Source organism: Rhinoderma darwinii, chromosome 1 (assembly GCF_050947455.1).
Source record: "Rhinoderma darwinii isolate aRhiDar2 chromosome 1, aRhiDar2.hap1, whole genome shotgun sequence".
NCBI classification, from domain to species: Eukaryota; Metazoa; Chordata; class Amphibia; order Anura; family Rhinodermatidae; genus Rhinoderma; species Rhinoderma darwinii.
The window spans coordinates 414,513,295-414,657,473 of NC_134687.1; the positions used below are offsets into that span (position 1 = coordinate 414,513,295).

At 42.9% G+C, this 144,179-nt stretch overlaps 1 protein-coding gene across 3 annotated transcripts; it reads left to right on the plus strand.

Annotated features, from left to right (window-relative positions):
- The first annotated feature begins 12,854 nt into the window (after positions 1 to 12,854).
- Positions 12,855 to 89,545, plus strand: LOC142742841 (Fc receptor-like protein 5). Of its 3 annotated transcripts, none has more exons than XM_075853008.1 (9): positions 12,855 to 12,929; positions 13,097 to 13,246; positions 15,656 to 15,946; positions 51,004 to 51,294; positions 61,299 to 61,586; positions 83,927 to 84,235; positions 84,392 to 84,493; positions 85,311 to 85,351; positions 88,758 to 89,545. In XM_075853008.1, exons 2-9 carry the CDS (start codon positions 13,177 to 13,179, stop codon positions 88,782 to 88,784), a joined length of 1,419 nt encoding a protein of 472 aa, XP_075709123.1. In that variant the 5' UTR covers positions 12,855 to 12,929; positions 13,097 to 13,176; the 3' UTR covers positions 88,785 to 89,545. The 3 variants fall into 3 exon arrangements, with proteins under 3 accessions (XP_075709123.1, XP_075709114.1, XP_075709131.1); XM_075852999.1 differs by having other exon boundaries at positions 12,914 to 12,998; XM_075853016.1 differs by having other exon boundaries at positions 12,914 to 12,998; positions 84,395 to 84,493.
- The last annotated feature ends 54,634 nt before the right edge of the window (positions 89,546 to 144,179 follow it).

Genomic DNA, 144,179 nt, shown 5'->3' on the forward strand with positions numbered 1-144,179 from the left:
ACCACAAATTAAATAATTTATATATAAAACTATAAAAAGTACCCAGAGCTGCCTGGGTATAACGTGTAGGTCTGTCTGTTTGTGTGTTCATTGGATTTGTTACAAGGGTGCCCAAGAGGCTAATTTTCTTGGTTTATGGGAAAATCACTAGTAGCCCTATATACCCCGGCAGTTACACAGTTTATTTAAATTCTAACTTCCTAAATACCTAACAGCTAAACTGGTAGGAAATGGAGTCATAAGACTGTGACAGAGACTGTTGATTAACAACATTGGCAGTTTTAATACCAGTTTTATTACCAGTTGGCCATAGACTATAGTTGGATCGTAATCACAAACAGCATCATGCATGAAAGCCCACTCATTAGAACGCTGAACATGATGTGCTCTATCAGCTTGCTTTTTGGCATGGGTTCGGGCAAGAGTCTCTGCGCTTCTGAGAGCCACCTATCTGATCTGTTGCTGAGAAAGCCCGAGTTTGCTGAGGAGTTTCAGCAGCAGCAGCAGCAGCAGCAGAATGACACATTTGATCAGCTTGCAGTTGGGCAAGAGGAGTCTCTGCAGCTAGTAAGTCAGATTTCCTCCTGGCCATCAGTAATCTGATTGGTTGCTATGAGTAACCACTCCCCTGTACCTTCCCATCTAGAATTATCATGTAAAGTGCACTACCTGGTACTGCCTTATAAAAACATCACTATAAAAGCGAATGTCTGTATTCACTTTTATATTATTGGATCATGATCATGTGATAATGGCTGATAACAGAGAACAGCAGAAAAGTCAGGACATTTAAGTAAACCTTACTAAACACACAATGTACCTATGTGCCAAATTTGGGGTCATATATTTCAGGTATTTGCGTGCCTATAGAAGACGACAAACAGACATTTGCTATAATGGCTGATAACAGAGAACAACAGCAAGGTTGGGACATTTACGAAAACCTTCCCGGACACCCGATGTACCCATGTGCCAAATTTGGGGTCAAATGGTTCAGCCGTTTGGATGCCTATAGAGGATAGAAAAACAGTCGTTGACGTTTATAATATAGAATAGCAGAGTTACCCGGTTTCACACTGGTCTATTTGTTTGTTGTTTGTGTGTGGTTAAAAACGTAATTTCCTACTAATATGAAGCCAAGATATCCAATAAAGTCCAAGTGCGGGGTTCCTTTTTGGAGGCATGACTGGCCTGAACGGGGTTAAATTTATGATAATGCTCAACAGGTTTGGTTCTATTGAGAGATTTCAGCAGCCATGCTCTTTGCCACAGGAGTCTTTCATCCAAGTGCACGATTCCTTTTTGGAGGCATGACTGGTATGAAAGGGTTTTAATTTATGAGAATACTCAAATCCAGTATAGTTACAGTTCGTTTATGACGAGTAACACGTCGATTAAAGAAAAATGGCTTGGTTGTTATGGAAACCTGGTCTAAAACTGTGTGTATGTGAGTGAGGCTAAGGGTATGTTCACACGAGGGCGTCCGTAACGGCTGAAATTACGGGGATGTTTCAGCCTGAAAACATCCCCGTAATTTCAGCCGTAACGGCATGTGCAGGCGCTTGAACGCCGTGTTAATTACGGACGTAATTGGCGCTGCTATTCATTGGAGTCAATGAATAACGGCTCCAATTACGGCCAAAGAAGTGACAGGTCACTTCTTTGACGCGGGTGTCTATTTACATTTGACAGCGGCGCGTAAATATACGCCTCGTGTGAACAGACAAACGTCTGCCCATTGCTTTCAATGGGCAGATGTTTGTCAACGCTATCGAGGCGCTATTTTCGGACGTAATTCGGGGCAAAAACGCCTGAATTACGTCCGTAATTAGTGCGTGTGAACATACCCTAAGAATGAAGGACCTGCGAGCTTCTATTGGCTAATACGGGTCATGTGATATAGAGGAAGGTCCTTGATGTGGAAGCCAGGGGTGTCATATTTGCTTTTGTGAATATGTTGAGAACAGGAGGTCCTAGAGAGCTGAAACCTGGTCTAACCTTCGGAAGCGCGTGATTTACTTATGTGCCAAATTTGGTGCAGATTGGTTCAGTCGTTTGGCCGTGAATAAGACAGACAACAGAAATAAATTTGTATATATATATATATATATATATAGAGAGAGAGAGAGAGAGAGAGAGAGAGAGAGAGAGAGAGAGAGATAAGAACATGCATATTTATGAGTTTCCCATATTGTTTGCTCATTGTTTTTTCCCATCAAAAGGAGGGAGGAGACGCTGGTCGCTTTTGGCAAAAAATGTTTATTATTGGGATAACCCCTTTAAGCAGTTTTGGGTGTAAGTGGTAAAGGTAGCAATGGCAGTAACTTGATGATAGTGGTTGAGGTTGAAATCGTAGTGGGGTTCCTAGTAAAGTTTTTCTAGCAGAGATAGCTGAAATTCATGGAATCATTGATTAAAATAAGAGCATGGCTCTCCATGATGGCATAGGACTCCCAATGCTTTAGGGTTATGACCCCACTTTCCATGCTGAAGTCTTTCTCTAAAAAGATGCTAGCAGAATGATAGGCTAGTATATTCCAGAGTGCAGTCTATGTGGGCTCTGACCATTACATTCAGCTTTGTCACATAGTGTCAAAGCAGCTGGAAATTGTGTCCCGATTATATTGATAACAGTGAATCGGTTGCTGCTGGTGCCGCTGCTAATAATAGTTTTTGTCTTCTTAAGGGCAATGACCAAGAAAAAGGGGCAGTAGCATCACTGTGCGCTCCGCTCTCCAATAATTCCTTGTATTCATCATTCCAGTCAAAGCTGGTATGTTTGCTAGCAGAAATAATAGCTCAGCACTATCACATTGCATCCTCGTCCTCAACTCTTCCAAGCATGAGTCCTTCTTTGCCACAGTATCACCTCCTTCAGTACCACTTTCTGATTGGCTGAGTCGCACAATGGGTACTACTGACACCCTGGAATTTAGAGACAGGTATGACATTTTAAAGGAAAAGGTCACTCTGAGGTGTAAATTATATTTATGAACAAAGGAACGGGGAGTGGGAAAAGTAGTGTGTTAAATCAATGTTAAAAATAAAAAATACTTTATTGAATAATTATTAAAAACAATGTTAGATGAAAAAATTTTTGACGTTGTGCCAAAGTCCCCTAGATTGGCACACTGAGACAATATTATGTCTAAATTAATTGCTTCGTTTTATTAAAGATATATGTGTCTAGCCTCCCCCTGTGTATATGCGAGGAGGCTCTGCAATAGTCCCTGATCCAGAGATTAAAGTGTTAATTATTAGCAAATGGCTGTCCCCCTCAGTATCAATGACGAGACAGTCAACCTGCATATGACACTAAAGGTTCCTCCAACGGGCTGTAATTAAAGCCCTGCGGTGGAGAAATCCCTGCATCAATACAACCATATGGGTTGTATGTGCATGTGTCCCATGCAAGTAGACACGGCACAGCAGTGTTGAGACTGTTGCGTGCTAGCTAGTCCTCTATGTATGAGCTTGACATAGCAGAGCTGTAACTGCTCCGTGAGGACAACTCTGCAGGAGGAGTAACTGATCAGATAGTGTGCTCACACAGTGATCTCCAGTCCCACGTAACCATTAGTATTCTGCCTGTCAGGCAGTTGTATCACTAAATCGAGGTGTGTTTACTTTGTGCAGATAAGGCTGCCGAGGTCAGTCACATACACATGGGAAGGGTTGAGAGAAGGTGAGCCGCGATCAGCTGTTTGAGTGTATTCACAGCTCAAACATAGCTCGGCATAGCAGAGTTGTGACTGCTACGTGAGGACAATTCTACAGGAAAGAGTGTGTTCTCTTTGTGCAGACTATGCTGCCAGAGTCAGTCACATACACATGAGAAGGGTAGAGAGTAAGTGAGCCGCGATCAGCTGTTTGAGTGTATTCACAGCTCAAACATAGCTCGGCATAGCAGAGCTGTAACTTGCTATGTGAGAACAACTACAGGGAGGAATAACTGACGGGCAGGCGGCCACACAGGTAGTGTGCCTCAGCAATGATCTCCAATCCCACGTAACTGTAAGTGTTCTGCCTGTCAGGCAGTTATATTACTAGATCGAAGTTTGTTTTCTTTGTGCAGATCAGACTGGAAGAAGCCGGAAGTACCGGCGAAACGCGCGTCGGGTGTCTTTTAAAATCATCACAATGTTAGATGGTCACACATTGCTCCGTACTGTTCAAATAACAATTTGATTGAATCATTTATCTGGCAGAATATCTGCCCTGGTCAGGGATTTAAGCACGTCAATACCGCATGTTGGGCTGCAGACTCGGTCACAATACATGGAGGGACGGAGCTGAGCTATGCTTGAGTTGCGAGCACACTCAAACAGCTGACCGCGGCTCACCTCCTCTCAGCCCTTCCCATGTGTATGTGACTGACTTCGGCAGTCTGATCTGCACAAAGAAAACAAACTTCGATCTAGTAATATAACTGCCTGACAGGCAGAACACTTACAGTTACGTGGGATTGGAGATCATTGCTGAGGCACACTACCTGTGTGGCCGCCTGCCCGTCAGTTATTCCTCCCTGTAGTTGTTCTCACATAGCAAGTTACAGCTCTGCTATGCCGAGCTATGTTTGAGCTGTGAATACACTCAAACAGCTGATCGCGGCTCACTTACTCTCTACCCTTCTCATGTGTATGTGACTGACTCTGGCAGCATAGTCTGCACAAAGAGAACACACTCTTTCCTGTAGAATTGTCCTCACGTAGCAGTCACAACTCTGCTATGCCGAGCTATGTTTGAGCTGTGAATACACTCAAACAGCTGATCGCGGCTCACCTTCTCTCAACCCTTCCCATGTGTATGTGACTGACCTCGGCAGCCTTATCTGCACAAAGTAAACACACCTCGATTTAGTGATACAACTGCCTGACAGGCAGAATACTAATGGTTACGTGGGACTGGAGATCACTGTGTGAGCACACTATCTGATCAGTTACTCCTCCTGCAGAGTTGTCCTCACGGAGCAGTTACAGCTCTGCTATGTCAAGCTCATACATAGAGGACTAGCTAGCACGCAACAGTCTCAACTCTGCTGTGCCGTGTCTACTTGCATGGGACACATGCACATACAACCCATATGGTTGTATTGATGCAGGGATTTCTCCACCGCAGGGCTTTAATTACAGCCCGTTGGAGGAACCTTTAGTGTCATATGCAGGTTGACTGTCTCGTCATTGATACTGAGGGGGACAGCCATTTGCTAATAATTAACACTTTAATCTCTGGATCAGGGACTATTGCAGAGCCTCCTCGCATATACACAGGGGGAGGCTAGACACATATATCTTTAATAAAACGAAGCAATTAATTTAGACATAATATTGTCTCAGTGTGCCAATCTAGGGGACTTTGGCACAACGTCAAAAAATTTTTCATCTAACATTGTTTTTAATAATTATTCAATAAAGTATTTTTTATTTTTAACATTGATTTAACACACTACTTTTCCCACTCCCCGTTCCTTTGTTCATATATCGATAATTGGTGGTGTACACCTAGTGTGAATTACTCCAACATATTATATATAAAATTGTAAGAGGGTAATACCTATCTAAATATATCACGTAAATTATATTTATATGATAATTTAGTGGAAAACGTTGACAACATACATTGAGTCATTATCGAAAACCACTATTTGACTAATTGCAGCCACTATGACCAACTCCAGCCCTATAATGATCGCTGCTGTTGCCTTTATTCCTTGCTCCAACAATTATGACATAAAGAAGTTTAATAAGAAAATGTTTTGAAGCGGAACACAGTCCCCCTGTAGATAGCGCCACACACAGCCCCCCTGTAGATAGCGCCAGACACAGCCCCCTGTAGATAACGCTACACACAGACCCTCTGTAGATAACATCACACACAGACCCGCTGTACATGGCGCCACACAGACTCCCATGTATATAGTGCCACAAAGCCCCCTTGTATATAGTGCCACACAGCCCCCCTTGTATATAGTGCAACACAGCCCTCCTTGTATATAGTGCCACACAGCCCTCCCCTTGTATATAGTGCCGCACAGCCCTCCCCTTGTATGAAGTGCCACACAGCCCCCCTTGTATATAGTGTCACATCCCTTGTATATAGTGCCACACAGCCCCCCCTTTTATATATTACCACACAGCCCCCCTGTATATAGTGCCATACTGCCCCCCTTGTATATAGGGCCACACAGCCCCCCACACTTATATATAGGGCCACACAGTCCCCCTCTCTTGTATATAGTGCTACACAGCAATCCCCCCATGTATATAGTGCTACACAGCAATCCCCCCGTGTATGTAGCCCCCTTAAAAAAAAATATATTGTACTTACCTTGCCCCGTTTCCACGATGGACGGACTGCTGCACTGACTTGCGGGCAGGGATACATGCACAAATGTGTGATGCAGATGCTTGATGCAGTGACATCATCACACCAGCCTGCGCAGGGAGTCTTCCAAGCGCCTTATAGTCTGCAGGCCTAACGTGGCCTGCAGCCTATAGTATTCATTTGTATCTGCGTCCTGAGGATGCAGATACAAGTGAATGTGGCTGTCACTAGCAGCAGGCCCCCTCCGGTGCTAGCGACGCCACTGCATCCGCCCGCCGCCCGTGACAGTGCGCTGGCTTTAAAGTTTACTGAGCGGGGGACCGAGAAGTGCGCTGCACACCTTTAAGGGCACCCCGGTTGTGACATGCATAACATGATTTTGAACATTATTCAGGTTTGGCTGTTCAGTTTCATGTTTCAAAGTGGATGACTTTGAAAATGTTCTGTCCTCTTGAAAAGCCTAAATTCACCACAAATCTGAAGCCAGAAGAACCATCTGTCGTAGTATAGCAAACATGGATGTGTCCTTTCTTGTTCTATAGTCTATGTGTGTCACGGGCTGTGGGTATGTGGACCCACTAGACCGCAACACCGTAGCGGGGAGGCAGCTGGCCAAACAACAGAGCACCCCAGCAATACAAAGTCCCGCACTAGGGTACCTGAATAGTCCAGACAGTGGCCAAGGCTTTGGCACGGATGGAGGTGGGTGCAGCAGGTTACGCCGGACATGGCGGATGACAGCAGGTGCAGCAGGTTGTGCCAGACGTGGTGGATTACACTGGACGTGGAAGATGACACTGGACATGGCAGATGACACTGGTCATGGCAGACAACAGCAGATGCAGTGGCACACGACTCCAACACAAACAGACTCAGGAACAAGAACACAGCACGGGATACATGATACAGGTAATAGGGCACGGGTAACAACAGGAATGGGATAACACTAAGGGACCATTTGCAAGACTGACATGGGAATACTAACAACGCTCAGGCAAGGATCAGAAGGTCAGGGCCCTTTATATAGTCCAGGGAATCATGGGCAGTTGATGATGATGATTTCATTTGTGCGCGCGCTGGCCCTTTAAGGCCAAGCACGAGCATGTGCGTGAACCCTACAGGACACAGCGGACTGGAGCGGAAGTGAGTGCTGGCGTCTCCTGGGAAGGAGATGCAAGCCAGCGCTCACAGATCCATAGCTGTGGCCGCCGGGGGGTGAGTAAACCCGACGGTCCGCGGCCATGGACGCTACAGTATCCCCCCTCTCATGCCCCCTATTCTTGGGGCCAGAACAAGAGAGGAAATTCTTAATGAGAGCAGGGGCACTGAGGTTCTCTTTTGGCTCCCAGGACCTCTCCTCAGGACCAAGATCTCTCCAGTCCACCAAATGGAAAGTCCCTCCTTCTACCCTTTTGCAGTCCAGGATCTCCCTCACCTCAAACACATCAGATGAACCGGTGGGAGCAATTGCGGGACTGGGAGTCTTACTGTAGTGGTTCAGGACCACAGGCTTCAGGAGGGACACATGAAAGGAGTTGGGGATTCTGAGGGTAGGAGGCAGCCGAAGCTTATAGGAGACAGGGTTTATCTGTTGCTATATCTCAAAAGGTCCAAGGAACCTGGGAGCAAAGTTGTATGAAAGCACCTTTAAACTAATGTTCCGTGAGGACAGCCAGACTTTGGTACCTGGAAAATACTGAAGCGGCTCTCTTTTTTTTCTATCCGCTTTACGCTTCATGCGATCGACTGCCAGAAAAATAGAGGACCGGGTCTCTTGCCAGATTTGCAGAAAGTCCTCAAATGCAGAGTCAGCACTCCTGAGAAGTAGTCGACACAGGAAGAGGGACTCTAGGATGTTGACTGTAAACAATGTAGAATGGTGTGGAAGTGGTGGACTCACTCATGTGGTTGTTATACGAGAACTCGGCCCATGGAAGAAGCTGTACCCAGTTATCATGCTGCAAGGAGATGAAGTGGCGGAGATAATTCTCCATGATCTGGTTAATCCTCTCGAATTGCCCATTGGACTTGGAGTGATAGGCTGAGGACAAGTCCAATCTCACATCCAGGAGCTTACAGAGGGCTCTCCAGAATTTAGAGGTAAATTTAAACCCCCGATCGGACACGATGTGAAGGGGCAAGTCATGCAAGCAGTAGATGTGCTGAATGAAGAGACTCGCCGGTGAGGCAGCCAAAGGTAGGGCGGTCAGCAGGATAAAATGGGCTATCTTCGAAAACTGGTCCACCACCACCCAGACAGTGTTGCATTCGGCTGAGGGAGGAAGGTCTGTGACAAAGTCCATCACAATGTGCTGCCAGGGGACATTGGGTACAGGCAGAGGTTGGAGCAGGCCGGCAGGCTTGGAGTGAGTAACCTTGTTAGAAGCACACACCATGCAGGAAGAAACAAAGTCCACAACATCTTTGGGTAGCGTGGGCCACCAGAAGTGACGAGCAATCAGGTTTAGGGTCTTTGGAACACCAGCGAGCCCAGCCAGGTTAGAGCTGAGTCCCCAGCGGAGAATTCTTCTCCTGTCTGCTAACCAAACAAAAGTCCTCCCTGGAATGATGTCTCTAACATGCAAATGTTTGGCAGTGACAATGCAGGACGGGTCTATGATACTTTGAAGGGACTTCACCATGTCATCCGTCTCAAATGACCTGGACAGGGCATCGGCCCTCACATTCTTGTCAGCGGGACGGTAGTGGAGCACAAATTGGAAATGGGTGAAGAACAGCGACCACCTGGCTTGACGGGATTTAGTCAATGAGCCGACTAGAGATAGGTGAGGTTCTTTTGGTCGGTGTAGATCAGGATGGGGTGAGCTGCGACCTCTAGCAGATGTCTCCACTCCTCCAGAGCCAATTTGAGGGCCAGCAGCTCCCGATCCCCAATAGAGTAGTTGCACTCTGCAGAAGAAAAAAGTCTTGAGTAATAGCCACATACTACTGCCTTTCCTTTGGAGCTCCTCTGGAACAGAAGTGCACCTGCACCAACAGAAGAAGCGTCTACCTTCAATGAAAACTGCTGAGATACGTCAGGATGTTGGAGGATCGAGGCTGAAGTGAAGGCTTTCTTGAGGCTAATAAATGCGGATTCTGCGTCTGGAGTCCACACCTTAGCATTCAAACCCTTCTTGGTAAGGGTAGAGATGGGAGCCGTCAGTGATGAGAAGTTTGGGATAAACTGCCGATAGAAATTGGCGAATCCCAGGAAACGCTGTAAGAACCTCAGGCCTCGAGGACATGGCCATTCCAGGACAGATTTTACTTTCTCAGGATCTATCTTGAGACCTTGATCCGAGATGATGTAGCCCAGGAAGGGCAGAGAATTCTTTTCAAAGACGCACTTCTCCAGCTTGACATAAAAATGATTCACCCGTAATCGCAGTAGAACCTGACGATCATGCCTCCGATAAGTCATCGGATTTGGGGAGAAAATTAAAATATCATCAAGATAGACTACAACACAGACATAGAGGAGATCTCGAAAGATATCATTGACAAATTCCTGGAAGACCGCGGGAGCGTTACATAGTCCGAAGGGCATCACCAGGTATTCGTAGTGCCCCCCTCGGTAGTTAAACACCGTCTTCCACTCGTCACCTTCACGGATTCGGATCAAATTATAAGCCCCACGCAAGTCTAATTTTGAAAAAATACTGGCTCCTCGTATACGGTCAAACAGTTCGGATATAAGTGGCAACGGGTATTTGTTCTTGACCGTGATCTGGTTGAGACCACGGTAGTCAATACAGGGTCGAAGAGATCCATCTTTCTTTTTAACGAAGAAGAACCCAGCCCCGGCCGGGGAGAAAGACTTTCGTATGAAACCCCTCTCCAAATTCTCCTTGATATAGGCCGACATGGATAGAGTCTCTGGCAAGGAGAGAGGATATACCCGTCCACGGGGAAGAGAGGCATTTGGACCAGTTCAATGGGGCAGTCATAAGTCTGATGTGGAGGCAGCGCCTCAGCCTCCCTCTTGCTGAAGACATCAGCAAACTGGGTGAAATGGGGGGGGGCAGTCCTGCCAATGACTGAGGCAGAGGAGGCTGGACAGGATGGATCTGCAACAGACAGCGACCGAGACACTTGAAGCCCTATTGGAGTACCTCTCCGGAACTCCAGTCCAGGACTGGGGCATGCAGTCAAAGCCAAGGCAGGTCCAGCAGAACAGGATTAATGGCTTTGGGCAAAACAAGAAAAAAAATTAGTTTGGAATGAAGGGCTCCAACTTGGAGCTTCAGCGGCTTGGTCTTAGATACGATCGGATCGGGCAGAGGCAGTCCATTCACCGAGGCAACAGCCAAAGATGTCTCAAGGGGAACTGTGGGCAACTGGAGATGATCCACTAGCTCCTCTTGGATGAAGTTTGCCATGGAGTCCAGATAGGCAGAAACCCGATGCATCTTCTCGCCGGATACTATGGTCACAGGAATGGTTAACTTGGAACTGAATGCTTTATTTGGTACCGTTCCACCTAGGGTTGTCTCTCAAACCAATCCTAGGCACTGGGGTCTCTCTGGCCTCTGGGGACACAAACGCACAATATGGCCTCTGAGGCCGCAATACAGATAAAGTCCAGAAGTGCGTCTGCGTTGCCTCTCCTGGGTAGACAATTTGACTCGGTCCATCTGCATAGGATCCTCTGGTAGGACGACTGAGGATGATAGTAGGGATTGCTGGAAAGTAGAATCCAGCGTAGGAAATCCCCTTTCCCGGAGAACCTCTTGGGAATGCTCCCGGATCCTCATGTCAATCCGGGTGGCTAGTAGGATGAGATTGTCCAGGGTAGGTGGCAGATCATGAGTGGCCAGCTCGTCTTTAATCCCAGAAGACAGTCCCTGCCAGAATGTGGCCACCAAAGCCTCGTTGTTCGAATTTATTTCAGCAGCCAGGGTACGAAACTGTATGGCATACTTGCCCACGGAGAGGTCTCCCTGGTGTAAGGTCAGCAGGGATGCAGCAGCAGAAGAAAATCTCCCAGGTTCCTCAAATATCGAACGGAAAGTCCGTAAAAAGCACTGCAAGTCATTGGTCTCTGGTCCCTGATGTTCCACAGAGGATTTGCCCATGCCAAGGCTTTGCCAGTAAGGTGAGAGATTATGAAGGCGATCCTGGCGTCATCAGAAGAGAAGGCCCTGGCATGTAATCTGAAGTGGATCTGGCACTGATTCAGAAATCCCCTGCAGGTCCTCGTGTCTCCGTCATAGCGAGGAGGTAGCGGCAAGAAGCATATTGGGATCGGCATTGGTACAGACAGGAAGTGTAGCATGAGGAACAGCAGGAATAGGTGCGGTGACGACTGTGGTTTGAGCAACCAGCCGATGTACAATGGAGTTCACCGACAGGAGGAGTTGGTCTTGCCATGACTGGAGGTCTTGCATCTCGGCCAGCATGGCTTGTGTCATCAAGGTCTCAGGTTGACCAGCGGGCTCCATGGTCTGAGCGTACTGTCACGGACTGTGGGTATGTGAACACACTAGGCCGCACCGCTGTAGCGGGAAGGCAGCTGGCCAAACAACAGAGCACCTCAGCAATACAAAGTCCCACACTAGGGTACCTGAATAGTCCAGAGAGTGGCCGAGGCTTTGACATGGATGGAGGTGGGTACAGCAGGTTACGCCAGACGTAGCGGATGACAGCAGGTGCAGCAGGTTGCGCCAGATGTGGCGGATCACACTGGACATGGAAGATGACACTGTACATGGCAGATGACACTGGATGTGGCAGACGAGAGCAGATGCAGTGGGACATGACTCCAACACTAACAGACTCAGGAACAAGAACACAGCACGTGATACAGGATGCAGGTAACAGGGCACGGGTATAAACAGGAACGGGATAACAATAAGGGAACATTTGCAAGACTGACATGGGAATACTAACAATGCTCAGGCAAGGATCAGAAGGGCAGGGCCTTTTTTATAGTGCAGGGAATCATGGGCAGTTGATGATGATGATTCCATTTCTGCGCGCGCTGGTCTTTTAAGGCCAGGCACGAGCGTACGTGCGCAACCTAGGGGACACAGCAGACCGGAGCGGAAGTGAGCACTGGCATCTCCTGGGAAGATGTTAGCCAGTGCTCACAGATCCATGGCTGTGGCCACCGGGGGTGAGTAAACCCGACGGTCTGTGGCCATGGACGCTACAATGTGTTTTCAATAGGAAGGATACTGTTTGGTATAAGGGCATATAGAAAGTATATGCAATATACAGATGTAGCCTTTACCTTGACTTTTAACGCATTAAATACACAGTGGCAAGATCTTTTTTTCTTGTCTTTTTCAATGCCTTTTCAATGGCTTTTGTTGTGTGATATCACGCTGCAGCAAGTTATGAGAGTCAAGATAAAGATGGCTACATATGTAAGTGTGTCTTTCCACATTACTCCTGTTATTATCAGGTTTCCTCTTCTGCTCTTCCCTTCCTGTTTTGGTACACTGGCCCAAGCTGCCAGCAGGAGATTCCTTTGTAACAATTCAGCTTCTGAATCTCTCTAACTCCTGGCTGCAGTCCCATATGTGCAAAGAGGGAAGGGGCTGTGGCCAACACCCCAAAGACAACCTAGAATAACTGTTTGTGGGATAACAGACACAAAGGTAAAGTTCCAAGTGAATCTAAGTTTCAGTGAGAAAATTATTTTGGGCAATATAGGAAATCAACTAAAGGTTCGCTTAGAATTGTAGTGTTATAATGTTTTTTCTTTGTGAAATATATAGACTGGTTATTTCATTGTCTTCTAACATGTCTTTTTCTTTACCTATAGGGCTTGAATAAAGGACTAAATATTCTATGTAAACACAAAGAATGTTTTGACAAGTCTGGACACTGCCTTATTCTCAAGCCATGTATAAAGTGTTCCCAGCATGCTTCCATTTATGGCTTTATCTTCTAATAGAACTCAGTTTCTATGAAGGTCAGTGGATTAATACACTTCACTATACCGTTCTTCACTATGCCGTTCATTTCCTTTTGCTTATAATGACTAGGTGGCCAAAATGCATTGATTGAAAAGTCCAAACTTCAATCCAGATTCTGGGTCCCATATATGTTTGTTTGTTTTTACTAAAAAAGTATTCGACTCTTGAGGTCATACAGTTTTTAGAGCTATTGAGAAGTAAAGACGCAGTTCTAAATTTGTTTACAATTCTAAAAGTCTCCAAAACATGACAAATGTTTGCATATTGTAGCAATAATAATCTGTTTGAGACAAAATTCTGAAAGTTTAATTTATTTATTTTTTAAAGAAAAAATAAAATTTTGCTAAGCATTTTATAGTTATGTAGTTACTTAGTTTAAAAAAAAGAAACATGACCATTAATTTCAACCTTTCTCAGATCAATTATACGCCATATAATTATTTATAAAGCTCATTGATATTTGGCATTAGATAAGCATCTAGCCCTTTTTGCACGCTGTCGTAGTATCTGCCATTACTGCCTTTTGGGGTAGGGCATTCCATAGTTTCCTTACACTAACTATAAATAACCCTTTCCTATATTGATATCTGAATCGCCTTTCCTCCACATGTAAGGAATGTCCCCTGGTCATTATTACAGGTTTTGGTATGAATAAATCATGTGCCGGTTTCTTTTTATTGACCACACATACATTTATATATGGTAACAGTATCACCTCTAAGGTGTCTTTTTTCCAAGCTGTATAAACCTAATTTTTCTAGCATCTCATTATATGAAAGACCACACTATCTCTTTTAGTAATTTAGTCACCCACCTTTGAACTGTCTCCAGCTCCCTATATACTTTTTACAATGTGGAGCCCAAAACTGATTGTTACTGTATATTCGAGATGTGGTCTTATTATGAATTCATACAGGGGATATATTAAATAATGATCACAGGTATTTATCTCTCTCTTTTTATACAAGGTAAAATGTAATTGCTTTTGCAGCTGCTGCTTGACATTGAGTACTACTGCTTTAAATTTCACCTGCCGCCTTTTTTACCCTGACTGCCAGCTTACCAAGTTCTCTCTGCAATATTTTACAATAAAGCTAAGTTTTAAGTATTCTGCAAAGTTTTGATTCATCAGCAAAAAGTGACACTTATTTTCAATCCCAAATACAAGGTCATCCACAGATTAAAAATAATCGCACCTCACATAGATCCTTGTAGTACCCTCCTGCTGATTTTAGCGCATATTCAGTGTGCGCTATTTATAATGACTCTGTTTTCTGTCCATTAAAGGGGTATTCTCATCTTGGAAATATATGGCATATTCACAGGACCCGCACCTAACTCATGTATAGGGGTTCCCCTGACCCTCTCCCTGCCTGGTGAGGCAGCGGATGGCCGCTGCATTCAGGTGGATATTCAGTGAAGAAGAGGCTGGGATTACGCAAACTGCCGGGCTTACTGAGCTATGCTGTTTCTGCTACTCCCATAGAAGTGAATGGAAGTTACAGAAGCAGCATAGCACAGCGAGTTACGCTGTTTCTGTAACCTAGGAGATGGAGCTGTGAAGTGGCAAGTGGACTTATAAGGTTTGATCAAAATTAAGAACCTCATGTTCATGTTTATAAAGTTTGCTAAGGAGTAGTAGATAAATGTATATGAAGTAGATTTGTGGTCCATGTCCATTTTTTTTTACAGTTGTGGTGTATTTGCATATCTGTCGCCCTCTCTTTATGTGTTTTGCCTTGATGCCAGCACTCCACCCATTTGGCCCATGGTTTTCTGTCCATTTGCATAAGGGTTTCTACCTATTTGCTCTGTTTGTGCACTAAGACCACATGGAAAGGTGAGCTTTATTTAAATATTCACATGGTTGTGGTGCTGTGCGGGGGTCTCTGTTGCAGCGGTGCTGTGCCCGTAGGGGGATGTAACCAAGAGCCAAGGGGGATTAGCTTAACAGCAGGGGTGCTGTTTGGCTTCTGGGTTACCCCTCTGCTGCAGGTGTGTTGCAGTGACAGTGGTCGCCCTGCAATGGTTGATGTGAAGTGACAAGTAGGCCTATACAGTTTGATACATTTTGCTTAGCAGCCATAGATCAATGTTTCTAAAATGGATGTGCGGTTCATGCCTTTTTTCTGCAGGTTTGGTGTATTTATCTTTAGAGATTTTTACTACATACTTTCGATACAATCACACAATGTAGTAAACTGCAGCATTATAATTTATGTTTTCCCACTTCCAGACATTGACCCCTCCATCATTTTACTTCCTTGTATATCAGATTCTAGTTTTATTCTTTCATTTCTATGTAACTAGTTTCATTGCTATAAACACAACACGGAACATCAGCATTCTTATGCCAAGCCTTACTAGAAAAAAGTTTCCTAAAAATATTTAACTTTTTTTTAAAGCTGCTCTTCGGAGGCCAACAATCGTCTTCTCAGCCAGTTATGCCACATACCTAACTGGAGAAGCAGTGTTTCTAGAGTGTCAAGCAACAACCGACTACACAATACATGGATACAAATTCTTCAGAAATAATCAAGAAGTTCTTAAGGTGGAAACATCTTCTGCGAACAAGTATAAGATAAGAACAGCAAATAGAAACAATGCTGGATCCTACACCTGCCTCTATTGGATATCAGATGCCAGAGGAAAGCAAGAATCAGAGGTCAGCTTTCCTGTGTCTCTGTTTGTGCTAGGTAAGAAGCAGGTACATTACTATTATGTCAGATACTGCAGCTTTACCTTGGATGTTTTGCTTTTGTTTGACCGTTGAGTCTATGCTTTGCTTTATGAATGCAGGAATAAAAATCACTTTGATAATTTAGCTATGAGCAAGACCTAAACTATGTAGTTCCAACAAAGGGCACAGGTTTGTGACAGTAATATAAGACAATTACCTTTTACAACTGGTGCAGGACCCAACAAGAGGGGGCTACGTCTAGAACTAATTCTAACCAATAGACTTAACAGGATATCAAAAGTGCTGTACAGGTTGGAGGAGGGGGTTCCTAGGTAATACTGACCACAACACAATAGCTCTTTGTCTATTCTTTAACCCCTTAATGACATCTGGCGTACTATTACGTCGCTGTCGTTAAGTACTTAATGCAACACAACGTATAGGTACGTTGAGTTTCTGGTGCAGGCTCAGAAGCTGAGCTCGCACTATCGCCAGCGGGTGTCAGCTGTATATTACAGCTGACAACCTGCTGCATGTCCAGGACCAGAGCTAGCCTCCGATCCGGCCGAATAACTCCTTAGATGCTTCGATCAAAAGTGAGCGCTGCATCTATGGGGTTTACTAGCAAATCTCCACCCCACGATGCGATCACCTGGTTCCGATGGCTGCTTTGGCAGACTGGACACCTAACATTGGCCTCCTGTCTGCCAAGCACGGAAGCTTAGTATGCCCCGCCCGGAGGCAGGGCCTAAAAATCTTCCCGCCGCAGGTCTCAGCTGTATGTTACAGCTGACACCCTGCTGTAATGACAGGGAACGGAGCTAGCTCCAATCCCTGCCATTAACCCCTTAGATGCCCCGATCAAAAGCGATCACGCCATCTTAGTGGTTTGAAGCAGATTGCCATCGCCGCAATGTGATCGCGGGGGTGCTGGTCGTTGCTATGGCAACCGGAGGCCTAACAATGGCCTCCTGGTCTTCCACGTACGGAAGCTAATTAGGCCACGCCTGGAGGCAAGACCTAATAGGCATGCTGTCTGTGAATAACAGACAGCTGAAATGCTACGTAGGTAGTGCAATGTATTAGAGTAAAGATCAGAGGTGCAGCCCTTCAAGTCCCCTAGTCGCACTAAAAAAGTGAAAAAAAAATATTAAAAATATTGTACAAAAGTATAAAAATAAGTTACAAGTTAAAAAAACTAACTGCCTTTTTTTCTATAATAAGTCTTTTATTATAGATAAAAATGAAAACGTTAAAAAAGTACACATATTTGGAATCACCGCGTCGCATCCGTAACAACCAAAACGATAAAACTATAATGTTATATTCCAATACTGTGAACACCGCAAAAAATAAAAATAAAAAACAATGCCAGAATATATACATATGGTACCGCCGTTATTGTATTGACCTGCAAAATAAAGTAAATATGTAATTTATAGCGCAGAGTGAACACAGTAAAAAAAATGAATAAAAAAGACATTGTAGGAATTTATGGTTTTTGGTCACCTTGTTTGCCCAAAAATTTAATAAAAACTGCACCAATGAAAACTACACATTATCCCGCAACAAATAAGCCCTCACACGGCTCTCAGAATATGGCAACACAAAATGTGCAGTGTGTTCCAAAAGCGGATAAGATTGGGCACCATTTATCAGTGCGATACTGGACACATATTATTATTTATTTACCGCATTATTATACCCTCTTATTATACCCTGATGTATTCCGCACAGCTTACATATGCCCCCACATTATGAACTGAAATAGCAGCAAAACCCCAAACAGAACTACTACCAAGCAAAATCTGCGCTTCAAAAGCCAAATGGCGCTCCCACCCTTCTGAATCTTACAGCGTGCCCAAAACAGCAGTTTACGTTCACATAGATGGCATCACAATATCCGGGAGACCCCGCTTAACAGTTTATGAGGTATTTGTCTTCAGTGGCACAAGCTGAGCACAACATATTGTGCACTAAAACGGCATATCAGTGGAAAACTGCAATTTTCACTTTGCACCATCCGCTGTGCATACAATTCTAATGAAAAAAACACCTGTGGGATCAAAATGCTCACAACACTACACCCCTAAAATGCCCTAAGGGGTGTAGTTTTCAAAATAAGGGTCACTACTTGGGAGTTTGTTTTACTATTTGACCTCAGAGCACTGCAGTTTTGGACCAATGCTGTGAAAATGACCAAAATATGCCTCAAATGCGCATGTGCTCTTCACTTCTGAGCCCTGTCTTGTCCAGGCAAATTAAAAATTCCTTCAGGGTGTAGTTTCCAAAATTGGGTCCCTTGTTGGGGTTTTCCACTGATCTGGGGGTTTTCCACTGTATTGCAAATGCGACATGACAACCGAAAATCAAACCAGCAAAATCTGCATGCCAAGTAGCGCTACTTCCTTTCTGATCACTGACGTGTGTCAAAACAGCAGTTTAATGACCACATACGGGGTATTTCCGTAATTGGGAGACGTTGCTATTCAAATGTTGGTGTTCTTTTTCTCCTTTTATTCCTTGTAAAAATTGAATATTTCCAAGTTTCATCAGAAAAAAAATAATTTTCAATTTAAATGCATAATTCCCCTAAATTCAGCAAAAAAACCTGTTGGGTCAAAATGCTCACTATACCACTCGATAAATTCCTTGAGGGGTGTAGTCTCCCATATGGGGTCACTTTTCGGGTGTTTCCACTGATTTGGTCCCGCACGGGCTTTGCAAATGTGACATGGCGCCGCAAACCATTCCTGCACAATTTGAGCTCCAAAAGCCAAAAAGCGGCCCTACCGTTTTTAAAGGACGAGTATCGCGAAAAAATTTATTTTTATATCAATTTGCTTTTAGTGTTTTATTTAAAAAAAAATTATTTATTTGTGTGTTTGTGTTTTACTTTTTTTTATTTTTTCACTTTTTCTTGTCCATGGGGGCTGCCATTTTTTTTTCCATCTCTGTATGTGTCGATTAACGACACATACAGACATGGAATACGGCACATACAGTCCCATAGTGAATGCGAACGGGGCCCGTTCCATCCACTATGCCACACAGTCCAAATTGAAGGTCTTCGGCCGAGCGACGTCCTGCGCCATTTTCTTGTGGACCGGACAGTAAGATTACTACTTCCGGTCACGGCTTCCGGACTTGTGCACTTGGAGTGGAGGTAGCAGACGGAGCGGACGGACCGGAGGGAGCGGCGGCGGCAGGAGCAGGTAAGTTAGGTCTGTGTATGTACGTGTTTTACTGTGTGTTTACTACTGTATGTTAACCTACTACACTGTGTGTTAGCTCAAAAAATGGCGACACACAGTGTAGGAGGTTTGACCGTTCAATCCCCTCCTTTCTCCTGGCACTAGCCAGGATAAAGGAGGGGGGATTCTGTGAGCTCACTAGAGCGAGTGAGTATTCTCAAATTTTGCAGCATAAAGCAATGTGGTTGCTTTACCACATGCCAATGCTGCAATTTTGGGAATTGCTCCATCTAGTGACCAGCACTGGGAAATGTTATAAATTAGAATCTAATTTATAATATTTCCTGACTCGTGAAAAAATTTAAAAAATTTGAACAATGTTTAATCACTTATACACTAACTGTTTAACTAAAAACATTCCCTTTAAGGCACATTAGACACATTCCCTTTAAGCCCTGCCATGTGTCTAAACAGAAGTTTATTACCACATATGGGGTATTGCCGTGCTCAGAAGAGTCTGCTTTACAAATATTAGGGTGCTTTTTTCTCCTTTATCTATTATGAAAATGGTCAATTTAGATGGCTTTGCAAATGACATGGCACCCGAAAACAATTCCAGCAAAACTTAAGCTCCAAAACCTTTTACTCCTTCCCTTCTGAGCCCTGCCGTGTGTCCAAACCTCAGTTTATTACCACACATGGGGTATTGTCGCAATCGGTAGAAATTGCTTTTCAAATGCTGGGGTGCTATTTCCCTTTTAGGCCTTGTAAAAATTTACAATTTCTACTTTTTTGTGGAAAAATTTCCATTTACATTTTTAGGGGTTAAAATGCTCACTATACCCCTTGATAAATTCCTTAAGGGATGTAGTTTGCCAAATGGTATCTCTTTGTGGCTCTTTTCACTGCTTTGGTACCAGAAGACCTCTTAAAAACTGACATGGTGTCTAAAATATATTCTAATAAAAATGAGGTCCCAAAATCCACTATGTGCTCCTTTGCTTCTGACTGTGTTTCAGTCCATTACCACACTAGGGCTACATTTGGGATATTTCTAAAAACTGCAGACTCTGGGCAATAAATATTGAGTTGCATTTTTATGGCAAAACCTTCTGTGTTACAGAAAAAAAAATGGATTAAAACACATTTTCTGCAAAAAAAATGTAATTTGTAAATTTCACCTCCATTTTGCTTTAATTCCTGTGAAATACCATAAGAAGAAACTTTCTAAATGCTGTTTTGAATACTTTGAGGGGTGCAGTTTTTAAAATGGAGTTATGTATAGGGGATTTCTAATATATAAGGCACTCAAAGCCACTTCACAACTCAACTGGTCCATAAAAAAAACAGGATTTGAAATTTTATGGAACATTTGAGAAATTGCTGCTAAAGTTCTAAGCCTTGTAACGTCCTAGAAAAAGAATAGAATGTTAAAAAAATGATGCCAACATAAATTAGACCTATGGTAAATGTTAATTAGTAACTATTTTTGTGGTATTACTATCTGTCTTAGGCCTCATTTACACGAGCGTGTGCGTTTTGCGCGCGCAAAAAACGCTGCGTTTTGCGCGCGCAAAAGGCACTTGGCAGGTCCGTGTGTCATCCGTGTATGATGCGCGGCTGCGTGATTTTCGCGCAGCCGCCATCATAGAGATGAGGCTAGTCGACGCCCGTCACTGTCCAAGGTGCTGAAAGAGCTAACTGATCGGCAGTAACTCTTTCAGCACCCTCGACAGTGAATGCCGAACACAATATACACCAACCTGTGAATAAAAAAAGACTTTCATACTTACCAAGAACTTCCTGCTTCCCCCAGTCCGGGCTCCCGGCCGTTGCCTTGGTGACGCGTCCCTCTCTTGTCATCCGGCCCCACCTCCCAGGATGACGCCGCAGTCCATGAGACCGCTGCAGCCTGTGATTGGCTGCAGCCTGTGCTTGGCCTGTGATTGGCTGCAGCTGTCACTTGGACTTTACTGTCATCCCGGGAGGTCGGACCGGAGTTATCGGTAAGTCAGAACGTCTTTTTTTTTTTACAGGTTCATGGATTTTCGGAGCGGAAGTCACTGTCCATGGTGCTGAACCAGTTTAACGCTTTCAGCACCGTGGACAGTGACTGTCTCCTGACGTCGCGTACCCGAACATTTTTTACCGGTTTCGGTCAAAACGAGTTTGGCCGAACCCGGTAAAGTTCGGTGCGCTCATCTCGAATTTGACACTCCGTTTGTATGTTTGTAAACAGAAAAGCACGTGGCGCTTTTCTGTTTACATTCAGGAGTTTGACAGCTCTTGCGCGAATCACGCAGTTCGCACGGAAGTGCTTCCGTGCGGCATGCGTGGTTTTCACGCACCCATTGACTTCAATGGGTGCGTGAGTGCGCGAAAAACGCACGATTATAGAACATGTCGTGAGTTTTTTTCTGCGCACACGCGCTGAGCGCAATTCACGCATCTTCTAAACTGCCCCATTGACTAATATAGGTGCGTACGACATGCGTGCAAAGCACGCGCGTCGCACGCGCGTATATTACGTTCGTGTAAATGAGGCCTTACAAGCAAATACATTTAAATTTAGAAAAATGCTAATTTTTGATAATTTTCTCTGAATTTTGGTGTTTTTCAAAAATAAACACTGAATATATCGACCAAATTTTACCACTAATATAAGTACAATGTGTCACGAGAAAATATACTCAGAATCGCTTGGATACAAAAAAGCATTCCAAAGTTATTACCACATAAATTGACACGTCAGATTTGAAAAAATTGGCTGTGTCCTGAAAGGGGTTTTCCAATACTTATTATTTCATTTTTTTTAATCACTTCAACACTTCTCAATTTATGTATTAATGCCCCCTTAATATCGTTATCTAAATTGTAATTTTTTTAATTTAGCATTATTCTCTTTGTGTGTTCGTTGTCTTGCTTTTCCGGTCATACAGTTCCCGGCATGCACCGCTTGTGTCCCAACATGCAATGTGCCGGCAGCAGGGACTCATCACGCCTACTACACCCAGCTATAAACAGTTTCTAATCTCCGTTGCTATCTTACTGCTCTCATTAGATTAGTGAGAGCTAACGATAAACGTGCAACATCTCGGTGCTGTACCAAACAACACTCTCTTAAATAATGGTAAAAAAAATAATAATAATTTGACCCCAGAACCAGAATCCCAGAGCAGAGCACTAGTATATGCTCTGCTCCGGGATTCTGTGGAATCCCCTGACATCACTGTCCATATATGGACAGGGTTGTCAGGGGCTTCCCCAGAACCGGAGTCCCGGGCAGAGCACTAGTATAGGCTCTCCTCCGGGACTTTGTGGAATCCCCTGACATCACTGTCCATATATGGACAGCGTTGTCAGGGTCTTCCCCAGAGCTGCAGTCCCGGGCAGAGCGCTAGTATAGGCTCTTCTTCGGGACTCTGTGGAATCCCCTGGTATCACTGTCCATATATGGACAGTATTGTCAGGGTCTTCCCCAGAGCTGGAGTCCCAGGCAGAGAGCTAATATAAGCTCTGCTGTGGAATCCCCTAACCCTAGCACCGGAGCCCTTGTCAGTACATAGAAATACACAGGAAACACAGAAACACAGAACACAAAAAGGAGTCCTTGTCAGAGCGCTACTAGCAACTAGCTACTGGCTCCTGACAATTTCTTCTGATAGTTTCCGGTCCCCTGCTAGGGGGGAGAAAATGACGCGCAGGCGCTGTGACAGCGCACGAGTGGGCATGCGTGGTAAACACTGCTAGTGTAGAAACCACGCATGCTCAGAGACTAGCAGTGTTTACCACGCATGCCCACTCCTGCGCTATAACAGCCTCTGCGCGTCATTTTCTCTCCCCTAGCAGCAGATTGGAAACTTTCAGAAGAAAGGGAGTATCAGGTCCACCACTTCCCTCAGTGTACAGTGAAGTCAGGAATAACGTACCCGTACATTGAGCCAGCCGAAAAATGGAACTCAGATCATTGGCGGGCTAGCGCCGGGAGTAAGGATTTTGCTACTGAGAAACATCACGTGACCGGCACTGGAATCGTGTGTTAGAAGATGAAATCAATACGTAAGTATATTACAAATTACATTATTTTTATATGTGCAGTGAACTAGAAATTAGTTAATTGGTTCTGGAAAACCCCTTTAAGGTCAAAACAGGCTGTGTCCTTAAGAAGCAAGGGTATGTTCACACGCAAACTCAAAAACGTCTGAAAATGCGGAGCTGTTTTCAAGGGAAAACAGCTCTTGATTTTCAGACGTTTTTTAAGCCACTCGCGATTTTCGCTGCGTTTTTTGCGGCATTTTCGTGGCGTTTTTTACGGACGTTTTTGGAGTTGTTTTCAATAGAATCAATGAATAACGGCTCCAAAAATGTCCCAAGAAGTGACCTGCACTTCTTTTTCGCGGCCGTTTTTTTACGCGGCCGTTTTTCAAAACGGCCGCGCGAAAAAACGGCCCGTCGGAACAGAACGTCGTTCTTCCCATTGCAATCAATGGGCAGATGTTTGGAGGCGTTCTGCTTCCAATTTTTTGGCCGTTTTTTGAGCGTTTACGTCCGTGTGAACATACCCTTTTAAGGAATCCCATAGAAAATGAATATGGGCGGAGTTAAAATTAATATCCCAGAATGCAGCTAATTCTCTACCTATTTTCTCATGATTACCCAAAATATTCAACCAGTGGGGGTTCAACCTGAAAAGGGGATTTATAAAGCCCGTTCTTTTAGCTGAATTCATCTCGACTAACATAATGGAATGATCTGATAAACCATTAGGCCCATACTTCATATTTTTCGTTCCAAAAATTTTTACCGCACCATTTTGCCGTGATGTTCCGAAAATCATGGCAACACCCCGCCAGTTTCCCATAATTTTTAAGAAAATCACGGCAAAACCGCACCGTTTTGACGCGATTTTCAGAAAAATCATGGAAAATCCCAGCAAAATGGTGCGGTAAAAAACGCATTTTGATCGCGGCATGTCAAGCCAGCCGTATGAATATGTGCTGGGAAAACCCAACTTCAGGCCGGGTTCTTTTGTAGCGTAAACGCTGTGGAATTTCTGCAACAGAATTCTGTGTGACAATTCCACAGCATTTACAGTAGCAGCAAAGTGGAAGAGATTTAGAAAATCTCATGCCCATGTAGCAGGAAAAAAACGCAGAGTAAACGTTAATGAATTGTTATTCTTTAAATAAATAATTGGAAAAAACAACATGGCTGCCCCCCTATTTTTCATAACCAGCCAGATACAACATAGCAGCAGCCTAGCATTACCAGGGTGGGAAGGGCCACTGTTTTTGGCCTTTTCCAGCCTAGTAATAGCAGCCTGTAGCCAACCCAGTGCCCGACCATCACTACAGATGATCGGGTACTGGATCGTACCCAGCTCTTCCCAGCACCCCTGGTGGCGGTGGGTACCAGGGTAATAATGGGGGTAAGTGTTAGCCTCTGCACCGGCTAACACTAAGCCCCCACTTTAGTAATGGACATTGTCAATCAGCCAGCAGCTATAAATAAGGCAGTAGTAATAAGGTTTAAAAAAATACAAGGACATAAAAAAATGTTTTATTGAAATAAATACCCTCATTAACCATTTTATTGAGAATAAAAAAAGCTGGTCATCGAACTAGTCCTCAAATCCGAAGTAGTCCAACGACTGAACCTGTAATAAAACACAATACACACAAAAAAAATAGTAACACATAAAAAAACAAAACAATTATAATTTTTACCTTTCCTGGGTCCAGCGCTGGAGCAACAATGTCAACGAGCTGGACCCTATATCTAATCCTATTATGTGTGATACTGTCTGCTGAGCCACTGTATCTAAGCCTATCAATAGCTATAGGGTCAGAGTGCTACAGATATGCTGTCACATACTTACACATACACATACATATACACATGATACTTACTGCTGGGGCACTGCATCTAAGTCTATCATGTGTGATACTGTTTGCTGAGCCATGTATCTAAGCCTTTCATGTATGTTACCGTCTGCTGATACAATGCATCCAATTCTATCCAGTGGTGTAGCTATAGGAGCCTTAGTCTTATAGATATGCTATCTCCGATATATGTAAAAAAATATATGGGGGGAGGAGTATATGTCTCGGGCTTGTGCCCCTTATCTTTTAAGACCCTAGCAAGTCCCCTGGCCTCCCTTCTAATTAATGACTATGATCTGTAACTTGTTTCTCATTAAAGGGAACCTGTCACCAGCATTTTAGCTATAAAGCCAGCAATACCTGGTGAAAGTGGATGAAAAATCATTGTCATCTAAGCTATAAATATGTTCTAAGTAAGCTCTGCAGCTTTAGTATTCCGTTTTTCAGTGGTCCCACGCCGTATGCAAATGAGCAGAAAAGAGTCAAATCTTCATCTGAAAAGAGTCAGATTTTCATTCCTCCAGCGTCTCAGAGTGGACTCCACCTCCTTCTTTTTGATTGACAGCTCCTTAGCCAGTCAGGGCCAGACAGGTGGAAACGGTGGGCGGGGTTAAGAAGCTGCATCCCAGAGGGAAAAATAATTACCATAAAAGGCGGGAAGAGTTTAAACGACGATATTTACTGACAGAGGAGGACTTCAGGAAAGAAGAGAACAGGAATGAACTCTGGACAGCTGCGGCCATTGAGGGGTCAGGCGAGTTTAACAGGTAAGATGTTGATGACAGGATCCCTTTAAAGGAGGGTGGTTACCCTTCGGCACAGATCAGAAACATTTAGGTTAGGTTTGCCGCGAATCGCTGTAAAAGTTTATAATTTTGGTGTGATTTTGTGCAGCTAAAGCGCATTTTGACCGCGATCTGTAACCCCCACCTAAGGCCTAATGCACATGACCGTAGTGATTTTGCGTTCTGCAAAACCACGGATCCATTGGGTCATGTCCGTGGCTGTGGGCAATCAGGTTCACTCTCCCCCTGACGGCCGCAGCCATGGGTCGGCGAGCGCTAGTCCCAGTCTCCTCCTCAGGAGACGCCAGCGCTCACTTCCACTCACCTCGTCCGGATCCCGTAGGGTGCGCGCGCACGCTCGTGCCCGCTCTTAAAGAGACAGCGCACGCTCCGGACTTTAATGAAGTATCAGCCCATGGGTGCCCTGGACTATAAGAGGGATTCAGCCCCTTGCTTCTATGCCTGAGCGTTGTTGTCGTACCCTAAGTTTGTCTATGCGATGGTCTCCTAGTGTGTTCCTGTATCCCGTGCTATCCTGGTCGCGTGCCGTGCTGAGCGAGAGTCGTGCTGTGCTGTATACTACACCTGTCCTGCTTCACCACGCCTGACGTCTGCCTGCTGCCTAGTCCCAGCCGAGCCTGCCTTGCTACTGTCCGAGCTGCCACAGGTACCCTATACAAACTATAGACTTTAACCCGCCCCCGATTGGCCAGCTGCCATACCGCCAAGGCGGAATGGCCCAGTGGGTCCACGAACCCTACGTGACACATTGCCTGTATTTGTGGTCCATTTGTCCGCAAAAAAAAACCTTCTGTAGTGCATTCGTGTATCATCAATATTCACAGATCCGCAAAAAAAGAAAGGCTGGAACTTTCTGAGTAGGTCACATGATCTGCAAATACAGCCAGTAAAATGACATGTCCTGAGTTTTCGCATCCCCGAGCAGACCCAAGAACATTACGCTCATGTGCATGTGGCCATATAAATCAATTGGTCCCCGTGTACTATCCGCAAATTTGCAGATAGCACACGGACAAAAAACTACGGTCATGTGCATTGGCCCTTAGAGTAGGTCCACACGCAGTGGATTTTTTTCACCGCAGATTTATCTGAGGAATCACAGCTGATTTCACTGGCGGGTTGCTTTAAAGGCTATGTAAAACGTTGAAATTGTTCCATACGTGTGTGTGTCTGTGTGTGTGTGTGTGTGTGTGTGTGTGTGTGTAACTTTCTAAGTGCTTTTTAAAAACGAATTTTTACTTTTTGAGATACATCTGATTTGTATCCTGTATACAGACCAGCTGAAACCTGTATCCATCAGCTTTTTTATAAAAAGCATTCAAAAAGATGCACAAAACACACTGATAGATATTTTTATAAAAAAAAAAAAAAAGATTTCAAAGGTGTACATAGCCTTTTAAGGTGGGCAACAGGATAGGGAGTTTGGGGGTTTGCTTTAAAAGAGAACAGTAAGGCTGGGTTCACACGAGCATGTTACGTCCGTAATAGACGGAACGTATTTCGGCCGCAAGTCCCGGACCGAACACACTGCAGGGAGCCGGGCTCCTAGCATCATAGTTATGTACGATGCTAGGAGTCCCTGCCTTGCTGCAGGTACTGTAATCATGTTTTCAGTATGGGACAGTAGTTCCATGGAGAGGCAGGGACTCCTGGCATCGTACATAACTATGATGCTAGGAGCCCGGCTCCCTGCAGTGTGTTCGGTATAGGACTTGCGGCCGAAATACGTTCCGTCCATTACGGACGTAACATGCTCGTGTGAACCCAGCCTTAAAAATGTCTGTGCAGTAAATCCATGTGGGCAGGATAAGTCGCCATGGCTGTCTGGGCCCAATATAGAAGAAAACGGAAAGCTAACAACTTAGGGTTCATTCAGAGGAGCATGTGACGGCCATTAAAACAATATCCGTCACACGGACACGTATTTTAACCCCTTCCCGCTTTAGCCACTTTTGACCTTCTTGACAGAGCCTCATTTTTCAAATCTGACATGTTTAACTTTATGTGGTAATAACTTTGGAATGCTCTAACCTATCCAAGCGATTCTGAGACTGTTTTCTCGTGACACATTGGACTTTATGTTACTGGCAAAATTTGCTCAATACATTCAGTATTTAAATGTGAAAAACACGAAAATGTAGCGAAAAATTGCAAAAATTAGCATTTTTCTAAATTTAAATGTATCAGCTTGTAAGACACAATATAGTCGTTAATTAACATCCCCCATATGTCTACATTAGATTGACATCGTTTTTTGAACATCCTTTTATTTTCTATGACGTTACAAGGCTTAGAACTTTAGAAGCAATTTCTCACATTTTCAAGAAAATGTCAAAAGGCTATTTTTACAGGGGCCAGTTCAGTTGTGAAGTGGCTTTGAGGGCCTTATATATTAGAAACCTCCAAAAAGTCACCCCATTTTAAAAACGTCACCCCTCGAAGTATTGAAACAGCATTTAGAAAGTTTCTTAAGCCTTTAGACGTTTCACAGGAATTAAACCAAAGTAGAGGGGAAATTTACAAATTAAATTTTTTGTTGTTGCAGAAATTCATTTTTGAATCAATTTTTTTTGTAACACAAAGTTCTACCAACTCAATATTTATTGCACGGGTTCTGCAGTTTTAGGAAATATCCCACATGTGGCTCTAGTGTGGTACTCGACTGAAGCACAGGCCTCAGAAGCAAAGGAGCACCTAGTAAATTTTGGACATTCCTTTCTATTAGAATATCTTTTTGGCACCATGTCAGCTTTGAAGAGCTCTTGTGGTACCAAAACAGTGGAAACTATTTGGGAAACTACACCCCTCGAGGAATTTATTTAGGGGTATAGTTATCATTTTGACGCCGGAGGTTTTTTTCAGAAATTATTGGAAGTAGGCTGTGAAAATGAAAATCTACATTCTTTGAAAGAAAATGTAGGTTTAGCTAATTTTTTCTCATTTACACAAGGACTAAAGGAGAAAAAGCACTGCAAAAATGTATAAAGCAATTTCTCCCGAGTAAAACAGTGCCCCATATGTGGTAATAAACGGCTGTTTGGACACATGACAGGGCTGAGAAGGGAAAGAGCGCCATTTGGCTATTGGAGCTCAAATTTAGCAGGAATGGTTTGTGGAGGCCATGTCACATTTGCAGAGCCCCTGAGGGGACAAAACAATGAAAACGCCCAAAAAGTGTCTCCATTTAGGTAACTACACCCCTTGAAGAATTCATCTACGGGTGTAGTGATCATTTTGACCCCACAGGTGTTTCATAGAATTTATTAGAATTGGGCAGTGAAAATAAAAACAATCCTTTTTCTTCAATAAGATGTAGCTTTAGCTAAAAAATGTTCATTTTCTCAACAAATAAAGGAAAAAAAGAACCCCAACATTTGTAAAGCAACTTCTCTGGAGTACGGAAATAGCCCATATGTTGTCATAAACTGCTGTTTGGGCACATGGCTAGGAACAGAAGAGAGGGAGCGGCATGTGGCTTTTGGAGCACAGATTTTGCTGGATTGGTTTCTTGACAACATGTCGCTTTTGCAAAGCCCCTAAGGTATCAGTACAGTGGAAACTACCCAAAAAGGACTCAGTTTGTGATACTACACCCCTTGAGGAATTAATCTAGGGGTGTAGTGTGCATTTTAACCCCACAGCTGTTTCATAGATTTTATTTGAATTGGGCAGTGAAAATAAAAATAGAATTTTTTTTCCAATAAGACGTAGATTTAGTGCAAAATCTTTCATTTTCTCAAAAAATAAAGCAGAAAAATAAGCACAACGTTTGCAATTTCTCCCGAGTATGGCAATACCCCATATGTGGTTATAAATTAATTCTTGGCCACACGGCAGGGCTCAGAAGGGAAGGAGTGCCATTTGGCTTTCGGAGTACAGATTTTGCTGGATTGGTTTCTGGTCGCTATGTAGCATTTGCAAAACCCCTGTGGGACCAAAACAGTGGAAACCCCCCAAAAGTGACTCCCATTTTGGAAACTACACCCCTCAAGGTATTTACCTAGGAGTGTAGTGAGCATGTTAACCCCGCAGGTGTTTTGCATGAATTAGTGTGCAATCGATATTGCAGAGTGAAAATGGGATTTTTCAATAGATATGCCAATATGTGGTGTCCAGCTTGTGCCATCATAACAAGACAGCTCTCTAATTATTATGCTGTTTTTCCCGGTTTTAGGATCACCCTACATGGGGCACTAATCTTTTGCCTAGACATTTGACAGGGCTCAGGAGTGAGAGAGTACCATGCGAAATTGAGGCCTAATTTGGCGATTTACACAGAATTGGTTCACAATTGCAGAGGCTCAGATTGGAAATAATAAAAGAAACCTCCCAGAAGAGACCCCATTTTAGAAACTACACCACTTAAGACATTTATTAAGGGGTGTGGTGAGCATTTTCACCCCACAGGTCTTTTCCATAAATAAATGCGCTGCGTATGGTGCAAAGTAAAAATTACAATTTTTCCCCAGAATTGCCAATTCAGTGGCAAGTATGTCGTGCCCAGCTTATGACACTGTAGACACACACCCCAAAAATTGTTAAAAGGGTTCTCCCGGGTATGGCGGTGCCATATATGTGGAAGTAAACTGCTGTTTGGGCACACTGTAGGACTCAGATGAATTTTTTGAAGCGTAGATTTTGCTTGGTAGTAGTTTTGTTTGAGTATTATTGGTGTTTCCGTTTATAATGTGGGGACATATGTAATCTTGGCAGAGTACATCAGGGGCATAGTCAGGGGGTATAATAATGGGGTAAACAATAAAATAATCCATAGATGTGTGTTACGCTGTGAAGCAATCCTTTCTGCACAGGCCGTTGTCGCACTGATAAACGGTGTCTTTACTTATCCCCCTTTTGGTTCACACTCCGCACCTTTGCAGTTTGGGGAATTTTCCTAGGAAGTGTTGTCCTGGTATAATACGGGCGCCCTCGCTTCTAGCAGATATGTTTGGGCCCCCCCCTTCCTGGTTCCCTAATTTTAGGGCCCTGATAAATTGCCTCTTGAAACAGACGAAATGTTCCACTCTGATCTGCACAACCGCATATTTTTTATTTCCTGACTTATGGAAGCCTTAACTAATTTTATTTTTTCATAGACTTAGTGGTATGAGGGCTGTTTTTTTGCTGGACGAGCTGTAGTTATTATTGGTACAATTTTGGGGTACATGCGACTTTTTGATCACTTTTTATCCTATTTTTTGAAAGGCAAGGTGACCAAAAACCTGCAATTCTGTCATCGTTTTTTAGGGGGTTTTTTTTATACAGCATTCACCATGCGTTATAAATTACATGTTAACTTTATTCTGCGGGTCAGTACGATTCTGGTGATACCTAATTTATAGCACTTTTTATGTTTTACAACTTTTTGCCCAATAAAATTACTTTTGTAAAAAGAATGTATTTTTTCTGTCGCCATGTTGTGAGAACCATAACGTTTTAATTTTTTCGTCGACGGAGCTGTATGAGGGCTTGCTTTTTGTGAGACGAGCTATAGTTTTTATAGGCACCATTTTTGGATACATGAGACTTTTTGATCACTTTTTATTTCAATTTTTGTAGGGCAAAGTGACCAAAAGACAGAAATTCTGGCATTATTTTTTGTTTTTTTTTACGCCGTTCACCGCGTGGAGTAAATAACATAATATTTTTATAGTTTAGGCCGTTACGTTCGTGGCGATACCAAATATGTATGGTTTATTTTTTTCAATAATAAAGGACTTGATAAGGGAAAAAGGGCAATTGTGTTTTATTTTATTACTTAAAACTTTTATTATATTTTTTGACAACTTTTTTTTCACATTTTTTGCCACTTTTTTTTCCACTTTACTTTAGTCCCACTAGGGGACTTGAAGGTCCAACTGTCAGATTTTTTTTCTAATACATTGCACTACCTACGTAATGCAATGTATTGGATCTGTCAGTCATTCACTGACAGCAAGCCGATTAGGCTTCGCCTCCGAGCGGGGCCTAATCAGCTTCCGTAATGGCAAACAGAAGGCCATTGTTAGGTCTCCTGGTGTCATAATAGCAGTCGGCAGTCGTGCGATTGCAGGGCACAGCTGGCGATCTGCTAGCAACCACAAAGATGCAGCGATCGGATCCAATTGCTGCATCTGAGGGGTTAATGGCAGGGATCGGAGCTAGCTCCGGTTCCTGCCATTACAGGTGGATGTCAGCTGTAACATACAGCTGATATCCACCGTGGATGACGCCGGCTCATCTCCTGAGCCGGCGCCATCTTGCCGGCGGCTACGGAAGCCTTTCAGGCCCCGCCTCTGGGCGGGGGCTGGATGTTTTCCATGCTAGGCACACCAGGAGACTACTATTAGGCCTCTGTTTGCCATTGCAGCCCCCGACACCACCCCGATTTCATTGCTGGGGTGTCGATGAGCTGCAAAGACCTTAAATGTAGCGATCGCTTTTGACGGCTGCATTTAAGGGTTTAATGGCAGGGATAGAAGCTAACTTACAGCAGGATGTCAGCTGTCAGATACAGCTGACATCCGGGGATGATGGCACGACTCAGCTTCTGAGCCGATGCCAAGCATTTGGCGTAAGTATACGACATTTTGCGGGAAGCACTGGCTTTCCATGTCGTATACTTAGGACAAATGTGGGGAAGGGGTTAATGGGGCAGTTCAAACAGCCATTGTGTCATGTCCTATTTTCTTGCATTTTCACGCATGCCTCCATAGACTACAGTCTATGACGGAGCCGTGATAACGCGTCCCGCACATGTGCACCTTGGACATGAAAAAGTTGTTTTTCACATCTGAGGTTGTCCACGATCGTCTGAATGTAGCATTAGTAAAGACGTCACCTCTAAATCACTGAATGTAATTGTAATCTACTCTGACGCTGACTGTGTTGGTTCAGCCCTGTATTCACTTGTATAGTTTGCAGTGTGACTGCATACACTACTGCATGGTGGTATTATTTAGTCTCAATTTGGTGGTAATTAGAGATAAGTGAATCGATTCTACACAAATCCGTTATAAATTTGTTACGTATTTGTTAAGAATTTCCCCAAAATTTTGGATTTTAGCAAATCCAATACTTTTGGGATTCGTCCCACACGAAGTGCTAATTTTTTTTTCAAATAAATAGATTTTAATTTAAATTTAAATCCTGGTGCTGATAGCGTGCCGATGCCTGCTGATACTCAATTATCAACTAATTTATTCTGATCAAATCTGATGGTCCAAATGGAATTTTGTGAAATTCGCTAATCTCTAGTGTCAATATTGGTCTTTGTATACAATTTTTTTAATCAGTTACAGTAGTATTATTCAGTCACTATGTTGTGGTAATATTTGTTTATAGTTTACTTGCCGGGACTGATGACGTGCCATACCGGCACATGACCACTGCAGACAGTCACTGGCCTCAGCGATGATGGCAGTATGTACGGCACGGGACTGCTGAGGTCAGTGATTTGGCTGTTTGACCCACCTACTGTTTTGTAGTTTTCACCCTTTCTACCAGTGCAATGCCTCGCTTAATTGTGCGTTAGCCCCCCCGACTGCAAATGCTCCGACTATGTATTTTTGCATTGGCTCAACCTACCACCAATGTGACTACGGCTAATAATTTTTTTTGCCTGCCTACTTGTGTTGGCCCTGCCTGCCGCCACTTTTGACCTACCTACAATATCAAGGCCACTTTAGATATTTTTCCAGGGCTACTTTAATTGATTTATGCTAATGACTTTCTCAATAGACAACTGGGCGTATTTTAACTTTTTACCAATTGGGCGTTGTACAGAGGAGTGTATGATGCTGACCAATCAGTGACCAATCAGTGTCATACACTTCTCATTGTTCCAGCCCATTGTTACAGTGTGATTGTGCAGTGAAAGAAGCTGGGCTGGAACAATGGGAAGTGTATGCCACTGCTTTGTCACTGATTGGTCAGCATCATACACTCCTCTGTACAACTCCCAGTTGGTAAAAAGTAAAAACACGCCCAGTTGTTTATTGAGAAACTAATTAGCATAAATCTAAAATTGCTCATAACTTGCTCAAAAATGTTTGTTTTTCACAATAAAAACCACTGTTGCTAGCTACATTACAGCAGCCGATCAGATTATGTAGGAGATAGGGCACTTATAATCTGGTGACAGAGCCTCTTTAAGTTCCCAATCCGCCCCTGATAGTAACTCATCCAGCCTACCATATAGAAACACATATTGCCCTTCTTTATCCACCTTATGTTACAGTCTGTGGGTATGTGGACCCACTAGGCCGCACCACCGTAGCGGGGAGGCAGCTAGCCAAGCAACAGAGCACCCAATCAATACAAAATCCAGCTCTAGGGTACCTGAATAGTCCAGACAGTGGCCGAGGCTTCTGCACGGATGGAGGTGGGTGCAGCAGGTTGCGCCAGACGTGGCGGATGACAGCAGGTGCAGCTAGCTGGTTGCACTAGATGTAGCGGATGACAGCAGGTGCAGCAGGTTGTGCCAGACGTGGCGGATGACAGCAGGTGCAGTAGGCCACGACTCCAAACACTAACAGGCTCAGGAACAAGCACACAGCAGGGAAACAGGATACAAGTAGCAGGGCACGGGTAACAACGGGAACAGGACAACACTAAGGGACCATTTGCAAGACTGACATGGGAATACTAACAACACTCAGGCAATGAGCAAAGGTGCAGGGCACCCCTTATAGTCCAGGGTGATCATGGGCTAATAGATGATGATGATGATGATTCCCATGGGACACAGCGGACCGGAGCAGAAGTGAGCGCTGGCTTCTCCTGATGAGGAGATGCGGACCATCGCTCACAGAGACATGGCTGTGGCCGCCAGGGGGGGGATGAGTAATCCTGATGGTCCGCGGCCATGAACGCTACACCCTAGAGTCTATAATGTCGAATTTCACCTTCCTATGAACAAACGCTTACCCCCCCCCCCTGCGCGAATATGAGGAAAAAACAATAAAATTCCTTCTCCGCCCACTTTCTTCTGGCATAATTAATGTTTTGTTCTGAAGAATGTGTCTCAACCAGACAAACTATGGGTGGGAAGTGTCTGTTCATAACGTCAAAAACATGCGCTCCCCCAGCGTTCTTACATTCTATATAACAATTTTTGCAACCATCTGGAGTCGAAATAAGTTTTAAACGGACAGGCAGTAATACCATGCAATACAAAAGTATTGCAGTGTATTATAAAATCGATTGGATGATTGCATAGTAAAGTCCTCTAGTGGGACTAGTAAACAAATAAAATAAAAGTTTAATAAAGTTAATTTAAAAAAAATTGGAAAAAAAAAATGAAAGACCCACTTTTTCCCCTTACAAAATGCTCTATTATTAAAAAAACAAAACAAAGTAAAAAAGTTACAAATATTTGGTATCGCCGCGTCCGTAACGACCCCAACTATAAAGCTATTACAATAGTTAACCCGCACGGTGAACGCCATAAAAAAAAATAAAAAACAATGCAAAAATTGCTGTTTTCTGTGAATCCTGCCATAAAAAAAATGTGATAACAAGTGATGAAAAAGTTGCATCTACTCCAAAATGGTACCAATAAAAACTACAAGTCGTCCCACAAAACAAAAGCCCTCATACAGCTGCATCGGTGGAAAAATAAAAAAGTTATGGCTCTTCAAATATGGAAACACAAAATCAAATAATTTTTACTGTGTAAAAGTAGTAAAACATACAAAATCTATACAAATTTGGTATCGTTGCAATCGTTACAACCCGCTGAATAAAGTTATTGTGTTATTTATACCACACAGTAAACGGCACAGGTTTAGGGTGCAAAAAAGAGTGGCAACATTAAAAAAAAATTCTACCCCCGCCCCCCAAAAAAAGTTAATTAAGTTAATCAATAAATTATATGTACCCCAAAATGGTGCTATTAAAAAATACAACTTGTCCTGCAAAAAACAAGACCTTATACAGCTATGTCGACGCAAAAATAAAAAAGTTATAGATCTTGGAGTGAGACAAAGGAAAAACGTAAAAAATAGCTTGGTCATTAAGGTTTAAAATAGGCTGGTCATTAAGGGGTTAAAGAGCAGACAGCATGAAGTGTTCCCCACTCAGAGTAGGTGTAATATGTGTGTGCGGCGCTAAATACGGAATTTCCCTAGCAACAACCAGTAGCTTAAGATAGAGGCAGCAGTTTAGGAACAATTACATATTAATGGACAGTGCAGAGAGCTGTCTAATGATCTTTTTATACCCTTACCTGGAACTATGACCATCTACTATGACTAGTTTAAAGATTTCACCATCATCATAGATGGGAATTCGTTACTGTAAGAGCAGTTAAACTACGAAACACTCTGATACAAGATATTCAGATGGATTATTTGTTGTGTTTAAAAGGGGCCTGGACAGGGGCGTAACTAGGAAAGACTGGGCCCCATAGCAAACTCTTGACCGGGCCCCCCCGGGAGCCACAAGCAGGCCCCCTTATAAATAGTGCCCCCTGTAGAATGTGCCATACAGCCGCCCTGTAGACAGTGCTATATAGCCCCGCCTATAGAGACAGTGTCACACCCCATTTGTAGATAGCGCCCCCACCTCCCCCTTGTTGAAAGTGCCATACAGCCCCCTGTAGATATTGCCATAAAGCCCCCACTGTATATAGTGCCACAAAGCCCCCCCATTAGTAGAAAGTGCAGCACAGCCCCCTCCTTAGTAGAAAGTGCCACACACAGACCCCTGTAGATTGCGCCACAGCCCTCCCCCTTGTAAATAGTGCCATACAGTTCCCCCATGTGTATAGGGCCACACAGCAACCCCCTGTGTATAGTGCCACCCCCCCCCCTTGTGTATAGTGCCACAAGGCAATGGCGCATCCGAGAAAGTTGTATCAGCCAGGGAGATGTCACTCAAACATGGAAAGATGGTTTTGGAGGCAGGACTATGTGACTCTTCAGGGTAGCGGCACTGCCCCATGACCCTCTAATGAGTAATTAGCATATAGTGTGCGTCGTTTTAAAAGTGGGTTTTAAGAATTTTGCTGCATCTGAAAAAAACATACAAGGGAATGTTTGGAAATATTGTCAGGTCATGTATTACTGCATGGTGACGGTTCAAGGGGTTAAAACTACCTGACAGATTCCCATTAAATATACAATGAATTGAGAACAATTCCATCTGCCCTGCAATTTTGTTATTATAAATATATCCTATATAAACTACAGATCCAGAACCAAGCTCTGACATATATACAGTACCACAACCAAGCTCATTACATAAATACAGTACCACAACCAAGATCAGTACATAAATACAGCACTAGAACCAAGCTAATTACATATAGACAGCACCAGAACAAAGCACAGTACATAAATACAGCACTAGAACCAAGCCCATACATATATACAGCACCAGAACCAACCTCAGTATATAAATACAGCACCAAAACCAACCTCAGTACATAAATACAGCACCAAAACCAACCTCAGTACATAAATACAGCACTAGAACCATGCTCAGTACATAAATACAGCACCAGAACCAACCTCAGTACATAAATACAGCACCAGAACCAACCTCATTACATAAATACATCCCCAGAACCAACCTCAGTACATATATACGCAGAACCAAAACCAATCTCATACGTGTATATACAGCACCAGAACAAAGCTTAGTACTTACATACAGCATAAGAACCAAAATCAGTACATATATACAACACCAGGACAAATACAGCTCAATTTAGTGCAACCCCTGCCGTATAGGTTTGTACGGCGTAAAACTACAGCTCCCAGCATGGCTCGAACAATGGTGAGGATCTGGGAGATGCTGTTTCACAAAAAAAAAAATCATATCATAATCATCTCGCTGCAGATCATACAGTGACTACAGTACTGATTAGAGGCAGAATAAACATTTACATTAAGTGACTCACCGGTGACGTCTCAGATTCTAGTTATTTTCTTCTCCCTCCGATCCAGACATCTATGATGGATTTCTACCGGCCATGACCCATTTCTGCAGATTTCCGCTCAGATGTCTTCAGCTTCTCGCTTTTAAAACATTTCTGCACCTATAAACAAAGTTAAAATTCTCAACACCTCTTGCACCTCTACGTATAATAGCGCCATACACTGTTCTCCCTGATTATAATAGTACCATACACTGTCACACACACACACACACACACACACACCATGCCCCCTGTAGATAGTGCCCCCATAGCCACCGTGCTGCCCTACATATAGCTTCCCCTATAGGTAGTGATCCATGTATAGCCCACCTCTGTAGACAGTGCCCTACATATAGCCACCCTGTTGCTAGTACCCCACAGGTAACCCACCCCTGTATATACTGTTCCACATATAGCCCACCCCTATAGAAAGTGTCCTAAAAATAGCTCCCCTATAGATAGTGCTCTACATATAGCCCACCCCTGCATAGTGTCTCATATATAGCTCCCCCTGTATATAGTTCCCCACATCCCCACATATAGACCCCCCCTTTAGATTGTGCCCCACATCCCCACATACAGACCACCCCTGTAGCTAGTGCCCCAAATCCCCACATATAGACCCCCCTGTATATAGTGGCCCACATATAGATGACCCCCCTGTAGATAGAGCCCCCACTATAGATAATGCCATTAACAGTTTTATGAGAGAGAAAAAACAAAAAAACTTTACATACTCACATGATCCCGTTCCTGTTTGCTGGCGATGCAGATCTGCTCTCTTCTGAGCAGGTCTGCTGGAGCTGAACGAGCGTCGTCCAATGACGCTGATTGGCGGGGCAGAATGACTTGCCCCGTCAATCAGGGCCTTTCAAGCATGGAAGTGGCGCGATGACATAATTGCGCCGCTAGCCAATCAGCGTCATTGTAAAGGCACTGAATGGTCGGGCAACATGCCCGGCCATTTAGCGCTAGTGCATGTATTTGGTTGTCGCTAGCACCAGGGCCCCTCCGGTGCTAGTGACGCCTACAGGTATGAGAGGGCCTGTGTCGCCTGGCCCATACTTGTTGGAGGCTCGGCGGCGCGGGCCCCATAGTATTGGCGCTACCACTGTAGCAGCCATAACGGCTGCTAGCGGTGCCACCGGGCATATGGGAGGGTGTGACGGCTGGCGGCACGGGCCCCCTCAAGCCGCGGGCCCCGTAGCAGCCGCTACGGCTGCTTCCGCGGTAGATACGCCACTGGGCCTGGATGTTTTTCTTAAAAAATATATTACAAGTTATGGGTCCTTGATTGCTGGAGAAGGGTGGTTTCTCCAGGGATTTATTCTGATTGCCATATTTGGTGTCAGAAAGATATTTTTTCCCCCTAATATGAGGCAAATGGCACCGTCCTCGTGTTTTTTTTTTGTCTTTCTCTGGATCAACCCCTGTAGGTTTATCGGTTGAACCTGATTCTTCAACCCTATCTATATGGTGCTTGTTCACTTACTTCTTAAAAAAAAAAAAGCTAGAAAAATATAAAAACAAAGAAACATGCACTTCTATATGGTGTAGAATTCACAGTGCAATTTTTCAAATAAAAAAAACCAATGCCTAATAATTGCTCCCTCAATTGTGTAGGTGATATCAAGTCTTTAAACCCAAGTTAAGGGCAAGTGATCCTTTTATTTTTATCTAATCACTGTGGGTTTTATTGTGTTCCATTGGATGCAGATTAGTTACTCATATCCTTTAGGAATAATAAAAGAGCTTTAAAGTAGTACCAATATAAAAAACAGCAAACACAGAAGAGCAGAAGTAAAAGCAATTAAAATAATACTTTCTATTTTATAAATTCAAAAAGGAGGCTGTTCTAAGTTCAATGTTTTACAGTAGTTAACACTGCTTTGCCTCCTCACTATATATAAGTTTTATTTGAAAATATAGGGGAGCGGGTTTATTTGATTTTATATTTTTTTTACAAATACCCGGAACCCCTTTATCTACACCCAGCAGTCCACAATTAAATCGAAATAACCCGAAGATTAGGTTGTACTGAAACTGCACTCACAGCTACCAGGCTCCCATGGACAGTTCAGCAGAACAGGCACCTTTTTCGCAGTGTTGTTTCATCATAGAATTTTTCTTTACGTCAGTGACCTGCTAGTCATTAGATATCAACACTATCAAACAGCTTTGGTAAAGCCCCCAGTGACTAGTTCAATAAGCTCCACCTCATAGACTCATTAAGAGATAGGAAACCTTGAAAAATAGTTTGCAATTAATTTTAATTTCTTGAAGTATGGTTGAACGGGACATTACAAACATACGAGACTACAATTACTTGAATACTCAGGCGATTTCTACCGACAGCATAACAGTGGCTGCATTTCACTAGATCTGTAGAGCAACAGTCAAAGTTTATAAATGATCTTTCATCTACTTATAGGGAAATATGCATTTTTTTCTGTTTTGTTGTGGTGGCCATTTTTTCAAAAGTGACAACAGGAAATGCGTAACTTTCTTATGAACTATCATTCTGTGAGCTCGATCTACAGTATCAGTATTAAATAGACAATTTTTCCACCAGCTGCTGAAAGGCTAGTAAAAAACAAAATAACAACCAATATGACTGCATTATTGGCACTTTTACAAAAATTTTCACCACAACAAAACAGAAAAATGTCCAATATCTCTGTAATTAACACAAACATAATTGCTAAACATTGGCTACTGCTCTAACTTCTGAAGCACATATTAACATGGAATGCAATGTCGCACAGTAAGCTTGTTGCTATAAATGGTGCTAGTGTGTATTCTTATTTTAAATCAGGTATATTAACCCCTTAACAACATGCCACGTACATACACCGTGTTCCAAATTATTATGCACATTTAAGTGTCATAAACATTTAATTATTAGTTTTTCAATTAAACTCATGGATGGTATTGTGTCTTAGGGGTCTTTGGATCATTGTAATCAATCTCAGACACCTGTGATAATTAGTTTTGCCAGGTGTGCCCAATCAAAGGAAAACTACTTAAGAAGGGCGTTCCACATTATTAAGCAGGCCACAGGTTTCAAGCAATATGGGAAAGAAAAAGGATCTCTCTGCTGCCGAAAAGCGTGAAATAGTGCAATACCTTGGACAAGGTATGAAAACATTGGATATTTCAAGAAAACTTAAGCGTGATCATCGTACTGTGAAAAGATTTGTGGCTGATTCAGAGCACAGACGGGTTCGTTCAGATAAAGGCATAATGAGGAAGCTTTCTGCCAGACAAATTAATAGGATTAGGAGAGCAGCTGCTAAAATGCCATTGCAAAGCAGCAAACAGGTATTTGAAGCCGCTGGTGCCTCTGGAGTCCCGCGGACCTCAAGGTGTAGGATCCTCCAGAGGTTTGCAAGTGTGCATAAAGCTATTATTCGGCCAACCCCTGAAAAATGCTCACAAGCAGAAACGGTTGCAGTGGGCTCAGAAATACATGTAAACTAATTTTCAAACCATCTTTTTTACTGATGAGTGCCGTGCAACCCTGGATGGTCCAGATGGATGGAGTAGTGGATGGTTGGTGAATGGCCACCATGTCCCAACAAGGCTGCGACGTCAGCAAGGAGGTGGCAGAGTCATGTTTTGGGCTGGAATCATGGGGAGAGAGCTGGTAGGGCCCTTTAGGGTCACTGACGGTGTGAAAATTACCTCTGCAAAGTACGTAGAGTTTATGACTGACCACTTTCTTCTGTGGTACAAAAAGAAGAACCATGCCTTCCGTAGCAAAATTATCTTCATGCATGACAATGCACCATCTCATGCTGCAAAGAATACCTCTGTGTCATTGGTTGCTATGGGCATAAAAGGAGAGAAACTCATGGTGTAGCCCCCATGTTCCCCTGACCTCAACCCTAATGAGAACCTTTGGAGCATCCTCAAGCAAAATATCTATGAGGGTGGGAGGCAGTTCACATCAAAACAGAAGCTCTGGGAGGCTATTCTGACATACTGCAAAGATATTCAAGCAGAAACTGTGCAAATACTCACAAATTCAATGGATGCAAGAATTGTGAAGGTGATATCAAAGAAGGGGTCCTATGTTAACATGTAACTTGGCCTGTTACGTTTTTTTTGATTGAAAGAGCTTTTGATATGTAAATATGACCTCCTGATGCTTCAAATTCAACAAATTACCATTTTAGTTCTCTTTACAACCTTTAAAATGTTTTGATCTCTGTTGTGCATAATAATTTGAAACAGTGCATTTTGAGTTTTTACTTCTAAAAAAAAATCTTTTATCATTAGGAGATTTGTTCAATAAAATTTGCATTATACTCCAACGGTTGATGGCTTGAAGATTATACTGACTGTCATTTGCATCGACTATTTAGGAAAATCAGCGAAAAATAACATTTGCATAATAATTTGGAACGCGGTGTATATGTGGCAGTGGTTAAGGGAAAGTATGGCTGAGCTCAAGTCTCAAAGGGGGACTAATAAAAAAGTTAAAAAAGGTTTTTTTAATGTTCCAAAATAAAAATATTAAAAAATTCTAAAGCAATGCTAAAAAAAATAAAAAAAGTTAGCATAACTGGTATCGCCGCATCCATAAAAGCTTGAACTATAACAATATAGAATTGTTTAACCTGATCGGTGAATGGCGTAAAAAAAAAAAAAAAATATATATATCTATATATATATATAGCGACAACTTGGGGACCACTTAGCTCACAGGATCGCCATCTCCAGGGTGAGATGGTTAGCACACATAGAAAATTCACTCCAACACATTGAATTAGGGTATGTTCACACGCCCTATTTACGGACGTAATTAGAGGTGTTTTTCGCCTGGCATTACGGCCGAAAAAAGGATCTCTCTGCTGCCGAAAAGCGTGAAATAGTGCAATACCTTGGACAAGGTATGAAAACATTGGATATTTCAAGAAAACGTAAGCGTGATCATCGTACTGTGAAAAGATTTGTGGCTGATTCAGAGCACAGACGGGTTCGTTCAGATAAAGGCATAATGAGGAAGCTTTCTGCCAGACAAATTAATAGGATTAGGAGAGCAGCTGCTAAAATGCCATTGCAAAGCAGCAAACAGGTATTTGAAGCCGCTGGTGCCTCTGGAGTCCCGCGGACCTCAAGGTGTAGGATCCTCCAGAGGTTTGCAAGTGTGCATAAAGCTATTATTCGGCCAACCCCTGAAAAATGCTCACAAGCAGAAACGGTTGCAGTGGGCTCAGAAATACATGTAAACTAATTTTCAAACCATCTTTTTTACTGATGAGTGCCGTGCAACCCTGGATGGTCCAGATGGATGGAGTAGTGGATGGTTGGTGAATGGCCACCATGTCCCAACAAGGCTGCGACGTCAGCAAGGAGGTGGCAGAGTCATGTTTTGGGCTGGAATCATGGGGAGAGAGCTGGTAGGGCCCTTTAGGGTCACTGACGGTGTGAAAATTACCTCTGCAAAGTACGTAGAGTTTATGACTGACCTGATCGGTGAATGGCGTAAAAAATAAATAAATATATATATATCTATATATATATATAGCGACAAATTGGGGACCACTTAGCTCACAGGATCGCCATCTCCAGGGTGAGATGGTTAGCACACATAGAAAATTCACTCCAACACATTGAATTAGGGTATGTTCACACGCCCTATTTACGGACGTAATTAGAGGTGTTTTTCGCCTGGCATTACGGCCGAAAAAACGGCCCCAAACCGTCGGCAAACATCTGCCCATTGAATTTAATGGGTGTTACAGTGTTCTGTGCAGACAGGCTTTTTTTAAAAAGACGCCTGCCTCAAAGAAGTGTATGTCACTCCTTGGGACGTAATTGGAGCCGTTTTTCATTGACACCATTGAAAAACAGCTCCAATTACGTCCGTAACGGACGCTGCGAAAAACGTGTGCACTTGCAAAAACGGCTGAAATTCAGGAGCTGTTTTCACCTGAAAACAGCTCCGTAATTTCAGACGTATTTTACATTTGAGTGTGAGCATACGCTAAGGGTATGTTTACACGCAGTGTTTTCATGCGTATTTCGGGGCGTTTACACCTCAAAAAATGGAAGCTGAACGCCTACAAACATCTGCCGATTGAAATCAATGGGAAAAACAGCATTTAGTTCATACAGGGCGTCTTTTTACGCCGCTGTTTTAAAAAACGGAGCGTAAAAAGAAGTAGCATGTGGCTGGGTTCACACGACCTATTTTCAGACGTAAACGAGGTGTATTATGCCTCGTTTTACATCTGAAAATATGGCTACAATACGTCGGCAAACATCTGCCCATTCATTTGAATGGGTTTGCTGACGTACTGTGCCGACGACCTGTCATTTACGCGTCGTCGTTTGACAGCTGTCAAACGACGACGCGTAAATTGACTGCCTCGGCAAAGAATTGCAGGACACTTCTTTGCAACGTAATTTGAGCCGTTCTTCATTGAAGTCAATGAAGAACAGCTCAAGATTACGGCCGTCAAAGACGCCTTGCAAAATGCGAGGAGGAGCTTTTACGTCTGAAACGACGCAGCTGTTTTCTCCTGAAAACAGTCTGTCTTTTCAGACGTAAAAGCCACTTCTCGTGTGCACATACCCTGTCACTTCTTGAGGCGTTTTTTGGAGCTGATTTTCCATTGAACACTATGAAGAACGCCTCAAAAAACACCTGAAAAGAAGCCTCAAAAGAAGCTCCAAATTCATTTTCAGCTTCAAAAACGCCTGAAAATCAGGAGCTGTTTTCCCTTGAAAACAGCTCAGTATTTTCAGACGTTTTTGAGTTTGCGTGTGAACATACCATAATGGTATGTGCACACGATAACTGCAACTACGTCTGAAATTACGGAGCTGTTTTCAGGAGAAAACAGCTCCTGAATTTCAGACGTAATTGCATGTACTCGCGTTTTGTGGGACATCTTTTACGGACGTAATTTGGAGCTGTTCTTCATTGGAGTCAATGAAAAACGGCTCCAATTACGTCCCAAGAAGTGTCCTGCACTTCTTTTGACGAGGCTGTAATTTTATGCGCCGTCCTTTGACAGCGACGCGTAAAATGACAGATCGTCGGCACAGTACATCGTAAAGTCCATTGAAAGTAATGGGCAGATGTTTGCCGACGTATTGGAGCCATTTTTTAAGATGTAATTCGAGGTGTAAAACGCCTCCATTACGTCTGAAAATAGGTCGTGTGAACCCAGCATAAGGGTTTAAACCAGCTGCAGCTAGCTTTATGGTCTTCAACACAGCAAGCAACAAAACCGTAGAAAGTAAACCCTAGGCCGTCCAGCCTCTAAATAACACATTCAGTGTCCTTCACTAAGAGACACTGAGCCTTGTGCCCAGTACCTCTAAACATACACAGCTTTATCATACGTGGTGGTGATTCTATGGGTATGTTAACACGGCCTATTTTCAGTCGTTTTTCTGGGCCGTGAACGCCCGAAAAACGGCCGAAATATCGGAAGCAGAACGCCTCCAAACATTTCCCATCTTCAATGGGAAAACAGCGTTCTGTTCCGATGGAGCGTTTTTTTATGCGTAAAAAAAACGGCCGCGAAAAAGAAGTGCAGGACACTTCTTGGGACGTTTTTGAAGCCGTAGACTCCATAGACTCTAATGAAAAACGTTTCAAAAACGGCCGTAAAAAACACAGCTAAAATCGCGATTGGCACAAAAATGTCTGAAAATCAGGAGCTGTTTTCTTTTGAAAACAGCTCCGTATTTTGAGAAGTTTTTGACTCTACGTGTGAACATACCCTCACAGGCTAGCACAGAGGCGTAGCTAGGTTCTCCAGCATCCGGGGCAAAGATTCAGTTTGGCGCCCCCCCCCAACCTCTTTCCCGACATCTCCTTCCCCCTCGCCGTATTTGTTTTCTCTACCAATCGACGTGTCATTTCTTTTCCACATTTCTTCTTATGTAATGCGAGCATAATAACATTTGTACATTTTACAAGCAATATGGTTCTATACACAACACCAGAACCAAGCTCAGTACATATATACAGCACCAGCACAAATACAGCTCAATTTAGTGCAACCCCTTCCGTATAGGTATGTACGGTATAAAACTACAGCTCCAAGCATGGCCCGTACAATGATAAGGATATGCTGGGAGATTCTGTTTCACAAAAATAAATCCTATCAATCATACCACCATCATCTCGCTGCAGATCATACAGTGACTACATTACTGATTAGAGGCAGAATGAACATTTACATTAGGTGACTCACCGGTGACGTCTCAGATTCTAGTTCTTTTTCTCCATCCGGTCCAGACCTCTATGATGACTTCACCCGGTCACAGCCCATTTCTGCAGTTTGCCGCTCACATGTCTTCAGCTTCTCACTTTTCCAACGTTTCTGCACCTATAAATAAAGATAAAGTTATCATTATACCACACACTACGCCCCTAAATATAATAGTGCCATACACTGCACCTCTACTTATAATAGCGCCATACATCGTGTCCCACACACACTGTGCCCCCTGTAGATAGTGCCTGCCATAGAGCCCCCTGTAGATTGTGCCCCCATAGAGCCCCCTGTAGATAGTGCCCCCATATAGCCCACCCCTGTATATAGTGTCCCACAAATAACTCCCCCTATAGTGCTCTACAGATAGCCCACCCCTGTATATAGCCCCCTGTAGATATAGCCCTGCCCTGTATATAGTGCTCCACGTATAGCCCAACCCTGTATATAGCCCCCTGTAGATATAGCCCACCCCTGTATATAGTGCTCTATAGATAGCCCACCCCTGTATATAGCCCCCTGTAGATATAGCCCAGCCCTGTATATAGTGCTCCACGTATAGCCCAACCCTGTATATAGCGCCATGTAGATATAGAGACAAAACAGATAAAAACAAGGACATTTAAGCAAAAACACCGAAAAAGGCCATACTTACAAATGGACACAGCCAGGTCAGAAACGCTGATGAAGGCGAGTGAGCAGGTGCTTTAAATAATAATAGCCACTCCCACTAGTCTTGAGGGGAGTGGTATGTGGTGCATGGGATGTGTAGTAAGAAATAATAAATGAATAGTGTATGTGCAAGTGTAATAATGTAAGTGAAATATAGGGGGCAGTAATGAGTAAAGTGCCTAAAAAATAAATGAATAATGGGATGCAAGTGTGTGAAACATGGAGGGATAGTGTGTAAGTCATGTGGTGCAACGTGTCTAGCCAGGTAGAAGCCTATTTGTGACGCCTTGATAATTCATAGAGCGGGCTACCCTGCTTGCTAGGCCAAACAACAACACACCATGCTCTCCCAGCATCAAAGACCTGATGCTAGATATAGCCTACCCCTGTATATAGTGCTCCACGTATAGCCCAATCCTGTATATAGCCCCCTGTAGATATAGCCCACCCCTGTATATAGTGCTCTATAGATAGCCCACCCCTGTATATAGCCCCCTGTAGATATAGCCCACCCCTGTATATAGTGCTCCACAGATAGCCCATCCCTGTATATAGCCCCATGTAGATATAGCCTACCCCTGTATATAGTGCTCCACAGATAGCCCAACCCTGTATGTAGCCCCCCTGTAGATATAGCCCACCCCTGTATATAGTGCTCCACATATAGTCCACCCCTGTATATAGTGCTCCACATATAGTCCACCCCTGTATATAGTGCTCCACTAGATAGTCCACCCCTGTATATAGTGCTCCACAGATAGCCCACCCCTGTATATACTATATACAGGGGTGGGCTATCTGTGGAGCACTATATACAGGGGTGGACTATATGTACAGGGGGGCTATATACAGGGGTGGGCTTTCTGTGGAGCACTATACGGGGAACTATTTGTGGGATACTATATACAGGTAGACGTAGATAAAGTCCTCCCTGTAGATACAGCCACACACTTTTATTACAATTTAAAAAAAAACAAAAACTATTCAAACTCACCTTAATCCCGCTCCCACGCCGTCCGGCAGCCATGGAGACCTGCTCTCTTCTGCGCAGGACTCCTGGGGGTTGAACGCAGCGTCTATGAAAGGCGCTGATTGGCTGGGCAGGATGACTTTCCCTGTCAATCAGCGCCTTTCATCGACGTAAGCTTCACTGGTACAAAATGTACCAGTCGCTTCACTCGTGGAAAGGCGCTGAATGGCCGGGCACGGAACGTGCCCGGTCATTCATTGCTTCTAATTGTACCTGTGTCCTTGCGACACAGGTACAATTATAGTGCAGGAGGAGGTGACGCTGGGGCCCCCCTCTAAGTTGTCCCCCCCTCATGTCCCGCCTGCCCCGCCCTAGCTACGCCCCTGGGCTAGCTTGCCTGTCTTCCCCAGACTGAGAGCCCTGTGAGAACAGCACACACCTGAATTAAAGAGCCGTCTCAGTTGAAGCCTAACTATGCTCATCAGACAGCCCAAGACACGGACTGTCTGTATGGAGTAAAAGCCACCCTTCTCCTTCACACTCCAGCAAATTAGGCCCTATTCCGGGCTTTACACCTAAGTAACAGCAGAGAAAACCCTCTCTGCTGTACATGATCCCTGGTTGCTTAAAACCTGAGGCTGGATTCACACGAGCATGTTCGGTTCGTAAAATACGGAACGTATTTCGGCTGCATTTCCCGGACCGAACACAATTCCGGGAGCCGGGCTCCTAGCACCCTGTCGGTAGTTATCTATGATGCTAGGTGTCCTGGCATCTCTGTGGAACTACTGTCCCGTACTGAAAACATGATTACAGTACGGGACAGTTGTCCCGCAGCGAGGCAGTGACACCTAGTGTCGTACATAACTCTGATGCTAGGAGCCCGGCTCCCTGCAGTGTGTTCGGTCCGGGACTTGCGGCCGAAATACGTTCCGTCCTTTACGGACCGAACATGCTCATGTGAATCCAGCCTGACAGTTTCTGCACTGTCCAGCACAAACTCCTCACATTTTATAAGTCTGTGCTGCACAGTCCCAAAATCAGTTCCAAAGTCAATCAGAATGGTCCCAACTTAGGATCCTTCTTAACAAACGGCAAAATGTCCGGGTTCACCCTCGAGATCCAGACTGATCAGTAGTGGAATCCCACCAACCAACACTTCACGTGTTTTCTCTTGCGATTTCTCTGGCCTCCTGACCAGAGGACAATCAGGTGCACATCCATCTGCTCGATGGCATCTCCAACAGCGCTCCTTCTGCTGAACAACAGCCGCCACATGTTGTCGAGGTTGGTTGCTTCTAGCAACCACATCTGTGCGATTCAGCTTTTGGCTTTTTAGCAGCTGCCCCATATTGCTTGCGAACACCTTTTCCATTCACATAAGCAACGGTCCTCACAGTGTGTATCACAGGTATGCACGCTCCGTGCTCTTCTCTGCAAACAGTTTGTAACACATCAGGAGTACCCGACATCAATGCAGCTGGCGTTGAAAAGCATCCACATGGCCTGGAAGGCTTATTGGTATCATATTGCCACTGGGGTACCCTTTGGGCACGAACTATCAAAGAAACACCCAGCCGTGCGAGTATCTCGGCTTTAAGCATCACATAGTCCTTTGCATTTTCTGCAGACAAGTGACAATAAGCGTTTAGCGGCTCACCTGCTAGTAACAGAGCCAGGACTTCAGCCAACTGAGACTCCGGCAAATGTTCCCTATCTGCAGTACGTTCCAACAGGTAAAGGTAGGCCTCGACATCCTCTCCGTCCACCATCCATTGCATTGCCCCCTGCACCACTTTTTTGGGGTTGCTCTGGGCAATGGTCTGAGAGGAGGCCTGTTGGACAGTCCCAATTAGTTGTAATGCTGCCAGTTGCTGCATGAGCAGATTGTTGGTTTGTTGTTGGAGCTGCATGGTATCAGTATGGGCCTGTTGTTGCTGCACCGTGGCCTGTACCAGCTGCTGGATTAACTCCTCCTTAAGACTCATTGCAACGGAAAAAACAGTCTCTTTCAAAACTCAGAGATAAGTCTTTTTAATTGGGCTTCTGGACCTTTAAATTTCACTGCACACTTCTTGTGCCATTTTATTGCCCAAAGCAATTCTCTGACATATGTGACAACCCAGGTACCACTTAGCTCACAGGATCGCCATCTCCAGGGTGAGATGGTTGGCACACATAGAAAGTTCACTCCAACACGTTGAATAAGGGTTTAAACCAGCCGCAGCTAGCTTTATTGTCTTCAACACAGCAAGCATTGTTACAACAAAACCATACAAAGTAAACCCTAGGCCGTTTACTGTTTTCTGGTCACTTTAGCTCTCCAAAAAAATGTGAATAAAAAGTAAAAAAATGTGCATGTTCACCAGCTCGCCCTGCAAAAAATAAGCCATCATACTGCTCAATTGATGGAAAAATAAGAAAGTTATGGCTCTCAGAATATGGTGACACTAAACTTTTTTTTTTTTTAGCAAATAATTACTTTTTTATAAAAGTGGTAAAACATTAAAAAAAAATGTAATTGGTATCACCATAATCGTATTAACCCGTAGAATAAGGTGAAAATGTTGTTTTTACCGCCTGATGGATGAGGTAAAAAAAAACTCCCCATAATTGCTGTTTTTTACCCATTTCACCCCACAAATAATTTTTTTTCAGATTCCCAGTACATTATGTTGTACAATAAATAGTGGCATTAAAAACTACAACTTGTGCCGCAAAAAAACAAGCCCTCATACGGCTATGTCGATGAAAAAATTAAGACGTTATGGCTTTTGGAAGGCGGGTAGGAAAAAGTGAAAATTCTAGATTGAAGATTGGCCGTGCCCTTAAGGGGTTGATACCACAGGGAAGACACCTAGGGAGGGACAATAGGATTGCTACAGAAGGTACTGGATGGTACCTTAATATTTTCAGATTGCACCACAATGTTCTTCTGCATAGGCGCCCCGCTAGAGACGGAATTTTTGCTCATATTGTAGTATATTTATCTTTCATTTGTATTATCATTTTCAAGAAATTCGAAACTTTATGATATGATTGCTTAATAAATATGTTTAAAACAAAAAAGTATACAATTTTATGAAATATAATGCCCAAGTCATGTATATTATGGAAAAAAATTATATAAAGTACACCAAATAGTAGAACTAGGTTTAAAGTGTAGGTTTTATACAATAAAATGCAGTTAGTGATGTTATAAAAATGATAGGATATATTATTATTAACATTATGTAATACATATTTTTCACTTGAATGGTGCTCAGCTGCAATACCATACACAGTCAATGTATTAGAGTGGTGCTATTTCAGGAAAAAAGCAGACATAATTGGAAAATTGCAAAATCTTTATATAGTAATGTGTAACGTGTATTTTGATTTTTCAATATTGTTTTTGTTCTTTTTAGATCAGCCATCTACACCAACTCTAGTAGTCAAGCCAAAACAATCACTGTACTTTGAAGGAGAAACTGTGACTTTGGAATGTGAACATCCAAACTTAAATTCCCAAATTACATACTATTTTTACAAAGATACAAGCAAACTACACAGTTACCTAGATACATCAAAGTCTGAGCACCACATTTCCAGCTTGAGCAGCAAGGATTCTGGGACATACGACTGTGAATATTTGGTATTAGGACATCAGAGGACAATCCCATCTGGCAAAAGCACGCAACAAACCATTACTGTTACAGGTATGACATTGGGCTGCAGATGGAAATGCTGCTCTTTTACAGTAGGTAACTAGTAAAAAAAAAAATCATATGAATATGACATTTTTTGGGGGGGCGGAGGCGTTTTTTCCCTGCGAGCAGAGAAAATGGCTCGCTGGAAAAAGAAGCGACATGCCCTATCTTCGGTCGTTTACGTCTCTGACCTCCCATTGACATCAATGGGAGGCAGAGAAAGCGTATTTCGCTACGTTTTTTGCCTGTGGCGCTCATTGGCCCTCTGCTCCGGGACTCAGTCTCTGGGAAAGCCCCTTACATCGCTGTCCACATTATAAGTGGCCTATCTCCTACATAATTTGATTGGCGCTGTAATGTAAATAACAGCAGTGGTTTTTATTTAGAAAAATTATCAATTTTGACCAATCAACCTCATACACTTCTCTCCATTCATTTACACAACACAGGGATGAACTGGGGATAGAAGGTAGAGCTGTTTGGAGCAACGGTGACCCTCTCGTTGCTCCAAAAAGCTCATTTGCATATGAAGAATAAAGTTATTATCACTGCAACGGAGCCACTCAACGTAAAAATGAAAACCGCCTTATATTCAGGTGAGGCTACACTATATGTTAGGGATCTGCCAGGTACTACGTCTAGGTATACTCCTGGGATTAATCAATCCACACCTGAGGCCAGACCTGTTAGACTGACACTGTCTCCCACCAACCAGGGTGGCAGGCTCAGGAGTGGGAGAGCCTATCGCGGCCTGGTCAGTCGGAGTTAGCTCCGCCCCCTGTCCTTTATTACCTGCCGTGTTCTCTTCCTCAGTGCTTGTAATTCTTCAGGATTCCTGGCCCCACTGCTGCTTGCTCCAGCCTGCTTCTGCCGTGCTTCTGCCTTGCTGCAGTTCCGCTTTTCCTGCTTCGCTTTGCCCCTGGCTTGCTTCCTTCTCCGTGCTCACGTTGGTATACTCCACTTCATCCTGGTCCTGACTATTCGTTCACCGCTCCGTTTCCTCGCGGCGTTCCGTGGGCTACTGCCCCTTCCCTTGCGTGTTCCCTGTTTGTTCTCCCGTGCACTTAGACAGCCGCACAGTTGTACCCCGTCGCCTAGGGCGGGTCGTTGCAAGTAGGCAGGGACAGGGCGGTGGGTAGATTAGGGCTCACTTTCCCTTCACCTCCTTCCTGCCATTACATAATTACAAGCCCATACCTACTCTACCATTCTCCTACGCTGACGCTATCATGGACCCCCTTGAGACCCTGACCCAGCAGATGCAGGGCCTCTCCCTACAGGTCCAGGCCCTGGCCCAGAGGGTCAACCAGGGTGACGCTGCCTTAGTAGTACCCCTCACCTCACCTCTAGAACCCGACCTCAAGTTACCTGACCGGTTCTCAGGGGACCGTAAGACGTTTCTCTCCTTCCGGGAGAGTTGCAGACTGTATTTCCGCCTAAAACCCCACTCCTCAGGTTCCGAGAACCAGCGGGTGGGTATCATCATATCCCGACTCCAGGAAGGGCCCCAAGAGTGGGCCTTCTCCTTGGCTCCTGACGCCCCTGAACTTTCCTCTGTTGATCGTTTTTTCTCTGCCCTCGGATTCATTTACGACGAGACTGACAGGACTGCTTTAGCCGAGAGTCAGCTGGTGACCTTACGTCAGGGTAGGAGACCGGTTGAGGAATACTGGGGAGCTTACCAAATGGGGTAATTAATGTCTTATGTCGTGTCTTTCTGTTAACTCTATTTCTCCCCGGGAGGAGGTAAACACGCTTCCTGAGTTTGTACAGGACTTCGCCGATGTGTTTTCTAAGGAGGCCTCCGAGGTGTTGCCCCCCCATAGAGATTACGATTATGCCATCGATTTGGTGCCTGGTGCCAAGCTTAATAAGGGTAGGATATTTAATCTTTCATGTCCTGAACGTGAAGCTATGTGGGTGTATATCCAAGAATGCCTGGCCAAGGGTTTAATTCGCCCCTCAACTTCTCCTGTAGGTGCTGGCTTCTTCTTCGTGGGGAAGAAGGATGGTGGTCTTACGCCGTGCATTGATTATCGTAACCTGAATAAGGTCAGTGTAAGGAACCAGTACCCACTTCCTTTGATTCCGGATCTTTTTAATCAGGTTCAGGGAGCCCAATGGTTTTCTAAGTTCGATCTACGGGGGGCATATAACCTTATCCGCATCAAAGAGGGGGATGAGTGGAAAACGGCGTTCAACACACCCGAGGGTCATTTCGAATACCTGGTCATGCCCTTTGGGTTGTGTAATGCCCCTGCTGTCTTCCAGAATTTTATTAATGAAATCCTGAGAGATTACCTGGGTAATTTTCTTGTTGTGTACCTTGATGACATACTGGTGTTTTCCAAGGACTGGTCCTCCCACGTGGAGCATGTCAGGAAGGTGCTCCAGGTCCTTCGGGAGAATAATCTGTTTGCTAAGACTGAAAAATGTGTCTTTGGGGTACAGGAGATACCATTTTTAGGGCAAATCCTCACTCCTCATGAATTCCGCATGGACCCTGCCAAGGTTCAGGCTGTGGCGGAATGGGTCCAACCTGCCTCCCTTAAGGCGTTACAGTGTTTTTTAGGGTTCGCCAACTATTACAGGAGATTTATTGCCAACTTCTCGGTCGTCGCTAAGCCTCTTACGGACCTTACTCGCAAGGGTGCTGATGTCCTCCATTGGCCCCCTCAGGCCGTCCAGGCCTTTGAGACCCTCAAGAAGTGCTTTATCTCGGCCCCCGTGCTGATTCAGCCCAACCAAGAGGAGCCATTTATTGTGGAGGTTGACGCATCCGAGGTGGGAGTGGGGGCCGTCTTGTCCCAGGGTACCAGCTCCCTCACCCATCTCTAGGAAGTTTTCACCCACGGAGAGTAACTATGATATTGGCAACCGCAAACTTCTAGCCATTAAATGGGCTTTTGAAGAGTGGCGGCACTTCCTGGAGGGGGCCAGACACCAGGTAACGGTCCTTACGGATCACAAGAATCTGGTTTTCCTAGAATCGGCCCGGAGGCTTAATCCTAGACAAGCTCGGTGGGCACTATTCTTTACCAGATTTAATTTCTTGGTTACCTATAGGGCTGGGTCCAAGAATATTAAGGCTGATGCTCTGTCACGTAGTTTCATGGCCAATCCTCCTTCCGAGAAGGATCCTGCTTGTATTTTACCCCCTGGTATAATCGTTTCTGCCACGGATTCTGATTTAGCTTCTGATATTGCGGCTGATCAGGGTTCAGCTCCCGGGAACGTCCCTGGGGACAAACTGTTTGTTCCCCTGCAATACCGGCTAAGGGTACTCAGGGAAAACCATGACTCCGCTCTATCTGGTCATCCTGGCATCTTGGGCACCAAACACCTCATTACCAGAAACTATTGGTGGCCTGGGTTGCCTAAAGACGTTAGGGCTTATGTCGCCGCTTGTGAGGTTTGCGCTAGGTCCAAAACCCCTAGGTCCCGACCTGCGGGCCTACTACGTTCCTTGCCCATTCCCCAGAGACCTTGGACCCATATCTCCATGGATTTTATCACCGATTTGCCCCCATCTCAGGGCAAGTCGGTGGTGTGGGTGGTAGTAGACCGCTTCAGCAAGATGTGCCACTTTGTGCCCCTTAAGAAGCTACCTAACGCCAAGACATTAGCTTCTTTGTTTGTGAAACACATCCTGCGTCTCCATGGGGCCCCAGTCAATATCGTTTCTGACAGAGGGGTACAATTTGTTTCCTTATTTTGGAGAGCTTTTTGTAAAAAGTTGGAGATTGATCTGTCCTTCTCCTCCGCCTTCCATCCCGAAACTAATGGCCAAACGGAAAGGACTAACCAATCCCTGGAACAATATTGAAGGTGTTTCATCTCTGACTGTCAATTCGATTGGGTCTCATTCCTTCCCCTTGCTGAATTTTCCCTGAATAACCGGGTCAGTAACTCGTCAGGGGTCTCCCCGTTTTTCTGTAATTTCGGGTTAAACCCAAGGTTCTCCTCCGTTTCCCCTATTTGTTCCAATAATCCTGAGGTAGAGGATGTTCATCGGGAACTGTGCACAGTCTGGGCCCAGGTTCAGAAGAACCTAGAGGCATCCCAGAGCGCACAAAAGATTCAGGCTGATAGTAGACGTTCTGCTAACCCCCGGTTTGTCGTCTGGGATTTGGTCTGGTTGTCGTCCAGGAACTTGCACCTTAAGGTACTGTCCAGGAAGTTTGCTCCCCGATTTATTGGACCTTATAAGATCATTGAAGTCCTCAACCCTGTATCCTTCCGTCTGGAGCTGCCCCCATCCTTTCGCATACATGACGTCTTCCATGCCTCCCTCGCCAAACGCTGCTCCCCGTCCTGGTCCCCCTCGAGGAAACCTCCTGTTCCCATTCTCACCCCTGAGGGGGTGGAATTCGAGGTGGCCAAGATTATGGACAGTAGGATGGTCCAGGGCTCCCTCCAGTACCTAGTCCATTGGAGAGGATACGGGCCGGAGGAGAGGACTTGGGTACCTGCCCGTAATGTTCACGCTGGGGTATTGATCAGGAGGTTCCACCTTCTCTTCCCTACTAAACCGGGTCCTCTTAGTAAGGGTCCGGTGGCCCCACATAAAAGGGGGAGTACTGTTAGGGATCTGCCAGGTACTACGTCTAGGTATACTCCTGGGATTAATCAATCCACACCTGAGGCCAGACCTGTTAGACTGACACTGTCTCCCACCAACTTCTCCGTGCTCACGTTGGTATACTCCACTTCATCCTCGTCCTGACTATTCGTTCACCGCTCCGTTTCCTCGCGGCGTTCCGTGGGCTACTGCCCCTTCCCTTGCGTGTTCCCTGTTTGTTCTCCCGTGCACTTAGACAGCGTAGGGACCGCCGCCCAGTTGTACCCCGTCGCCTAGGGCGGGTCGTTGCAAGTAGGCAGGGACAGGGCGGTGGGTAGATTAGGGCTCACTTTCCCTTCACCTCCTTCCTGCCATTACACTATATTACTGTGCTGCTGCTTTGATAGGCCGATTTATGGTCGATACCAATCAAATTTTTTCACAGACAATATAAAATATTATTGTTTGTATATTGACAATCTTTTTTTTTAATTTGAAAAGGAGACAAGGAAAGAGCACTGGATATTTTTAAACTTTAAATAACAATAGGTGGGGACTGACCTACACACCCAACATTTCAGAAGATAAAATTGTATTTCTGGATTTTAAGGGGTTAGGAAATGGGAACTATAATAACCAAGATCCACTTTAAACAGGTAGACAGTAAGGGTATGTTCACACGCAGTGACCAGAAACGTCTGAAAATACGGAGCTGTTTTCAGGCAAAAACAGCTCCTGATTTTCAGGCTTTATTTAACAACTCGCGTTTTTCGCTGCGTTTTTTACGGCCGTTTTTGGAGCTGTTTTTCAATGAAGTCAATGAAAAACGCCTCCAAAAACGGCCCAAGAAGTATCCTTTTGACGAGCCGTCATTTTACGCGCCGTATTTTGACAGCAAACTTTCCCAAGAAGATTGTTTAATTAAGTAGGGAAAGGATAAAGAAAAGAAAGAGAATGAGATTCATATCAAAATTCTTCCGCTATTAATGATTGGCATTTCATTTGTTTTGTGTATATAATCTAGATGTTTTTTAGAAAATGAAAAAAAAAAATATATATACAAGGATGTTTTTTAGGTCATTACATACAGATTAATTTTATTGTATGTTATTTTTATGTTTATCGCTATTTCCTACCTGGTGAAGACCTTGGTTCGGGGTAGAAATGCGTTGTAAAGCAAAGTCATTGATGTACCCTTTGCTTCCATCTACCTCCTTTGATATTTTCTCTGAGCAGCGTCAATTATTTTCTGTTTCTAAAACGCAGCACGATATGCCATATGACTGATATTTTTTAAACTGAATTTCATTATTATCATTATCATTTAGACACCGTGTTCAGAGGCGTAGCTAGGTTCTCCAGCACCCGGGGCAAAGATTCAGTTTGGCGCCCCCCCCCCAACCTCTTTCCCGACATCTCCTTCCCCCTCGCCGTGTTTGTTTTCTCTACCAATCGACGTGTCATTTCTTTTTATGTAACGTGAGCATAAAATTATTTGTACATTTCACAAGCAATATGGTTCTATATACAGCCCCAGAAGCAAGCTCACTACATATATACAACACCAGCACAAATACAGCTCAATTTAGTGCAACCCCTGCCGTATAGGTGTGTATGGCGTAAAACTACAGCTCCCAGCATGGCCCGAACAATGGTAAGGATATGCTGGGAGATGCCGTTTCACAAAAAATAAATCCTATCATAATCATACCACCCATCATCTCGCTGCAGATCATACAGTGACTACAGTGCTGATTAGAGGCAGAATGAACATTTACATTAAGTGACTCACCGGTGACGTCTCAGATTCTAGTTCTTTCTCTCCATCCGGTCCAGACCTCTATGATGACTTTTCCTGGTCACAGACCATTTCTGCAGTTTGCCGCTCAGATGTCTTCAGCTTCTCACTTTTCCAAAATTTCTGCACCTATAAATAAATATAAAGTTATCATTATACCACACACTACGCCCCTAAATATAATAGCGCCATACACTGCACTCTAATTATAATAGCACCATACACCGTGTCCCACACACACCGTGACCCCTGTAGAAAGTGCCCCCATATAGCCCACCCCTGTATATAGTGTCCCACAAATAACTCCCCCTATAGTGCTCTACAGATAGCCCACCCCTGTATATAGCCCCCCTGTAGATATAGCCCACCCCTGTTTATAGCCCCCTGTAGCTATAGCCCACCCCTGTATATAGAGCTCTACAGATAGCCCAATCATGTATGTAGCCCCCCTGTAGATATAGCCCACCCCTGTATATAGTGCTCCACATATAGTCCACCCCTGTATATAGTGTTTCACAGATCGCCCCCCCTTGTACATATAGTCCACCCCTGTATATAGTGCTCCACTAGATAGTCCACCCCTGTATATAGTGCTCCACAGATAGCCCACCCCTGTATATACTATATACAAGGGTGGGCTATCTGTGGAGCACTATATACAGGGGTGGACTATAAGTACAAGGGGGCTATATACAGGGGTGGGCTTTCTGTGGAGCACTATAGGGGGAGCTATTTGTGGGATACTATATACAGGGGTGGGCTATATCTACAGGGGGACTTTATACAGGGGTGGGCTATATCTACAGGGGGACTATATACAGGGGTGGGCTATATCTACAGGGGGACTATATACAGGGGTGGGCTATATCTACAGGGGGACTATATACAGGGGTGGTCTATCTACAGGGGGACCATATCTACAGGGGGACCATATCTACAGGGCTGGGCTATACACAGGGGGGCTATATCTACAGGGGTGGGCTATACACAGGGGTGGGCTATACACAGGGGGGCTATATCTACAGAGGGGGGCTATACACAGGGGTGGGCTATACACGGGGAATATATCTACAGGGGGGCTATATCTACAGGGGGGCTATATCTACAGGGGGGCTATATACTGAGGTGGGCTATCTATGGAGCACCATATACAGGGGTGGGCTATATCTACAGGGGGCTATATACTATGTAGCCCACCCCTGTATATGGTGCTCTATAGACAGCCCACTCCAGTATATAGCCCCCTGTAGATATAGTCCCCCTGTATATAGCCCCCCTGTAGATATAGTCCCCCTGTATATAGCCAAGCCCTGTAGATATAGTCCCCCTGTAGATATAGTCCCCCTGTGTATAGCCCCCCTGTAGATATAGTCCCCCTGTATATAGCCCAGCCCTGTAGATATAGTCCCCCTGTATATAGCCCCCCTGTATATAGCCCCCTGTAGATATAGTCCCTCTGTATATAGCCCAGCCCTGTAGATATAGTCCCCCTGTATATAGCCCCCCTGTAGATATAGTCCCCCTGTATATAGCCCAGCCCTGTAGATATAGTCCCCCTGTAGATAGACACCCCCTCCCCGTAGATATAGTCTCCCTGTAGATATAGTCCCCCTGTATATAGCTCAGCCCTGTAGATATAGTCCCCCTGTAGATAGACACCCCCCGTAGATATAGTCCCCCTGTAGATATAGTCCCCCTGTATATAGCCCAGCCCTGTAGATATAGTCCCCCTGTAGATAGCCCCCCTGTAGATATAGTCCCCCTGTATATAGCCCAGCCCTGTAGATATAATCCCCCTGTAGATATAGTCCCCCTGTATATAGCCCCCCTGTAGATATAGTCCCCCTGTATATAGCCCAGCCCTGTAGATATAGTCCCCCTGTAGATATAGTCCCCCTGTATATAGCCTCCCTGTAGATATAGTCCCCCTGTATATAGCCCAGCCCTGTAAATATAGTCCCCCTGTAAATAGCCCCCTGTAGATATAGTCCCCCTGTAGATATAGTCCCCCTGTAAATAGCCTCCTGTAGATATAGTCCCCCTGTAGATATAGTCCCCCTGTATATAGCCCAGCCCTGTAGATATAGTCCCCCTGTATATAGCCCCCCTGTAGATATAGTCCCCCTGTATATAGCCCAGCCCTGTAGATATAGTCCCCCTGTAGATAGACACCCCCCCCCGTAGATATAGTCCCCCTGTAGATATAGTCCCCCTGTATATAGCCCAGCCCTGTAGATATAGTCCCCCTGTAGATAGACACCCCCCCCCCCGTAGATATAGTCCCCCTGTAGATATAGTCCCCCTGTATATAGCCCAGCCCTGTAGATAGACACCCCCCCGTAGATATAGTCCCCCTGTAGATATAGTCCCCCTGTATATAGCCCAGCCCTGTAGATATAGTCCCCCTGTATATAGCCCAGCCCTGTAGATATAGTCCCCCTGTATATAGCCCAGCCCTGTAGATATAGTCCCCCTGTAGATAGACACCCCCCTGCCCGTAGATATAGTTCCCCTGTAGATATAGTCCCCCTGTATATAGCCCAGCCCTGTAGATATAGTCCCCCTGTTGCTACGCCCCTGCCGTGTTTATAAGGCCTTATTCACACGAACATGTTAAATGTCCGTGATATGCGTGTGATCTTCACGCGCTTCGCACGGACCTATGTTAGTGATGTCCGTATGCACACACCCATTGAAGTCAATGGGTGCGTGCAAATCGCGCACGGCACACGGAAGTACTTCCGGGTGCCGCGCGTGATGCACGCTACAGTAGTAAAATAAATTAATGAAAACAGAAAAGCACCTCGTGCTTTTCTGTTTGTAAACATAAAACCAGAGTGTCATAATGATGGCGGCCACGCACCATATGCTGTTACCACATGGACCTTTTGCGCGCGCAAAATGCAGCATTTTTTGCGCGTGCAAAACGGACACGTACGTGTGAATAGGGCCTAACAGAAACTATGACGTGCTGGATCTATTGTACAATGGATAACTGGCACCCGATGGACCCCATTGACTTATAATGGACTTTATTGTGTGCCATTTTGTTTTCCGTCATTTTGAACGGAAGAATAGCCCTATGCAGAGCTATTCTTCGGGAATGTGCACACGTAAACTGCTCCGTAATTTCAGACGTAATTGCTCATTGACGGCCGTAATTTAGAGCTGTTCTTCATTGAATTCAATGAAAAACGGCTCAAATTACGTCCAAAGAAGTGTCCTGCACTTCTTTGACGAGACAGTCATTTTACGCGTCGTCGTCAAACCCAGTACGTCGGCAAACCCATTCAAATGAATGGGCAGATGTTTGCCGACGTATTGGAGCCGTATTTTCAGGCGTAAATCGAGGCATAATATGCCTTGTTTACGCCTGAAAATAGGTCGTGTGAACCCAGCCTTCCTGTCAAATATGACAGATTCTGCGACAGAAGCTCAGAATTGAACCGCCGAAACAGATGTAAACAGAGTCTTAGACATACAGATGGGTGAGATTAATAGGTTGTACTCCTTTTTCTGCCCATTTGTGTGTTAATACATACAACTATTGTGTTAATGAATATGTAACTGTGTGATAGAGAGGTAGAATAGTTGTACTTTTATAATACAATTATTTTGTTTGTTTTTTAAATTAAGTATGAAATAATTTTCCAGCTTTATCTACCTCCCCATTGTTGAAGTCCCTGCCTTCTTACACAACATTTATAAAGGGAGAAAATCTTAGCATGGAATGTGAAGCTCCTACTCCAGTTTATGTTACCCTTTATCGCTTCTACAAGGAGGGAGTGGAATTAAAAGGACCCTCATCACACAAAGGAATCTACACATTGCAGAATATCACGAAAGAGAGTCAAGCGGAGTATACTTGTATGTATTGGAGCCCTAAGAGTAACAGAGAGATCCCATCAACTCAGAGTGCTACAAAAGAGCTTTATATAATAGGTAAGATGCCGATCAAACTACATGTTGTAATATTTGTCAATCATAGTTCATCCATGGGTATATATTTATATCTATGAATCTTATGCACCATCATGACATAGGGCATATACTAGACACCTTATATGTAAAGTATGACCATCTGTGAACGTCATTTTGTTTCTAGGGTCCACATTTTTTTTTTTGCTGATTAATTTCATAACAGATATTTTTAACCTGCTCCCATCACTTAACTGTCTTTTATGCCTTATGCTGTAGCCACGTTAATTAAAGTCACTCTGCTATTCCTGAAGCAAGCCTCCATGCACGCTCTCAGGAACAGTTCCCCCTGCTGCCGGCATCCTCGGGACCTCCCTTATGATAACAGAACCAATCGGTTCCATTATCAGCTATGAGATCATCATGATTTAACCAATCATGATGATCCTAGCTATGTGAACATCATGATTGACCCAAGCATGATGATCACAGAGAAGTTTGTTTGCTTACAAACTTCTGACCAGCTGCTGAACTTTCAGCCAACTTCACTGTTCTGCCACAGAAATATTGTTACGGGGCGGGGTGTGGACCCACTGGGCCGTACCGCGTAGTGGGATGGCAGCTGGCCAAACTGGTAAAGTACAGAGTTCAATAGTTCAGCGAGGATACCTGAGGCAACGTAGACAGTAGCGAGGCAGGCACGTCCTGGACCAGGTGGCAGGAAGACGTCAGGTGAGGCATAGCAAATCAAGCGTAGACTGTAGCACAGCACGGCAACAGCACAGCACGGCACTAGAACTGGGTAACATGGAGACAGGATACGGGATACTCTATGTCCGGAAGTGAGTGCCGGCGCCTCACTGGAGGACGATGCTGCACGCAGGTAAGATGTCCATAGCCACGGCCGTTGAGGTTTACGTCAGAGCAACGGGCCGTGGCCATAGACATTACAGATATTAGCTTAGGAGAGAAAAGAAGACTGACTGTTACAGCAGAAAAATTACATCGTGTCAAGCATCATCACACACATATAGGTCAAATTTGCTTACCGAAATTTTCATTTCCTGGCAACATCATTGGGATATTTTATTCCCTAGATACAATTAGAAGAGACAGGTTAATAAGCAATAATGATTAATAAGTAATTAGTCTGTATCCCGCCTATAAAAAGGCAAGGCGACACCCACCACACATTATAGTAACTAGCTATATGATTTATTTATAAGGGAGGGAAGTTGTGCTGCCTCTGGACTCCAGGAAATGAAAAATTTGGTTAGTAAATTTGAGCTTTCCTGATCGTCCGTCTGTGTTGACGGAATGCTGGCCAAAATATATTAGACTGAAGGTTTGATGGGTGTGTCAACTGGCACTCTTCAGTCACTTATCCAGATCCTAATCCATTAGTTATATCGTTATATTGGAGAGAAATCAGACACAAAGGGACAATGCTTTATATACGCAAAATCCATCTATGGTTTATTGATTAAATGCAGCCAATCACTTACAAATGGGACATTGGCTCTAGCTCAGCCAATCACGAGCAAGAAAGGCATCTTATGGAAAATTATTCTAATACAGGAACGTCTCACAAGAAATAATGAGTAAGACAAGAGTCATAACAACCTTACAAATAATGAGTCATAACGACCTTGCAGCGCCGAGGCCAGGACATACATTCTCCTAGCAGACCCAGATAAAGAATGATAAACATATCTAAGAATGTTTAGCCTTATGAGTGTCCAGACAATCGCAGCATAAATTTAATTTTACATAGAAGCAGATGATTTTTCAAAACACAAAATGGATTCTTCATACAAGATGGAGTCACATAACCACACTCACAAAACCACACTTGTAAAATAGAGTCACATAAACACATTTTAATCGCTTTCACATTTCCCACCTTTTGTTTATTTGAGGACATTTTGTATCCAGACCAGGTACTTAAAGGAGGGCTTATTCCCCCTTGAGGACTTTCCAGAACTATTCACCTCATCCCCTGGGCATGTCAACAAAATTCCCCTCCATACCCATTTCATTCATGGGGTATGTTCGATCAAAGGAACTAGGATGGTGATTAATCATTGTAGCGTTCGCTGCGAAGCATTGCAAACGTTTTGGCAGGCCCCAAAATATAAGGCGCAGAAGCAAATATAATGCAATACATAATAAAACAACCTGCAGGACACTCTGGAGCAACCCATTACCCATCCCCTAACACCTTTAAACCAGTTAGAGGGATTGAGCCATGACAACCAATCTGGCCACTCCAGGTTCCAATCATCTTTGGAATTGGCTTTCCTGAACTCTTCCTTTATTTTTTCAGCTGGATCTACGTCATGCCTTCTACACTGCACCACATATGACTATATATATACTCTAAGATTTTATTAACAGAACTTTTACCACTACAGCCATAACAGGTCGTGACCAGCATTTATGGGTTTTTTTCACACCATAAAGATACCTACGAGTAATGTCACACAACATAACTTCAGGGCTCTCATTGCTGCCATGTACTTCTTACTTATGAGTGACAACAACTAGTGACCTTCACGTCATAACTCCACATAATAAAACATTTTTAAAACTTTGTACTGTAATGTGGGATATTTACATACATTATGATTAGAAACCTCAAACAATATGAACAATAGGGCCTCAACTAATAAAATAATGCTATCACCAATCTCATGCTATCTCCAATCTCAGTTTTTCCATCCCCACGTTGTATAGATCTGAAATCAAACTTATAAGTCAGCCATGCAATACCTGCTCAATTTGTATGCTTTGCTATCCTTTTTGTTTCCCATTTGTTAGTCCATTCTCATTTGCACCAGTCTGCTTCTCAGACTACTATTCAACACACACAATGCACACATGTCACCCCCGTCATAATCCACATGACTCACTGCAATGTACACAGCTGTATTAGTCTTCATCTATGCACAGTCACTCTTCCTGTCAAAATCGACGCATGTATACACATACTACTCATACCAACTTACTTGTAACCCCCGTAATCACTTGCTCTGACACTTTAAGCCACGTGTCTGCTTTTCCAGTTAACCAATGATCCCTCAACCAACCTTTATTCATTTTTATGAAATCTTTCCGTTTTTCCACATCCAAACAACCATCGCTGACCACAAACTCCTCCCATCCTGCCGACGCCTTTCTCTCCAGAAATGCCAGCACATGTGGCCGTCCTGTTTCACAGTGACCACTAGGGTGCACGCGCGAACTCAGTCCAGCCTTAACCCCTTTAGGACACAGCCTGTTTTGGCCTTGTGGACACAGATGATTTTTTCAAATCTGACATGTGTCACTTTATGTGGTAATAACTCCGGAATGCTTTTACCTATCCAAGCGATTCTGAGATTGTTTTCTCGTGACATATTGTATTTTATGTTAGTGAAAAAATTTGGTCGATAAATTCAATATTTATTTGTGAAAACGTCAAATTTTAGTAAAAATTTGCAAAAATTAGCATTTTTCTAAATTTAAATGTATTTGCTTGTGAAACAGATAGTAATACCACACAAAATAGTTACTAGTTAACATCCCCCATATGTCTACTTTATGTTTGCATCATTTTTCTTCACGTACTTTTATTTTTATAGGACGTTACAAGGCTTAGAACTTTAGCAGCAATTTCTCATATTTTCAATAAAATTTCAATAGGCCATTTTTTCACGGACCAGTTCAGTTCTGAAGTGGCTTTGAGGGCCTTATATATTAGAAAGTCCCCATAAATCACCCCATTTTGAAAACTGCACCCCTCAAGGTATTCAAAACCACATTCAGAAAGTATTTTAACCCTTTAGGCGTTTCACAGGAATTAAGGCAAAGTAGAGGTGAAATGTACAAATTTCATTTTTTTTGCCGAAATTCATTTGTAATAAAAAAAAAATCTGTAACACAGAAGGTTTTACCAGAGAAACGCAACTCAAAATTTATTGACCAGATTCTACAGATTTTAGAAATATCCAACATGTGGCCCTAGTGTCCTAATAGACTGAAACACAGGCCGCAGAAGCAAAGGTGCAGCTAGTGAATTTTGGGGCCTCCTATATTTTAGGCACCATGTCAGGTTTGAGGAGGTCTTGTGGTACCTAAACACTCGAAACCCCCAAAAAGTGACCCCATTTTGGAAACTACACCCCTCAAGGCATTTTTCTAGGGGTATAGTTAGCATTTTGACCCCACAGTTTTTTTTGCAGAATTTAGTGGAATTAGTCTGTGAAGATGAAAATCACCTATTTTTCTGTGGAAACATAGAATTTTTTCATTTTTACAAGAAATAAAGGAGAAAAAGCCGCCCAACATTTGTAAAGCAATTTCTCCCGATTACGGCAATACCCCATATGTGGTCGTAAACTGATGTTTCGACCCACAGCAGGGCTCAGGAGGGAAGGAGCGCCTTTTGGATTTTGGAGCGCAGATTTTGCTGGATTGGTTTTCAGTGCCATGTCGGGTTTGCAACGCCACGGAGCGGTTGCAGCGTTTAAAATTAAGTTTCTATAAAATAATTTATTTTCTGGGACACGCTATTCTGAGCCGTAACTTTTAAATTTTTTCGTCAAAAAAGCTGTGGGAGGTCTTGTTTTTTGCGGGACGGTTTGTAGTTTTTATTGGTACCATTTTTGGGTGTTCACCGTGCGGAAAAATGAACATTTTAGTTTCATAGTTTGGGTCGTTACGAACACGGTGATACCAAATATGTATACTTTTTTTTTTAACGTTTTCATTTTTTCCTTATAATAAATGACTTATTATAGGAAAACAAAACCTTTTATTTTTACACTTTTATAAAACATTTTTATTAACTTTTTTTTAATTTTTACACTTTATATTTTTGTTTATTAACTTTTTTTTTACTTTTTACACTTTATTTTTTTGACCTGCAGCTCTGATCGCTGCTAGAATACATTACACAACCTTGGTAGTGTAATGTATTCCAACTGTCAGTGTGACGTCACAGTCACTCTGATAGTTGGTCTACGAGGATCAGCAGAGGCTGATCCTCATAGGCTGACATACATGGCAGACCCGGGGGCCGTTTTCTGGCCCCCGGGTGCCATCACAAGCATCAGAAGCCCCCTCGATTGCATGGGGGCTGCTGATGCGCTACAAACCCGGTACATGCGGAGTTCGCAATCGAGCCCCGCATGTAACGGGTAAATTGCCGAAATCAGCGGCGATGAGCCGCTGATCGGCAACACTGGAGTGTCAGCTGTCGGGGACAGCTGATCTCCAAGTTCCCGATGCACACTGTCGCCGACAGTGTGCCATCGGGAACGACACAATGACTTCCTGTCACTCTGACAGGAAGCCTATCAGGACCAGCCGAAGGTTGGTCCTGATGGGCTTCCGTCCATGGCAGACCCGGAAGCCATTGTTTGGCTTCCGTTTGCCATAGTAACTATCGGCAAACCCCGCGATTTCGGACCGGGGTCTGCCGATATGTTAGAAACCCCCAAAATTCGGTGATTGCACCTGATCACCGAATTTAAGGGGTTAATTCGCCGAAACCAGCGGCAAAGGACCGCTGGTTGGCAAGAGCGGAGTGTCAGCTGTCGGCGACAGCTGACCTCCCGTTTCCCGGTGCACACTGTCGCCGACAGTGTGCACCGGGAAAAACTCAGTAACTGTACGTCCTCGTGCGGGAAGTAACCTCCCGCAACGACGGGCAGTTACGTCCTGGTGCGGATAGGGGTTAAAGAGCCAGAGCGCACACATGTGTGAGTTTGATCTGATTGCTCAGAGATCACCCTGGACTATAAGAAGGGCCCTGCCTCTTCCTTCATTGCCTGAGCATTGTTTGTACCTACCTGTGTCTGTCTTTGCAAATGGTCCCTTGAGTGTTTTCCTATTCCAGTGTTCCCATTCCTGCTACCTGTATCCTGTATCCCGTGCTACCGTCCTACCGTGTTCCTGTGCTGCACAGTGTTGGAGTCGTGTTGTGTCGCCTACTAAATCCGCTGTGTTTCATTGCACCTGTTGTCTGCCTGCTGCCAGAGTTCCATCCAAGCCTAAACCATCGCTACTGTCTGAATTGCCACAGGTACCTTATCCGAACTATAGACATTGACTTTGTACCCTGTTTGGCCATTACACAGCGACTGGATGTGCGAGCTGCAGTTCCCCCGGCACGTGCTCTTACTGACTCTGCTGTTCCTCCCACTACACCTCCTGGCAGTACGGATCCTCCGACTACACCTCCTGGCAGTGCTGAAACCAGATTTTCTCTGCCACTACCTCATCACTATGATGGTGATGCGAGGACCTGCAAGGGATTTCTCAACCAGTGCCAGCTCTACTTCAGCCTGTATGACAGAGCATTTTCCACTGATGGCGCAAGGGTCGCTTTCATCGTCTCTCTCCTCACTGGGAGGCCCTAGCATGGGCGAACCCCATCTGGGAACGACAGGGACCTACGGACATTTCGTATGGTATTTGAGAAACCTGGACGAGTCTCATCGACAGCCGCCTCCTTGCTGAACCTTCGCCAGGGACACACTTCTGTGGGCGAGTACGCCAATCACTTCCGCACCGTAGCAGGAGAGTTGTTATGGAACAACTTGGTGGCAACATTTTGGCAAGGACTGTCGCCCGTGATTAAGGACGAGCTTGCCACCCGAGATCTGCGATCTACCCTGAACGATCTCATTCTTCTGGCCGCCCGGATTGACATAAGGATCCAAGAACGGTTCCGAGAGACTCGTCAGGAGGGAGTACTCCCTAGTCCGGCTCTCACATTTCAGCAACCCCTGCTGTCTTCACCTGCTTTTCCACCTAAGGAGTCTTTGAAGACGGACCATCTCAAACTCTCTCCAGGAGAGACAATGCAGACGCACTTCGGGACTCAGTCTGTATTGTGGCCTCAGATCCTATCTTGTGCATCTGTGCCCCCAAAAGCCCCAGAACCTAGAGTTGGTTGGAGAGACAACTCTGGGTGAGGAGGGACTTTCTTCCAAATTGTCCATCCCCGTGACCATAGTGTCAGGCGAGGGAACGCATCGGGTCTCTGCCTATCTGGACTCTGGATCCGCAGCTAACTTCATTCGGAGAGACCTGGTGGATTTTCTCCAGTTGCCTACAACCCTTCTGGAGAGGCCTTTGATCGTTGCCTCAGTGAATGGACTGCCTCTGCCAGACCCAATTGTAGCTGTGACCAAACCACTGTAGCTCCAAGTGGAAGCCCTTCATTCCGAGCTCATCTAATTTTTTGTCCAGCTCAGGGCTGTCAACCCTGTGCTGCTGGGTCTGCCCTGGCTCCGACTACATGCCCCAGTTATGGACTGCAATTCTGGAGTGGTTCTCCAGTGGGGTTCTGAGTGCCATAATTGGTGAAGATCGCCTATCACACAAGATTATGTCGTGTCAAGGAGACCACATTGGTGTACACCACCAACCTAAACTGAAATAGATCAGGGAATGGGAAAGAGAGAAAGAATGTGGTCTGTGAATAAATTAATATATAACTTTTATTGTTTTGCATTAAAAGGAATCAATATGATTAAAAGTCCAGTGGTGCAAACTGGTATGTGTGAGTGACCCCTCAGCTCACATACCCTTGGCCATAGATTGTATAGTAAAGTATTGTATGGTTGTGCTGTCAATGTGCTCAGGTGACAGAACTTGAATTTGTAGGCTGTCAAGATGCCACAAAATACGTTGCAAATTGATAAAGCTAGTAGGCTGCAAGTTGTAGCAATCACTCGGTCCTAAGGTGATAAGAACATGCTGTAATGCCAAGACTAGGATTGTCTCTACTTCGCTGTAATTTATGACAGGCAGCACAGCTGAAACAAATGAGGTGTGCCTTGCTACGTCATGGATTATGACAATGCGGTGAGCAAGGTCAAACCCCGCAAGACGCACTCCCATGCGTTATATTGTGTTGCAGTGTGAACAGTTGGTCAACCGCACCCTCACGCTGGTGTCCCTGCGGACCAGAGCAGCAGGGTGGGGAGCGGCGGTGTTGAATAATGAGAACACTCTCAGCTGTCAGCCAAGAGACGGTGTAAAGGAGCCGTCCTCAGGATTGACTCTGATGTCAAAGCGATCGTGAGTAAATGTGGTGGCCGTGCTCAGCTGTCAGCCGAGAAGCGGTATCACGATGTCGGCTTGCAGATTGCCTCTGTCTCCAGTAGAGTCTAACCCAGTGTGTGCACTGGGTTTTAGGCGGAGCGGCAAGGACTCAGGGTTGAGACCTAAACGCCACCCCGCAGGACGAATGGTCCTGTGCGGCGGGACTGCTGTCAGTTGCCGTAGGTGAATGTGAGTCAACAATGGTCAGAGTGTAGCGCAATGACCAGATAGTGAAAGCACACCCAGCTGTTCTAGGAGATACAGCGGGGCGCGCTGCAGCCACGAGTGTATGGCAACCAGCAGGCAGCTAGCAGCCGTGGACGCACATTAGAGGATCGTGGGAACGCATCGGGTCTCTGCCTATCTGGACTCTGGATCCGCAGCTAACTTCATTCGGAGAGACCTGGTGGATTTTCTCCAGTTGCCTACAACCCTTCTGGAGAGGCCTTTGGTCGTTGCCTCAGTGAATGGACTGCCTCTGCCAGACCCAATTGTAGCTGTGACCAAACCACTGTAGCTCCAAGTGGGAGCCCTTCATTCCGAGATCATCTAATTTTTTTGTCCTGCTCAGGGCTGTCAACCCTGTGCTGCTGGGTCTGCCCTGGCTCCGACTACATGCCCCAGTTATGGACTGCAATTCTGGAGTGGTTCCCCAGTGGGGTTCTGAGTGCCTCAACCGTTGCCTGGGTTAGATCCATTCTGCCCAGTCTCCACAGTCTCTGTCATTGGCAGGATTGCCTTCTCCCTACTCACAGTTTGTGAATGTCTTTAGCAAGAGGGAGGTGGAGATGCTGCCCCCACACCGGGCGTATTACTGTCCTATTGAACTGGTTCCTGATGCGTCCCTTCACCGTGGAAGGGTATACCTTCTCTCCTTGCCAGAGACTCAGTCTATGTCCGCCTATATTAAGGAGAATTTGGAGAGGGGTTTCGGAAATCCTCCTCTCCGGCCAGGGCCGGTTCTTCTTCGTCAAAATGGAGGATGGATCTCTTTGACCCTGCATAGACTACCGGGGTCTCAACCAGATCACGGTAAAAAATAGATATTCGTTGCCATTGATTTTAGAACTGCTTGATCGCATGCGAGGAGCCAATTTTTCTAAACTAGACCTGCGTGGGGCTTACAACCTAATCCGGATTCGCCGGGGTGACGAATGGAAGACGGCATTTAAAACTCGAGACGGGCACTATTAATATCTGGTAATGCCCTTCGGTCTGTGTAACGCTCCTGCGGTCTTTCAAGTATTCATCAATGATGTCTTCCAAGACCTCCTCTATGTCTGTGTTGTGGTCTATCTTGATGATATTCTGATTTTTTCACCAGATCCAGTGACTCATCAGAGACATGTCCGTCATGTTTTTCTGCGATTAAGGGAGAATCGTCCGTATGCCAAGCTGGATACCCTCCTGGGCTACATTATCTCTGATCAAGGTCTCAAGATGGATCCTAAGAAGGTAAAGGCCATCCTGGAATGGCCACGCCCGCAAGGCTCAAGGGCCATACAGCATTTCTTGGGATTCGCCAACTTTTATCGACAGTTCATCCCAAACTTCTCCTCACTAACCGCTCCCATCTCTACCCTCACCAAAAGAGGCATGAACGCCAAGGTGTGGACTCAAGACACAGAGGCCGCATTCAATAGCTTGAAGAGTGCCTTCACGTCAGCCTCAACCCTTCATCGCCCAGATGTATCTCTACAGTCTTCATTGCAGGTGGACACCTCCTCTGTTGGTGCTGGTTCACTTCTGCTTCAGAGAGGCAAGACAATGGAATGTGGACATTACTCCAAGCTTTTCTCTTCTGCAGAGCGCAATTACTCGATTGGGGATCACGAGTATCAAACCGACTCTGGAAGATTGGAGACACCTACTAGAGGGCGCATCCCATCCTGATTTTTACTGACGACAAGAACCTCACCTATCTCCAGACGGCCCAACGGCTGAACCCCCGTCAGGCCAGATAGCGCTGTTCTTTGCCTAGTTCCAGTTTGAGCTCCACTACTGCCCTGCCAACAAGAATGTGAGGGCCGATGCCTTGTCCAGGTCGTTCGAGACAGAGGACACCATGGAGCCTCCACAAAATATCATTGACCTATCAGTTCTAGTGGCCCATACTGCACAAAGACATCATGGACTTTGTCTGTTCCTGCCCGATGTGCGCAGCAAATAAAGTTGCTCACTCCAAACTGGCTGGCCTGCTCCAGCCGCTGCCTGTGCCCAATGCTCCCTGGCATCATATTGCAATGGACTTCGTCACGGATCTGCCTCCCTCTGCTGGATGCAGTACGGTCTGGGTAGTGGTGGAACGATTCCCAAAGACATTCTCAACACATCTTCCGCCTGCACGGCCTACCTCTGCATATCGTGTACTGATCAGGGGGTTCAGTTCACCTCAAAGTTCTGGAGGGCCCTCTGTTAACTCCTCGATATAAAGTTGGACTTTTCCACCCCCAGTGCAATGGCCAAGTTGAGAGGATCAATCAGATCATGGAGAATTACTTACAACACTTTAACTCCAGGCAGCATGATGACTCGGTGTAGCTTCTTCCTTAGGCCGATTTCGCCTATAACAACCACACAAGTGAGTCCACAAAGACCACACCATTCTTCATAGTCTACGGCCAACATCCACGTATTCCTCACCCTGTGTCTGCTTCGTCCCAGGTGCCTGCAGCTGACACTGCATTCCTGAACTTTTTACGGATCTGGAAGCAAACCCGGTCCTCTATTCTGCAGGCAGTCGACCGCATAAAGCGAAAGGCAGATACGAGGAGAAGAGGGCCGCCTCAGTTTCTTCCGGGTACCAAGGTCTGGCTGTCCTCAAGACAAGAAATACCCGACTGAGGGTGCCGTCATGCAAATTCGCTCCCAGGTTCCTCGGAACCTGCAGCTGATCAACCCGGTCTCTTATAAGCTTCAGCTTCCCGCTACCCTCCGGATCCCCAATTTCTTTGACGTTTCTCTTCTGAAACCTGTGGTCCTGAACCGCTACTCTAAGACTCTTAGCCCTGCAGTTGCCCCCAGCGGTTCTGCCGATCTCGAGGTTCTGCAATTTGAGGTTAAGGAGATCCTAAACACCAAAAAAGTAAGAGGAAGAACCTTTTATTTAGTAGATTGGAGGGGGTTTATTCCAGAAGAGAGGTCCTGGGAGCCAGAAGAGAATCTCAATGCTCCTACCCTCATTAAGAAGTTTATCTCTCGTTCTGGTCCCAAGAAGAGGGGGATACTGTAACGTCCGTGGTCGCTGACCACAAACTCCTCCCATCCTGCCGACGCCTTTCTCTCCAGAAATGGCAGCACATGCGGCCGTCCTGTTCCGCAGTGACCACTAGGGTGCGCGCGCGAGCTCAGTCCATCCTTAAAGAGCCAGAGCGCACACATGTGTGAGTTTGAGCCGATTGCTCCAAGATCACCCTGGACTATAAGAAGGGCCCTGCCTCTTCCTTCATTGCATGAGCGTTGCTTGTACCTACCCGTGTCTGTCTTTGCAAATGGTCCCTTGAGTGTTTTCCAGTTCCAGTGTTCCTGTTCCTGCTACCTGTATCCAATGCTACCCTGTTCCTGTGCTGTACAGTGTTGGAGTCGTGTTGTGTCACCTACTACACCCGCTGTGTTTCATCGCACCTGTTGTCTGCCTGCTGCCAGAGTTCCATCCGAGCCTAAACCATCGCTACTGTCTGAATTGCCACAGGTACCTTATCCGAACTATAGACATTGACTTTGTACCCTGTTTGGCCAGCTGCTATACTGCTACGGAGGTACGGCCCAGTGGGTTCACACCCCCGTCGTAACAGTAAGCTTTTTTCAAAGTTTAACAGTTTGTTATACCATCCTTGTCTGCCCTGTTTGTCATGACTGCATTGGCTATATACCACGGTGTTCCCTCTGTCACTCTGCCCTCTGAGTTCCCCATTATCAGGACTTAACCACAGAAGTTCTTGTGGTACTACTGGTACTACCTACAGGATATTGCCTACAAATATCCAACCTCTGTGCCCTTTACTCTCTACCACCCACAGACAGTCTGTCTACACCAGGCAGTTGTGTCACCGACGAACACTTGTAGTACCTCTCTACCTCTCCGTTCAAACGGACAGTTGTGCCACCGATGAACACCTGTGTCACCTACAGACACTTGTAGTACCTCGCCAAGTCAGGCTTCCCTGACACTCGACCACTGAGCCAGACTTGCTGTACATACCTGGCAACCAACTGTCTCAGACCAAAAAGACAACAGGGTAACATTTCCTTTGATCCTTAACAATTACACATCAGCCAAATAATAAATGAAATGAACAACAACAGTCCTACAGCGATGCAACACATATCCAACAGCCACCAATTCATTGCAGGTTTATTCTACAAAGCCTTCATATTCTTCACCTTCCCACACAGACAGCTGGACCACACTCAATGGACACACTTCCGGACCTCTGAAATTAGGTTTCTTGATCAGCACAAGTTTTTCTTTCCAACAACAACAGACCTACAGCGATGCAACACATAGCCAACAGCCACCAATTAATTGCAGGTTTATTATACAAAGCCTTCATATTCTTCACCTTCCCACTCAGGCAGCTGGACCACACTCAATGGACACACTACCAGACCTCTGAAATTAGTTTATTTATCAGCATAAGTTTTTCCAACTGTCCAAGATGTAATCCCTGAACAACATCAAAAACTTAACATGTAAATTACAACTCCTCTCAACCGCCCGCTTGGTCACTGCAACCTAGGGGTCTGACACACCTCATATTTCTCATCGTCTTTACTTTTAACATTTACACTGTTGACAATACCTTCTCATGCCTTCATACCATGAACTCATTTACACCACATCTTGAATCATTCATCACAAAATTGTTTTCAACATACCTTTGGACAAGTTACTACGTTAGGGAGATTCAAGGTCTCAACAATACATGAGTGAAACAGTTTTGTAAGAATAAGTTTCTTACTTACCAGACGGTTTTATTGTTTTACTGATGCATCGATGCCTGACCTCCCAATGACAGCTATCAGACAATTCATCTCCCAGGTTTTGGCACCAAAAACTGTTAACGCAATCCTGGCCAAAGTATATTTGACTGAAGGTTTGATGGGTGTGTCAACTGACACCCTTCAGTCACTTATCCAGATCCAAATCCATTAGTTATATCAATATACGGGAGAGAAGTAAGACACAAAGAGAGAATGCTGTGTATACCCAAAATCTTTCTCTGGTTTATTGATAGAATGCAATTACAATAGTATCAAAGGGGAGTAGGCTTGAGCTCAGCCAATCACTTACAAATGGGATATTGGCTCTAGCTCAGCCAATCAAGTACAATAAGACATTGGTTCTAGCTCAGCCAATGTAAGAAAGGCATTTTATGGAAACTTACTGTAAGACAGGAACTTCTCACAAGAAATAATGAGTCATAACAACCGTGCAAATAATGAGTCATAACGACCTTGGAGTTGCGAGGCCAGTACGGCAATCCTCCTAGCAGACCCAGATAATGAATTATAAACATAGCTAAGAATGTTCAACCTTATGAGTGTCGAGACAATCCCAGCATAAGTTTAATTTAATGAATGAGATGGGAAATTGATGATACAATTTTCTCCCTCCGTTCTGTGGACAGCTTGATCGTCATAGGATAAAAGTGTATTATAAAGCCTAGAAATTTTATCTCTTGGACCGGGAACAGTTGTGATTTCTTTCTGTTTATGAGAAACCCATGTTCTTCTAGAGTGTACAATGTTGTCTGTAGTTGAAGACACAAGTCTTCTTTGGATGGAGAAACAATCAACCATTCATCTAGATATGGAACTATCGTTATTTTCTGGAGACGAAGGGCAGAAGTCAGGACTACCACGATCTTTGTGAAGACCCTTGGTGCTGAAGTGATGCCGAATAAGAGACATATGCATTGATAGTGCTGCATCCTTGCACCAGTCTGGATGGCCAGTCCCAGGAGTTTCTGATGTTTCTGCAGTATGGGAACATGGAGCTATGCATCTGTTAGATTGACTGATGCCATGTAACTGTCCTTCTGTAGAATGGTAATTACGGATTAAATCGTCTCCATTTTGAATTTTAACTTCTTAGCTAGAAAATTGTTCAGGTAAGTGAGATCTATAATCAAATGCCACCTGTTGTCTGGCTTTGGTACTGTGCGTTCACTACTGCCATCTTTTGATTGGATGGTACAAGTTTCAATGCTCCTTTGTTTACAAATTCTTGGTCTAGCTGGAGAATAATGGGGTTCACTTGGTTGCGATAGAACTTGTCTGGGGGGAGGAGGGGAAGGGTCTGAAATCCAGATAGAATCCTCTTTTATTGTAGAGAATGCCCATGTGTCTGAAGAGGTTTTTAACTATACGGATGCAAAATGACTTAACCTTCCTCCTACTGGAATGACCGGGTTTCTGGCGTCATATGTCATTAATTTTTGTATTGTTTTGTTTCTTTTTTAAACCGGTGGCTGTATTTTGTCTTGGCCTATATATCCTCTGCTTATTCTGGAACCTAGGGTTGCTTTTGAACCTTAGTGATCTCTTTCTTTAGTAACGAAAAAACCTATGGCTGTTAATAGGCTTTATGGCTTGAGGAAATGTCTGACCTTAACCATATAAAAGAGCTTTAAGAATATCAAGTAATCTAGGACCGAACATACTATTTGACTGGAACAGTAAAATTACATAAATTAGACTTTGCGGTTATGTACCCATTCCACATCTTTATCCATAGAGCTCTTCAGGCTGAATTGGCGGACACTATAGCTTTAGAGGAATTTTTGATAATATCCAATGGGGCATCACAGAGGAATTCAGCCACTTTCTTCATTAAGGGAAATTACTCCAGTATTTCTTCCCTTGGCACCCCATCTTTTAGGTCTTGGGTAAGTTGGCTTAGCCATATCCTTGGAGACCTGGCAACAGAAATAGAGGAGAAAGCCACTTTACAGGATGATGCTGATACTAGACAGGTGTTTTTTAGAGAGCTATCTGCCTTCCTATCCATCGGGTCAGGGAGTAAAGAAGAATTCTCAGTTGGGAAGATGAATTTTTTGGCAAGTTTTAGCCACTGGTAAGTCTAGTTTTGGAACTTCTTCCAACTGAGAAACATATTGAGGATCCACTCCATAGATAGCTCTGAATCTTGATCCTGGATCAAACCTTCTGGAGGGTTTGGACCATTCTTTTTGTAAACACTCAGTAAGGACAGAATAACCTGGGAAACCCTTGTCTTTAGATACAGGGAAATATAATAATTTTTCCTTTTTGGCCTTTTCCTTTGGATCTTTATCAGACTATAAAGTGGCCTTTACAGTTTTAAGAAGACAAGATACATTATCTTTTTTTAAGCAGATATAGAGCCTCTGCGTCATCAGACTCTTCATCTATAGAGATATATTCCTCATCATCAGATATAGGTGAATCCGAAGAGGAGGAGGAGGAAGAAGACGAAGAAAAACCCTAGAAGAGGATTGTTTATTTGACTGACCATGCTTTTTCTTCTTATGGGAAGCCTTGACCTCCCTGAACGTATCAGATCATTGTTGTTTAAAACAGGAAATAAATGACCTGGCTTCTGACTTCTGTGGATCCTCTTCCTCCATTTCAATACGAAGTGGACATACATTACTTTCAGCATCATCAGAGAGAGGCTAGTTGCATTTTATACATAATCTGCCTTTCGACTTTCTTTTCCTTTTGCTACTTTTGTGTCTAGCAGAGGACATCTAGTGGAGAAAGAGAGTATATGCAGTTTTATAAAAACAGTTCTTAATTAAACACAGACTAGTAATACAAAGGAATGATAAACGTAATAGCTCTATTCAAACCTACTCACAACCGAAGGAGTGGGGGTGAATACATTTGTTAAAGGGGCTTTCCACTTTCAGACAACTGATGACCTATCCACTGGATAGGTCATCAGTATATGATCGGTGAATGTCCGACCCCGGACCCCGCACCGATCCGCCACTCCGACTGCCTCCGGGCGCCGGATGATGTTGCCAGAAGCAGATGACTCCGGTCAAAGCTTAGCAGCTGAGCTGCAGTATTGCAGCTCTGTTCCTATTCAAGTGAATAGGAGTAGAGCTGTAGTTCTGCCGAACAGCCACTATGTAGTAGTCGGAGCCATCTGCTTCCAGCTCCAACTACTGAATCCCATTCCAAACATCCGATGCACGGAGGCAGCCGAAGTTGCCGATCATTGCGGCGTCCAGATGTTGGACATATACTGATAACCTATCCGGTGGATAGGTCATCAGTTTTCAGTAAGTGGACAACCCCTTTAACTGACCACAACAGTCTGCTTAACCTCATGAAGATACAAACATTAGAGCAAGTAACTGCTGAAAGACTTCACAGCTATAAAGAGTGATAGCCGAAGTAAAACTATTGGTATAACTAATCACCTAATCACAGCTGACATGGAGAAGAGGCATAGATAACAAGTCCTAACCGAGCAAACAGCTGGGGAGAAGGACATACACTTACATTGCACACAGAGAAGTTCAGCTGCCTGGCAGTAACGCTCAGAGTGTACACCGCCATAGATTCAAATAGCCTTCTCGGGCGAGAGAATTGCGAGACTTCCACAAGTCTCGTCCATGCGCAGTCTGCTTGCCTGAGTTTAGGACGGACTAAACACACGCCACATCTCTGCCATTACTTGTCTGAGCGTGTTCCCCACCACGCATGCGCTGACACATACAAGAGAAGATCAGCAGACCGGCCACAAGCATTAGTATATCCATATATACGTAGATGTGCATGGATAGAGATGCAACACGCGATCTCACCAAGTGCATAGACACATAGCCATCAACATATTCCATTATAACCCCTACAGGGGAAACCGTATAGAGGCGAGTGACCAGACACACTCGTGGTATACATCCCGGAAAAAAAAAGACTCAGGGAGTCTTTACCTGTGCTCTTCTTTGGACCTAAAAACAATACTGGATAGGTGGGTGTCACCTTCCCTTTCTATAGGCGACATACGGACTAATTACTTATTAATTATTGTTGATCATTAACCTGTCTCTTCTAATTGTATCTAGGGAATAACATATCCCAATGGTGTGCTGCCGGCAGACGATCAGGATATATATATATCTACATTGTGTGACATGAACTTTATTCACCCAACAGATGCAACGTTTCACTTCCTCAATGGAAGCATTGAAAATCCGTGCTCTTATTCTCTTGCTATATACTATATGGGGAGAAGTCACTCCTACTATTTGAAGCTTAGCACCGACCATTGACTTGGTATTTTTGCACTAGTGCTGCTCCTACCTGTTTTACTATTTTGTATATATATATATATATATATATATATGTATATATTCTCACATTTAGGCGGAAATACGGGTCCTTTGTCACACGTATTTGACCCGTATTCCACCAGTATTTACGGACCCGTGCCCGTAAATACGTGTCCGTTGTCACCAGTATTCCACCCGTATTTACGGACCCATTTTCTCTACACTAATCGGCAGCCCCTTCTCTCTATCAGTACTGGATAGAGAGAAGGGGCAGCACTTTCGGGCAGAGTTTCCGCAGCGATTGAAAGTAAAAAAAGTTCATACGTACCCCGGCCGTTGTCTTGGTGACGCATCCCTCTTTTGACATCCAGTCCGACCTCCCTGGAAGACGCGGCAGTCCATGTGACCGCTGCAGCCTGTGATTGGCCTGTGATTGGCTGCAGCGGTCACATGGGATGAAACATCATCCCGGGAGGCCGGACTGGAGGAAGAAGCAGGGAGTTCTGGGTAAGTTAACTTTTAATACTATTAACTCCAGCGGTAGTCACTGTCCTGGGTGCTGAAAGAGTTACTGCCGATCAGTTAACTCTTTCAGCACCCTGAACAGCGACTATCCCCTGACGTCGCCTAGCAACTCTCCCGTAATTACAGGTGCACACACGTAGCCACCCGTAATTACGGGAGCCCCATAGACTTCTATGGGCTTGCCCGTGCCGTAATTACGGCCTGAAATAGGACATGTTCCATATTTTTCAACTGCCCGGCCACCTTCCCGTATGCAAACGGGAAGGTACCCATGGCAAATAGAAGTCTATGGGCCTGTAATTACGGGCGTTTTTACGTTTGTGTGCATGGGGCCTTAGTGTAATTAGTACATTGTATCCTCCCGTCCCCCTTAGAGTTTACTAAGACAGGTAGAACATTTAGATATTTAGATAGTGTTTTAGAAAGGGTCACATAATCTAATTATTAATTAATTATTCAAGTAATTATTTCGATCAAATTCGGTCTAATTAGTTTTCCATTGAGGTAGATCTATGAGGGTTTGTTTTTTTGCAGGACGAATTGTATTTTTCGTTGGCACATTTTGGGGTAGATAGAATGTATTGAAAAACTTGTATTGATTGTTTTGTAGGGGACTGAAAAAAACATCAATTTCACTATTGTTTTTAGGGTTTAGTGTTTACGACGTTGACCGTGCATTATGAATTACCTTTGCACAATTACATAGTTACATAGTTACATAGTTACATAGTTAGTACGGCTGAAAAAAGACACATGTCCATCAAGTTCAACCAAGGGAAGGGAAAAGGGAAGGAAACATTTCTACACATAGGAGCTAATATTTTTTTGTTCTAGGAAATTATCTAACCCTTTTTTAAAGCCATCTACTGTCCCTGCTGTGACCAGCTCCTGCGGTAGACTATTCCATAGGTTCACAGTTCTCACTGTAAAGAAGCCTTGTCGCCTCTGCAGCTTGAACCTTTTTTTTCTCCAGACGGAGGGAGTGCCCCCTTGTTTTTTGAGGGGGTTTTACAAGGAACAGGATTTCACCATATTTTTTGTATGTGCCATTAATATATTTATATAAGTTAATCATGTCCCCCCTTAGTCGTCTTTTTTCAAGGCTAAATAGGTTTAATTCTTTCAATCTTTCCTCATAACTTAAATTCTCCAAGCCCCTAATTAGTTTCGTTGCTCTTCTTTGTATTTTTTCCAACTCCAGGGCATCCTTTCTATGAACTGGAGCCCAGAACTGAACTGCATATTCTAGATGAGGCCTCACTAATGCTTTGTAAAGTGGTAATATTACATCCCTGTCCCGCGAGTCCATGCCTCTTTTAATACACGACAATATCCTGCTGGCCTTTGAAGCAGCTGATTGACACTGCATGCTATTATTGAGTTTATGATTTACAAGTACACCCAGATCCTTCTCAACAAGTGAATCCGCCAGTGTAGCTCCCCCTAGGACATATGATGCATGCAGGTTGTTGGTACCCAGATGCATAACTTTACATTTATCTACATTAAACTTCATCTGCCAAGTGGACGCCCAAACACTTAGTTTGTTTAAATCTGCCTGTAATTCATGAACATCTTCCATAGTCTGAACTATATTACATAGCTTGGTGTCATCTGCAAAAATAGAAATAGTGCTATTAATCCCATCCTCTATATCATTAATAAATAAGTTGAATAATAGTGGTCCCAGCACTGAACCCTGGGGTACACCACTTATAACCGGTGACCATTCAGAGAAGGAATCATTGACCACAACTCTCTGGATACGGTCCTTGAGCCAATTCTCAATCCAATTACAAACTATATTTTCTAAACCTATAGTCCTTAATTTACCCATTAGGCGTCTATGGGGGACAGTGTCAAATGCCTTTGCAAAGTCCAAAAACACTAAATCCACAGCGGCCCCTCTGTCTAGACTTCTGCTCACCTCTTCATAAAAACAGATTAGGTTAGTTTGACAACTTCTGTCCTTAGTAAAACCGTGCTGGCTGTCACTTATAATGCTATTTATTGTCACATAATCCTGTATATAGTCCCTCAATAGCCCCTCAAACATTTTCCCCACGATGGATGTTAAGCTTACTGGTCTATAATTACCTGGGGAAGACCTAGAGCCCTTTTTGAAAATAGGCACCACATTTGCCCTGCGCCAGTCCCTTGGCACTATACCAGTCACTAGAGATTCTCTGAATATTATGAAAAGGTGGACAGAAATAACTGAACTAAGCTCTTTAAGAATTCTAGGGTGTAACCCATCTGGTCCCGGGGCCTTGTGCACATTTATTTTATTTAATATAGCTTGGACCATCTCTACATTCATCCAATTCAGTATATCAACTGATATATTAACAGCACTGGCACCGGCTACATCAGCTGCTCCTTCTTCAGTTGTATATACAGAGCTAAAGAACCCATTTAGTAACTCTGCCTTCTCTTGATCCCCTGTGATCAACTCCCCATTACCATTATCTAGGGGTCCTACATGTTCAGACCTGGGCTTTTTTGCATTTATATGCTTGAAGAATTTTTTAGGATTTGTTTTACTATCCTTGGCCACCTGCCTTTCATTTTGTATTTTTGCTAATTTTATTACATTTTTACAGATTTTATTAAGCTCTTTATATTTTACAAAGGCTGCAGCTGTACCCTCAGATTTGTGTTTTTTAAATGCCCTTTTTTTGTCATGTATTGCCCCTTTCACAGAAGGTGTAAGCCATGTGGGGTTTAATTTGAGTCGTTTATACTTGTTACCTATAGGAATACATTTTGCACTATAATAACTCAAAGTAGATTTGAAAATCTCCCATTTATCATTTGTTCCATTATTTGACATTAGTTCTTCCCAGTCTATATCCTGAATTGCCGCCCTCATCCTGGGGAAATTGGCTTTCTTAAAATTAAATGTTTTTGCCCTCCCAGCCTGCGTTTGTTTTTTACAGTATAGGTAAAATGTAACTATATTATGATCACTGTTACCGAGGTTTTCACGAACATTGACATTCCCAACAAGATCTGCATTATTAGAAATGACCAGATCCAACAGAGCTTCACCTCTAGTCGGGTCTTCCACAAACTGGCCCATAAAATTTTCCTGCAACAGGTTGAGGAAATGTCTCCCCTTTGCAGTTGAAGCCGAACCATGACACCAATTAATATCCCGGAAATTAAAATCTCCCATTATCACTACAGTACCCGCCTGTGCAGCCTGCTCCATCTGTTTATATATCTGACCTTCCATCTCCTCAGTTATATTGGGGGGTCTATAGATTACACCAAAAGTAATTTTTTCAGTGTTTCAACCTCCTCACAGTATTCACCCACTATTGTCTCTTTCACACTCGCCTTCATATCATTTCTCACATACAGACATACACCACCACCTTTCCTATTTGTCCTGAAAACAAATTCGTTTTTATGTCGCCACATTCTTAGTGCCATTACATTTTTTCTTTTTTTTTTGCTCTCGACTGGGCTTTATGAGGGTTTTTCTTTTTTGCAGGCCAAGTTGTACTTTTCTTTTTGAAGCATTTTGGTGTACCTAGGATTTATTCCTTTTTTTGGGAGGGGGAGGGGTGAACAAAAAAAACGCAATTCTGCCATTACATTTCTTTTTTTTACAATGTTCACCATACAAGATAAATAATGTGTTTGTTTTATAGTACAAGTAGGTGCAGTTGTAGTGAAACCAATTACGTCTACTTTTTTATATATTTGCTATTTTCTTTACTTTGGATCTTTTTTTTTTAAACATTTTGTTTAACATTTTTTACATATGTTTTTGTCCCACTAGGGGACTTGACCATGCTTATGTAGTGCAGTGTATTATGCTTGTCAGTGTAAAATGGACATACACACATGGCAGACCTGGGGGCTTTCTTTAGGCCTCTGCCTGCCAGCCATGGTAGATCATTGGCACCCTTTAATCCAGCCCCCTCTCTTTGTTTAACCATTTGGATGGCACAATCGTTACTGATCATGGCAACTAAGGGGTTAAACGGCTGGAATTTAAGTTATCTGCGAACCTGGCCATTGCAAAAGAGTATTAGCTGTACTAAACACCTGACACCCACTGCAGTTGGCATCGACACAGCTTCAGGACCTGCACCATTCTGTGCCATACATTTATGACTCTTAACTATATAGCACTAGCGCCCTAAATGTACCGCACATGTCGCAAGGGGTTAATGATCTGTCTGTCTGCAGCAACCAATAGGGCGAGATTACTTCATTCAGCTAGTGGGTAACTAAGCGCCTAACTTCCATCTTTGAGTTGAGACTATTATAAAGAAAACTAACTAAAAAATGTAATAGGAAAATATGAATTATAACAACTGGCATTGGTGGTTGTAAGAAGGAAAAATAGACATATTGTCCATTATGTCTTTCATGTAGTTTCTCAAGGTTATATTGATACGTGATTACAGTGATTATTTTGGTACCCTGAGGTTTATGTTTTTATATTTTCATTGACAGATCCTTTACGCCCACCCATATTCTTTGTAGATCCTCCAAGTGGTAGGATCTGGGATGAAGGCAATGTAACACTGTACTGTAAAGCCCCTGAAGAGTATGAAAGGACTAAATTCCACTTCCTCAATGATACAGATGAAATAATAAGTGTATCCACTTACAAAAAACAAAGAACAGCCGGAGTAACCATAAGCATAAGGAAATCCAATATTACTTCAGCTACTAAATACTTCTGCCAATACACAGCAGAGATTAAAGGACGTTCATTGCTGTCACCAAAGAGTCCTCTAATTGAGATCATTGTGGTAACAAGTAAGTAGCTTCATAATATTAACAGCAATTCTGAACATTATACATACAGGTAATAGGAGGAAGAACAAACAATAAGTGGTGAATGGGAAACTTGTATTCAAGTATTTTAATCCTCCATTAAACCAATGACCATTGACTTTTCTTGTTTATTCTCAGCAGGATCCTACCTATGGTTGATAGCTATTGGAGTTGGTGCTGGGATAGCTGTATTGCTTATAATTATTGGTTTAATCTACTGGGTTCTGTTGGCCAAAAAAGGTAAGATTTACTCACTAGAACTCATATTTACATATTTTCCAAATGGGTCTCTGTAAGACAAAAACCATTCCGATAAAATAGTTTTGCGACTAAAAGACAGTCTCTGTCTTGTCTATGGAAGTGAAAGGAATCTGAATTTCTGCAACTGCTCCCACTGGTATCAAATAAATGTATTGAAGATCATCCAAGTTATTAATATTTACTGAGAAACTTTAGCTCACATAAAGTCAACTTGACAAGACACGATTGCCTAGTGACATTCTCAATCACAACTTCTAAAATAAGTACACGACAAAGGAAGGCAATATCAGAAAGACCAATATGTCAGAAGATTCACAGAACAAGACAGGGGGCTTATGAGGGCTAATTATGAAAAGTAAGGAAAATTATTTACTGTTGCCATTGGCCCCACATCCCATTTTTGCAAGGAGGGAAGAGTAATACCACCCATTATATATTATAAAGAGTTATTATACATTATAATGTCAAACTATACATATTGCCATAAAGTGCCTGCATAACTTTACTATATAATGCCTAGATAATAGTGTCATATGGTACTAAAATTATACTACAATACAGAGCCTGATTTTTTGTCACAGCTATGAGGTTTGTTTGCTACAAGCTATATTTAAGTGGGCCCTTCTTGGTGGGGATATGATAGTAGAGATCCATGGATGGTGGAGACCCCAGGGGAATTGCCCATTTTGATCATGCTATAATCTGGTCCTGCATACATTGCGTCAGTGAGTGAGACAGATTAGTGATTGCTTCAGCACATTCGCGATAATGCATCTGTTTTCTTTTTCCATGACAGATACAAAGAAAGACACTGAAGAGTCAAAACCAATTCGTGATGTAAGCTGATTCATTTCTTTAATACTTAATACTTAACTCCGCTAAACAGACTAGGAGATAGTTCCATAAAATTTACCTATTAGAAGAAACCAGATAGGACACCTAAAAAGTATAATGCTACAGGGCTGCATTTAAATAGCTTTGTCATATTTTGATGTTAAAACACTCCTCCATATGAGGATTTGTCCTTGTTATTGAGCAGGTACAACTGTACATGAGCAGAAAGAAATATAATCTTAGCAATTTAAAGGAGTTGTATAGCACTTGGGGATTTTGAAAGAATTCCAGGAACTTGTGGAAAACTAACAGATAAGAGACTATCCAATATACTTACCTTTAGAATTCTTTCAAAGGCTGGACCCATGCTAAAAGTTTTGTGGGAATGCCGGCATGTCGGGGATTTGGAGGAGGGGAGGAGTAGAAGAGGGAAGGAGTTATTGTTCTCCCGGGCTTTCAGTTACATCAATAGAGCGCAGGAAGCCTATGTAAGTGTACTACCTGCTCCTTTGTCTCTCCTTAGTCTATGGCGGCAGTTAAATGGTAACTAAATGTTCAACAAGCTCCTGACATGTCCTAGAGTGCTCCCATTCTAAAGTATAGGAGCACGGCCCGTAAAATAAAAAAATAGAACATGTTCTATCTTTTTAACGGCACGGGCACCTTCCCGTGAGAAAACGGGAAGGTACCCGTGGCTAACAGAAGTCTATGGGCCCGCTATTTCGGGTCGTAATTACGACCCGTAATAACGGGTGTTTTTACGGTCGTGTGCATGAGGCCCCGTAATGACGGGTGGCTACATGTGTGCACCCGTCATTACGGCAGCGTTGCTAGGCGACGTCAGTAAATAGTCACTGTCCAGGGTGCTGAAAGAGTTAACTGATCGGCAGTAACTGTTTCAGCACCCTGGACAGTGAATTCCGATCAGAATATAGAGTAACCTGTAAAAAAAAAAAAGACGTTCATACTTACCGAGAACTTTCTGCTTCCTCCAGTCCGGTCTCCTGGCCGTTGCCTTGGTGACACGTCCCTCTCGACATCCGGCCCGACATTCCTGGATGACGTTACAGCCCATGTGACTGCTGCAGCCAATCACAGGCTGCTGCGGCCTCTGCAGCCAATCACAGGCTGCCGCGTCAGAAAAGAAGGTCGGACTGGAGGAAGAAGAGGGACTCGTCACCAAGACAATGACCGGGTACGTATGAAATGCTTTTTATTTTATTTTTAATCAGCAGCCTCTTTTCACTATCAGTGATTGATAGAGACAAGTGGCTGCCGATTTTTATAATATTTTTGACCGGGTTCGGTCAAAACGGGTTCGGCCGAACCCGGTGAAGTTTGGATTAGCTGCGAATCGAACTTTTCCCGATGTTCGGACCGAAACCGGGTTCGGTTGTCCCAGTTCGCTCATCTCTAGTTGTGTCAGAGAAATTGTTTAAAGATGTGTTCCTCAGTTGGATAGCTGGTCCTTTTGACTCGCAACCAGTTTTTGATTTGATCGATTCACCGTTAGTTATTGTGTCCAAGATAGACATGCTTGTTAGTTAATGATGGTATTGATCCGGTGGTTTATACTTCCTTTGATGCTGCAGCTGGATGGGTTTGTGCTTATGGCAAAGGAGCCCTCATGGCTAAGGCCGACATCGATGTGGCATTTCGCCTCCTCCTTGTCCGTCGTGACAGCCTTCTGCTGCTGGGGTGTTACTCGTTTGGGGCTGACTTTGTTGACTATTCCCTCTAATTGGGCTGATCAATATAATATGCCTATTTTGAGACTTTCAGCTCATTCCTGGAATGGGTGGTGTGCGACTTTTTGGTGTCTCATTTCCTTTCTGGACTATTTTCTGTGTGTTGGTCCTGGGGGTTATTATGACTTGCTTAATCCTGCTGAAAACAGTGGAATGGGTGGCATATAATTTTGATGTCCTCTATACCCCGATAAAACCGAAGGCCCCACGACTTCCCTTAGCTTCTTGCAAATTACCATCCGTAAATAGAATGTGGGTTGCCAACGAACAAGTTGGAGGCCCTGCATTGGTTAATGCCAAGCCGCTGCTTAAGATTACTCTCAGGAATTTTCAATCCCTACTTGGTAAATTCAATTTTGCTACAGAATTAAGCCTATGGGAAGGGGGATTTTGCAGACGGCTAGCTAGTGCTACAGTATTTTGTGCGGTTAACCAGAGAGTGTAGAGGGGATTTGGTAGTTTGAGTGTAATTTTTAAAGCACTATAATGGTTGATCATTGCTGATGGCTCCAGTGGTTGACAGCTTTAGTTAAACTTTGTATACGGGGAAACCGTGTTCGGGGGTATGCTGTCAGGGTTATTGGTGCCGGTCTGGTTGGCTGAGTCAGTGGGTAGCAGCAGTTTTAGTGTGGAATCTTGCTGTTCTTGAGCTGTTCCCAAAAACGTTTGCAGTGGTCATCTGGAGCGACATTTCAAGTACAGGAAGGTTTGTTTCATGCACTATGGAAATTGAAAATGTGATCCTCTGATAAATTCTGTAATACATTGCAATATTTCTGTGTTTCAATGTTTTATGCCTGTCAGTGTTACACTGTCAAGGATTAATAGGATTATGTACAGTTGTAGCTCCTGTGCCTGCTCCACCAGTGTGACATACTATTACGTCAATTTGCGGGAATGCAAATTTACCTTTAAACTATTTTATTATTTCGAATAATATACACAGAACGTTGAGTAAATATCGGAAATATATTGCATACCTTATCATAAATTGATCCTAATAATTAACTATGGGATTTACTGTAACTCAGGATCAATATATAAGCTCAAATCAGTATGCCTATACACTGCACACTATAGATGTCAGATTTCTGTAAAACAAATAGTTACCTGTTTATATATTGGCAACTTTATTTGCTTGTTTTAGACCCTGTTTACATCTGTGTTGTGGCTTTATATGAGAAGTCTCAACGCTGTGACGGATCCGTGAAGGTGCTCGACGGGCGCCATTGACTTATAATGGGGTCCATTGGGTTCCACTAATGTGTCTGTTGTTTTGAGCATATAGCGATATTTTTCCTGTCAAAAGTAACGGAATCTGCGATATGAAGCCTCTGATACAGATGTGAACATAGCCTTAAGCATTATAGTTCTGTTACATGCAGTCACGAAAGTACATATAACCGCTATAGAGTTCTTATCTCTTGTCTAATTATTTGTTTTGTACACCCTATCAGTATATCGAATGAATCTTGCCGTCTTGTAAAGCATGCATAGCTGTAAAGGGTGAGACAGTCCATATTAAGTAAGATTTGAGCTTTAGAAATTAATTGTATCTGAATTGTTTTATATATATTTGGTTCAAATACTGTGATCTTATACCTTGTGTATATAAACTGCATTTTATACTCAAACTATATATTGATTTATTCTTCTGATAGGGTGGATGCAAAGTCACTTCACTGTAATCTTCTAGCAGAAGAAAGAAAATGGTTTGTGATTTGAAATGAAACCGCAGATAAAAAGCTACTTATTCCTTCAGACCACGTGGTTTATAAACCAACTTACCAATATGTGTGTTCAGGAATAACTATATAGGTAGCTGTGGATTTCTGACTCACCCCGGACTTGGATCATATGCAAAACTTCTCTACCTCCGATAAGAAAAACAAAACTGAAGTCACTAGTGTACTTTAAGAAAAGATGGACAACCAAACTGACATGATTACTTGTATCCAAAACAAGTAAATCTTTTTTTACAACTCTATCATAATATTATATTTGAAATATATTCCTACTGGAAAAGGTCTGGCTGGATTCATCTAAATTTTGATGGGCGTTCAGATTTACCCATGGATTTCAATACTTTATTAAGGATTTAAAAGCACATGATGCATATATATATATATATATATATATATATATATATATATATATATATATATGCCTACTACCCAAGAAATGCATCTCTACCCCTTTTTCATTTTTTAACTGCCGTGAACGTTTGTATACATTATATGATACTGTTATATGGCAAGCGCTATTATACTGGGCTTACGGATGACACTATTATACTGCTACTTTAGCCAACAATATCATATGGACACTGTAGCAGGCACTATTACAGATGCACTATGGCAAGCACTAATATATGATTTACATAGCAAACACTATTGTTTGGGGACTATCACTGGCATTATTATTATACGGAGATTATATCTTGTTATAATAGAGGCGCAATGTTTTTTTTATTATGGTATCGGCACTATGCATGACACTATTATATGCAGTGCTAACCTTAGGGGTTGTTCGTTGCACCCTCCCTGCATAAAGGGGGTTCACTGGACTGAAGCTGCTTTAAAGTTTGGTGAGCTCGATAGCCTCTGTTCGTGCAGATACAAATGGAGAAAAAAAAAGAGGCAGCAAGAGAATAGAAGGGAGCTCCACTCACAGCTTGCACTGCAAGAAACTTGTGAGCCAGTGCAGCAAGGGAGGAAGTAAGAGCCTATTGGAGAAGCTCTCTGCTGTTTGTGCCTGTATAAGTACCTATGTGTATATGTGACTGCGTGTGTGTGTGTGTGATTGTGTGTGTGTGTGTGTGCGCGTGCGAGTGTGAGTGTGTATGCGTGTCTGAGTGTGTGCGTGTCTGAGTGTGTACATATGTATCAATGGAAGAAGGTGGTCTGATCTGAGGACTCACATTTTCTTTTACATCATGGTGACAGCCAGGTACCTATGTGTCGCTTACCTGGGGAAGAGATGGCACCAGGATGTACTGTGGGAAGAAGACAAGCCAGTGGAGGCAGTGTGGTGCTCTGGGCAATGTTTTGCTGGAGAACATTGGTTCCTGGAATTCATGTAGATGTTACTTTGATACGTACCACCTCACTAAACATTGTTGCAAACCAAGTACATTCATGGCAACGGTATTCCCTAATGGCAGTGGTGTCTTTCAGTAGGATAATGCTCCCTGCCACACTGCAAAAATTCTACAGGAAAGGTTTCAGGAATAAGAAATATTACCTGGATCTAAATCTGATCGAACATCTAAATATTGTAGCAGTGCAGCTACTAAGAGACAGGATTGGTCCCGGAGTGTGATAATCAAAGGGTATTTTACTAGGGAAAACATTATTTCTCATCATTTAGTATGTGTGAGAAACCTGAAAAAGGGTATGGGTTGCTGGAGTGTAAGAGAAAAGAAAAGTTCCTGTCTTCAGGACAGTCCAGGGTTTGGGTTGCCTTAGAAGTATCATTAGCTGCCACCTGTGAGGGATCCTTCAATAAAGGTGTGATCTACTCACACAAGGCTCCCAGTCTGGGTAAGACAGGCATAGCCAGCCCGTGGGAGTCAAAAGTTCTGGTAAGAACATGTGTGTTTTGAGGTGCTGGGCAGTAGTCCTTCCACCTTGATAGCTAGGGAAGCTGTATATTTAGATAGAGGCTGGACGGCCTAGGGTTTATTTTGCACTGTGTTGTAAAACTGCTTTGCATGTATGAAGATAAGAAAGCTGGTTGCGGACAGTTTTAAACCTAATCCATTGTGATGGAGTGAGCATTTTCAAGAGTGCCAACTATCTTACCCCGGAGACGGCGATCCCGTGAGATAACGATCTTATGATTGCTTTGTTTAAGTTTTTTAACTATACTCTCAAAATATCATAATACCACAAGATAACTACCATGCTTATTAACAACTACGCTTTTATAATTCTTTATAACAAGTCCTCGAGGATTATGACACCTGTGCACCAATTCCCTTACCCTTGAGAAATGGGGATAGCCAATAAATCTTAGAACAATATAGATGTGGTAGGTGTTGTGGAATCTTGCAACAACATATGTATATAATTCACTAATTGCCTTCTTTCTTCAATGTCTTTTTTTTTCTGTTCAACTATCTTTTCAGTTTTAAATTTAAATCTGGTTCTGCAGATGACTTCTTACAACCAGACCTGGTTTAGTCTTGTTGGCTTTAGAGTCCCCTTCCTTCTACAAGTATGTGTTTTTTCAGTTCTACTGCTTGTTTATATATTCTCCCTTGTGGGTAATATGTTGACCATAGTCATCATAACTTTACATAAGCATCTTCAAAGTCCAATGTATTTTTTCCTAAGAAATTTAGCAATCTTAGACTTGTATCTTTCCTCTTCTACGGTTCCCAAACTGCTGGTCTATACATTGGGAATCCTGTCACTTGAGAGATACATTGCCATCTGTCATCCTCTCCAATATAACACTCCGTTGCCAATCCAACTCTGCAGGATACTTGTTATTTGTGCATGGCTATTGGGGGGTTTAGAGTTCATTCCATTGTTTTTTCTATTTTCCCAGCTAGACTGGTGCATTAGCAATGTTGTCATTTACCACTTCTGCGACGGTTCTACATTATTACATTTATCCTGCTCTAATACTCATGTGGTCAAAAATAATATATTTTTTACTTCTTTTACTATTTTAGGTTCATTTCTTCCCACATTCTCTTCATACTGTTTTATCATTTCAACAGTCTTACCAGTCGTATCATCTACTGGCAAACGGAAAGGGTTTTCCACTTGTTCTTCATATTTTATTGCTGTGTCAATTGCTTATGGATGTTGTAACTTCATTTATGTTCGTCCGGTAGGAAATGCCTCTTCCAAACTTGAGAAAACTGTTGCTTTCTTCAACAGCATTTTTACAACCATTAATCTACAAACTGAGAAACCAAGCAGTCATGCACGACATAAAGCATGTGTTAAAATCAGTTAGATGTGGCAGAAATAAATAAAAATAGATTTATTTTTTTTGGTCTATTTATCTCCATGAATCAAATGAAATAAAAAATTTTTTTAAATTAGTTTACTTTACAGTTTGTAATGAAAGGCATAGAATGTAAGTTGTAGAAAGTAAGATCTGTATACATGTCTAGCATTACAAAGAATATGTCTCTGTTATGATGCACTCAGAATATTAACTATTAAATAAACAATTCCTTATTATACTTTATCTACAATTCCTTATGTTACATTAACATTTTTAGCAAGAAATGAATGAAAAATGACATTCTTGCTAAAAAAAAATTCTAACATTAAATGTCTTTGTTGTAAAAAATATATGATCCTCCAAGATTATCAGTTTTGAGTTTATGTGGTTGCCAGAGTAGCCTGGGTTTGGGAGAGCTAAAGGTACTCTAAGAATCCAGCCTCGGAGTCCAAATCAGATAACGATGCATCGTAGAGAAGACTGCTTCAGTATCTCATGTGGCATTCTCTGTAGAATGATGCTCTCTGATTGCAGAGGTAGCTTAACAAATTAGGTTTAAGATCCCTTATGGTATATACATGCATGTTACTTAAACAAAGAGGGAGCCCATTGGAAACGCCCTGAACCCCCACCTTTGGACAAAAACAAATTAAACTGAACTTTAAAATTTCCTGGGGGTTTTACTGACCACATACACAAAAACAATCATTAACTCTTTTATCTCATTCTTTCTCATAGTCTGAATGATACAGGGTAAACTACTTAACACTTCGATTACTTTCATAAACACTTCTTTTCTTTTATCCTCATATCATTCGGCCTACAACAGATCCGGATGCCTCACAGAGGTACTTCTGCCCCAGCCAGGGTCTTATTCCTAGCTGGTACAGGGAAGCTTCACCATCCATCTGCACTCAATTCTCCCATCAGAGCACCGGACCCCATGGTCACCTATCCCATCTGTATGGAGTCTCATGAAGTACTCTTTTGTCCCATCTGTATAAATTCATAGGTCGGGAGTTCTGGCCTGGTGGCTGGCCTGTGGGTACCAGTTTTTGCCACTCTAGGACTATTATATGCTGGCTGGTTACTAGGATCAACTGTACAATATAATCATAGCATCAAACATACATTCCGTTACATTACCAAATAATTCAGCAAGCTTTTCTATATTATGGCATTCTTAACTGCTAAACCTACAAGTGTTAAATAAAAATCATATCAGCCAAAACAGTAGCTAATTTTCAATTTACAGCTAGTAACATCCCTTAACTTAAGTGCCGTATCATTGACCCTTTTCCAATGACCCACCAATGCCTCACTATTGAAAGAGGGACACTAACATTTGACCACTTATGGTCCCATTCATCTTTCAAATGTTTATTTAGGGTTGAGGCACAGATTAAGACAGAGGAGGACGACGGTCCAAGCTCCTGATCCTGGCTGGAGGTAATGTATATTCACTGTCAGGACACTGCAGTAATGTTAGTGTGTGTGTATGTGGCTGCACATAGTGATATAGCTACACTTTTCCTTTCTTTTTGTTTTCCTAACATTGGTAAGAGATTCCCCACGTTTGTCAGTACATTCTCATTTGCATGAGTATGCTCCTCAGACTTGTCTTCAATACACACACACACACATACACACACACACACACACACACACACGCACACACACACACACACACACACACACACACTGTATACATGTCTACATCATACTTCTCATCATAATCCACATACACACACATAATCCACATCACTGCAATGTGCCTAGATGTATTAGTCTTCATCATCACTAGTAGTCACTTTTCTTGTCAAAATATATGCCTGTATACACATACTATTCATATAAACTTCCTTGTAACCACTTTGTTCAACATTCATTGACACGCTCTTCCATAGCTCTGTTTTTCATTCTTGTTCTCCGACAGTTTTCCATCTTAAACTATCTAAACAACCTCCCTTTGACATTCCCTTTAACATTCTGTCACAACCTTTTACCGCCTCCTCTCTTTCTCTACTGGCAAATATATTAACTGCTAGATGTCCACCGTGCCTTAGACGCTGTTTACTTGTAGAACTACCCATTTGGAGTTCTACATTTACTACCAGTTCCCAGAACATGGATTTCTGTTCTAGTCAGTACTTTTTATAGTCCTTTCAGCCTCTCTAAAACAACAAGGTGGTAGAATATCTCTACTGGCCACTATATCAGCCTCTGGATGACCACCGTCCCCCGGACAGAGTTTACTTGAAGAACTACCCTTTTGGAGTTCTTTACTACCAGTTCCTAAAACTTGGAATTGATATCACTTTCTAGCTGGTACATTTTGTAGTCTTGCAATAGGATATCCTTTTCTCTGGTCTCTGGTAATCTTTATCATCAAACATTGCACAAACATAAAGACCCAACCTCCCTACAAGACAAATCCTTACTCACAGTCAAGGCCTAAAAAAGACAAATTTTCACTACAGGTTGTTACATTCATACTGTTCCGCAGGCTGAAATCTATGAGACCCAGCTTGGGACAGTGCACCGGCTAATGCCACACACATGAGGGATGGGTGAAGCGGTTGGTAAGAATTAAAGGTTCTTACTTACCGCGGTTTTGTTGTTTCACCAATCCTTCGATCAGCAGTGAGCATCCGGTTAAACTGGCACATTGTGGGTTCTGGGTTTCGGCACCAATAAAATGTTGGAGTAGCCTGGGTTTGGTAGAGCTCAGATAACAGGGCTGAGGAGGGAGGTCAATGTAGAAAAAAAAGGGGTAGCCAGGTTAGAGAGGGGTCAGACTATATTAGTGGGGGGAGAAACAGAATGTGGGGAGAGGACTAGACAACAAGATAAGGAGATCCTTTCGTTACAAAACATCAGTGTAAATAAAAAGGCCCAATTAATGTCAAATCACATTTCTGATAATAAAAGTGAAAAACTGACAGGCAAGTTAAAGTGTATGTTCACAAATGCCAGAAGTCTAGCAAGCAAAATGGGGGAGCTGGAGGCCTTGATACTGGAAGAAAATATAGATATAGTTGGTGTTGCTGAAACATGGCTGGACTCTTCACATGACAGGGCTGTAAATCTACAGGGTTTTACATTTTTTCGGAAAGACAGGACAAATAGGAAAGGTGGTGGTGTATGTCTGTATGTGAGAAATGATATGAAGGCGAGTCTGAAAGAGACAATAGTGGGTGAATACTGTGAGGAGGTTGAAACCTTGTGGGTGGAACTAGAAAGGGAGGTAAACACTGAAAAAATTACTTTTGGTGTAATTTATAGACCCCCCAATATAACGGAGGAGATGGAAGTTCAGCTATATAAACAGATGGAGCGGGCTGCACAGGCGGGTACTGTAGTGATAATGGGAGATTTTAATTTCCGGGATATTAATTGGTGTCATGGTTCAGCTTCAACTGCAAAGGGGAGACATTTCCTCAACCTGTTGCAGGAAAATTTTATGGGCCAGTTTGTGCAAGACCCGACTAGAGGTGAAGCTCTGTTGGATCTGGTAATTTCTAATAATGCAGATCTTGTTGGGAATGTCAATGTTCGTGAAAACCTCGGTAACAGTGATCATAATATAGTTACATTTTACCTATACTGTAAAAAACAAACGCAGGCTGGGAGGGCAAAAACATTTAATTTTAAGAAAGCCAATTTCCCCAGGATGAGGGCTGCAATTCAGGATATGGACTGGGAAGAACTAATGTCAAATAATGGAACAAATGATAAATGGGAGATTTTCAAATCTACTTTGAGTTATTATAGTGCAAAATGTATTCCTATAGGTAACAAGTATAAACGACTCAAATTAAACCCCACATGGCTTACACCTTCTGTGAAAGGGGCAATACACGACAAAAAAAGGGCATTTAACAAATACAAATCTGAGGGTACATCTGCAGCCTTTGTAAAATATAAAGAGCTTAATAAAATCTGTCAAAAGGTAATAAAATTAGCAAAAATACAAAATGAAAGGAAGGTGGCCAAGGATAGTAAAACAAATCCCAAAAAATTCTTCAAGTATATAAATGCTAAAAAGCCAAGGTCTGAACATGTAGGACCCCTAGATAATGGTAATGGGGAGTTGATGACAGGGGATCAAGAGAAGGCAGAGTTACTAAATGGGTTCTTTAGCTCTGTATATACAACAGAAGAAAGAGCAGCTGATGTAGCCGGTGCCAGTGCTGTTAATATATCAGTTGATATACTGAATTGGATGAATGTAGATATGGTCCAAGCTAAATTAAATAAAATAAATGTGCACAAGGCCCCGGGACCAGATGGGTTACACCCTAGAATTCTTAAAGAGCTTAGTTCAGTTATTTCTGTCCCCATAATATTCAGAGAATCTCTAGTGACTGGTATAGTGCCAAGGGATTGGCGCAGCGCAAATGTGGTGCCTATTTTAAAAAAGGGCTCTAGGTCTTCCCCGGGTAATTATAGACCAGTAAGCTTAACATCCATCGTGGGGAAAATGTTTGAGGGGCTATTGAGGGACTATATACAGGATTATGTGACAATAAATAGCATTATAAGTGACAGCCAGCACGGTTTTACTAAGGACAGAAGTTGTCAAACTAACCTAATCTGTTTTTATGAAGAGGTGAGCAGAATTCTAGACAGAGGGGCCGCTGTGGATTTAGTGTTTTTGGACTTTGCAAAGGCATTTGACACTGTCCCTCATAGACGTCTAATGGCTAAATTAAGGACTATAGGTTTAGAAAATATAGTTTGTAATTGGATTGAGAATTGGCTCAAGGACCGTATCCAGAGAGTTGTGGTCAATGATTCCTACTCTGAATGGTCCCCGGTAATAAGTGGTGTACCCCAGGGTTCAGTGCTGGGACCACTATTATTCAACTTATTTATTAATGATATAGAAGATGGGATTAATAGCACTATTTCTATTTTTGCAGATGACACCAAGCTATGTAATATAGTTCAGTCTATGGAAGATGTTCATGAATTGCAGGCAGATTTAAACAAACTAAGTGTTTGGGCGTCCACTTGGCAGATGAAGTTTAATGTAGATAAATGTAAAGTTATGCATCTGGGTACCAACAACCTGCATGCATCATATGTCCTAGGGGGAGCTACACTGGCGGATTCACTTGTTGAGAAGGATCTGGGTGTTCTTGTAAATCATAAACTCAATAACAGCATGCAGTGTCAATCAGCTGCTTCAAAGGCCAGCAGGATATTGTCGTGTAATAAAAGAGGCATGGACTCGCGGGACAGGGATGTAATATTACCACTTTACAAAGCATTAGTGAGGCCTCATCTAGAATATGCAGTTCAGTTCTGGGCTCCAGTTCATAGAAAGGATGCCCTGGAGTTGGAAAAAATACAAAGAAGAGCAACGAAACTAATTAGGGGCTTGGAGAATTTAAGTTATGAGGAAAGATTGAAAGAATTAAACCTATTTAGCCTTGAAAAAAGACGACTAAGGGGGGACATGATTAACTTATATAAATATATTATTGGCACATACAAAAAATATGGTGAAATCCTGTTCCTTATAAAACCCCCTCAAAAAACAAGGGGGCACTCCCTCCGTCTGGAGAAAAAAAGGTTCAAGCTGCAGAGGCGACAAGGCTTCTTTACCGTGAGAACTGTGAATCTATGGAATAGCCTACCGCAGGAGCTGGTCACAGCAGGGACAGTAGATGGCTTTAAAAAAGGGTTAGATAATTTCCTAGAACAAAAAAATATTAGCTCCTATGTGTAGAAATGTTTCCTTCCCTTTTCCCGTCCCTTGGTTGAACTTGATGGACATATGTCTTTTTTCAGCCGTACTAACTATGTAACTATGTAACTATGTAACTATGTAACAATGCAAAATCAGATAACGATGCATTGGAGAGATGACATAGACTGCTTCAAAGTGCTTCAGTTTCTCATGGGGCATTCTCTGCAGAATGATGCCCTGTGCCGTTTATTTATGCAGGACAGGATGCCAAAGAGAGATAGCATATAAACACCAATTACAGGTATAGCCTCATTGCAAAGGTAGCTTAACCAATTAGGTTTAAGATCACTTATGGTATATACATACATGTTACTTAAACAAAGAAAACCTTTGGAAAAAAAACAAGTCAAACTGAACTTTAAACTTTCCTGGGAGTTTTACAGACCACGTACACAAAAACCATTATTAACTCTTTATCTCATTCTCATAGTCTGAATGATACAGGGTAAACTACTTAATCCTTTGTTTACTTTCATATGGTCTTGTCATTCTTAACATAAATGAAGACATGGATCGTCACTGTTTTTCACCACACAGGTTTGTAAGTACAGTTATCCCTCACATTACAATATTTTCAACTTAAAATTGATTTTCCTTGCCCATTGTATAGCGAAACCACATTCAACTTAAAATGGCTTGTTAAAGCTAGTTTGGAATATCCAGCCAGTTAACATCGGTATTTTACTGGAAAAACACTTGTGTACAGCAGGTGCAATATTACTGAGGTGTCTTTACTCATTGTTTAGTAGTGCTTCTCTGTACTGTACTGCTCTCTACCTGTACTACATGTACTGTACTGTTATCTACCTGTACTACATGTACTATACTACTCTGTAACTGTACTACATGTACAGAAATAGCAATTTGTAAGGAATTTGGGAATACAGTGGTAACATAGATAAATGAAAGACCCCTACTGTGTTTTAACACTGTCATAAATGACAAGGGACCATATTAGTGACCGAGTATCTCGCCAAGGACCCAACAGAGGGGTATTTTGTCCCCAGGAAGTATGAGTCCAACAATATATGCTAGGCACATCCCCCCACAGTGGGACCCCCAAGCCACACCGTGGCTATATCATCCAACCCCTGGGATCTCCAACCCCTATTTAGGCCTTCTAGAGCTTAAAACCTTGGTCACCCAACCACCATCCAGTTATCTAACAATAACTGTACATGACACAGTAAATACACATAGTCAGAGAAAAAGGCAATATGTATAGTGAATCCATAATTGATAAATTTTTTAACCCCTTCGCGCACCTGGACGTGCCATTACGTCCAGGTGCAAGGTGTGATGTTTGGAGCATGCTCACGCGCTGAGCACGCTCCATATGCTGCGGGTGTCGGCTGTATTTTACAGAGGACACCCGGGACTAACAGCCGGGAGCAGCGATCGCACAGTTCCTGGCAGTTTAACCCCTCAAATTCTGCGGTCAATCGCGACCGCAGAATCTGAGGCGTTGATAAAAGGGGGTGGCCCCCTCCAACAGCTCATCGCCCCCCCTCGCAATGAGATCGGGGGGTGATGACGGTTGTTATGGCAGCCCAGGGGCCTAATGAAGGCCCCCAGGGCTGCCTTTACTCTGCCTCTGCTAAGCCCTGCCTGTTGCAGGTTCAAGTCCCCAAGGGGGGCTAATAAAGTGTGTGAAAGAAAGTGAAAAAAAAGTTGTTAGTAGTAAAAAAAAAAAGAAAAAAAAAAAAGGTAAAAAAAAAACCTTTTCCCATTTTCCCACTAAAGTAATGTAAAAAATAAAAAAGTTAACAAAATTGGTATCACTGCATCTGTAAATGTCTGAACTATTACAATATAGTGTTATTTAATGCGCATGATGAACGGCGTAAAAAAATAAAAATGTAAAACGCCCAAATCGCTATTTTTTGGTCAACTTAGCTCTCAAATAACATGTAATAAAAAGTGATCGTAAAGTTCAACGTACCAAAAAAATGGTACCGATAAAAACTACAGCTAGTCCTGCAAAAAATAAGCCCTCAATCGGTGAAAAAATACAAACGTTATGGCTCTCAGAATGTGGCGACACAAAACAAAGAGTTTGTTTTAAATAAAAGTAGTAAAATATAAAAAAAACTATAAAAAATGTGCTATCACCGTAATCGTATTGAGCCACAGAATAAAAATAAGTTGTCGTTTTCACCACATGGTGAAAGCCGTAAAAACGAAACCCAAAAAACAATTGAGGAAACACAGTTTTTCCCAACTTCAGTTCGCAAAGAATTTTTTTCAGTTTCCCAGTACATTATATGAAACTATAAATGGGACCAAAAGAAACTACAACTCCTACAACTGTAATTTCTGTTTAGAAAACTCTCTCCTAAATTTGATCCCAGGATCAATTGTATTGATGAAGGAAAATAATTCATCCAACACCAATGTGTCACCTGTCCAGATGAGGAAGACGTTTTCGATGTATCGCCACCACCTCAGCACAGAGTTGAAGTGGTGAGATACATAGACCGACGTCTCCTCAAGATCTGCCATAACAATATTGCGGCCATGGTGGGGGCCCGTGCTGGCGGGCGACACGGGCCCCCTCATGCTGTGGGCCCTGTAGCAGTCGCTACGGCGGTAGTTACGCCACTGCGTTTCAGTATACGGTTAGTAGAATCAGTCTACACTTTTTCATAAACATTCCAATCATCGAGTTTGTCTGCAGACTTCTTGCAGGTAAAATGTATAACGACAACCGCACCCCCCTTGTCTGCGTGTTTAAGGACAAAATCGTCATTATGGATCAAATCATTGAGAGCCTGTTTTTAATTATAGGACATATTATTAGGAGATGCTGTTAAAGTGTCAGTGTCATCCTATTCTTTTAAAACATTTCTATATCCTTTTGTACCAAGGAAATAAACGTATCTTCTCCCAACAATCCGGTAGGCGGTTGAAATTAACTCTTATTGTGCAATTCCACCCGTTTTAAATTTAATTCACTATTGGGATGAGCTGTTATAGAGGAGGGCCAGAGGATTGCCAGGATTTTTTGATAGGGCTACTGGAAATGGTTTTGACTAGCAATTTTTTCCTTTTCGATGACAACTATTCTGTTCAGTTGAGGGGAACCGCCATGGGGTCCAATGTGGCCCGACATATGTCAATATTGTTATGACAGATCTTGAGGAGATGTGGGTCTATGTATCTCACCACTTCAGCTCTGTGCTGAGGTGGTGGCAATAAATCGACAACGTCTTCCTCATCTGGACAGGTGACACATTGGTGTTGGATGAATTATTTTCTTTCATCAATACAATTGATCCTGGGATCAAATCTCCGAGAGAGTTTTCTAAACAGAATTTACAGTTCTTAGATACAATGATCTATATAGTGGGAGATAAATTGAAAATGGATTTGTTTGTTAAGGAGACGGACCAAAACAACATATTAAGATATGATGGTCACCACCCGAGACCTATGACTAGTTCCCTTCCATATAGTCAGTTTTTAAGGGCTAAGAGAATTGTCGAAGATCTAAAAAACCTTAAAATAAGACTGGGGGAGATGTCGAATAAATTTACAGATAGGTATTACCCTAAGCGTATTATACAGGGACATCTGAACAGGGTGATGAGTGTAGATAGAAAAATGCTGCGATTACCGAGACAACGATCCAAAATCAATAAATTACCCATGCTTTCCACTTACAACTAATCTAGTCAAGATTTTGCTAAAATTATTAGAAAGCATTGGCACATACTAGGTAATTTCTATATTTCCATTGTAGAATTTCAGTCGCCTCCACATTTTTCGTATAGAAGATCACGTAATTTTAAAGGATCAGTTGGTCAAGACAGATATAAAGCTGGGATCCAGTGACAGATTGGGCACTCAACGTAATAGTGGTTTCCCTTGTTTTACATGTGAGAATTGTCAATTGATGATGAAGGGAAATACATTCACATGCCCGACGAAAGGGACAACACATCGCATTAACAATTTCTATACTTGCAAAAGCGATTACGTAATCTATGTCTTGCAGTGCCCTTGCAAATTACTTTATGTAGGTGAGACGAAAACTGAGTGTCGCCTGAGGTTGAATAACAATAAATTAGGACTAAGAAATGCGAATTACCGCTCCCTTGACATTTTGTAGGCGCAGGGCTTACAGTGCAACACATGAAACTCACTATGGTGGATGGGATTTTCCAACTTAAGCGTGGGGGGACAGAGAACGCTTTCTAAAACAGCGTGAATCACGATGGATACACAAGCTTGACTCGCTACAACCTAGAGGGCTTAATGTTAATTACCCCTTAAATGTATCCGTTTAGTTCACCTTGATATTAAGATGGTTGAAATTCCATCCTATAAATTTCAGGGAATATATACAATGACGTCAGGAATATTTTCGAGTACCTACAGTTCTGAGTGGTAAAATTTGGGATTACTATCCTCAATATTCCTTTTTTGGTTATAATGGGGGTTGTTACTAATTATACATGTCCTCATCTTCCATTTTGGTTGAAATGGGGAGGGTTATATTCTGCTTACCCTTATAAACTAATGCTTCGTACATGAGATTATTCATTACTGATATTTGAATGTACATAGATATATAATGTCATTTATGAAGCTAGAAGTAATGATAATGTATTTAAACATTGATATAAATTCAGTTTTTTACTCTTTCCATAGTGAGGAATTTACATGAAGATTTGTACAGAACTCACCAAATATGATTACAAGAAATTGAACATTGATTTTTTTTGCGTATATGTACACTGATGATTGCAAATTGCTTAAAAATTTCCTATTGACTTGTGACCTGGACGGTTGGACCACAGGATATTAAAAAATAGATTCACTATACGTATTGCCTTTTTCTCTGACTATGTGTATTTACTGTGTCATGTACAGTCAGTGTAAGATAACTGGGTGGTGGTTAGGTGACCGATGTTTTCAGTTCTAGAATGCCTAAATAGGGTTTGGAGATCCCAGGTTTGGGGCCTCCCTTAGCAGCCCCATGGATGATATAGCCACGGTGTGGCTTGGGGGGTCCCACTATGGGGTGATGTGCCTAGCATATATTGTTGGACCCTTCCTGGGGACAAAATACCCTTCTGTTGGGACCTTGGCGATATACTCGGTCACAGTGCTAAAACATAGTAGGAGTCTTTAATTTATCGATTTTACCACTGTATTCCCAAATTTACTGACTGGTACAAGGATAGTGTCAGACACATGTATGTATACATATGAGGGTGGAGGTTCTGGTATGCCCATGATATGCCAATGATAATAATAATCCCGTGTTTTGTAAGAATATGGGCATTTATTTCATGAAACAATATGGCATCATGAGGATATGTATCCTTAGCTGCCATGCGCTGGATCTTGAGAGTGTGTGATGCAATAGAAGTACCTCCACGCTTGCGCAAGACTTTTTAAATCTCCTCATATCTTGTGCGTTCCAACTGACCCGGATCACATGGCTGGGTGTATCTAATGAACAGTCTTCTTCAGTGGACATGTGCAGTGCTGAGGTGAGAACGCCACTATGCATTGTATACATTCCATGCGGGGTCCAGCTTGTCATATGTAATGGTGAGTGCTATGTTGTTTTTAATCACGTTTTGGGGATAACACATGTGTTTTCTCAATGATACACTTAACAAGTTTTGACGTTTTATTAACTTTTATGCACTTAGAACACATGAAATTTTGGAATATGACAAATTGCACTTTACTATTATACAGTTTAAAAGTTTACTTGATACATTAACTGCTGAGATTGTACTGTAATACTGTTGTTTTTTTTAGATAATTGATCACTTTTATTGTTAATGAACTCTATGCTCCTTATGTGCACCCTGTACACAGTGTTTTTTCATTGCTTTTAAAAGCTCTCACTGATCGAGTGAAACTTTGCTTCTATTTGATGTTGTGGTGAATATAAAGTCCTTTTTACCTGAGTGCTGCTTCCCTGCCATTTGTTTCTTCTGTACTACATGTACTGTACTGCTCTCTACCTGTACTACATGTACTGTACTGCTCTCTACCTGTACTACATGTACTGTATTGCGCTCTTCCTGTACTACATGTATTGTACTGTTATCTACCTGTACTATATTTACTGTATTGCTCTCTACCTGTACTACATGTACTGTACTGCTCTCTACCTGTACTATATGTACTGTACTACTCTCTGCCTGTACTACATTTACTGTACTGCTCTCTACCTATACTACATTTATTGCACTGTTATCTACCTGTACTAGATGCACTGTACTGCTATTTATCTTTACTAAATGTACTGTACTGCTATCTACCTGTACTATATGTACTGTACTGCTCTCTATCTGTACTATATGTACTGTACTACATGTTCTCTACTGCTCTCTACCTATAGTACATGTACTGTAGTGCTCTCTACCTGTACTACATGTAATCTACTGCTTTATAGCTGTACTATAAGTATCGTACTGCTATCTACCTGTACTACATGTAATCTACTTCTCTCTATCTGTACTATATGAACTGTACTGCTATCTACCTGTACTACTGTACTACATGTACTATAATGGTCTCTGCCTATTCTTTATGTACTGTAGTGCTATTTACCTGTACTACATGTACTGTACTGCTTTCTACTCATACTGCATGTACTGCTCTCCACCTGTACTGCATATACTAAATCAGGGGTCTCAAACTCGGCCGGGTAAGTGGGCCGCATATAGAAAAAATGGGAAGTTGACGGGCCGCATTACTTTCAAATATGATACAATACAAAATTATTGTTAATCAATTAGTTATTTGAACTACTATAACACTATATTACTAGAATAATAATACTACATTACTATAATAATACCGCTAGGTTTAAAATTTGAGATATTTCTCCACGTGCTTATTTCAACAATCCAGCTTTCCAGTTTAAGTGTCGCTAAATGCAGTCCGGCGGCTCAGTTAGCACACATGTCAAGATTGGGCAGCCCCTTTTTAGATAGTGCCGCAGTGCCCTCTGTGGATGCTGCCGCAGTGCCCTCTGTGGATAATGCAACACACCCCTAGATAAGGCCACAGTGCCCTCTGTAGATAAGGCCACAGTGCCCTCTGTAGATAAGGCCACAGTGCCCTTTGTAGATAAGGACACAGTGCCCTCTGTAGATAAGGCCACATTGCCCTCTGTAGATAAGGCCACAGTGCCCTCTGTAGATAAGGCCACAGTGCCCTCTGTAGATAAGGCCACAGTGCCCTCTGTAGATAATGCAACACACCCCTAGATAATGCCAGTGTCCTCTTCAGATACTGTCACACACCCACTTGTAGATAACGCCACAGTGCCCTCTGTAGAGGCTGCCACAGTGCCCTCTGTAGAGGCTGCCAAAGTGCCCTCTGTAGAGGCTGCCCCAGTGCCCTCTGTAGAGGCTGCCCCAGTGCCCTCTGTAGAGGCTGCCCCAGTGCCCTCTGTAGAGGCTGCCCCAGTGCCCTCTGTAGAGGCTGCCCCAGTGATGTCAGGGGCTTGCCCAGAGCTGGAGTCCCAGGCAGAGCGCTAGTAGGCTCTTCCTGGGACTCCAGCTGTGCTCCTGACATCACTGGGACTCCTGCTCTGGGGAAGCCCCTGACATCATTGTCGATGTATGGACAGCGATGTCAGAGGCTTCCCCAGAGTCCCGGAGCAGAGCCGATAATAGCGCTCTGCCCGGGACTCCGCTCGGGGGAAGACCCTGACACACTGTCCATATATGGGCAGCGATGTCAGGGAATTCCACAGAGTCCCAGAGCAGAGCCGACACCAGCGCTCTGCTCGGGACTCCGGCTCTGGGGAAGCCCCAGACATCGCTGTTCATATGTGGACAGCGATGTCAGGGAATTCCACAGAGTCCAGGAGCAGAGCCGACACCAGCGCTCTGCTCCGCTCTGGGCAAGATCCTGACACACTGTCCATATATGGGCAGCGATGTCAGGGAATTCCACAGAGTCCCGGCGCAGAGCCTGTACTAGCGCTCTGCCCGGGACTCCGGCTCTGGGGAAGCACCAGACATCGCTGTTCATATGTGGACAGCGATGTCAGGGAATTCCACAGAGTCCCGGAGCAGAGCCGACACCAGCGCTCTGCTCGGGACTCCGGCTCTGGGGAAGCCCCAGACATCGCTGTTCATATGTGGACAGCGATGTCAGGGAATTCCAGAGTCTCGGAGCAGAGCCGATACTAGCGGCTCTGTGTCCCGCGGGCCGCAGATGACAGCCCTAGGGGCCGCATGCGGCCCGCGGGCCGCGTGCTTGAGACCCCTGTACTAAACTGTTCTATACTTGTACTAGATGTACTGCACTACTCTCTATCTGTACTATTTGTACTGTACTTCTATCTACCTGTACTACATGTACTGTACAGCTCTCTACCTGTACTACATGTCCTGTACTGCTCCCTACCTACACTACATGTATTGTACTGTAATCTATCTGTACTACATGTATTGTACTGCTATCTACCTGTACTACATGTAATCTACTTCTCTCTATCTGTACTATATGAACTGTACTTCTATCTACCTGTACTACTGTACTACATGTACTATAATGGTCTCTGCCTATTCTTTATGTACTGTAGTGCTATTTACCTGTACTACATGTACTGTACTGCTTTCTACTCATACTGCATGTACTGCTCTCCACCTGTACTGCATATACTAAACTGTTCTATACTTGTACTAGATGTACTGCACTACTCTCTATCTGTACTATTTGTACTGTACTGCTATCTACCTGTACTACATGTACTGTACAGCTCTCTACCTGTACTACATGTCCTGTACTGCTCCCTACCTACACTACATGTATTGTACTGTAATCTATCTGTACTACATGTATTGTACTGCTATCTACCTGTACTACATGTAATCTACTTCTCTCTATCTGTACTATATGAACTGTACTTCTATCTACCTGTACTACTGTACTACATGTACTATAATGGTCTCTGCCTATTCTTTATGTACTGTAGTGCTATTTACCTGTACTACATGTACTGTACTGCTTTCTACTCATACTGCATGTACTGCTCTCCACCTGTACTGCATATACTAAACTGTTCTATACTTGTACTAGATGTACTGCACTACTCTCTATCTGTACTATTTGTACTGTACTGCTATCTACCTGTACTACATGTACTGTACAGCTCTCTACCTGTACTACATGTCCTGTACTGCTCCCTACCTACACTACATGTATTGTACTGCTATCTAACTGTACTACATATACTGTACCGCTCTCTACCTATATTATATGTACTGTACTGCTATCTACCTGTACTCCATGTGCTCTACTGCTCTCTAACTGTACTATATGTACTGTACTGCAATGCACTTGTTCTACATGTACTTTACTGCTCTTTACCTTTACTGTTCTATAATTGTACTAGATGTACTGTACCGCTCTCTACTTATACTACATAATCTGTACAGCTCTCTACATCTACTTTACTGCTCTCTACCTGTACTACATGTACTGCTCTTTACCTGTACTGCATATGCTAAACTGCTGTATACTCGTATTAGATGTACTGTTCTCCTTTCTGTCTGCACATATACTGTACTGCTATCTACCTGTACTCCATGTGCTTCACTGCTCTCTACCTGTACTACATGTACTGTACTGCTCTCTACCTACACTACATGAACTATAATATTCTGTACCTATTCTAGTGTATTTATTGGTGAAAAACACCAAAATTTAGAGAACACTTGGAAAAATAAGCATTTTTCTTAATTTAAATGTATCTGCTTGTAAGAGAGATAGTAATACCACACAAAACAGTTACTAGTTGACATGAACCATATGTCTACTTTATGTTGGCATGATTTTTTTAACGTCCTTTTATTTTTCTAGGATATTATAAGTCTTATAACTTTAGCAGCAATTTCTCACATTTTAAAGAAATTTTCCAAAACCTAGTTTTTTAGGGACCAGTTCAGTTCTGAAGTGACTTTGAGGGGGTCTATATATTAGAAACTCCCCATAAATCACACCAATTTAAAAACTGCACCGCTTGAAGTATTCAAAACAGCATTTAGAAAGTTTCTTAACACTTTAGGCACTTTGCAGGATTTAAAGTAAAATGAAGGTAAAATTTACAAAAAATGTTTTCTTTTTGCAGAAATAAATTTTTCGTTTTATCTGTAACACAGAAAGTTTTACCAGAGAAACGCAAAAAAAAACCTTGGAGACACGGCCAATTTCAGTTTTTTCATTTTTGTTTTTTTCCTTCCCGCCTTTCAAGAGCCATAACTTCTTTGTTTTTTTGTCGACATAGCCGTCTGAGGGCTTGTTTTTTGCTGGACACGTTGTAGTTTGTCATGGCACCATTTATTGTACCGCATAATGTACTGGGAAGCTGGAAAAAAATTATATGTGGGGTGAAATTGGAAAAAAACAGCGATTACGCCATATTTTGTAAGGTTTTGTATTTGCGGCATCCATCAGGCAGTAAAAACTACATGTGCACCTTATTCTACAGGTTTATACGATTACAGCAATACCAAATTTATATATGTTTTACCACTTTTTTAAAAAAATATATATATATATTTGCTAAAAAAAAAAATGTTTTGTGTCGCCATGTTCTGAGAGCCATAACTTTTTTATTTTTCATCAATTTAGCAATGTGAGGGCTTAATTTTTGCGAGGCGAGCTGTAGTATTCAGCGATACCATTTTGGCATTTATGTGACTATTTGATAACTTTTTATTTCATTTTTTGGAGAGCTAAGGTGACCAAAAACAGCAATTTGTGTGTTTTATAATCTTTTATTTTTACGGCGATCACCGAGCGGGTTAAACAATGCTATATTGTGATAGTTCAGACTTTTACGGATGCGGCGATACCAGTTATGTTAACTTTTATTTGTTTTAACATTACTTTAGGGAAAAAATGGGAAAAGGTTTTTTTTAACTTTTAATACTTTTTTTTTTAAACATTAAAGAAACTTTATTTAATTGTTTTTTACTTTATTTATTAGTCCCCCTAGGAAACTTGAACCAGCGATCGTTGGATCGCTTGCATGACAAACTGGAATACTAATATATTGCAGTATATCGTGATACGGACTCATTTAAAACCCTGGCAGAGGCAGAGCTTCAAAGGAGTAAAAAGATGGAAGACCTGGGGGGCCTTTACTAGGCCCCCAGGCTGCCATAACAATCTTTGAAAATGGCCGATCGCGCCGCGGGGGTGCACGATGTCGGGTTTGACGATTGACCGCAGTATTTAAAGTGGTAAACGGGCGGAATCAAAGTGAACTTTGATTCCGCCCGCTGGTGTGAGGTGTTGGCCGTATAAAACACCTGTCACCCGCTGAGTATGGACCACGCTCAGCCAGTGAGCGTGCTCCATACTTCCCCTTAGCGACAACGCAGTAAGGGTATGTTCACGCGGCAGCGTCCGTTACGGCTGAAATTACAGGGCTGTTTTCAGGAGAAAACAGCTCCGTAATTTCAGCCATCATGGCATGTTGAGGCGCTTTTTCGCTGCGTCAATTACGGACGTAAATGGAGCTGTTTTTCCATGGAGTCAATGGAAAACGGCTCCATTTAACATCTGAAGAAGTGACAGGCACTTCTTTGACGCGGGCGTCTATTTACGCCCCGCCTTTTGACAGCGGGGCATAAAAAAAATGACCGTCGGAACAGAACATCGTAAGACCCATTCAAATGAATGGGCAGATGTTTGCCGACGCTATTGTGATCGCAATTTGAGGTCACGTTACGCCTTGATCTCCATGCAGGTTCAAATCAGGTGGGGGGGGGGGGGCGAGCTCGGAGAAGCAACAGATACACTGAGACGTTTCTCAAAGTAAAAATCCTTCTGACTTTATTTAACTGTAGTGGTCGCTTTTATAGCATCACAACAAAAACATTCCATAACATATGAGTCATCTGTATATTCAATCCTTACATCCTTACATCCTTCTTTCCCATTGGTGGAACACAAGGTATTCCCTTAGGTTTCCTTTTATGCTTAGGGGGGTTGGTCAAGTGATTGACCGCCATCTGTTCGCAATTTCAAGACACAGCAGAGCAGCTGTAAACTATTTCCTCTCTTAACCTTTCTAAAATACCCATTCTATTGTAACACATGTTCTCCTCTATAACATTTCACTCCTTGGGGCCCCAGATACATTATACATATATTTATACCATAACAATCCCTCCTTTTGTGATTTTACCAACACCTAAATTCCAATGCTACTTCTATCTCCTGATAGCAAGGCTTCGATCCATTTCTTCACTTGATTCACACAGGTATGTAGGTGGGGTAATCTCACAACACTCTTTCATCATAATGTATAGGCCTCTGATTGAATGCTTCCCTTATTTTGCAAAATGTATAACAATTAAAACATGTAAGCAATATAAACAATATTATGAAACATATCAAGGGTTGGAATAACACATGCAGTATCTTAGTGGCAGTGGGGGAAAATCCTGTAAAAACGTCATACTAGTGATGGGCACTGGCATCTTTTATTGCTGACGATAAATTTATTACTTCCCTAGCTGCTATTGTAGCCAATACTTTCACTTTACTTAGAGTTACATTATGGGCTGCTATCAATTTCTTTACGTCTTTAGACTTTTGTAACACTTGTTTTAACTCTTCCAGTGGCAAACTAAAATTTCCATAGGGCAAAGGTTCAGGTACCCATACAGTGGACATTATTTCTTCTAAAGTAGGCAGGAACACTATAGTTTGGTTCCCCCAAGTCAAATGCGTCACATTGTATAGACATCCTGAAAATGGTCCTGTGAGATTAAACTGGCTAAGGGTCTGCTTGTCGTTAGTTATTAAGCATACATGCTGTGGACCTACTTCAATATATACCTGTAGGTTAGCTTCTGGGATTATAGTGAGTGCGCATACATTATCCTGGTGCTGCATTAGACAGGGTTCATATATCCCTGACTGTTCATTACATACATATCCTTGCTCTGTTAACTGGCACAAATCTATATTCCTTGTCTTATTTTGAGAATCTATGTGTGTTCCTTTCATTTCTGGCATCCAATATTGTCCTAATAATGTCACCGGATCAATCATTACCATTGGCATAACAATAAATTTGCATAATAGAGTAGGATTTTTCACATTGAATGCTATTAGTCTTCCTGCACACCATCTAGGTGTACACTCAGTATACTCAGGCTGTAACAATAACCACGTATCATTTCTCTCTCCTATGGGCAGAATGTCTGTCCATTGCCTAACATGACTACTAAACAATTTATTCTTAAAATTATTCATCTGTTCTTGTTGCCACATCGTTTTAAGCGTACATACTGTCCAATTTACAAAAGTTGATACATTCTGTAATGTTCTATATTCGGTTAGCATACTTTCATTAAAAACATTTAGGAACAGTTGATCTATAGCTAACCCTTTCTGTTGTATGGCAAAGGTAGTAGGTAACCATGAGGCACCTATCCTTAATGCAGTAGATGTGTCATCTCCCACTGAGTTTCATTTGTTCATAACTGTTTCTAACTGTATACCATTCAATACTCCTAATCCCGTTCCTACCCCTCCTAATAGCGGGTCATACCATTCTCTTTTTTTGTCTATGACAGCTGGGGGATTCAGGGAAGGAAATATTGAAGTGTACATTCTTTTTCTGCTGTTGGGTTACAGCGCTCTTACAAGTGTGTGCGATTCTTTCCAGACTTTGTACTGTTATATGTGGCTTAAAACTATCTCTTAAAATTGTTATCAAGAATACAAAATATCTTCTATTTCTTATTTGGCTATTATTCATACATAATATCATCCCATCAGTTTATTTTATTACAATCGTAGAGTTGAGCCTCTCCTTGTTGCATCTTTCATAAGTCTTATTTATCATTTTGTTTCTATTTTTACTGGTTGTACATTTCTGTAGATACTGTAAATCTGGTTCATAACAACAAAACAACAGCCGTCTCTTCTTGTATGCTAATGTTGGCTGTTTTGTCTATGTGAAGGTACACAGTCCCTCCATGTGGTCCTTTTCTCCAAGTCCCTTCGGTTGTAGTCACATTTGTAGTATAACACGGGTCATTGGCCTTACAGGTGTAGTTACCCTGCTTTCTATCCACTGTGGCATTCGCCCACCCTGTCCTGAACTGTTCCAGTGATTCTGTACTGATTACGTGTACAGGAGTAGCAGTTCTGCCTTTTTGGATAAGAGCACACGCAACAACCGCCGCAACAACCGCAAAGATCTTCATTCTTCTGGCTGAAGAACCTTTTTACAATGACTGGCGTGAATCCAGCTTGCCTTTCCTTCGAGCTTCACTGAGGTGCTTGTAACGAGTAGGACTTGAAAAGGACCATCAAACCTTGGCTCAAGGCTCTTCCTCACGTGTCTTTTGACAACGACCCAATCTCCTGGTTCTAGCTTATACGTCAACTGAATCAGGACCTGGAATGGAAGCAAATACTTGTGCATACACCTTGGTCAATTGTTTGTTCAGCGTTTATACATAATCTGTTAGTCTACCATACTGCATTTGGAGCACCTGTGGAAAATAACATCCTAATCTGGGAGCCGACCCAAATAAGATCTCATATGGGCTGAGACCTGTTCTTTTTGTGGGCGTGTATCTTACTGAGAACAAGGCTAATGGTAGACACTCGGTCCATGGTTTCCCGGTTTCTACCATTGCTTTTTGCATTTTCAATTTGAGAGTCCCATTTAGTCTCTCAACCTTCCCACTACTTTGTGGATGGTATGGTGTATATAGGGCTTGACTTATGCCTAGAGCTGACAACACATGGTTCATGATTTCACCCGTAAAATGAGTTCCTCTGTCGCTCTCGATCACCTCTGGAACTCCATATCTGCACACCACCTCGTTGATCAGTTTCTTTGCTGTGGCTACGGCTGTAGCTTTGGTTACTGGAAAAGCTTCTGGCCATCCTGAAAAGAGATCAATACAAACAAGCACATACTCATAGGTACCGACTTTTGGTAATTGAATATAGTCTATCTGTAGTCTCTGGAACGGATATATAGGTCTGGGTGTGTGCTTCTGTGGTACTTTTACAGTTCTTCCAATATTATGTGTTGCACAGATCATGCATCCTTGTGTAAAACTGCTGGCCATCACACTAAACCCTGGAGCATACCAGGTTTTGTTAACCAAGTCCATCATTGCCGTTTTTGACTGGTGTGTCTCTCCATGTGTTATCTGGGCCATCATTGGGAACATTGTCTTAGGCAGGCACAGTTTATTCTGGCACTGCCAGAGGCCATCTTTTCGTAGCGTTGCTCCTTGGGCCGTCCACTTGTCTTTTTCTTCTTCTGTTGCTTGTCCTTGAAGTTTTTGCAGTAGTTCCGGGCTTACAGCTGGTCTTGTTTCCTCTGGATCTTTTATCTGACATACGGCTGCTAACACGGGTAGCTTCTGTGCTGCTTGCTTTGCCGCTTCGTCTGCCGGGGCATTTCCCCTTGCTTCTGGTGTGTTGGCCGTAGTGTGAGCTTTTATCTTTATTACTGCTACCTCAGTGGGTAACATCAGGGTCTCCATCAAGTATTTTACAAAGTCTGCATTTTTTACAGGTGTACCTGCAGAGGTCAAAAATTGTCTTGCCCTCCATATGGGGCCATAATCGTGTGCAATCCCAAAAGCATATCGAGAGTCAGTGTATATATTTGCTGTCTTTCCTTCTGCATGTTGGCATGCTGCTGCCAGGGCCTTAAGCTCCGCTTCTTGTGCTGAGCGGGACGCTGGTAAGGAGGCTGCTTCTAGGACTACATCTTCGGTGGTTACTGCATATCCTGTAAGAAAAGATCCTTCTACACAATACCTTGAACCATCCACAAAGAGTATTAGGTCTGGGTTTTGGAGTGGGGTATCTTTTACATGTGCAAACCCCACTGTTTCCTGGGCCATAAAATCATGTTCATCAGTTTCAGGCAAAAATTGTGACCATACTTTACCTACGTCTTCTCCCCCTTGCTCCAAAGGCAGTAAGGTAGCTGCGTTCAATGTAGTACAGCGGTGTAAAGTAACCTGCTCAGGAAGAAGAAGAGCACAGGTTAATCTCAAATGTCTTGCAGTGGACAAATGCTTAGGTTGTACTTGAGTTAGAATAGCAGTAATATACAAGTTTTGTTTTGCCTTCTCCCTCATCTAAATCCATAAAGACTCGTGTGAGTGATGTCACATCGCCTCCTGTGTAACTTTGCTGGAGGGGGATGGTCTCTTACACATAAACCAAAATTGTACCTGATCAGTTCCTTCACCCTTCCCCCCTTTGTGGACTCTGCGAGAGTGATGTAGCAGAGTTCAAAACTACATCTCAACATAACACTAATTTAACCCCCTGTAATGTACAACAGCCTGAAACAAAAATGACTTTTTCCTGACAAACATTTGATCTTTACAATGACATAACTCATGTGTGAAATCAAAAATAGAACAATTGTAGTTAGTTATTCAATAAAACAGAAAATATTATCTCTGATAACATTAATTACTGCAAACCAATAAACAGTATAACGGTGGGGGGGCACATACATTTTCAAAACCCCGTGTCTCACAGTATCTATAGTTTAATACATCTGAATTATCAAAACACATGAAATCTGATCACATCATAACACATAAATATCGTAACTTTTATAACCAACAGCGCTTGCGCAAAAGAGAAGAAATGTATTTCGGTTTGTAGACATTACTGATATATATATATCTCAGCAGTGCATATTGAAATCCCTTTGTCTCATCAGCCCTGCAGACTGCACCCAGTCAGCCCCCCTCCTCCTCCTCCCAAACACAGCACACTTTAGAGGGGAGGGAGGGGGGTCACAAACTCAAAGCTTCTCACAACTTCTCACAACTTAACACTTTCAATGCCGGCAAAACAACATACGTATCTGCAATCATTCATCACACCATTGTATAGAAATTATCTACGTTAATGTTTAACCGTACAATCTGTCGGCCACCATCTCTATCTTATAATTACGTGTTGTTTCATCAGTGAACTAGACTGGAACTTCTGTAAATAGAAAAAACACTACAAATAACAAAATTAACAAGGTGATTATTTCATACTGATTTGGATGGGCCGGGCGTGGCCACATCAGGGGCAGGGGGGGCAGCCTCTCCCATTAGAAACAGTGCGCAGGGGGTTTCCCACCAACAATGAGGACACACTCAACATGAGGTACGGACGCCATTACCGGGCGTCGGCTGGTCCTGTTTTCTAATACATACAATATGACACAAAGTCATACAAAATATCTATATCAGCATTCAATGTTGTGTCCATTCATTTCAAGAACAAGATGACATTTCTTATCTCACTAGCAGCTGTTCTCCACCTCCCCCTTCTCTTGTCACACTAGTTGATTCTAAATTATACCATATGGGAATTTACTATAAGGTCATTTGCAACATTAAAACAGCTACTACTTCTATCACTTCCTTTGCTTTAAACTTTACTTTATAAAATATGAATTTCCTCTGACAACCTCCTCGTACTACTTCTTCTGACACTTTTCTCCATGCTTCTGCTTTCCCCTGTAACTTTTTATCTTTCAACCATCCACGTTTTGTGTCACAACATTCATTCCATTTTTCTGCGTCTAACCGTCCATGGGATTCTAGACCACATGCTTTCATTAATTTTTTTATTTTTTTTTTTATTTATTTATTTATTTTTTTGTTCCCTGCGTTGCCTTTTTACCTTCTCTTTCTGCTACTGCCTGTTTGGCTGTCAGTCCTTGTGGGTGCTCATCTCGTCATAGGAACACCAAGTTCCCCATTGACTCTTATTACAGATTCTAGCTGACAGACGAATTCCATTCTCATCTGTTTTAGACCGTTTCTAGTCTCCGTACTTAATAGGGACACCAGTTCCCCATTGTCTAGTTATAAGTGGTCGCCTAAAAGCAGACCCTAAGTTATGTAGGGGGTAGTTTTCCTGATAGGTGAATTTCTGGATTTACGATCCCCTAGTAAGCTTACACCCTTTTAACAGGTGCTTGCTCACCCATATGCCATACCTCAAACTCTCGTTTGCCGTGACTGTTTCCCATAGCCCTGCTATGATGGAGGGGACTCTTACCCTTCTCTCTCAGTTTTTATCTTCACTAACAAACACTATGGCTATTGGCTGTTAGGGAAAGTCCCACACTAATCCCCTCAAAACCCTTTTAAACCTTCTTCTACTCTGGCCAGAGAATTAAATTCCTTTTATAACTAGCTTACTTTCTTCTTATTCACTTTAAACACCACTCAAGGAGATATCCTCCACACCATAACAGTAATATGACAAATATTCCTGATCCAAATAATAAGGAAAACGTAAAATCAAGCTGTTCATTTGACATGCCGGATTATCGGATTGCAGAAAATTCTGGAATTTTGAGCTGAAAATCAGTGCATGATAATCCCCGCAAGTACCTCAATGCTGTACACACATTTTCGGTATTTTGCCAGATTATCAGATTGCACAAAATTTTCGATTTTCAGGCTAAAATTTAGCCTATCATAATCCCCGTAGTCACCTGAAGCATGTACACATGTTTCTGGTAATTTGCCGGATTATCGGAAGTTTTTTCCAAAAACAATTTCCTTATTCTAAAATGCATTTGTGACACAAAACTGGGTTCCTACAACATTCATACAAATACTGCCATGGAGATCAGGCACTTTATCCTGAGGGTAGGATTACATATAGACTTGACCAGATTTTTACACTAAAAATACCCTCATGTGGCCCCTCTATTCCTCAGGAGTACTACCGGGAAGGTGACCTACCAGACAGGAAGGTGCAGAGCAGAGTTTGTAAGAATTAAGTCTTCTTACCTTGCTGCAGCAGTGGTCTGCACGTTCCTTCGTCCGGGTGGTCGCCATTCAAGTCCCGGGAGATCCCCTAGGTGGGGTGCCGTCCTTCTGGTCAAGTCCCTGGTTCGGGCGCCAATTTCTGTGATCGCAATTTGAGTCACGTTACGCCTTGATCTCCATGCAGGTTCAAATCAGGTGGGGGGGGGGGCGAGCTGCTCGGAGAAGTAACAGATACACTGAGACGTTTCTCAAAGTAAAAATCCTTCTGACTTTATTTAACTGTAGTGGTCGCTTTTATAGCATCACAACAAAAACATTCCATAACATATGAGTCATCTGTATATTCAATCCTTACATCCTTACATCCTTCTTTCCCATTGGTGGAACACAAGGTATTCCCTTAGGTTTCCTTTTATGCTTAGGGGGGTTGGTCAAGTGATTGACCGCCATCTGTTCGCAATTTCAAGACACAGCAGAGCAGCTGTAAACTATTTCCTCTCTTAACCTTTCTAAAATACCCATTCTATTGTAACACATGTTCTCCTCTATAACATTTCACTCCTTGGGGCCCCAGATACATTATACATATATTTATACCATAACACTATCGAGCCGCATTTTCAAACGTAAATCGAGGCGGAAAACGCCCGAATTACGTCCGTAAATAAGCCGTGTGAACATACCCTAATAGTATGTCGCCAAAGGGGTTAATACTTATTAACCAGAATCTGTAGTTTTTAGAAATATCCCACACGTGGCCTTAGTGTGCTATTGAACACAAACACAGGCCTCGGAAATGAAGGAGCAGCTAGTGGATTTTGAGACCTCCTCTTTATTAGAATATGTTTTAGGCACCATGTCAGGTGTGTAGAGGTCTTGTGGTGCAAAAACATAGGAAACGCCCCCAAAATGACACAATTTTAGAAACTACACCCCCAAGGAATTCATCTAGGGTTATAATGAGAATTTTTTTAACTTTTTTATTTTTTAATCGACGTAGCTGTGTGAGGGCTTATTTTTTGCGGGACAATTTGTAGCTTTTATTGGTATCTTTTTGGGGTATATGCGACTTTTTGATCACTTTTTGTTCCTTTTTTTGGCAAGCAATCTGATGAATAAACAGCAATTCTGGCATTTGTTTTTTATTCTTTTTTATTTTTACAGTGTTCATCATGCGATATAAATGACATTTTTACTTTATTCTTCTGGTTTATATGACTACAACTATACCATATCTATTATGTTTTACAGCGTTTGCACAATAAAATAAAAAAAATTTAAATCATTTATTTTTTTTGTCACCATTTTTTGGAAGGGGAGGTGACCAAAAAACAGCGTTTCTGGCATATTTTATTATTATTTTTTATGGCTTTCACTGTGCGGGAAAAATAAAGCCATAGTTTTATATAGTTCGGATCGTTACATAGTTACATAGTTAGTACGGTTGAAAAAATACATATGTCAATGAAGTTTAACCGAGGAATGGGAAAAAGGGAAGGGATGAAACAAAAATTTCACACATTCACATAGGAGCTGATATTTATTCGTTCCAGGAAATTATCTATGCCTTTTTTAAAGCCATCTACTGTCCCTGCTGTGACCTGCTCCTGCGGTAGACTATTCCATAGATTCACAGTTCTCACAGTAAAGAACCCTCGTCACCTCTGCAGATTGAGCCTTTTTTTCTCCAGACAGAGGGAGTGTCCCCTTGTCTTTTGAGGGGTTTTTACATGGAACAGGTTTTCACTACATTTCTTGTGTGGGCCATTCATATATTTATATAAGTTAATCATGTCCTCCCTTAGTCGTCTCTTTTCAAGGCTAAATAGGTTTTGTTTTGTTTTTTTGTATTTCAAATTTGTATTAATTTTGAACATAGAAAAATTAGGGATACAAAAGAAAGAAGTGGGGACAGGGGTACAAAATATTCCTCTCATGACAAATGACACCAAGGATTAGTTCAACAGTAGAAAGCAGTTATTCAAATATAGTCATCTCATGTGAATACCCCAAACTCACATTGGACATTAGGAGAGATAAATATGAACACATATCTATTGGCATACATTCCCATGACCTATAACCCCACCAACCGAAGGTAAACGACCGGTCTAGAAAAGAAAAGAACAGATCGAAGAAAGGGAAAAAGATAAAATGAAGTGATAAAAAGAAATAAAAAGAAAAATAAATAAATAAATAAAAAAAATAATTAAAAAAATAATTAAAAAACCCCCCAAAAAAGGGGAAAGGGGAGACACCTATCTCATCTCCCTCACCCCGACAGCGCGCCAGTCCAGTAAGATCCTAAGCATCCTCAGATCCATCTCCAGGAGACGCACCCAGAAATCTCAGACATCTGTCAGATTTGCAGAAAGAGAACCAATAAAACCAGGTTTTCTGAAACTGAACTGCACGTTCAGGCGAGGAATGAAGTAGTTCCTCCATTTTCCGAATTTCATGAACACGTTCAAGCCATTGTCGAATAGATGGGGGTTCAGAGGATCTCCAACAAGCCGGAATACAGGCCTTTGCTGCATTCAACAGATGTCTCAGCAACGATTTCTTATATTTCTCTATAGATATGTTATGGTGATGCAGAATGATCCATGCTGGATCGTCCCCCAATGTCAACCCAGTGATCTCAAGTATGATATCTTGAATCTCAGACCAAAAATGTCGAAGTCTATCACAACTCCAAAATATATATAGAAGAGTCCTGTCTTCCCTGCTGCATCTCCAACAAAGGGGGGATACATCATGGAACATTTTATACAGAACATGCGGGACTCTGTACCACCGGGATAGTATTTTAAAGTTAGTTTCTTGATATGCATTACTAATAGACGCTTTATGAGAAAGGATCATGATCTTTTCTTTTTGGTCTCCCGTTAGTGAAATCTGGAGATCTCTTTCCCATTTAGTAATATATGGTGGTGTAAAGTCCTCGGCAGGTGTGAGTAACAAGCTATAAATAGTGGATAATGTACGTTTCACATGGCCTTTTTGAGAACACAATGATTCAAAAGGAGTTAGTGTGCGAGTATAGGTAGTGGGCACAAGAAGACAAGATAAGTAATGAGTCAGTTGTAAAGTCTGCCACTGGGAAGCTACAGGAAGATCCTCAGGCATTGAAAGCTCCCCCCTGCGTAACCAATTGTTATTCCTACAGAAATGACTAACTCTGAAATGTCCTTCATTTAACCAAATCTTAAATGTCTGATCAGTCAGGCTCGGGCCAAAGTCTGGGTTGCCCAAGTCCGGTGTTAGATGTGAGTGTGGTGGTGATATCCCTTCTCGCCTTTGCAAGGCTCTAAACACCTGTAAAGTTGTATATAGAGTGGGATGGTCAGTCAGAGACCTCCAATGAGCCGTAGCTATCCAAGGTAAACACTTCAATGGAAGATCTTTAAAACCCTGTTCCACAGCTATCCATGCCTTGAAGGAATCATGTCTGCACCAATCCACTATTCTAAAAAAATTCCACTATTCATTTATTATTTATTACTACACATCCCATGCACCACATACCACTCCCCTCAAGACTAGTGGAAGTGGCTATTATTATTTAAAGCACCTGCTCACTCGCCTTCATCGGCGTTTCTGACCTGGCTGTGTCCATTTGTAAGTATGGCCTTTTTCGGTGTTTTTGTATAAATGTCCTTGTTTTTATCTGTTTTGTCTGTACATCAGGAGCTTTTCGCTCCAGTTAGGGAGTTAGGGACTCGCAAGTCTGGGGATCCTTGTCGTGGATTGCGAGCTTGCGTCCTTTTGGCCAAAATGATCACTAATACCCCAGGTATTTTTCATTATTACTTATATTCGCTTCTTTTGGACACAGCCGGGTCTTTGATGCTGGGAGAGCATGGTGTGTTGTTGTTTGGCCTAGCAAGCAGGGTAGCCTGCTCTATGAATTATCAAGGCGTCACAAATAGGCTTCTACCTGGCTACACACGTTGCGCCTCATGACTTACACACTATCCCTCCATGTTTCACACACTTGCATCCAATTATTCATTTATTTTTTAGGCACTTTACTCATTACTGCCCCCTATATTTCACTTACATTATTACACTTGCACATACACTATTCATTTATTATTTCTTACTACACATCCCATGCACCACATACCACTCCCCTCAAGACTAGTGGAAGTGGCTATTATTATTTAAAGCACCTGCTCACTCGCCTTCATCTGCGTTTCTGACCTGACTGTGTCCATTTGTAAGTATGGCCTTTTTCGGTGTTTTTGTATAAATGTCCTTGTTTTTATCTGTTTTGTCTGTTAATCCACTATTCTAGTCAAATGAACTGCATTATAGTAGTGTTCCACATCAGGCAGCCCAATCCCACCACGATGATTGGCAAGAACAAGAAGCCTCCTCTGAAGTCTAGGATGTTTATTGGCCCACACAAAGGAAGTAAAGTATTGATATATAGCTTTAAAGAAAGAAGAAGGTATCCTAATTGGCAAGGCCTGCATCGGGTATAAGAGACGAGGTAAAACATTCATCTTAAGAATACCCACTCATCCAAACCAAGAAAAGGTCCCTCTCGTCCATCGAGCCAAAACACTCTTCACCGATTGCAGCAGAGGTAGAAAGTTGAGTTTAAATGTCTGGTCTATACAACTCGGTAATTGGATGCCCAGATATTTGATCGAATCACGTGTCCACCTAAAAGGAAAACTAGCACTTAAGGGACTTTCCTGGTCATGTGAAAAATTTAGTGCCATCGCCTCCGACTTCTGGAAGTTAATTTTAAAATAAGACAAAGAGCCGTATTTCCGGAATTCCTCCATAAAGTTGGGAATAGAGATACGAGGAGAGGTCACAAAAAATAATAAATCATCGGCATATGCGGCCACTTTAAAAGACTTGCCTCCCATAGCTAAACCCCCCACATTTACGTTACTTCTAATCCTACAGAGGAAAGGTTCTAGGGATAGGGCAAAGAGCAGGGGCGACAGTGGACAGCCCTGTCTTGTACCGTTATGAATCAAGAAAGGAGAAGAATAAGTACCATTAACCCTTACAGAAGCCGAAGGCGAAAAAAATGGAGAGCACCAACCCAAGCCGGCATATTAGGTCCCAAACCAAGATGCTCCAGAGTTCCAAAGAGAAATGGCCGTAGATAAGATTACGGTGGGAGACTTCTGTGTGTTGGCTTAATGGACGAGATTAAGGGCCTTAGTCGTGTTATCTCTCGCTTCCCTAGATGGAATGAAGCCTGTTTGATCTCCATGAATTACAGTAGTCATCAATGGAGCTAGACGGTTTACTAAAATTTTAGAGAACAATTTTAAATCTACGTTAAGCAGGGATATCGGCCTGTAACTAGCACAAGAGGATGGATCCTTGCCCTCCTTTGGAATAACCACTACGGTAGCTTTCAACGAGTCTGAAGGGACTGATATGCTCGACGCTATTGCATTAAGGGCCTCTAAAAACGTATCCGATAGTTGATCTATAAACATTTTATAATAGCCAACCGTCAGTCCATCAGGATCTGGAGTCTTCCCCGATTCAATGCCCTTGAAAGTTCTTCAAGAGATATTGGGTGATCCAATGTGGAACAAGCCTCAGCGGATAACTGAGGAAAACCTGATGAGGATATATACAGTGAAGGAAATAAGTATTTGATCCCATGCTGATTTTGTAAGTTTGCCCACTGTCAAAGTCATGAACAGTCTAGAGTTTTTAGGCTAGGTTAATTTTACCAGTGAGAGATAGATTATATTTAAAAAAAAACTGAAAATCACATTGTCAAAATTATATATATTTATTTGTATTGTGCACAGAGAAATAAGTATTTGATCCCCTACCAACCATTAAGAGTTCAGCCTCCTCCAGACCAGTTACACGCTCCAAATCAACTTGGTGCCTGCATTAAAGACAGCTGTCTTAAATGGTCACCTGTATAAAAAACTCCTGTCCACAGACTCAATTAATCAGTCTGACTCTAACCTCTACAACATGGGCAAGACCAAAGAGCTTTCTAAGGATGTCAGGGACAAGATCATAGACCTGCACAAGGCTGGAATGGGCTACAAAACCATAAGTAAGACGCTGGGTGAGAAGGAGACAACTGTTGGTGCAATAGTAAGAAAATGGAAGACATACAAAATGACTGTCAATCGACATAGATCTGGGGCTCCATACAAAATCTAACCTCGTGGGGTATCCTTGATCCTGAGGAAGATGAGACCTCAGCCGAAAACTACATGGGGGGAACTTAATGATCTCAAGGCAGCTGGGACCACAGTCACCAAGAAAACCATTGGTAACACATTACGCCATAATGGATTAAAATCCTGCAGTGCCCGCAAGGTCTCCCTGCTCAAGAAGGCACATGTATGATTCTGAGAGTGATTGGGAGAAGGTGCTGTGGTCAGATGAGACTAAAATTGAGCTCTTTGGCATTAACTCAACTCGCCGTGTTTGGAGGAAGAGAAATGCTGCCTATGACCCAAAGAACACCGTACCCACTGTCAAGCATGGACGTGGAAACATTATGTTTTGGGGGTGTTTCTCTGCTAAGGGCACAGGACTACTTCACCGCATCAATGGGAGAATGGATGGAGCCATGTACCGTCAAATCCTGAGTGACAACCTTCTTCCCTCCACCAGGACATTAAAAATGGCTCATGGCTGGGTCTTCCAGCACGACAATGACCCGAAACATACAGCCAAGGCAACAAAGGAGTGGCTCAAAAAGAAGCACATTAAGGTCATGGAGTGGCCTAGCCAGTCTCCAGACCTTAATCCCATCATAAACTTATGGAGGGAGCTGAAGATCCGAGTTGCCAAGCGACAGCCTCGAAATCTTAATGATTTACAGATGATCTGCAAAGAGGAGTGGGCCAAAATTCCATCTAACATGTGTGCAAACCTCATCATCAACTACACAAAACGTCTGACTGCTGTGCTTGCCAACAAGGGTTTTGCCACCAAGTATTAAGTCTTGTTTGCCAAAGGGATCAAATACTTATTTCTCTGTGCACAATGCAAATAAATATATATAATTTTGACAATGTGATTTTCTGTTTTTTTTTTTAAATATAATCTATCTCTCACTGGTAAAATTAACCTAGCCTAAAAATTCTAGACTGTTCATGTCTTTGACAGTGGGCAAACTTACAAAATCAGCAAGGGATCAAATACATATTTCCTTCACTGTATCAGTGGTAATTTTTCGCCTCCCACCAAAGGCAAAAAATGGTTACTGAACTCTACGTTAGATCAATAATCAAATCACTGGAGTAGGACTAGAGTTTCATAAAATATAACTTTTGCTTGTAAATATTAAAAAAGTGTGTGAGACAGAGGCACACTAGAACAATTTATGCAAAACAGAGACACATTCCTTATTGTCAAGGGAAAATAATGTCTATAATTGTTGTATACTGCCACTTTCAACAGGTTATGTTCATATATGTTGAATATAAGGCTGGGTTCACACGACCATGTTACGTCCGTAATGGACGGAACGTATTTCGGCTGGAAGTCCCGGACCGAACACAGTGCAGGGAGCCTGACTCCTAGCATCATAGTTATGTACGATGCTAGGAGTCCCTGCCTCTCCGTGGAACTACTGTCCCGTACTGAAAACATGATTACAGTACGGGACAGTTGTCCTGCAACGAGGCAGGGACTCCTAGCATTGTACATAACTATGATGCTAGGAGCCCGGCTCCCTGCAGTGTGTTCGGTCCGGGATTAGCGCCCGAAATACGTTCCGTCCATTGCGGACGTAAAGTGCTTGTGTGAATCCAGCCTTAGGTGCATCTGGTGCTCCAAGTAAGGAAATATGAGGACTATGTTTTTTCCCAACAGATGGAGATTAGCATTAACGGAGTATTGAACCCCCCTACGCGTTCAGTAGTTCAGCAAGGTCTGTGTCATTCCTAGAGTTGGAAACTGGGAAACCTCATGTTTCTGCTTAATGTGTATCCAGGCAAACTTTTTTGCCCTCTCCCTCTCTCTGTTTTGCATAAATGAATCTAGTGTGCCTCTGTCTCGCACATTTTTTTAATATTTACAAGTAAAAGTTATATTTTATGAAACTCTAGTCCTACTCCAGTGATTTCAACATATTATCAAAGAATCTTCTGGATGAAAGATGTTAAGGGCCTCAGACAGGTCGAGTCTACTCAGTGGGGACTCAGCCATGTTCCGTGAAATAGGACCAGGAGACCACGGAGCTCTAACAGGGGATCCCCCCGAGCCCGGGCTAGCAACTGGAGTAGCTAGTTAATCTAATGGTCTAGACGCACCTGAAACAACGCCTGAACGATGAGGGAGACCGCAGCTGGCCGTTGAGGAGTCGAGCTGGGTGTAGCGGCCGCCATGATGGGTCCCTCCTGTCTCTGTGAGACGTGTGGCCGCAAGAAGCAGGATAACGAATACGCCAGATTAACCTTTTCAGAAGTCTTAAGGTTCTTCCCTCGGGGCATACCTCGAAAAAAACAGGGTACTTGCCAGTCGTTGGTAGGTTAAATATCTCGGTAATAGTCACGATTGGCAGGAGCTCCTAACCTATGCGTCCTACTTCCTCACATGCCGAGACCACGCCCCAGGCTAAATAGGTTTAATTCTTTTAATCTTTCCTCATAATTTAGATTCTCCATGCTCCAGGGCATCCTTTTTGTGAACTGGAGCCCAGTACTGAATTGCATATTCTTTATAAGGCCGCACTAATGCTTTGTAAAGGGGTAAATCTATATCGCTGTCCCACTAGTCCATGCCTCTTTTAATACACGAAAATATCTTACTGGCCTTAGTAGCAGCTGACTGAGATTGCATGCTGTTATTTAGTTTATGATCTACAAGTACACCCAGATCCTTCTCAACAAGTGACTCTCCCAGTGTAGCTCCCCCTAGGACATATGATGCATGCAGATTGTTGGTACCCAGATGCATAACTTTACCTTTATCTACATTAAACCTCATTTGCCACGTAGATGCCCAAACACTTAGTGTGTCCAAATCAGCTTGCAATTTACGAACATCTTCCATAGACTGAACAATACTACATCGTCTATATCATTAATAAATAAGTTGAATAATAGTGGTCCCAGCACTGAACCCTGTGTTACACCACTTATAACCGGGGACCATTCAGAGTAGGAATCATTGACCATGACCACAACTCCGTGGATACGGTTCTTGAGCCAATTTTCAATCCAATTACAAACTATACTTTCTAAACCTATAGTCCTTAATTTACCCATTAGACGTCTATGAGGGACAGTGTCAAATGCCTTTGCAAAGTCCAAAAACACTATATCCACAGCAGCCCCTCTGTCAAGGCTTCTACTCACCTCTTCAGAAAAACAAATCAGGTTGGTTTGACAACTTCTGTTCTTAGTAAAAGCGTGCTGGCTGTCACTTGTGATACTATTTTTTGTCTCATACTCCTGTATATAGTCCCTCAATAGCCCCTCAAACATTTTTCCCACGATTGAGGGAAGACCGAGAGCCCTTTTTAAAAATAGGCACCGCATTTGTACTGCGCCAGTCTCTTGGCTCTATACCAGTCACTAGAGAATCTCTGAATATTATGAAGAGGGGGACAGAAATAACTGAACTAAGCTCTTTAAGAACTCTTGGGTGTAACCCATATGTAACCTGAGTCTTGTGCACATTTATTTTATTTAACTTAGCTTGGACCATATCTACATTCAGCCAATTCAGTATATCAACTGGTATATTAACTTCTGTTTTATATACAGAGCTAAAGAACCCATTTAGTAACTCTGCCTTCTCTTGATCCCCTGTGACCAAATCCCCATTACCACTATTTAGGGATCCTACATGTTCAGACCTTGGCTTTTTTTCATTTATATACTTTAATAATTTTTGGGTAGTTGTTTTACTATCCTTGGTCACCTGCCTTTCATTTGGTATTTTTGCTGATTTTGTTACTTTTTTTGCAGATTTCATTAAGCTCTAATTTACAAATGCTACAGCTGTACCCTCAGATTTGTATTTTTCAAATGCCCTTTTTTTGTCATGTATTGCCCTTCTTACAGAAGGTGTAAGCCATGTGGGGTTTCATTTTAGTCGTTTATATTTGTTACCTACTGGAATAAATTTTGCACTATAATTATACAAAGTAGATTTTAAGATCTCCCATTTATCATTTGTACCATTATTTGACATTAGTTCTTCCCAGTCTATATACTGAATTGCAGCCTTCATCCTGGGAAATTTGGCCTTCTTAAAATGAAGTGTTTTTGCCCTGCCAGCCTGTGTTTGTTTTTTACAGTATAGGTAAAATATAACTATATTGTAATTACTGTTACCGAGGTATTCGCAGACAATGACATTCCAAACACGCTCTGCATTGTTTGAAATGACCAGATCCAACAGAGTTTCACCACTAGTCGGGTCTTCCACAAACTGGCCCATAACATTTTCCTGCAACAGGTCGAGGAAATGTCTCTGCTTCGCAGTTGAAGCTGAAACATGACACCAATTAATATCCCGGTAATTAAAATCTCCCATTGTCACTACAGTACCAGCCTGTGCATCCTGCTTTATGTGTTTGTTTAGCTGACCTTCCATCTCCTCAGTTATATTGGTTGGTCTATAGATTACACCAAAAGTGTTTACCTCCCTTTGTAATTCCACCCACAAGGTTTTAACCTCGTCACAATCTTCACCCACTATTGTCTCTTTCACACTCGCCTTAATATCACTTCTCACATACAGACATACACCATCACTTTCTTATTTGCCCTGTCTTTTCAAAATAGTGTAAAACCCTGTAGATTTACAGCCCAGTTATGTGAAGAGTCTAGCGATGTTTCAGCAACACCGACTATATCAATATGTTTCTCCAGTACCAAGGCCTCTAGCTCCCCCATTTTGCTTGCTAGACTTCTGGCATTTGTGAACATGCACTTGCCTTTAATTTCTCACTTTCAGTATCAGAAATGTGATTATTTGACATTATTTGGGCATTTTTATTTTCAATGTTGATTTGTAACAAAAGAATCTCCTTATACTGTTGCCTAGTCCTTTGCCCACAGTCTATTTCTCGCCCCACCAATATAGTCTGACCCCTCTCTAACCTAACTACCCTTTTATTTTCTACATTGACCTCTCTCCTTAGCCATATTTTAAATACTCCGCCACCCCTGCTAGAATTCTCTTCCCCAGCACAAAGGACCCCCTTCCACTTAGGTGCAAATCATCTGCAGAATACAGTTTGTACCCCAATGAAAAGTCAGTCCAGTGCTCTAGGAACCCAAAGCCTTCTCCTCTACACCAAAACTTCAGCCATGCATTTAACTCCCTGAGCTCCCGCTGTCTTTCCTGTGATGTGCATGGCACAGGCTGTATACCAGAGAATACTATCTTGGAGGTCCTTCCCTTAAGTTTGCAGCCTAGTTCTTTAAAATTATTCTAAAGGCTCCTCCACCTACCATCTATTCTGTTGTTGGTACACACATGGGCCACGACAGCTGGATCATCACCAGCCCCTCCCAGTAATTTATCCACCCGTTCCACCACATGCCGAACCCTGGCACCAAGGAGACAACAAGCCATTCGGTTGAGGCGGTCTTGGCGACAAAATATTTTTTGCTTGGAATAACAGTAACAGGATTGCGTTCCTTTTCTTAGACCCATATCTACTTCCCCTAACTACATTAACCCAGTTACTTGCCTGGTCCTGCTGACCAATGTCTTCACCCTCCAGGTCTACCCCGCTAACTGCGTGGAAAGTGAGCAGTATGCTCCTCTCAAGATTTTCTATCGCCCTCAGTGTTGCATTTAATAATAATAAAAGACTTATTATGGGGGGAAAAAAAAGACGATTTTTGTTTCTTTAACTAGAAACTTGTGTTTTTTCATCTTTGTACAACATTATTTATGCCCTGAAATACGCCTTCCAACAGTGTGTGAACATAACCTAAGGGACATGTATGGAGAGGTGACAGATTCTCTTTAAATCCAGTGACTTAGAGGTGACGTCTTCTCTGATAGGAGTCGTTCTTTTTTTCTTCTCCATTTGACACAGATTATTATGGCGACTTCTTCTGATGACCCCAGAGTTTCCTGCCGAGACATCTTTGCCCCTCGCTTCTACAGCCAATTCCAGCCTCTATAGAAACACAAAAATTCAGACACCAAATCCCCTGAATAGTCCATACCCCAGACCAGATCCCTAAATTATTCCAGACTGCAGACCAGACCCCTTAGCAAATTCAGACCCCAGGCCCATACATGAACTCTCAGACTAATAAATTCAGTCCAGTCTAGACCATAAAACACATACAGACCCTAGACCTTCTAAACTATTACAGTCCCCAGACAAGACCCCCCTAAACAAATGCAGACTGCACAACAGGCACCCTAAATAAATACAGACCATAGACCAGACCCCCTTAACAAATGCAGACCCCAGAACAAGCACCCAAAATACAGACCCTGAACCAGACCCCCTAAATACAGACCTCGGAACAGACCCCTAAATACACACCCTCAGTCCTGAGCTCCTAAACTAATAATGGAATAACTCGAGACTCCCTAAACTAATACACACATCATTACGGACCCATAAATACAGACCCCAGACCTCCTAAACTAACACAGACCCCAAACCTCCTAAATGCAGACCCCTAAATACAGACCCTCTAACTACAGACCTCAGACCCCTTTAAACTAATATAGATCTGACGCCAGACCACCTAAATGCAGACCCCCAGAATTAAGCCCCTAAACTAATAATGACCCCAGACCGGACAGTCTAAACTAATACAGACCCCACACTACTAAATACAGACCCTGTACCCCCTAAACTAATACACACCCCAGACCCCCTAAATACAGACCTCTAAACTAATACAGACACCAGACCAGACCCCCTAAATACAGACCCCTTAAACTAATATAGATCCTAGGTCAGGCCCCCTAAATACAAGCCCCCAGACCTGACACCCTAAACTAATAATGTCCCCATACCTGACTCCCTAAACTACTACAGACCCAGACCCCTAAATACAGACCCTATACCCCCTAAACTAATACACACCCAAGACCCCCTAAATACAAACCCCCTAAATACAGACCCCTAAACTATAACAGACCCCCGACACCTAAATACAGACCCCCAGATCAGACCACTAAATACAGACCCCAGACCAGACTCCCTAAATACAGACCCCAGACCAGACCCTCTAAGTACACACCCCAGACCAGACCCCCTAAATAAGACAGACCCCAGACCAGACCTCTAAATAAATACAGAGCCCAGATCAGACCCCCTAAATACAGACCAGAGACCCATTAAACTAATACAGACCCCAGACCAGACCCTCTAAATACAGACCCCAGACTAGACCCCCCAAATAAAGACAGACCCCTAAAACTAATTGTTACGACCATGGGGATTTTAGACCCACTGGGCCACTCCGCCTTAACAGAGTGGCAGCTGGCCAGACAAATATGAATAACAGTCACGTGGATGAGAGTACCTGTATAGTTGGCTTGAGCTGGATTATCAAAAGCTGGTTTGTACTGGTTTATGGGAAGCTGGTTTGTGCTGGATTATCGGAAGCTGGTTTGTGCCGGATTATCGGAAGCTGGCTTGTGCTGGAAAATCTGACTCATCACAGACACGGATACAGAAGTCATCGTGAATACAGGACTTGACACGGACACTGGACATGGATATTGAAGTCGTCTCAGACACTGGACTTGACACGGACACCGGACATGGATACTGAAGTTGTCACGGACACAGGACTTGACACGGACACCACATACGGATACAGAAGTGATCACAGACACTGGACTTGACACGGACACGTATACTGAAGTAGTCACGTACAGAGGACTTAAAACGAACACCGAACACGGATACTGAAGTTGAACCTTTGCAGACTAACACAAGGTTAGAAACAACATTGCTCAGGAAGTGGGCAGAGTTTACAAAGTCCAGGGCGTGCTGGGATAGGTTGAGAGCAATATTTCTGGTGCACGCACTGGCCCTTTAAGACCGGGGACGAGCGCTCGCACCCTACGGGTACAGGCCAGAGGAGAGAGCAGAGTGCAAAGGCGTCCCTGAGGAAAAAGATGCCGGCGGAGATCCAGAGTCAGAGCATGCAGCACAGTTCTGGTATCACACCAAGTAGCATGGAAAGTATCCAGGTTAGGCTCTGCATTTCTGCCTGCTTTACATCTAATTTACATTCATAGCTGCCTAGAGGTGATTATGCTGTATCATTTATAGGTAGTCGTAAATTACTTTTTAACCCCTTAAGGACGCAGCCTAGTTTGGGCCTTAAGGCTCAGAGCCCATTTTTCAAATCTGACATATTTCACTTTATGTGGTAATAACGTCGGAATGCTTAAACCTATCCAAGCGATTCTGAGATTGTTTTCTCGTGACACTTTGGGCTTCATGTTCGTGGTAAAATTTGGTCGATAAATTCAGTCTTTATTTGTGAAAAATTGCAAAATTTAGAGAAAATTTACAAAAAATAGCATTTTTCAGAATTTAAATGCATCTGCTTGAAAAACAGACGGTAATACCACCCAAAATAGTTACTAGTTCACATTTCCCATATGTCTACTTTAGATTGGCATCGTTTTTTGAACATTAGTTTATTTTTCTTGGACGTTACAAGGCTTAGAACATAAACAGCAATTTCTCATATTTTTAAGAAAATTTCAAAAGCCTTATTTTTAAGGTACCAGTTCAGTTCTGAAGTGGATTTGAGGGGCCTATGTATTAGAAACCCCCATAAAACACCCCATTTTAAAAACTAGACCCCTCAAAGTATTCAAAACAGCATATAGAAAGTTTTTTAACCCTTCAGGCATTTCACAGGAATTAAAGCAAAGTGGAGGGGAAATTTGCAAATTTCATTTTTTCTGCTGAATTTCAATTTTATTCATTTTTTTTCTGTAACAGAGAAGGTTTTACCAGAGAAATACTACTAAATCTGTATTGTCCAGATTCTGCAGTTTTTAGAAATGTCCCACATGTGGCTCTAGTGTTCTCGTAGACTAAAACACAAGCCCCAGAAGCAAAGAAGCACCTAGTGCATTTTGAGGCCTCTTTTTTATTAGAATATATTTTAGGCAGCATGCCAGGTTTGAAGAGGTGTTGAGGTATCAAAGCAATGGAAACCCACCAGAAGTGACCCCATTTTGGAAACTACACCCTTCAAGGAATTCATTTATGGTTTTTGTTATCATTTTGACCGCACAGTTTTTTCACAGCACCTATTTGAATTGGGCTGTGAAATGAAAAAAATGATATTTTTTCAAAAAAGATGTCATTTTTTATCAAAATTTCTTATTTTCACAGGGAACAACATACCCCATTTTGTTGCCCAATTTGTCCTGAGTGTGGCAATACCCCATTTGTGGTGATAAACTGCCGTTTGGGCCCATGGGAGGGCTCAGAAGGAAAGGAGTGCTATGTGTTTGTTGGAGTCCAGATTTTGCTGGATTGGCTTTCGGTTGCCATGTCGCATTTGCAGAGTCCCAGAGGTATCAAAGCAATGGAAACCCACCAGAAGTGACCCCATTTTGGAAACTACACCCCTCAAGGAATTTATTTATGGTTTTTGTTATCATTTTGACCGCACAGTTTTTTCACAGCACCTATTTGAATTGGGCTGTGAAATGAAAAAAATGATATTTTTTCCAAAAAAATTTCATTTTTGATCAAAATTTCTTATTTTCACAGGGAACAACATACCCCATTTTGTTGCCCAATTTGTCCAGAGTGCGGCAATACCCCATTTGTGGTGATAAACTGCCGTTTGGGCCCATGGGAGGGCTCAGAAGGAAAGGAGTGCTATGTGTTTGTTGGAGTCCAGATTTTGCTGGATTGGCTTTCGGTTGCCATGTCGCATTTGCAGAGCCCCAGAGGTATCAAAGCAATGGAAACCCACCAGAAGTGACCCCATTTTGGAAACTACACCCCTCAAGGAATTCATTTATGGTTTTTGTTATCATTTTGACCGCACAGTTTTTTCACAGCACCTATTTGAATTGGGCTGTGAAATGAAAAAAATGATATTTTTTCCAAAAAAATTTCATTTTTTATCAAAATTTCTTATTTTCACAGGGAACAACATACCCCATTTTGTTGCCCAATTTGTCCTGAGTGTGGCAATACCCCATTTGTGGTGATAAACTGCCGTTTGGGCCCATGGGAGGGCTCAGAAGGAAAGGAGTGCTATGTGTTTGTTGGAGTCCAGATTTTGCTGGATTGGCTTTCGGTTGCCATGTCGCATTTGCAGAGTCCCAGAGGTATCAAAGCAATGGAAACCCACCAGAAGTGACCCCATTTTGGAAACTACACCCCTCAAGGAATTTATTTATGGTTTTTGTTATCATTTTGACAGCACAGTTTTTTCACAGCACCTATTTGAATTGGGCTGTGAAATGAAAAAAATGATATTTTTTCCAAAAAAATTTCATTTTTGATCAAAATTTCTTATTTTCACAGGGAACAACATACCCCATTTTGTTGCCCAATTTGTCCAGAGTGCGGCAATACCCCATTTGTGGTGATAAACTGCCGTTTGGGCCCATGGGAGGGCTCAGAAGGAAAGGAGTGCTATGTGTTTGTTGGAGTCCAGATTTTGCTGGATTGGCTTTCGGTTGCCATGTCGCATTTGCAGAGCCCCAGAGGTATCAAAGCAATGGAAACCCACCAGAAGTGACCCCATTTTGGAAACTACACCCCTCAAGGAATTCATTTATGGTTTTTGTTATCATTTTGACCGCACAGTTTTTTCACAGCACCTATTTGAATTGGGCTGTGAAATGAAAAAAATGATATTTTTTCCAAAAAAATTTCATTTTTGATCAAAATTTCTTATTTTCACAGGTAACAACATACCCCATTTTGTTGCCCAATTTGTCCTGAGTGCGGCAATACCCCATTTGTGGTGATAAACTGCCGTTTGAGCCCATGGGAGGGCTCAGAAGGAAAGGAGTGCTATGTGTTTGTTGGAGTCCAGATTTTGCTGGATTGGCTTTCGGTTGCCATGTCGCATTTGCAGAGCCCCAGAGGTATCAAAGCAATGGAAACCCACCAGAAGTGACCCCATTTTGGAAACTACACCCCTCAAGGAATTCATTTATGGTTTTTGTTATCATTTTGACCGCACAGTTTTTTCACAGCACCTATTTGAATTGGGCTGTGAAATGAAAAAAATGATATTTTTTCCAAAAATATGTCATTTTTGATCAAAATTTTTTATTTTCACAGGGAACAACATACCCCATTTTGTTGCCCAATTTGTCCAGAGTGTGGCAATACCCCATTTGTGGTGATAAACTGCCGTTTGGGCCCATGGGAGGGCTCAGAAGGAAAAGACCACCATTTGGCCTACTGGAGCTTTTCTGGTGCTAAGTCATGTATGCAGAAGCCCCTGAGGTACCAGTACAGTTGAAACCCCCGAGAAGTGACCTCATTTTAAAAACTACACCCCTTAAGACATTCATCTAGAGGTGTAGTGAGCATTTTGACCCCACAGGTACTGTGTAAAAGATAATGCGCAGCAGATGGTGCAGTGTGAGATTTGCAATTTTATATATATATATGCCATTTCAGTGTCCAATATATTGTGCCCAGCATGCGCCACCGGAGATATACACCCCTTAAATTGTAATGTGGGTTCTCCTGGGTACGGCAATACCCTACATGTGGCTGTTATCAGCTGCCTGGGCACACGGCAGGACTTAGAAGGGAAGGACCACCATTTGGCCTACTGGAGCTTTTCTGGTGCTAAGTCATGTATGCAGAAGCCCCTGAGGTACCAGTACAGTTGAAACCCCCGAGAAGTGACCCCATTTTAAAAACTACACCCCTTAAGACATTCATCTAGAGGTGTAGTGAGCATTTTGACCCCACAGGTACTGTGTAAAAGATAATGCGCAGCAGATGGTGCAGTGTGAGATTTGCAATTTTATATATATATATGCCATTTCAGTGTCCAATATATTATGCCCAGCATGCGCCACCGGAGATATACACCCCTTAAATTGTAATGTGGGTTCTCCTGGGTACGGCAATACCCTACATGTGGCTGTTATCAGCTGCCTGGGCACACGGCAGGACTTAGAAGGGAAGGACCACCATTTGGCCTACTGGAGCTTTTCTGGTGCTAAGTCATGTATGCAGAAGCCCCTGAGGTACCAGTACAGTTGAAACCCCCGAGAAGTGACCCCATTTTCAAAACTACACCCCTTAAGGCATTCATCTAGAGGTGTAATGAGCATTTTGACCCCACAGGTATTGTGTAAAAGATAATGCGCAGCAGATGGTGCAGTGTGAGATTTGCAATTTTATATATATATATATGCCATTTCAGTGTCCGATATATGGTGCCCAGCATGTGCCACCGGAGACAAACACCCCATCGATTGTAATGTGGGTTCTCCTGGGTACGGCAATACCCTACATGTGGCTGTTATCTGCTGCCTGGGCAAACGGCATGGCTCAGAAGGGAAAGATGAGGGGGATAAGCTGTGCGGAGTGCATCAGGGTAAATTAAAAATCAAGGGATGTATGGTAAATTTTAAAGCAATCTTTCATACAGAGCCCTGGTTTTTCAGGAGACGTGTCACATTGATATATTGTGACTTTCCTTATCCCCCTCTTATAGCAGACTCTGCACCTCTTTTGAGTCTTTCCCTTCCCACCAGTTTGGGGAACTTCTCCTGGAAAGTGTTGCCCTGGTACGATGCGTGTGACCTCGCTTCCAGAAGTACTGGGTGCCCCCTCTTCCTGGTCCCTAAAGATTAGTTTCTTGATAACCACCTCTTGAAATTCCAGGAAAGTTCCCCTCTGGCCTGCACATCGATGTAGCACGTACGCATTGTACAATGCCATCTGTATGATGTGCACGGCCAGCTTCTTATACCACACCCGCGATTTGCGCATGGCGCTGTAGGGCTTCAGGACTTGATCTGACAAGTCCACCCCTCCCATGTACCTATTGTAGTCCAGGATGCAGTCTGGTTTGGGGGTCTCTGTACTGGTACCTCGTACAGGTACATGGGTACTGGTGTGGCCATGTATTGTTGTCAATACAAGGACATCTCTCTTGTCCTTGTACTTGACACACAATATGTTGCTGCTAGAATGTGCCCTGCTCTCACCCCTTTTGAGTGTTTGCCCAAGCAGTGTCTTAGGGAGGCCTCTCAGGTTTTTTCTAGCAGTGCCGCATGCCACAATACTTCTGGAAGCGAGGCACTTGAAGAGTGGGATGCTGGTATAAAAATTATCCAGGTAGAGGTGGTAACCCTGGTCCAGCAGTGGGTGCACCAAATCCCACACAATTTTTGCATTAATTCCCAGTAAGGGGGGGCATTCTGGGGGCTGAATACTGCTGTCCTTCCCTTCATATATCCTGAATTTGTAGGTATACCCTGATGCACTCTCGCACAGCTTATACATCTTCACGCCATACCTTGCCCTCTTACTCGGCAGGTACTGGCGGAATTGAAGCCTCCCTTTAAAATGTACCAGGGACTCATCTATAGAAATACACTTCTCGGGGGTGTATGCTTGGGCAAACCGGGCACTGAAATGGTCTAATAGGGGTCTCAGTTTATACAAACGGTCAAAACTGGGGTCATCTCGGGGTGGGCACTGCTCATTATCAGTATAATGTAGGAAGCGAAGTATTGCCTCATAACGCATCCTGGACATGGCCATACGGTACATAGGGGTGTGGTATAGGATGTCCGTGCTCCAGTAGGTCCTAATGGACGGCTTTTTCAGAAGCCCCATATTCAAGTGAAGTCCCCAGAACTTGCCCAACTCTGCTGCGTCTACAGGAGTCCACCTCTGGGATTGGGCATAAAATGAGTTTGTGTTCTTGGTGATATATTGTTGGGCATATAAATTTGTCTGGGACACCATAAGATCTAGAAAATCATCAGTAAAAAAGAACTTGAAAAAGTCAATCTCACTGAGCCCTGCCGTGTTAAATTTGATCCCTGGGCTGCCCGTGTACTCAGGGATTTGGGGTTCATAGTGGTCTGGTGTGGGCGACCAAATGGTGTCACTTCGCTCAGGGGTATCAATTGTTGTACGGCCACTTGTCGAGGGGGTTTCAACTGTGGCGGTGGCGGTGGTGGTCCTGGGGTGTCTCCTAGGGGGTCCCTCCTCTTCATCACTGGATGAGGAGGTCGACAAATAAAATAGAGTCTCACCATCCGACGAGTCTGTGTCGGAGGCAAGAAATGAATATGCCTCTTCGGCACTAAATGTCCTTTGGGACATGTTTGTTGTGCTTAGTATACAGCAAGCAAAAAAAAAAAATCCCAACTGGGAGCAATAGGCTGCTACCTAAACTAGCACAAAAGCGTGTTTTATTTTGTTTTGTTTTTAGAGAACAAGTGGGCTTCCCTGACACTAAAACTAACTAGGGCGAGGGTTCCTAACACTAAACCTAACTAGATTTTATGTGAACTTCCCTAACGCTAAACCTAACTGTGGCGACGATTCCCTGACACTAAACCTATCTAGATAATTCCGAGCTTTCCTGACGCTAAACCTAACTACGGTGACTGGAGCCTGACGCTAAACCTAACTTGATTTTATGTGAACTTCCCTGACGCTAAACCTAACTACGGTGATGGATCCCTAACGCTAAACCTAGCTACGGTGACGGATTCCTGACCCTGAAGTCCCTGACGCTACACCTAACTACGCTTTTTGACTGTTCCCTGACACTAACTAACCCTAATCCTAAACTAACCAGTTAAATTGTCTAAAGTGTCTAAACTTTTTTTTTTTTTTTACTTTTATTTTTTTTTTTGAGTTTTGTATATTTTATAAAGAAAAAAAGAAAAAAAATATTCCCCAGGGACCAAAAATGTGTCCCTGAAGACTAACAAGTGGTCAGTGATACGAGATCACTGACCAAAAATGTGGAAGGACCACAAAAAGGAAGGGAACAGGAGAGGGTAGTGGATGAAGTGGGTAGTGGGTAGTGGGTAGCTGAAAAAAGTGTGTTTTTTAACTTTTTTATAACTTTTTCTCTCTCTCTTCCTGCACACAACCGCTCCGAACGCCTCACGAACTCCAACAGAGACGTTCAGGGCGGATGTGATGTCAGGGAGAGGAAGTTTAGACACAGATCGCCGCTATTGGACAGTTGGTCAGCAACTAACCAATAGCTGCGATCGTGAAGGCGGGACCATTTAGATAGGTCCCGGCACATTGAGCTGTGATAGCCTGCTGTCGGAAACAGCGGCTGTCACAGCTCGTGAACGCGCGCGGCGCGCGCAGCGCTCTGTTTAATGCATGACATACTATTATGTCCTGGAGCGCGAACGATGCACTTACCATGACATAATAGTATGTCCTGGAGCGTTAAGGATGGCCACGAAAAACATTTATCACCTAATCACAGTTTAGGTGATAAATGTATGATTACTGGGGATCCAAGTGCTGGGACCCCACTGATAATCAGAACAAGGGTACTGTGTTCCCCATTTGAAAGGCAATTATGGAGATAGCCGAGCGCTGAACTCGGCTATCTCCACCAGTCCTATAGACAGTGAATGGACCGGTATTGCACACCAATGATCGTGGGGATCCCAGGGGTGGGACTCGTAACAATCATAAATGTATCCCCTATCCTGTGGATAAGAGATAAAGTTTTTTTGGGGGCCAAAGCCTTTAACTAAAACTGTGTGAGCTCTGACAAGGACTTTGATAAGTAAAAAGTATTCGTCTATTAAAGTAACATGATAAAACTACCAGCATTAAAATCTCCCAGTTTAATTGTAGTAAGTTTTAAAAGTTTTATCTTCACTAATCTGTCCTCCTGGAGTAGAAAGTCTCTACTTTCATATCTCATAGGGGCAAACTAAAGGCAATAATATGTGTCGTCCACACTCTTTTGCCAATCACTGTTTTTTTCCTACAGCATTTGGTCATGCAGAGCATTTACAAAATTAATTACATTCTTTTGTTTGGTGCTTCATACATTTCATTCAAATTGAACCTGTAACAGGCATCTGTTTTGCTTCATTTATACATTATGAAATATTAAAGACTTCTAAAGTGTCAACATGATTTCTTACAACCTGACCCATTTTGTACTTGCTGGCTATACACTTGATGTATTTACCACTTTAATTTTAATATATATTCTATCCCTTCTGGGAAACTTGTTGACCATCACAACTACCAGTATAGATCAGAATCTACAAGCACCAATGTACTTCTTCTTAAGAAGTCTGGCGACTCTGGACATCATTTTTATCACCTCTACAGTTCCCAAGCTGTTGGCTATCCTGGTGAGTTCTGACAAAGCTATCAGTCTGAATGGCTGCCTTATACAGTTATACTTCTATGTTTCTGCAGGTGGTACAGTGTTTTACACTCTGGGACTGTTATCGATGGATAGGTATTTAGCAATCTGTCATCCTTTGCGATATAGCTCAATTATGACCTGCCAGGTCTGCTGGAAAATAGTTGTTTGCCTGTGGATATTTGGGTTTTTGGAGTTTATCCCAGCCATTCTTCTCATTTACCGTTTCCATTGGTGCAATGAAAATCTTATTGATCACTTCTTCTGTGATGGTTCTGCACTTTTACATTTATCGTGCTCTGATACTCATGTGGTTCAGATAATATTTTTTTACTTTGCCTGTTTTGCTATTTTAAGTTCACTTATTCCAACAATATCTTCCTACTGTTTCATAATTTCATCCATCTTCCATATGTCATTATCCAGTGGAAGAAGAAAAACATTATCCACTTGTTCTTCACACTTTATTGCTGTAGTGATCACATATGGAAGTTGCATTTTTATATATATTTGTCAAGCAGGGAGTACTCCATCCATAAGTGGAAAAACCGTGGATATCCTCAACAGTATATTAGTTCCATTCCTACATCCATTTATTTATACTTTGAGGAACCAAGTAGTTATGACCAGCTTAAGACGCATGTGTAGAATACTGGTTCATTCGATTAAATAGAAAAAGTAGCTACATTTTTTTGGTATAACTGTAAAATTTTGTACTGCTTCTAAAACAGTGATAAAAGGCTTTGATTAAAACATCTATTTATCTACAGTCTGTGATACCAAGTAAATACAACATTTCACAAAATTCTCTTAAACATATGAGTAGACGTTATCATTGCTGGGGACGATTGGTGGCGATAGATTGTTGATCAAGGGAATTGTACCGATTGCTGTCATACAGTATCTAGAGTTGGTATTAAAAAAAGAGAAAAAATGGACCAAATATACTAGGCGCTGCTGCTTAATAGCAAGATTTATTGAAGGCTACGCGTTTCGACGCTGGAAATGCGTCTTCATCAGGCCATAAACATGATATTAATGCAGTTATTAAGCAGCAGCGCCTAGTATATTTGGTCCATTTTTTTCTCTTTTTTAATACTATACCTGACGGTAAATTTCCGTTTACCGGTTTGGACCTGGGCAGCAGCTGCATTTCTGAGTTCTGAATCCTCCTCACACACACTCTGGGTGTGTCTGCCTAAGCACATTCTCTGCAGTGGAGAATACTACTTAGACTATTTTTTTGCCTTTTCACCAGCGTTGTGCCTGCTTTGCACAACACTTCTAGGTGAGCATATTCCATTTTTTTCTTGTTGTACTTACCGTGGGTAATCTACACTATGTGGTGCCGTGTTTTGTGTTTTTCTCCTGTTTAGTATCTAGAGTTGGGAAGATGAGGAAAATCTGTCTTCTGCGTCATGGGTGTTTTTGCCTTCCTCTGCATCAACATTGTGGGAGAATAAGTCTAACTGGATGGAATTACGTCTTTTTACAACCCACAGGTTATGTTCGCATGGCATATTTTCGGCCGTATTTTGGGGCGTTCCGACGGCGTTTTTTTACTCAGACGTTTTGAAAAACAGCCGCGTAAAAAAAAACGCCTGCGAAAAAGAAGTGCATGTCAGCTCCAAAAACGGCCGTAAAAAACGCTGTGAAAAAGGCGAGTTGCTTAAAAAAGTCTGAAAATCAGGAGTTGTTTTCCCTTGAAAACAGCTCCATATTTTCAGACGTATTTAGTAAGTGTGGGAACATACGCTTACTAAAGCTAAGTTAGTATGATGGTTAAAAAAAATAGAACTTATCAAATGATGATTCAAATACAATCAAGGATTTAATGTTTAGAGCCATCTAATAGTAATATAGTATTTATAAATGCGATTTAAAGAGACCGCATAAAACAAGTAAATTGTTCTTTAATAATTACAGATTCATTCATAGTTCAAATTTAATTTTTATGTACTTATATTACAGTCAGTTTTGCAGAATAGTGAAGATCAAATCTGTGGCACTCTGCAGGTTGTCTGGGTGCTGTAGGTGGGGTTCCCACCCCATCAATATTTTTAAGATAAACTCACCCATGCATACCCATGGTACTAGCTACCCTATACTACAGCGCTATTTCCCGAAGGACTTTTTTCTATTAACCAGAGGCAATAGAGTTTGACAAAGGCCGGAATGTGGCCGAAAAGTTATTTATCTCTAAATATTGCCTTTTCCGAATATATAATTTTTTGCATATTCATCTAAGGAGTGCTTGAGTTTATCTTCTAAGTGTTGCACAATAAACTATTTTATCGTAGTTTGTGTAGTTCTGCTGATAAATGTTTAATAACAGTGATGTCAAGTAGATTGAAAATGACCACTCATCACTCAACAACATCTTTTATATGTTAAAGGCCAAACAAAAGTGAACGCTTATTGAGCAGTGACATAAGGAAGTTTATGGGTTACCAACTTCCAGTATTGTTTAGTGTGAAGCAGTTGTATTATAAGCACAAACTGTTCATATAACACGATGCACACTTGATAAAGCTAACAATGTTGAGAATAGAGACATTTTGACTAAATGGGATTCTTACACTCAGGACCGGCCTTAGACATGTGCGACCTGTGCCTTTGCACAGGGCGCATCACTCCAGCAGGTGGAAGGGGGCTCTGCGATGGCTCCCTTCCCCTGCTTGTTTCAGAAGCGCCCAGGCCCGGCGACTCAGCAGTCGCCTTTCCGCCCGGGCGCTTCTTCACTCAGTGGCATCGCTACCGCTGGAGCGCTCCGCTTGATTTCTCTGTCCATATATGGACAGTGACATCAGGGGAAACTCCTGAAGCGGAATCCCCGTTGAGTGGATCCACATGGCCGTACCACGTAGCGGGGTAGCAGCTGGCCAACAAGGTACAAAACAATGTCTATAGTTCGAATGGGTACCTGAGGCAATGTAGACTGTAGCGGAGGCACGACTTAACTTTCACAGCAGGTGGTACCGTGGGTGCAGCGGAAGACACGACGACTTTGTCAGCAGGTGGCACCGTGGATGCAGTGGAAGACACGACTTGACTTTCTAAGTAGATACGATAGCACGGAATACAGGGTACAGGCAGCAGGAACGGGTAACACTGGGAACTGGAAAACACTGGGAGACCATTTGCAAGACTAATTATTGATGGGTGACAGCTGGACGCATACTGGCCCTTTAAGGCGTGCACGCATGGGCGCGCGCCCTGCGGGAAACAGTCCGAGGACCCGGAAGTGAGTCTCCCTGGAGGGAGCTGATACCGCGAAGACAGATGTCCATGGCCGAGGCCGTCAGAGGGTGAGTCTGAACGACGACCCCCGGCCATAGACGTTACAACCAAAACATATTGATTCTGGCGTTTTAATTTGTTTATTTTAATTGCATCGCAGGGGGGGGGGCGATGAGCTCTTAGAGGGTGTCACCCCCCTCTTTCTAATGATTTGAATGCCGCAATCGCTATTGTCCACAGCATTTAACTACCCCAGTCGTTACTGTGAAGTGATGGCTGTAACCTTCAGCCAACACCCACATTTGTGAGCGCTTAGCCGCTTTGTTTCTGTTCGGCTTTTTCCGGAAAGCCGATGTAGCGGAGTACGGGCTCATAGCCCGTTATCCGCTACATAGATTTCCGAAAAAAGGCTAAGCACTTCTGCCGCTTCGTTGTAGCGATTGGTGGGGGTCTCAGTGCTCAGACCCCCACTAATCAAAACTTCTGACATGTCACTATGATATGTCAGAAGTTAGATAAACGTTTAGTTACACTTTAAGTCCTTGCCAGCTTTACTATGGATTCAATCACTGTAATACTTCACGTCTAGTGTAAGCAGAGCCGGCCTTAGGATAGATGGCACCCCGTGCAAAATGATCTTTCGGCGCCCCACCCCATCATTAAAAAAAAAAGCCCCATAAAAAAAGTATAATGACCCCTTAGTGCCCCCATACAGTATAATAGTAATATTTAATAATATATTACAACACTTTCAAGGACAGTTTTTTGTGCTCTAATTGTGCCCACAGTATTATGTCCCCTGTAGTAGCCCTACATAGCATAACGTCCGCATATTGGCCCCCACACAGTATAGTACCCCCTGTAGATTTTGCCATACAGCCTCCCTGTAGACAGTGCTATAATCCCAATCTCCTCTTTGGAGATCGTGCCATACAGGCCCCCTATCTCCCCATGTAGACAGTGCCCCCAAACAAAAACAAAAATTGCCCTCGCCTAGGCCCCGTTCCCACGACTAGAGATGAGCGAACCGGGACAACCGAACCCGGTTTCGGTCCGAACATCAGGAAAAGTTCGGTTTGCAGCGAATCCAAACTTCACCGGGTTCGGCCGAACCCGTTTTGACCGGACCCGGTCAAAAATATTATACAAATCGGCAGCCACTTGTCTCTATCAATCACTGATAGAGAAAAGAGGCTGCTGATTCAAAATAAAATAAAAAGCATTTCATACGTACGCGGTCGTTGTCTTGGTGACGAGTCCCTTTTCTTCCTCCAGTCCGACCTTCTTTTCTGACGCGGCAGCCTGTGATTGGCTGCAGAGGCCTCTGCAGCCTGTGATTGGCTGCAGAGGCTTCTGCAGCCTGTGATTGGCTGCAGAGGCCTCTGCAGCCTGTGATTGGCTGCAGCGGTCACATGGGCTGTAACGTCATCCAGGAATGTCGGGCTGGATGTCGAGAGGGACGCGTCACCAAGGCAACGGCCAGGAGACCGGACTGGAGGAAGCAGAAAGTTCTCGGTAAGTATGAACGTCTTTTTTTTTTGACAGGTTACTCTATATTCTGATCGGAATTCACTGTCCAGGGTGCTGAAACAGTTACTGCCGATCAGTTAACTCTTTCAGCACCCTGGACAGTGACTATTTACTGACGTCGCCTAGCATCGCTGCCGTAATGACGGGTGCACACACGTAGTCACCCGTCATTACGGGGCCTCATGCACACGACCGTAAAAACACCCGTTATTACGGGTCGTAATTACGACCCGAAATAGCGGGCCCATAGACTTCTGTTAGCCACGGGTACCTTCCCGTTTTCTCACGGGAAGGTGCCCGTGCCGTTAAAAAGATAGAACATGTTCTATTTTTTTATTTTACAGGCCGTGCACCTATACTTTATAATAGGAGCACGGCTCGGAAAAACGACCGGCTGCCCGTGGCCGGCCGTGCTCATCTCCTGAAATACTCTGTGCTGCCTTAAACTCTGTGGACAGGTCAGGATCCTGTTTATTTTAAATGCTGCTGGGG

Bases quoted from the DNA above. Each gene is read 5' to 3' on its own strand.
- LOC142742841 (XM_075853008.1), top strand. From the start codon at position 13,177: ATGTATAAAGTGTTCCCAGCATGCTTCCATTTATGGCTTTATCTTCTA. The intron at 13,247-15,655 runs GTCAGTGGATTA...TTTTTTTTAAAG, and splicing joins AGAACTCAGTTTCTATGAAG to CTGCTCTTCGGAGGCCAACA. The intron at 85,352-88,757 runs GTAAGCTGATTC...TTCTTCTGATAG, and splicing joins AGTCAAAACCAATTCGTGAT to GGTGGATGCAAAGTCACTTC.